Source organism: Ceratotherium simum, chromosome 11, assembly GCF_057802395.1.
Source record: "Ceratotherium simum simum isolate JZ-2026a chromosome 11, ASM5780239v1, whole genome shotgun sequence".
NCBI lineage: Eukaryota > Metazoa > Chordata > Mammalia > Perissodactyla > Rhinocerotidae > Ceratotherium > Ceratotherium simum.
In genome coordinates this window covers 1,900,118-2,024,116 of record NC_141910.1, presented here as the reverse complement: position 1 = coordinate 2,024,116, position 123,999 = coordinate 1,900,118, and the positions used below count along the sequence as shown (strand labels likewise).

Below are 123,999 nucleotides of genomic sequence, written 5' to 3'. Positions count from 1 at the left end.
AGATGAGCCTTCTGGGGGCTGTGAGAGGCAGGCTGGGGATGCCTGTAGGGAGTGGGATCTGAGATCCCGGCCCCTTCTCTCCCTCCCACTGGCTGCCCAGGCCTCTGACCCTGATTCTCCATGTTCCCTGGGCCCAGGCTCCTTCTTGGGCTCTGAGCATCGTGGGAAGGGAGTAAGGAGGGAAAGAAGCATACTGACCACCCCGTATCCCAGCCCAGGGACTGGCTCCAAGGCAACCTGCCTAAGGGTATTTGCAACCCAAGCCAGCCCAGCCAGCCACTCCTTGCCAGTGGCCCGCCCTCCTGGCTGGGCAAACAAGATGGCACCCGGCTTGGGGGCCAGTGGTCTGTTACAGGCTGTGCAGGGGGCCAGAGGGGAGGAAGGGACCAGGGGAGCGGGCTGGTATGTGGGGGAGGGGGCCATGTTCAAAAGCCAAGGCCTGCTCCTTCCTTGTACTCAAAAGGCCAAAGCTGTTCACATCTGTGCTCAACCATCTGCTTCAAATTGAAGTAAAAGCCCCAACATGTAAAGAAAACACTTGCTTGTGTTGAGTGGACTGTTGTGGGTGACCAGGACTTTGGCTGGTCAGTTGGGAGGGGTTGGTGGGGGAAGGGAGAGGTTGGGCTCTGCCCAGAGGTTGAGAGCCCTTCAGGAAGCGGGCAGTGTGTGAATGTGTATGAGTGTGTGTGTGTGTCGGGGGTAGCAGGGCCCCCCCCTGGCCTCAGCCTGGACTAGTGACCAGGAGGCCTGGTCAGGAACACGTGAGGAGCTTTTCCACCTCGTCCCTCGCTTAATCCACACCACGACTTTATGAGGTGGGGAGACTGTATTTGTAATCCCATTTTACAGAGGAGGAAACTGAGGGCGCCTCACTCCAATCCTGTGCTCTTAACCCCTTTCTAGCCCCATAGTCCAGTCCCAGCCCAAAGTCTTTGTGCGGCCTTGTCGCGTCCCTTCACCTCAGTGGGCCTAAGATAGGGACAGTACCGTCCCATTGGGGAGCGGCGAGGGGGCAATAAGATAAGAACTAGGAAAGGATGTCAGGGTGGAAGGGCTGCGTAGGAGGGGCAGGGCTGCCCAAGGAGAGGGGAGGTGATGAGGAAAGAAGGCTGCGCCCGTGCAGGACGACATCTAGCCCTTGGTTCTGCCCACTGTTGCCCTCTCTTGTCTGCTCCTCAGGCTCCTGGGCTGGGGCTGGAGTGTCTGCAGGCGGAGCTGGCTGTAGGGAGCCTCCTCCTCTTGCACTAGTGTTTCCCAGTGATGGCCCTTGCCAAGGACAGAGGTGTGAGGGCTGGTCCTGGATCTGGGACAAGGGCAGGGGACCCAGACTGCTCAGAGCACTCCTCAGAGCAAAGGTGTCGTGGAAGCAGGACAGACCCCGTGGGCCCGGAATGGGGGCTGAGAGGGGACAGTTAGGAAGGGTCAGTCACCCTGGGACTCCAGGCACAGGTCACAGCCCCACTCAGTTGTCCCTCTGGACCTCTGAGTAATGCTGGTGGCACTTCCTAAGGAAGCAGGAAATGTGGACTAACCAGCATCAAACTTGTTGACATAAGAGGACCCTTTCTGTTATTAAGGGGTGGCAGGAGTACGCCCATCCCACTGCCAGGGGACCAGACCCACAGCCTTAGCCCCCAGAGTCAACCCAGGGCCTCCACCCCCCGCCCCTCTCCCGCTCATGGCCTTCGTTACAGAATTCCCTTTCATTCTGAAGCATCTATTGATCATCAGCTGCACTAGGCTGGGTGTGGGGAAGGCTGGGTGTTGGGAATAGAGAGCTAGAGCCCAAGTAGTGCCTGTCTTCACAGAGCTCATAGTTCTGAACGAGAGTTGGGACAGACAAGCAAATAATTGTGATACAGTCAGATGACTAAGGTGTTGTTGGAAGCTTCAGGAAAGAAACAGCTAACTCTGCTGAGGAGGAAAGGGTTTTCCTAGAAAGAAGCCTCTGACTTGGGTCTTGAAGGATGAATGGAAGCTCTCTGTGCAGAGGAGTGGGAGAAGGGCTTTGTATGCAGAGGAATACTTAGCCCTGGTAGGACATTGGAATCACCGGAGGAGATTATTAAATATTGATATAAAGTGTTAATGCCAAAGTCCTATCGCCAGAAATTCTGATGTATTGGTCTGGAGTGTGGCCTGGGCATTGGGAATTTTGCAAGCTCCCCAAGTGATTCTAATGTGCAGGCAAGGTTTAGAACCACTGGTTTAAGTGGGCTCAGGTCTCTGACAAAAAGGTGATTTAGAATCACTGATATGGGATACAGGCTGTGCCAAAATTGCGGATGGATGTGTGTGTGTGTGTGCGCGCGCGTGTGCGTGTGTTTACCTCTGTGCGTGCATGCATATACATACACGTGTGTATGTGAATGACTAAAAGTCCATGCTTTTCTTTCCTTTTGCAGCTTCTTTCCCAGTACAGCAGCTTGTGTTCTTGTGCACACATACACACACACACACACTCCTTCTTGTGTGCACATGCACACCCAGATTCACACTTGCGTACATTCCCAGGTAAGAGAAATCCGTTTCAGATAGATTCACATTTCCTCGGCAGTCTTCTAAATAGTTGTGTGTAAGCAGCTGTGCAAGAAGCCTCTCACCAAAGTGAAAACGCTGGGCCGCCCCGTGGCTTAGCGGTTAAGTGCTTGTGCTCCGCTGCTGGCGGCCCGGGTTCGGATCCCGGGGGCGCACAGACACACTGCTTCTCTGGCCATGCTGAGGCCGCGTCCCACATACAGCAACTAGAAGGATGTGCAGCTATGACAGACAACTATGTACTGGGGCTTTGGGGGGAAAATAAATAAGTGAAATTATTAAAAAAAAAAAAAAGAAAACACGTGAGGAGTTGCCCTCATGGCGCCCTGGGAGGGCGTTTCCCGACTTTGGCACACCCTCCATGCTTCGTTGTTTGCTCTGGGTCCTGCCCCGCTTGCCAGTGATGGCTCATCAGCCACCAGCCACAGAAGGATGGGGGGACCCTCTCTAGGGACCCAGGGGACCTGTGTGAGTGTGTCCTTGTGGGAGGCCCACGTGTGTGCACACATGTCCACGCGTGTACCTCTGTGTGTGCCTGGTTCCTGCAGCACGCACACTTCCTGGAAGGGCCCTGGTAGTCGGAGCTCTCCCAGTGCACAGGCCCAGCCTTACCAGACTCTTCCAAAACTCTGTGCACACAGGCTGCACTGCCTCCTGGTTCTGGCATCAGACATTCCCAGAAGAGAGGCTTAAGTTCTGGGGAGGGGCTTCCACAAGTCCCTGGGCCCCTTTCTGGGCTCACAGCTTGGCCAGGGCTCCGTTGGATTCTGTCTGCCCACAGTGCACTCCCTCCTATCCCCATGGCCCACCATTTGGTCCTGAGACATCCTCCTTCCCTCCCTCCACCTTACCACATCCCCCAAGGCCCTGCGCTGTCCTGTTTCGTTTCCCGATTACCCCACCCTCACCCATCTCCCCTTTATCACAGTGAGGAACAGAAGTGGGCAGCTCCCAGGGACGGGGAGCTGGGTAGCAAAGCCATGAGCAGGGAGTACAGACAGAGCCCCTCTGAGCCAGTGACACAGGGCTCAGGTCTCTGACAAAAAGGTGATTTAGAATCACTGATATGGGATACAGGCTGTGCCAAAATTGCGGATGGATGTGTGTGTGTGTGTGCGCACATGGGTACAGCTAATGAGCTGAGACAGGCGCTGTGCCGTGGTCAGCCACGGGAGACCTGCCAGGGGTCAGAGCAGGGACTGCACTTGCCTTCCTCCTTCCATGCTGCTTCCTGAGCTAGAAAGTGGTCGTTGCCAGCAGCCTGGGTGACAAACAGCCGGCCTTTTCAGAGCAAGACTCGGACATCTCCAAGTGTTTCTCTCAAGTAGATTTGTATTGCCATTCTCACTCTGACCCTTGCTGCCACCTCACCTGCACAGCGGCTTTCTGTTTCCAGGCTCCAGGGGGACGGAAGGCATGGAGGGGCCCTGCCTGGGCGGGGCAGGGGTGGGGCGGAGGGGCGAATACCTCACCCTTTGCCCCAGGGGTTTTCACCTTCCCACACGTCTCCCTTCTGGTCCCCTGGACCCCAGACAAGCTATGTCCGCCTTCCTGAAACCGGGCACCCCAGGGAACTTAGATTTATAAATAACAACTTTGTTTTACATCTGGGCACATGTCTGATCTCCAGGTGGCGCTATGAATTCCTAGAGGGCAAAGATTGGGTCTAATTCATCTCCGGCTCCTCGAAAAGGCCTTGCAAAATATATATGTCGGTTTCTTTGTTGAATAAATGAATAAAAAATGGAAAATATGGTAATTCACTTTTCTTCCTTCCACAAATAACTACCAAGCAGCTAATTTGTTCAAGACCTCAAGAGAATAGGACACAGTCCTTTCCAAGGCCTCAAAGAGGCTCAGAGGGAGACTGTCCAGAGCAGAGTGGAGCCCAGGTGTGGGGCTTTCTGAGAACTGAGCTCCTGCAAAGAAGCTAGCTTCATAGTGCATGCGCTTAACACGTAGTGGATGCGCTGAATGAACATTTATTGAGTGTGTGTGTGTGTGTGTGTGTTTGTGTGTATGAATGAATGAACGCTGCCACACCCCCTCATGCCCCACCTCAGACATCACTAATCAAGGGTGGCTCTTTTTCTCTCTGGGGTCTTGAAGCTGCCTGAGTTCCTGATGGTGTTCCAGGCAGTCACTGTTAATCAACTGAAGAGATGCACTCTCTGCCATCCTGGTCTCCTGGCCTCCCTGGAGTAAGTTACAGGTGGGAACGCCCTCAGGGCAGCCTCCTGGTCACCTTTGTTCCTCCTCCTAGGGCTGTGTGGCTGCCTCCTGGCTGGCCTCCCTGTCTCTGATCTGTTCCCAGCTGACCCTTCCTCCTCTATGGCTGATAGATAAAGGTTTATTTCTGAAGTCCCTCCTCAGGGCCCAAGTCCAGGCTCCTTAGCTGCCCAATGGACCTATCAGGGCCAGTCCCATCCTCTCCTCCAGTGTCTCCAGCATGCCTCCAGTCTCCGTGATCCCCAGGTTGACCGTCTGGGGGTGCTGGCCGAATCCTGTCCCAAGCCTTTAAGGACCCCTCTTTCTCAATCGTGTCCCAGTTTCCTTTTCTCTGGCTGCTCACGAAATGGGATTCTTTCTGGACCCTCAACCTTGCTGCAGTGGAAACAGTTACTTTTTAATCTAACTTTCCTCTGTATGGCACCCACCCAGGCCCCCTGCTTCCCCCCGGGGCTCTAGTCTTTCAATCCCAGAACGTGGGGCAGATGGAGAGGCCCTGCTTAACCCAACAGCAAACGGGCATGTCCTGCCATCCTAGGGGCTCATCTTTCCTGCTCATATATAAATAAAAACAGCTCTCCTCCGCCCCATCTTCAGTGGGAAGTCCAGCATGGCCCCAGATCTCTGAGGATTCTCGGGAGGGGCTCATATCTCATAGTTGTCTCTGGCTTTGATCTCTTGGGTCCACTGAATTCATAATCTCTCTCTTGGTTGCCTCCTATGGCTGATCCCTTCTCTCTACGCTGCTTCAGCTAAAGGAACACAGCCACCTTTCCTCGATTTCCCCAAAACATTGCTCACACAAGGCAACGGAGTATAGAGGAATTATTTTTCTCTTTCTTGATGATTTTTTTTTAATGTTTACACTCACAAAAAAACAAACCAGACCTTGCCTTTCCCTTCTCAATTTATTTAGCTGATTTCATGTATTTTTGACAGGTTCATCATGTTTCCGGCAGTTATAAATATTTTCCCCTCTGGCTTCACTCCCTGACACTACATTTCTGGGCTGTGACTCACTCAAAATTGTCCCACAGCTGGGGCTTGAATCTAGTCTTTTTTCTTCAATCGAACATCCCCCTACCTGACCCCAGGGCACCACCAAACCCAGGCCTGAAAACATGAGACTATAAAATATGGTGCCAATGGAAAGGTCATGAGCAAATACGGCAGCTGGCCAGGGGCCCTCACCCATCCTCAGCTGAGCAGGTATCCAGGGGCCCGCCTTTGGAAAAAGAGATGCATGCCCTAGACCAGCCACATTCCTCCCCCTGGCTCTCCTGAAACCAAGACTTGTCCAAAGGCAGCAGAAGGGCAACACTGCGGGAGCAGAGGACAGGATAGAGCCTGTCCCCTCCCCAAAGAGTCAGGCTGAGCCCTGAACTTAGCCCCATCCTGTGCCAAGCCCATCCATACCCCAAACCATCTTCAAAGCCATCTGGCCCACAGACAACATGCACTCACCCTCTGGGATTTCATTTCCAGCTCCACAACCAGAAGTTTCTAGAGAATTCCCTTCTCGCACGCACACACATGTATGCAACACACACACTTTTTTTTTTTTTTTTTAAATAAAGAACTCAAAATGCTTCCAAGTCCCAGGAAATAAATCTCCATTTTTGGAGAAGAAAACGGAACAAAAAAAGCAAGTTTTTGGGTACACTTCAGGGTAGCTATGCTGACCTTATATTCTAAATAAAAATCAGAGTGAAGGATTTGACAAAGATTTTAGTGCCTCTTCCAGGTGTGAGAGGCGGCCTAGGAAACCAAATATTGCAATTTGGGGAACGGGCCGAAGATGAGTAGGACTAGGCCCTCTAAGAAAAGAGGGCTCAATGATCCTCTCCTCTGGGGACCCCAGCACAGCACATCCCCTTCTCAAAGGCTCTGAAAAGCCTTGTAGCAGGAAAACTCACTTACCTTTGAGAACCGGGTGTTTCCCAAACTTATTTGAGTGCTTATTCTTTAAAAAAAAATTGTTTTATTGTGGTAAAATACATGTTAACATAATATTTATCATTTTAACCATTTTTAACTATACAATTCAGTGGCATTAAATACATTCACAATATTGTGTAGCCATCACCACTATCTATACCCCAAACTTCTTCATCATCCTCGACAAAAATTCTATACCCATTACACACTAACTGCTCCCCTCCCATCTACCCCTGGCCCCTGGGAACTCTATTCTACTTTCTGTCTCTATGAATTTGCCTATTCTCGGTACCTCATATAAATGGAATCATACAATATTTGTCCTTCTCTGATGGGTTTATTTTACTCAGCATAATGTTTTCAAGGTCTATCCGTGTTGTAGCATGTATCAGAACTTCATTCCTTCTTATGACCAAATAATATTCCATTGTATGTATATGCTGCCTTTGGTCTATCCATTCATCTGTTGATGGAGGGCACTTATTCTTTATTTCATGCCTCTGTCTCTCATGGGACACCAAGGGCGGGTCCCTGGAACACAGTTAGGGGACTGCTGGTGTATGGAGCCTCTAGAAGGTTTGGATTGTGGAAAGGCCAGGATTTTCTTACCACACGGTTGCCCCAGGCACTGCCAGAATGGCCCTGGTGGGCTCAGTCTCCAAATTCAAGGCAGAGGCTGAAGTCCCAAGAGGTGAAGTTGTCTAGAAAGTACCCGGGAGGGGTGGTCAGGGGTCAGTGCTGGGGGAAAGCATGGGAGAGCCTTGTCCTCTAACCCTCACAGGACACATGGCCCTGCTGTGCCATGGGGACCTGCTGGGATGACTGACAGCTCAGTGTTGGTGACATGTGTCAGGGCTGCCTTTCCTGGCTTTGATGACAGGACTGGACAGGAGCCAAGCTGGAGGGGAGCAGTTGCCTGAGAGGCCCCGGCCCCCTTTTGGCAGCCTCACAGGTGCACCCTGTCCTGCTCCTCCAGGGAGCTGGACAGACTGTTCTGAACCACTGCCCCGCCCCGCCCTCCCTGTCAGCACTTCCCACAGAGACCCCTTTCTAGCAGGCAGCCCTGCTGGGGAGGAATGGGGAAAGGTGTGTGCCTTCTGGGCTCAGTTCCCTGTCAGAGGGCCTTCTGTGGCAGCTCTCTTCTCCCAAGTGGAGGGATCTGGGAAAGGCAAGCAAGGAAACATCCAAGGTGAGCCTCCCGTGACTGGGGGAGAACAGGGGCCCTTCTGGGAGCCTGGAGGCCGGGGTCCAGCTTGGCCTGACCTTCAACTCCATGTGTGACTCCTCTTGAGTACAAGCAGACAGTGGCTCTGTGACCTCCAATGTCCCTCACAGCGATTTCTAACCTGGGCCCCAAACTGTCTTGTCCTGCCTGCAAGCCAGAGTTCAGGGCTCAGATTACAACTCCCCACATGGCTCTACCACCACATGGAGCCTGAGGTCCTGCCTGGTTCTTGCTAGAACGCCTGTATTTCTTCTCTTGAGGGATTATCTTTTGAGCCAGAGAATTATTTGAAGGAGCAAAGAACTTCCGGAGTTGTTAAACAAAGCAAAAAACAACAGAGCATCTTCAGAGAAACTACAAATAAATGAGTTTTCATCCTTCTAATCTGGGGACAGGTCACCTCCCCAGACCCCAGACCTGCCCCCTCAACTAAAGGTCCTTTAACCTTTGTCCAAACTCCATGTACGTTGGGCCTCCCAGGACACCTTTCCCGCTCATGGCACTGTCATTGCCTCTCCGTCTGTCTTCCTGGCTCAGTTGTCACTCCTGGAGCGTAGTGAGCACGTCTGGCTGTCTCCCCAGTGCAGGAACAGCCCTCAGGACCGGGGGCGTTGATGCACAGTGCTGCCGGCCCAGGCCAGGAGGGGTCCTGGGGATTCTCTGCCCTGGTGAGGGGCTGCGGGTAAGCCTAGAGGGTCCCACCCACCCCCACCCACCCCCACCCACCCCCACCAGCCGGCAGCTTGTCCTGCAGAGCCCAGCAGAGAGTCGGGTGAGGGAGAAAGCATTGAGTAGGATGAGCGTTCTCAGCATGAAATGAATACGGAGCAGGAGCCAGATGGAACACAGAGAGGGGACCCCGTGAGTATGGAACTCCTCCAGCCCAAAGATGTTCAGAGGACTGAAGTGGATTTGCCTGACTCGCAGGGCAGGTGGAGGGAGTTTGTCCCTCCCAGGGCCTGTCTGCCCCTCCCCCAGGTCCTGAGCCCACCTGAGACCCGCCTCCTCACAGAGCCCCATCTGCCTCCCCGACCTGGGCCACCCCTGCTCAGAGCCAGGCCTCTCTCTGTTCTTCTCCCTCCTCTGTCGGAGCCGGTCTTGCCTCTCCACCTCCCACTTTCCCCTCCCCAACCTGGGTTTCTCAGTGCGTGGATTCTGGTGGCAGCAACATTTCCCAGGCACCCCCTGGCTTGCAGGTTGTCACAGATGCCAGGGGTCCTGACACTGGTTCTCAGCCCTGTCACTCACTGGCTGTGCGACCCAGGGCAAATCACTCTCCTCTCTGAGCCTCAGTTTCTCCATTTGCAAAATACATGGTTGGAGGACACGATAACTAAAGCCTCTTCCAGCTACATAATTCTCTCTCTCTAGAAAATACCACTCAACACCAGGCTGAGTTAAAAATCTGCTTAATTTTTACTCTAAATTCACCAAGCCTGCCCTGCCCCACCAGACATCACTCAGAGTGGGAAGGAAGAGGCATTTCATTCCATCTGCTTTTCTCACTCAGGACTGGCCTCAGCTGGCCTGTCCTGTCCCCAGGCTCTCTGGGCCCCTCCCAGGGCTGTGGCCTTCCGCTGGCCGGGCCCTCAGTCAGGGGCTCATTTCCTCCTCCAGGCCTGAGCACTTTCCCAAGGAGCCAGCGCCTGTCCCTGCTGCCTGCACGCTTCCTCAGAGGCAGGGGCTGGATCAGGCCCGGCCCAGCAGCTTGGCAAGCACTGACTTGCTGTTGATGAGACTTAATTAACGCAGGGATCCGCTTTCCTCTGGGCCCTGGTGAGAGGCGCCCGCCTGGGAGCTCAAGGACACAGGTACTCCATTGTTCTCTGGAGAAACCCAGCTGCCTGCAGCAACTGCTGTCAGGGTCTGTCAGCTGCTGCCCTCTTGCTCCTCCTTGCTCTCAGCGGCTCTTTCCACTTCCCTCCCTCAGGGGCTTGTACAAGTACTCACCTTCAACGATCGAAGTCCTTCTCCAGGGCTGGCATCTTCTAGCCGTTCTCCTTCAGCATGTCCATGATGCTAAGTCCATGGTCCGTCCTTAGTCCTCATCAGACTTGACCTGTCAGCACATTTGACACATTCCATCCTCCTTCCCTGACATAGAGCTCAGTCTCTCTGGGTTGCCTCCTACCTCTCTGGCTGCTCCTTCTCAGCCTCCTTTGCTTGTTGGCATGTCCTGGGGCCAGGTCCCCAGGTCTCTGTTCCTCTCTCTCGTCCCTCACTTAGGCCTTCTGCCCTTTGTCGGCTGTCGATTTCCAAATGCATATCTGCATCCATCCCAGAGACGGCAAGATCCCACTCAGAGTAAAGCCGAGTCCTTGCAGCTACCTCCAAGGCCTGCACCCCCTGCCGTGTTACCCCCCCTGACCTCCCTGCCTCCTACTGTCCTCTGTGTGGCTCTTTGACACGCCAGACCCAGCCTGCATCTAGGCCTTGGCATCAGCTGTTGCCTTCACCTGGAATCCTCTACCCACAAATATCCCCATGACTTGTTCCCTCGCTTTCTTCGGTTCTTTGATCAAATGCCACCGCCTCAGTGAGGCCTTCCCCGATTGCTCTATTTTATTTTATTTTATTATTTTTTAAATTTTATTTATTTTTTTCCCCCCAAAGCCCCAGTAGATAGTTGTATGTCATAGTTGCACGTCCTTCTAGTTGCTGTATGTGGGACGCGGCCTCAGCGTGGCCGGAGAAGCGGTGCCTTGGTGCGCGCCTGGGATCCGAACCCAGGCCGCCAGCAGCGGAGCGCGCGCACTTAACCGCTAAGCCACGGGGCTGGCCCAGTGATTGCTCTATTTTAAATTGCAACCCTCCACCTCCACCCCATTTCCCCTGATAATCTCTCTGTCTTTCTTCCTTGCTTTATTTTTCTCCATAGTACTCATCACTCTTGCTCTGTCTTTTAAATATATTTAATTGTTTACTGATTATCTTCTCCCTCTGGAAGGTGAACGCCATGGGATCAGGGATTTTTGTTCATTTGTCCACTGTCTCCCCAGTGTCTAGAACAGTGCCTGGCACGTAGTAGTCGATCAACAAATACTTGTTGAACAAATGAGTGGATGCTTCAATAGATGTCCTCGTACGTATAGTTTCATGTTTTTGTGTTTTTACTTTTGTAGAGTAGATCCTGGCAGTGAGGTTGTTCTGTCAAATGTACATACAGAGTATTTTTAATTTTAATAAACAACTCTAGATTATTTTCCCAAGAGGTTGTACAATTCATGCCCATTTCCCTGCCTGTGCTGGATGTTATCACACTTGAGTTCTTGCCAGTGTGCTGGGAGAGGAGGAAGACATCTCATTGTTTTAATTTTCATTTTCCTGACTAATTAGAGAAGAGCATGTTTCTTGTTTATGGACCACTCGAATTTCTATTTCTGTGAATTGTCTTGTTCATAGCCTTTGTTTGTTTTTGGTCTTTTTTGGGGGGAAGAAGGCCGACCTTTTCTTATGAGTTTGTAGAGGGAATCTTCATTTCTTAAAAAAATATCCCAGATAGTTCTGATATTTTTGGAGGTTCTGGAGTTATTGCTCTAGAGTGAGCACCCTCCTGGTTTGCCACTGCCTGACACGCTCTGGAGTCTCCCAGGGGTTCTGGAATTAAAGATGTTTTAAAGTTATTTTCCTGTCGGTTCTCTGTATTTTCTATGAGGAACTGGGGTTATTTTTAAAAAAAAGATATTAAAAAACAATCATGGGAAAATCCTTGTGCTGTAATGCCAAGTGGAAAAAGCATTTACGATTAGGATGTACTTTTTGATGACAGCTACATAAAAAGGCTCTCTGTATATAGAAACTCTAGCAGTGAATCAGCCAGAATGAAAAGGGTGGGATTGTGGGTAATTTTTCCTCACTAGGTGAGGCAGGCAAGGATGGTGAGGGTGAACCCCTAGTAGTAAAGGAGGAGCTGTTGGGATGACGGCCCTTGGGCTATGACACTCCTCTGTGCCTGGCAGTCATTGCTAATCAATCATGTCAGTAGTTCCTCTGAAGCCCAGACTCAGGCTTAGAACTTTTCTCAACCCAGTAGTCCAGGGAGCTGCTATTCACAGATCGAAGCCGGCAGGCAAGATTAAACTCATTCACCCACCTCCTCAGGCAGTAGGCGGTGCAGTCAGCACCAGCCCCACAGAGGCCTCTCTTGCCAGGGCAGTGACAATGTCCCCCGTGGCCTCGTGGTTGCATTGGGTGTTCATGGCTGCGGTGACACACTCATGGCTGCAGTCCAGTTGGCTGCTCCCGCCCAGCAGTGCCCTGGCTGGGGCACCTAAGGTCTTTTCAACCAGCAGTGGCCCTTTGCGGAATCTCTTTTTCTCCCAGACCTTGAGGCTTGTTGGAACTAGGAATGCTGTCCTCAGCCTGAATGCTTGGACTGTGCATTTGCCCAGACGCTGGCAGATCCCCTTGGGCTCCACACCTTCGCCACTCTGGCTTTTGGCCTGACTCTCCAGCCTCTGACTTCTATTCTCAGGATTCCTGGCATGCCCCCCACCCATGGTCCCAGCTGTCATTTTGTGCCCTGATGTTGTGTCCACTGTCTAACCTGACTGTCTCAACAGGCCCCCAGCCCTGCCCCTCCTGCCTGCCCTTTGCTTGGCTTGCCTCAGAGCTGACAGATTCACCAGCAAGACACTGTGCAGGATGCCCAAGAATTCCTCACCAACCATCTTCCTCTAGACCACCTTGGGGAGGTGGCTTGATTAGAAAGGATAGGAAGAAATATTTTTACGGTTTTTTTCTGTTTTTGGAAAAAAACTAAATGATATAGAAAAATGACACAGAAATATATGAAAAAAATTGCCAATAATTCAACCATTTGGAGATAACCCAGTCATTGTGTTGGCAAACATCCTTCCAGTCACCTCTCTGCCTCCACACTCACTGAGATATGTGTATATAAATTGTCTTAAATGGGATCGTGCTGCTATTCAACCTGCATTTTTCACTTATCCATACATCATGAGCATCTTAAAGGATGTCAATGACGAAAAACATGTTTTACCTTTCCTAGAATGTAAATTATATTCCACAGGATTTTTTCTTTTTCCTCCTAGCATATCTCCATTTTTGCTTCTTCTGAGGCAAAAGCTTTATTCATTCCCCACTTCTCTCCCATAGTAACAGACCACGAATTTTTAGTTGGCTGTACAGCCACTACAATAAAGACAATATATCCCAGCTGCCCATGGAGCTATGTGTGGTCATGTGACTGAGTTCTAGCCAATGAGGTGCGAGCAGAAGAAGTATGTGTAAAACTTCCCGGATGTGCCCTGCGGTGGTTTTATATATGTCCACAAATTCTTTAATATTCTTCCTTTCATTAAGGTGAAGCCTAATTCCTCACTCCTTAAGTGTACGCCATATTTAATGACTTAATTCTAATGAATAGAATGCGGCGGAAGTCATTGTGTGTGACATCCAAGATTAGGACAGATCAGGAGGTGGCTTCTCCTCCAAGCAAGTAGCTCTCTCTCTCTCTCTCTCTCGGATCGCCCACTCTGGGGGAAGCCAGCTGCCATGTATGAGGACAACCAAGAAGCCCTAAGGAGAGGCCCAGGTGGCCAGGAACTGAGGCTTCCTGCCAACAGCCACGTTGAGTGAGCCATTCCCGAAGCAAATCCTTAAGCCCCAGTCTAGCCTTCAGGTGACTGCAGTCCTAACTGACATCTTGACTGCAACCTCTGATTCCTGACTCACAGAAACTGAGATATAAATGTTTATTGATTTTAGCAACTAAGTTTTGGGGTAATTTGTTGTGCAGCAATAGACAACTAATACATGCCCTTATGAAGATGGGCAGGCCTTCCTTTCCCCTTTCTCCTCTCTCTGGATGTGCCCTCTTGGATCTTGCAGATGGGGGCAACATGCTAGGGATGAAGGAGCAACAACATAGGGGTCTAGGCCCTTGATGAATTCATAGAGCAGAGTCAGCATAACAACTCATTCTGCTATATGAGAGGGAAATAAACGTCTATATTAATTAAGCCAGAGCTTCCCAACCAATGTTGGGCCTCCCTGGTGTGCTGTAAACGGATTGCAGTTGTGTGGAGCCACTGATCACCTCCATCCCTGGGCCAGTGGCCTCTGCACACAAGCAGCCTTATTTTTTTATCCCATGAGCTATATAATTGTTATCATTTTCTCTGTGTGCCATAATGGGAATAAAATTTGGGAAGCTTTTGATCTCTGTCACAACAGCCAAATTTTATAATAACAAATACACCCTGCAAAATGAGTTGTTGCCTAGTATATTCAACATGTGCTACTCTCCTTAAAAAGGCCCTGGGTAGTCATGTGCTGAAGGAGTTTGCCAGATCATGGCAGGTGAGTCTGGCCGGTGTTACAGGCGGTCAGGCTTTCGCCAGGTCCAAGAGGCCCCACTGTGTTGGTGATCACTCACCCTGCCTGTGCAGGGGCCGACTCTGCAAACAACAGGAATGACCCCCCCCTCCTCAGCCTCAGAGAACCAGACTGCTTTCAGTCTGCCTTCGACTCCCGCGCTCCTCCTCCTGAGCTGTGTCCATGCCCCAACCTCCCTTCTCTCCTCAGGCTCTGCCCACCTCAGGAACAGAGGTGGCAACAGGGTGGAGGTGGATGCACTCCATCTTCTCATTTGTTGTTTAATAATGTCATTTCTCTCTGATGACAGCCATGGGCCACACATCCAGATAGAAGCAAGCCTCACTTGGACAGAATTCTATTAAGAGGGATGAGACTAGGACTTTCCTGATTTCACCCACTCAGAACAGCAGAATCTCAATTTTAATAGCTTGGGAAGGTTCACCTGACCCAGGTAATCAGGTGAAGGGGTCTTCCCCTTTGTTTAAACTCAGGACTACATGAAGTCAACAAACGGATTTGTTTGGTGTGAATGACCAACATTGCTTATGCAAACATAGAATTAAATTTACATGACCATAAATACTCTAGGGCGGCATTCTGGCGTCACTGCCCAGTGTTCCTCACTAATAATTGGCGCAAACTCCAAGCAGTGTGGCCAGGAGATGGTGCAGGCTTGGACCTGGTGGGTTCCTCTCCTGCCAAGCCCTGCTGCTCCCTTCCGCCCTCCACACCCCGCTATCCCTACACTTGGGATTGGGCGTTTTCTTATTTCAGTGCTCTTATTTTCAAATTAGTTTTGGTATCTGCTAAGGTGATTGCACAAAGTTCGCTTTGAGCATTGAAGATTTTTTTAATTTCCTTCTTTTTCTGGGAGATTTTTATTGCAGTAAAGTATATGTAACATAAAAATTTAACAATTTAACCATTTTTAAGTGTACAATTCAGTGGCGTTGTGCATTCACAGTGTTGTGCAACCTTTACCACTATCCATCTCCAGAACTTTATCACCCCAAATTGAAACTCAGAACTCGTTAAACAATAACTCCCTATTTGCCCCTCCCTCAGCCCCTGGTAACTCTATTCTGCTTTCTGTCTCTATAACTTTGCCTCCTCTAGGTACTTCACGTAAGTGGAATCATATGATATTTGTCCTTTTGTGTCTGGCTTATTTCACTGAGCATAATATCTTCAAGGTTCATCCATGTTGTAGCACGTGTCAGAGTTTCATTCCTTCTTACGGCTAAGGATTAAGTTTTTAATCAATGGATTTTCACCAAGGGTTGATGTTTCCAATACATTCTGCAAAACTCCCACAGACACTTATTAAGCCTGGAATAGGCTTTTCTCTTTTCTGCATCTTTGTTCTCTTCATCCTCTGCATGGCGTTTGACATCTGGTGGCCCCTGGGCAAGGTATTTCATTCCTTTCTCTTGGATGAGAAGAGATGCTCCAAGGTTGGAGGTCTATGCTGGGAAGAGATGCCCCTTGGAGTGGCACCAGCAGTACACGAGAAGACCCTATCTTTGGTGATGGCTCAGGAGCACCGGCTGTTACTCTCCACTCTCACGTTCTGTAAGCTGGTCAACATCATGCTTTGGTTTTTTCAATGTGGTTTCACGTTTCTTATTTGATTTAATCCAAGCCCCATGATGTATGCTGGGTATCAGTAACCCCTTTTCACTCGGAGGAAACTAAAGTCCAGGGAGGTGATGGTCTGCCTCCCCAGGAGGTCAGTGGCTCCGTTGAGACTGGATGAGGGCACCCAAGTCCGAATTCTGTCTATTACCTCACAGGGCATCTTGACAGCAGCAATGGCTTCAGGCTCCCCCCTTTTTACATTATCCTGCCTCGTCCTGCCTTGAGGGAATTAGATGGAGTGACAGGGTTTGCAAAGCATGGAGAAATGGGGAAGAATGAACACCAGCCCTTTCCATTCCTGTGGCAAACCCAGCCTTCTTCTTCTTCTTCTTCTTTTTTTTTCTTTTGCTGAGGAAGATTTGCCCTGAGCTACATCCATGCCAATCTTCCTCTATTTTGTATGTGGGTTGCTGCCACAGCATGGCCACTGACGAGTGGTGTAGATCTGCACCCAGGAACCGAACCCAGGCCGCTGAAGAGGAGAACACTGAACTTAACCACTAGGCCATGGGGCCAGCCCCCTACCCTTCTTTTGAGGGCTGAGTCTGGCACTCTCAAGAGGTGACGGTGAGAAGGTGGCAAACCAGGCGCTGCCACCTCCTGGGCACTAGAGACTGAAGCCATGGGGCTGGAAGCCTTTGCCTTGCCTGTGCAGCATTCCTACAGGAAGAAGCCAGTAACTACTATCAGAGAATACATGATTCACACACATGGTTCAAAACCTATGGGATACAAAGGGAATGCCGTGAAAAATCTCTTCTCACTCCTGCCACCAGCACCCAGTTCCTTCCTTAGAGGCATCAGTGTTTTCTACTTTTGCATATCTTTTCTGAGATATGCAAAAGATATATACACATGCAAGTGCATATATATGCATATATATATGTATGCGTGTGTGTGTATATAGGATATACATATATATGTAGGGTATCCTATATAAGGGATATTTCCTATGTCCTCGCTTCCTGTTTTTCCACAAATAGCAGCATATTACACATACTGCTCTGCGCCTTGCTCTTCCCTCCACCCCCACTGAACATATAATGGTAACAACAATCAACATTTATTAATTGCTTATGTACTGGGTACTGTTCTAGGAACTTGATATGTATTAATTGTCTTAATTCATTAATCATCACAAAAACCCCATGAGGTATGATTTTTTCCAACCCTATTTATAATATAAACCATGTAAATTAAAACAACAGTGAGATACTATTTTTCATCCATCGTGCCACTAAAGATCAGAAAGCTTGCTAACACACTGTGTGGGAAAGGGCATGGGGAAACTGGTACTTCATAGGTTGTTAGCAAGCAGTTTAGTGATATCTATCAAAATTATAAAGGCACGTAACTTTGACCCAGCAATTCCACTTCTAGACATTTTCCCTGCAGACATACTTCATAGATGCTGAAGGACTTGGGCAAAAACTATTCACGCAGCATTGTCTGAAACAGCAAAAGTTTGGAAACAACTTAAATGCACATCAATAGGGACTGGCTAAATAATGATGGTATATTAACATCCATTCATTGGGTTAGGCTGTGATTTAAAAAATGAACAAACTCTTGGGGCCAGCCCGGTGTCGTAGCAGTTAAGTTCGTGCACTCTGCTTCGGCGGCCCCGGGGTTTGCATGTTCAGATCCCAGGCATGGACCGATGCACCGCTTGTCAAGCCATACTGTGGTAGGCGTCCCACATATAAAGTAGAGGAAGATGGGCATGGAGCTTAGCCCGGGGCCAATCTTCCTCAGCAAAAAGAGGAGGATTGGCAATGGATGTTAGCTCAGGGCTAATCTTCTTCACAAAAAAGAATGAGCATGGGCCGGCCCTGTGGCTTGGCGGTTAAGTGCGCGCGCTCCGCTGCTGGCGGCCCGGGTTCGGATCCCGGGTGCGCACCACTTCTCCGGCCATGCTGAGGCCGCGTCCCACGTACAGCAACTAGAAAGATGTGCTATCACATACAACTATCTACTGGGGCTTTGGGGGGATGTGCAAAGAGGTAGGATGCTCTCCAAGATGGAGAGTGTCTTAGTCCATTTGGGATGCTATAACAAGATACCATAAATCGGGTAGCTTATAAACAACAGAAATTTATTTCTCACAGTTCTAGAGGCTGAGAAGTTTAAGATCAAGGTGCTGGCAGACTCACTGTCTGGTGAGAGCCCGCTTACTGGTTCATAGATGGCAGTCTTTTCCCTGGATTCTCACATGGCAGAAGGGATAAGAGAGATCTCTGGGGTCTCTTTTAAAAGGGCACTAATCCCATTCATGTGGGCTCCACCCTCATGACCTAATCACTTCCCAAAGGCCCCACCTCCAAGCACCATCACATTGGGGATTAAGTTTCAACATATGAATTTTGGGGAGATGCAAACATTCAGTCTGTAACAGAGGCAGTGCAACATAATAGTTAAGTATCCAGACTTGAGCTAGGCTCACTGGATTTTCATTCTGGCTCTGGTGCTTATCAGCTGTGCAAATTTGGACAATTACTTCAGCTCTCTGTACCTCTGCTTTCCTCATCTGAAAAGTGGGGCTTCCACTAACACCTTGTACTACCCCCAGCCAACCCAAAGACAAATGTGAAATAAATGCTCACGATTACATGCCTCTGGGATTTTGTAGATATTTGTTACCCAGCATTATTGTGGTGATAGCTAATGGATACAAGCACAGTAGGTGCTCAATAAATTTTGCTTAACAGGAACTTCATAGCTTACCTGAAGAGTGGCTCCACATAGAGCCCAAACAGGAGGCTCAAGGTTAACACTCAAAGTGTAACCAAAGCACTGGGGTTTTCTTTATTCAACGGGCTGTTTTTGAGTACTGGCCATGCTGGAAGCTGTGAAGCACACACCAATAGAATAAGGATTGGCTCTGGTCCTCAGAGCTCACAAGCTCTGGAGGGAAAGACTAGTAAACAAGCCATTACAAGGTGTCGTGCCACTTTCTGTGACACAGGTTTGCAGAAAGAGTGCAAAGGAGGGAACAAGCATATCAGCCCACGGGGGACGCAGGGAGACAGAGATGAGTTAAGTCACGGAATGGGGTGGTGTCTGGTGAGGAGGAATGGGACTTAAAGCTGCAAAGCTAAGCTGAATCCATGGCTTGGGAAAGGAATCTGAATGCCACTCTTAGGGTCTGAGGGAAGTCAGCAGAATTTTTCAGCAGAGGCGTGCCATATTCAGGTATGTGTTTTGGGGAGGTAACTCTGGAGTTGATGTGGAAGGTGCAAAAGGCTCCTGCTGCAGAGCCCAGGATGTACTGCTGCTTAAATCATACATCCTGCTGCAGGTCAGAATTGATCCTGGGACAACTTCTGGGGACACGATTGATCTGGGAGCCATATGGCCCCAGGTGAGGAAAGAGGAGAAATACAGGGGTTGGTAACCAGAAAAAGTCCTTTCTTCCTACTCCCCTGCCAGAAACTGTGCCAGTGAGGAAGGCATTTGGCTGCAAGTAGCAGGATGCCGGCTATAGAGAATTAGACACACTGGGGGGGCTTTTTCTCATAACAAGAAATCAGTAAGTGGTGGTTGTAGTGTTACTGCCATAACTCAACAACTCGGAGATTCTTTTGGCCTTTTCCTTGTGGTCTTAGATAGTTGGTACAACTCTAAGTATCATGCCCACATTCAAAAGAAAACATACAGAAAGATGGAAAGAGAGGGGCCACACCAGCTGAATCTGTTCCCTTCTATCAGGAAAGTGGAAGCGTTACTCGATGTGTACACACACACACAAACAGACCACAGACTCCCACCTTTATCTTATGGTCCAATCCTGGATGGATGCCAGGGGGCTGGAATGCAGGGACAGGCTTGTCATGCTTGCTGTAGACCAGCCGTTGATCCTCTGCTTGGGGCTAGGTGCATTTTCCTCCCAAACAAATTGAGTTTGTTAACAGGAAGAAGGGAAATGGATATTGAGAAGCAAAGGCAGTGTCTGCTACAGGGACTCAGGCATGTCCTCCAGATATAGCCTGAAATGTTATTTTATTTTTGAGATGGAGTGCCTGGTGATAGGATGAGAATTCAGAAATCCTGCCTTCTGGACTTGCCATTGTGAAGTCCACTGTGTCTCCCCACTCCCATTCCAGGCCCTCACCTCACTGGGTCCCAGTTTATCCCTGTTCCCCTCAGAAGGGCCCTTAGAAGAAGATCCAGCCCCTGTGTCAGGGGAGTGACCAGTGCTAAGCAGAGCGGGGAGGTCTCCCTGGGTCACCGGACACAAGCACTATTGCCGAATTCTCTGTGGGCCTTTTCCGAGCTGAGCTGGTGCAGGCCGCCTGGGGACAGCTGCTGCTTGGAGTCTTGTGTTCTAGTAGCAGACAGGGCTCACACAGAGCCATCTAGACTCTCTTGCTGCTGTCCTCTTGTGGCAAGGGCATAGCGCACTTACTCTGGAGTGAGGGGACCCGGATTCTTCCAAAGTCCAACTTGGTGGCTGTATTGGTCAGAATAGGCTGGGTCATGCTGTGGGAACAAATGGCCTTAAAAGTGTAATGGCTTAAACACAAAGTTTATTTCTTATTCATTCTAAATGTCCATCATGAGTCCACTGGGGGCTCTGTTCCATTTCTCTCCACTCTTGGATGCAGGGTGATGGAGTGACCACCATTTGAACTTGACGGTTGCCAGGATGGAGGGAAAGAAAAGATCTGGAGGGTCTGGAAATGGCATTTAAATGCTCTGATTTGAGACAGACATATAATTTCTGCTCACAACTCACTGGCTAGGACCAGTCACATGGCCCCATCCAACCACAGAGGGGCCAGAGGTGTGATCCTGCCATGTGCTGGAAGAGAGAGAGTAAGAAGTGTTTAGTGATCAGCACTCATGATGACCAGAGTGATTTTGGGAAAGTCATCTAATTTCACCAGGCCTCCTTTACTTCATCTAAAAGCGATGCTCCTAAGGTAAAAACTGGGTATGGTCAAAATGGCTTTTAGAATCCCCTTACCCACTGGATATCCATTGGCAAAAAAATCAACCTTGACTTAACCCCAGAACTAATACAAAAATTAACCCCAAATGGATCATAGGCTTAAATGGACTTAAACACAAAACTATAAAACTTGAAAAAAACATAGGAGAAAATCTTTGGGATCTAGACCTAGGCACGATCCACAAAAGGAAAAATTGATAAACTAGACCTCACTAAAATGAAAAATTTTGCTTTGCGAAACACCCCGTTAAGAGTATCAAAGACGAATTACACAAAGCTACACATGTGATAAAATTGCAAAGAGCTACATACACAAACGCACGTATATCTGGTAAAACCTGAATACATTCCAAAGATTGTACCAATGTCGGTTTCCGCCTTTTGACATCATCCTGTGGTGATGTAGGACGTTGACACCGGGGGAGGCGGGTGAAGGGTGCATGGAATCTCCCTGTACATTTCTTCGCACCTTCCTGTGAATCTATAATTATTTCAAAATAAGACAAAAAAAATCTCTTTGGCCACCCATAAAGACATGTGCTTTAGGGGCCATATTGTACAAAAGCATCCATATATTTAAACATCAAAGTCACCCTTACATCTACAAGATGCTTCCAGTAGCACGGCCTGCGGGAGCTGAGAAGGGCTGAGGGGCCAGCAGGCCCCACCTTCCGACATGTCATTGTGTGCAATGGATGGCAGAACTGCCTGAATCACGGCCAAGGCCATTTCTCTGTTGCTCTGTCTCTTTGTTTTATGGTTTTCACTGGTCCACAGCTTTTTATCTGAAACCCTTGGGGCCAGGAGGTTTCTAAGGTTTTTTTTGAGAGGGGTTAGAAAAGTTAATATGGTGCTATGGTGTTTATTATATAACTCCCTCCCCACCAGCAAGGGTCAGGGGCAGCCCCCTGTAATCAAACACATTAATATTAGTATTCATTAGTGCATTGTATGAATATTCTCAGTAAATGGGATAAACAGACTAAAACTGGTGTCAGTTCAAGTCATCAAATGAGTTGTGTTCCCGTCAGATTTAGCCCCAAACATTACACAGGCGTTCCGGCACGACACACATACGTTTGGTCTTCAGAGCCTCGGATCTGGGAACCGCAGAGCAGCGATCGCGAGCGCAGGCTGACTGTGGCTACCGGGATGCCACGTGTGAGGTCCGGGCGCTGTGTCATCTGAGACGTGTCCACAGAGGCCGCCGTGCTCAGGGTGAGAATGACCCCGGGAGAGCCCCGTGACCAGTCCCTCGAGTGTGGGGGGCCTTCGGGTCTCTCTTCCTGGCCCTGAAACACACTCCTCCCCTTACTGACCGATTGCGGGGGTCACAGCCCCTGGAGAAGAGCGCCGGCCTCCCTCCCTCAGAGAGCACCTTATCTGCAGCCCGGGCTGCTCCCGATCTCCTCAGACTCCAAGATGCTGGAGCTGGAGCTGGCAGTGGCTGGAGACGGCGCATCACAGCCCCTTTTTACAGATGAAGGAAGTGAGGCCCAGAGAGGGTGAGTGAGTTGTGTAGACTCACACAGCTAGTCAGGAAACCTTGACTGGCTGATTTCAGGCGGGGCGGAGGGGCCAGGAGAAGTGTAAAAGCGGGGACTAGAAAAGCCTCGCCCCGCTCCCCGGGGTACAGAGCTCAGAAGAGAGGCCTGGACCACCCCTAGGCCTCGGGGAGCACCCCTCCACCCCCACCCCCACCCCGCCCATGAAGCGTGCGAGGTTTCCAGCTCACCCTTTCTTCCTCCCGGCGCGGGGGAAGCAAGGGGTCACGCAGTCACGCCCTCCCCTCCCCATCAGCGCGCCCCGGTCCCCCGGGCTGCTGGGCGGCCGGGCGGGGCGGCGGCGGGCGGGCGGCCGGCCGCGGGTGTGGGCGCCCCCTGCCCCCCAGGCGCCCCCCGCAGGCGCCCGGTCCCTGTGTGGGCTGCTTTGACTCTGCGCCGGGAGCCGAGCTTAGCAAACCACGCCGCACTGGACGCCATTCAAGCTTTTACAGGCCCTCAAATTGGGGCTGGAGCCGGAGAGGAAATACTAAAATCCTGTGTACACAACTTCTGTCTGTGCGCGCGGGCTCCGGGGGATCCGGCGCGGCGAGGGACACATTTGTACTGTACTCCGCTCCTTTCCCCCGCGCGGTTTTTAACAGGCAGCACTGGTGTGTCGCCTAAAATCAAGACTCGGGGGTGCGGGCTGGGGGAGGGGTCTGCAGAGCCGGTGAGCTGGGGAGGGGGCGGGGAACTGAGCTTGAGTTCTCCTACCCTCAACTCCCAGACACACGAAGCTGGGCTCAGAATCCCCTGATCCATAAACCACGCACTCCGCATGGCCCGGACACCCCCTCCCCGCTCTCCCCGCCCCCCACCCCCGAAAAGATGCAGCACGAGTCAGGCAGGCCTGGGTGGGAACCGGGCTCACCACTTGGCAGCTCTGGGACCATCCGCATCTGTAAAATGGGTGTGGTCGTAGTAAGCTACCTCAGACGTTTCCTGTGAAGATTAGAGAGATGGTGTAGATAGGGAATGGGCTCAAAGACCGGCACGTCATAGGTGCTCGCTAAATGGTAGCGGTGTTACTATTTATATGAAGTAATAGTAAAACAGCACCATTATGAGCCAGGCACAGGCTAAGTGCTGCGTGCAGTTAATTCATTTAACCCTCACAGCACCCCCGTGATGTAATACTTTAACCACATTTTATAGGTGAGAAACTAGAACACCAAGGAATTGAATGACTTACCCAAGGTCACACAGCTAGTGCCTGGCTGGGTCGGGATTGGAACCCAGGCAGTCTGTTTCCGAGTCTTAGGCACTTTGCTGCACTCTGAACTGCTGGTCCGCTGTCTGTGCCCCTGGTGGCCTCAGCCTGTCCTGAAGCTCCCCACACCTGGGCCCCAGCCCACCTTCCCGGTTTCCTTCCTGCCAAGTGTCCTCAAGTGCCTCCTGCTGCAGCCCACCAGGCATCTCCCTGGTCCCGACCCTGTGCTCTCCCCCCACCACCTCTGGGCATGGGCTCAGCCCCTTCCGCAGCACAAAGCTCTGTCTGCTGACTATCTACATGTTAGGTCCTTCCCACCATCCCCTCCAGAGAGGCTCACTCCCTCTCTGAGCTGCCCCAACACTCCCCCCTGCAACTTCAGGTCTCCAATCTGCCTGGCCTGGGGCCACCCTGGTCTGTGGATGTGTTTGTTTTCCTCATTCTGATCCCTCATCAACACCCCTGAAGAGCTGGCCCAGTCTTTTGTGCAGAGCAGGGTCTCCCACTGTGGGAAATGAATTTTCACTGATGGCCAATCTAGGGTGATGGGTGATAGCCTTGTGTAAGGAAAACAGAAGATGGGACCAAGCCAGCTAGCTTTAAGGAGGTGAGGGACAAGGTGGGCATCAGCCCTGTGTTCCAGATTTCAGCTACCAGCCCAGGAAACAGCCAGGACAGTGAGAGTGTGGCCTCGACTCCCCTGCCCATGGTGGGGCCCTGCCCACCCAGCCTCCACCTCCCCCTTAGTGGTCATCAGGGCCTCCCAAGAGCCCTGCTCAGTCTCAGGTAAGGAAAGACATGCCTCACAGGGGCTGAGCTCCTTCTGGCTGGGCTGCCCCAAACCAGCAGCCTGCAAAGGGCACCTGTTCTCTAAGGCTGCCCGTGCTCCACACAACGCCAACCTCAGCTTGCGCCGGGCCAGCCCGTACCGCATAGTGGGTCTTCCAGACCTCTGCTGGGCACCCCCATCCTGCTTCCCTCAAACAGCCCAAACCCTCAGTGCCCACACCCAAGAGGCTCGACAGTGTTGCTGAAATCACACGGCCTGTGGGGTCTGCAGGTCTGGGTGTGAGTCCTAACACTGCAGATCCATGAAGTCTCGGGCAGTCACTTGACCTCTCCTGAGCCTCGGTGTCCCCATGGGGGGGATACTGTCTGTCACGTCTCCTCGAGATTAAGTGACAGGAGAGGTATGAGAGGGCCTGGCACACTGTGGGAGCTGAACTGTTGGTTTAAGGGGAGTCACACAGTTGGGGTGACCTGGACCCTCCAGGTAGTCTGGGAGCTGAGCCTGAGGGGATGACCCAGTGACTCGGCCCCAGCTGTGAAACAGGAGGAATCCATGATGGGGAGGCCAGCGTCTCTCGGTCTGGCCCCTGCAGGCCTCATAGCTGAGTTCTCCCTCCTCTCACAGAGAAGGTTGGGGGGTGTTCTCTGACCTGACCACTTCACAGCTTTGACCCTTGGGGGAGGGCTCCACGTACAGATGGGAGCTGCTGTGAGTCACGGGTGCCACGGGTGCCATGTGGGACACCTCAGATGCCTGGCAGAGCTGCAGTGGTGCCCTGTGGGGGCAGACTGATTTGTGACCACACATGAGGCACCCCAGGGGCTTCCAAACAGGGCACAATGCTGAGGGGGCTGAGGATCTGTGAGTGGGAGACTCAGGGGACAAAGACCCTGGAGACATGTCACTTTATGCCTACAGGTTGGAGAAATCTGAAGGTCTGGGCATCTGGCCCGCTCCAGTGCAAGAGGGATGGATGCTGGACGCCACATGCTGCTCTGTACAGCCCTGAGATGTGGTGGCCCATCCCTCAGGAGGAGGCAGAACCGTCTGCACGGTGTGGCAGCGCCCTCTGCTGGCCAGGCTGGGCCGGCACTGGCTGCTCCTTGGCACAGGGCCAGGGTGACCCTAACACAACCCCCCTGGCCTCAGGCAGGCGGGTCGGCCTGGGAGGGACTGTGGTAGATGGAAGGCTCATTCTCATTTTACAAATGAGAAAACTGAGGCCTGGAGAAGTGAAGTAAGTTGCTCAGGGTCCCGCAGCTCTTGAATGGCTGAGCCAGACCCACCCTGCCATGCTCTTCATCCTACACCAGATAGAGGCATTTTATGCGGCTATAACAGAACTCAGGCATGCTGGAAATAGCACTCGTCTTTATTTTATTAAAATCAAATTATATCTGACTCCACCTCTGTCAGGGCTGCAGAAAAATTCACTCTTACTTGCTTTTGGAGGTGGAAGTGAGACTCCTCGTCCCTAGACCTGTCACCTACCATGATGCCAGAAATGGTGGATGAGGGGGTTTAAACCCTCAGTGTGTCAGGGCCACTGTGAAAGCTTCATGTCCAAGCCCCAGGAAGAATCTGCTGCTTCCTTGCCAAGACTGTAGCCCTGGGGCCTGGGCCCATGCCCACTCCCTCCCCTGATGTCCACACTGCCCAGCCCTGCCACCTGAGGTCCATCCCCTCCCTGGTGGGCACTGCTACTCCTGGACACTGCATTCTCCCCAAACCACCTCCTTTTCTCTCCCCAGCCCCCAGCCTAATCCCCTTAAATTGCTCAAGATCCTGAAAATAAAAGCAGGAAAGGTAAATTGACTAGAGGGAGGAAAATATATCAAGAACAAATGGCAAATGATTATCTCAGGAACAACTCTTGCCCCTCTAAACTCTGTGCTGGGCAGCAACATGTGCCCATGGGAAAATGCTGTGTCCTTGGAGCTACCTTTGTGCTGCAGCTGAAGTCAAGACATGGCTCAGACAGTGAGTGTGTGGGGTGAATCCAGTTGAGGAAACCTGGGGGAAGGGGATGGTCGAAAGGAGTGGGGCATGCTGACTCCCCAACTAAGTCAATAAAAGTTTAAAAAGAAGTTATGGAAAGTTGGGTAAAGGGCTAAACGCCCCGGAGGCCTGGGTTGCAAAGCCATTCCTATCTGGAAGGAATGGACTTGGGGTCCTCTGTTGTCATCCCAAGGATAAAAAGGGCCTGGTGGGTCTAGCTATGGGCCTCTGGACTCTGCAGCTCCCAGATCCGAAATCCTCCGTCTTGAAGCTCTGACCAAAGAACATCCACAGTGTGGCCGTAAACTGCCAGCCTAGTGTCACCAGTTCCCTGAGGGTGGCGCCCTCAGCCTGCTCAACACGATGCATCAAACTTTCATGTTCAATTTAGGAGTGACCTGTGTATATCTTTAAAATATTGTAATAGTCAAGGGAATCTAACATATTAAAGACTGACAGATTAGCCTGATGCTTCCAGTTTTAAATATGTAATTGAATTCAGACTTGTGATTTTAAGTTGGAAGGGGACGGAAAAATTGACTCCATTTTTGTGATGTTAATGGGATTTTAAAGAATACTGGTGCTTCACTGTATTAATACATTTTATTTCTTAGGCTTATGAGAATTTATTACATGGACATTTGGCTTATTAGAGTCGTAAGTCTGCTTTGTTAGGCAATGGAAGTACTTACAAAGGGAATGTAATACATTAAATTTATAAATGCAGTTCAAAGTGTTTAGGAGAATTTAATTAGTTAAATTTGCAAATGATTTTTAAAGGGAGCTTAGGGTCTTTAAGTTGAGTTAATAGATCATTAATCAAAGAAGATTGAAGGTCACTCTTCTTATTTCGCCATATTTATAAACAAAATAACAATATTTGTACACTGAACATAACAGCTTAAAGATAACCAGGTTATTTCTATTTTAATGAAAGGAACATTAATTTAAAACCTAAGTAACTGTAAGCAGTCCTTTCTGGACTGCCCTCGGACATAAAAAAATAATTCACGGTGACGGCTATTAGTACTAACAGCTAACATTTATGGAGTGATTTGCACTGATTATCTCAGTTAGTCTTCCCTTACAGATGAGAGACACTGGAAAGTCAGGAATTTGCTCAAAGCCACAAATCTAGGAAGAGTACAAGTTGGGCTTGAGTTGGCTCTTTGGCTCCAGAGGCTACACTATTAACCAGTGTTGGATGGTCCTTTGGGGCCTGGGTTTCTAGGGTCTGCACTGAGGTCCCTGGAGAACGGACTCACACTTCCCTAACTTATACCAGTGGATGCTACCATGTCAGCACCCCCTCCTGCCCAACCACTTTGGTTCTCAACAGAAATGGGGGGCTCCTGAGTGCCCGGATCTGAACTCCCGAAGTACCATTTGTAGAACTGCCACATGTTAGTGTGCTATAAACACACGAACTCTGATATCAGCCATGGCCTTGTGACCAGTTACAGGTGTGAATTATGGGAGCTGTGCATATTTTCTTCCTTGTTGTATACATTAATCATTTTCCGTCGCTGTCTTTTCCCTAATAATTTGCAAAAGAAATGTTGTTGGTGTGTAACGTTACAATATAGTTTCCAGGTAACAGAAAATTCAGGTGGGATTGGTGACTGAACTAGAAGAGGAATTAGCATTGTCAGAGATGGAGGCAGTGACTAGTGGGACTTTGTGTCTAGTATTTGGTGGAGAGGGTGAGCGTGTCTTCATTTCTATGAGTATTGGTCGCCTCCTGCAAGGCGGAAGCCTGGGGGCATGTGATTGTTGTCATTTGGAAGTTTAAATATGGATTGTATGGATGTCGAGGAGCCAAAGGGGTGGACTGTGCTGGGCAGTGTCTGTGTCTCCCAGTTGCCTGTCTCTACCATCCTCTCTACTGTGGGCGTTGGATGTCTGAAAACTGTATTCCCAGACTCTCTTGCCTTTCTACCTGTTAGGTTCTGCCAATGAGAGGCAATGGTAGGAGAAGGGAAGGGGGAGATGGGAGAAGTCTTTTTGGGGATGGGGCATCTGATAGCAGCTCTCCCAGTTGCAATGGTAGCATTGGTGGCAACAGTGACAACAGTAGCAGCTAGTGAGTGTGGGTTCTTGTAAACAGTTTCTCTTTTGCTTCGGGCAGGAAGGAATCTGTAGGTAGCCTGACCTTCCACTTTTGTTCCTACGGCGATTCCAATCCCTTTATCTGTGTTAAATCTCCTCCGTTTAACGGGGTTACAGTGGTTTCCATTTTGCTGATTGGACACTGACTGATACAGATGTCGTTCTCTTGTTTACTTTTTTGGGCTCAGCTCTTTGATTTTAAGGTGGATCCATCTTGGGTCTTGTCGCTTGGATGCAACAGACCTAGCATCTACGCCAGGTCTGTCACTTCTCACTCTGCATAATGTGTCATGAAGTGTGCGTCGGCCACATTGCACCTGTCCCCTCCCCCAGAGTGGACACCCGGAGTGCCACCCAACATGCTGTGATAAATATTCTTACACATGTCCCCTTTCCAGACCTGTGTGAGAAGTTCTCTGCAATAAAAATATATAGCCAGGAGCGACATTGCTTTGTCATAAATCGTAGGTATGTCCACACTACATTTGACTAAGTACTATAAGATTGTGCTCCTGAATAGCTGCACCTCCCAAAATATAAGGTAATACTGCATATACTATTCTGTAACTGTATTTCTCCCACTTTATGTAAGAAATAAACTTAAACAGTTCCAACTGGGGAACATTTTTTTAAAAATTAAGGTACAAACAATAATCAATCCTACTGAAACAGGGTTTAGGATAACAGCTTCTGGAATGAGACTGCAAATCCCAGCTCCACCACGCACTAGCTGCGTGACCTTGAGGCGGTTGCTCAACCTCCTCGTGCCTCAGTTTACCCAATTACAAAATGGAGATACTAATAGTACCTACCTGATTAGGATGTTCTGAGAATTCAATGAGATAATGCACATAAAGTGTTCAGAATATTGGCTAGCATGTAGCAAGAACCCAAGAAACATTGGCTATTATTGTTGAACATTTTAGGTAATTTCCAATTTTTCTGCTGTTTCTCAACAATGCTGCAATGAAGTTCAAGATTCTTTTATTATTATTGTGTTAAAAACACATAACATTAGGGGCCAGCCTGGTGGTATAGTGGTTTTAAGTTTATGTGCTCCGCTTTGGTGGCCCAGGGTTCGCAGGTTCAGATCCCAAGTGTGGACCTACACACCGCTCATAAAGCCATGCTGTGGCAGGTGTCCCACATACAAAATAGAGGAAGATGGGCACAAATGTTAGCTCAGTGACAATCCTCCTCAAGCAAAAAGAGGAGGATTGGCAATGGATGTTAGCTCCGGGCCAATCTTCCTCACCAAAAAAAAAAAAAAAAAAACCACATAACATTAAATTTACCATCAAAGTTCAGAATTCTTAGGGGCCAACCGGGTGGCATAGTGGTTAAGTTTGCACACTCCACTTTGTTGGCCCAGGGTTTGTGAGTTTGAGTACTGGACGTGGTCTTGCACACTGCTCCTCAGGCCATACTGTGGAGGTGTCCCACATCCAAAATAGAAGCAGATTGGCACAGATGTTAGCTCAGCAACAATCTTCCTCAAGCAAAAGAGGAAGATTGGCAACAGATATTAGCTCAGGACCAATCTTCCTCACCAAAAAAAAAAAAAAAATTTCAGAATTCTTAGACTGCCTGCCTGCTGCACTGGAGCTCTGACAGCAAATGCCAGCCTGACTCTAACAACCTTTAGGCTTAGGACGCCTGGATCTCTTTAGAACTAACAAGATCTCTCCAGACTGTCTGCCCTGTTGCTGCATGATCAAGGCTGGGAGGGCCCTTCTGTGGTTTCCTGATTTCAGCAGAGCCAAGATCCTTCCCAGGGCTTGCCTGAACCCCTGGGGTGGGTGAGACTCAGAGCCCCAACCTCGGGTCAGGCAGGGGAGTATCTGGGCAAGGTTGCATGACCTGGAGGGACGGCATTGATTCCAATCCCAGGGCTTTGCCATCTGTGTGATCTTGTGCAAGTAATGTCACCTCTCTGAACCTCTGTTGCCTCATTTGTAAAATGAATCCTGGCCTCTAGACTCATCAGCAGTGTGGCTTAGGTAAGTCATCTTTCCCCTTGGGGCCTTAGTTTTCCCATCTGTGAAGTGGGGGTATCACACACTTTTACAGGTTTATCCTAAGGATCAGAGATAATGTTTGCAAAGTGCCTGACCCATTGCCTAGCAGAGATTTTCATGGCTGATAGACACAGCTTCGATACTGAATATTCTGTCTGCCTGATCCTATAAACCACTGAAATGCCTGGAAATTCCGACCAGTTGGCATCCAACCTGCACACTGAAAATAAGGCCCCAGAGCCTCCTGCTCATTGTGCTTCAGGTCTCTCTGGGCATAAGCATGCAAACCCTCTTTTGGAATGCCCTGTGGGAACACCAGGCTCCCTAGAACTGGGGCCACAGACTCAAGATCTCCTCAGAAACTCCTTCCTTCCCCTTCTGTCTCTGTTTTCATCCCATCATTATTTTCCACCCTCCACAGGCAACCAGTTGCCTCTCCATCATACCCAGATGTGGACATTTCATCTCGATACATTCCCGAGGGTACCGGGAGGGGGCTGTCTATACTTTCCCACCTCCTATTTGTAACTCCTTCTGGTTCAAAAAAGCAAATCAAGGGAACTCCTGTTTCAGCTCCAACATGTAAAGAGCTCGGAAGTCATTCCCCCTCCTCCCAACAAGAAAAAAGCTGAACAACTGACAGATCCAGGAGGCAGAAAATCAGTAATTACATAGTTGAACTGAACAGCACCATCTAATTGGCATTTATGGAATACTTCATCCAACAATAGCAGAATACCCATTCTACTCAAGCTCACACAGAAAATTCACCAAATGTATGTGTCCCCCCAAGATCATATGTTGATGCCCTAACCCCCAGTGTGGCTGTATTTGGAGATGGGGCCTCTAAGGAAGTAATTAAGATTGAATGAGGTCATAGTGGTGCGGCCCCAATCCGATACAATTAGTATCCTTATGAGAAGAGATGTCATGTGAGCCTCAGTAAGAAGGCAGCCATCTGCAGGCCAAGGGGAGAGCCCACACCAGACACTTACCCTGCTGGCACTTTGATCTTGGACTTACAGTCTCCAGAACTGTGAGAAAACAAATTTCTGTTGTCTAAGCCCCTGTCTATGGTATTTTGTTATAGCAGCCCGAGCAGACTAAGACGCCAAGACAGGCCACATTCTGGACAATAAAACACGTTAACAAATTTAAAAAAATAGAAACCATACAAGGTATGGTTTCAGACTACGATAGAATTGGAAAGAGCCAGTATAAGTGAGGGCCCTGGAGATTAAGCTCCACTAACTTCAGACCAATCTGCTTTTGCTGGTTGCCCCACTTCAGGGAGCACTGGTCAGCCTCCCTGGGTGTGACTATTCTTTACAAACTTTCTCTCTCTCTCTCCCTCCTTCATTCTTTCTGTGACTGGGCCCTGGGACATGTGGAGGATGTTCTGTGGCTGTGGAGATCTGATGAGGCAGCTGACCCAGCCTCCAGGACAGCCAAGGCTGCTGCTGGATTCGGCAGCTTGGTAACAGAGGAGATTTCTGTAGCCAGGAAAGAGGGGAACTGGAAGTGTGGCTCATGGAATAGTCCTGGGGAGGCATCAGAGTCTTTTCTCTGGCCTTGGGGGCCCCATGCAGGCAGGTGCGGAGCACTTCCTTGGGTTGAGGAGATGATGTAATGACCTTTTGGGCTTCTTTGTGTCTGCAGATGAGTTTCCCCTCAGCCTCAGAGTGAGCAAAAACATCTGAGCAGATTGGAGGACATTCCCAGTGTCTTCTGTTGGCAGCTGTGCTGTGTCGTGCTGTGGCAGCTGCAGGATTAGCTGTCAGTAATCTTAGAGGTTTCAGGATGCTTTTTAGAAGTGGAGTCTGGCCCAGGCAGCAAAAAGGACAGCTGGACCCCTCCTTCGGGTGAGGCAGAGTGCGGGGCTGGGAGATTGGCTACAGCTGGATGCAAGGGGGCTGAGTATCACTGATGCTTTGACCTGCAGCGCCTAGACGGCCACAGAGGCATGTCCTGGGTTCTGAAGAGGCTACTGAGCCAGCAGCTTTAGTGTCATCACAAGGAGGAAGAAAACTGGAATAATATTTTTCAACGGCTTTATTGAGATATAATTCACATATCATATAATTCATCCATTTCAAGTGTACAGTTCAATGGTTTTTAGTATATTCATAGAGTTGTGCATTCATTCATCACCACAATTAATTACAGAACACTTTATTACACAAAAAACAAAACAAAACCCAGCACCCCTTAGCTATCACTCCCCAATCCCCCCATTGCCCCCAGCCCTAGGCAACCATTAATCTACTTTTTGTCTCTATAGACTTGCCTATTCTAGACATTTCATATAAATTGAATCATACCATATGGTCCTTTTTGACTGGCTTCTTTACTTAGCATAATGTTTTCAAGGTTCATCCACGTTGTACAAGTACTTTGTTCCTTTTAGTGGCTAAATAATATTCTATTGTATGGATATACCACATTTTATTTATCTATTCATCAGTTGATAGTACTTGGGTTGTTTCCATGTTTTGGCTTTTATGAATAATGCTACTATGAACATTCATGTACAAGTTTTTGTGTGGACATATGTTTTCATTTCTCTTGGTAATATACTCAGAATGGAATTGCTGGGTCATATGGTTTAACTATTGGAGGAACTGTCAGACTGTTTTCCAAAGCAGCTGTGACATTTTATATTCCCACCAGCAATGTGTGAGGGTTCCAGTTTCTCCACATCTTCACCAACGCTTGTTATTGTCTTATTATTATTATTATTTTTATTATTATAGCCTTCCTAGTGGTTGTGAAGTGATATCTCATTGTGGTTTGGATTTGCATTTCTCTGATGGCTAATGATATTGAGCATCTCTTCATATGCTTATTGGCCATTTGTATATCTTCTTTGGAGAACTCTCCAGATCTTTTGCCCATTTTTTAAATTAGTCTATTTGTGTTTTTATTATTGAATTGTAATAGTTCTTTATATATTCTAGATACAGGTCCATTATCAAATATGTTATTTGCAAAAATTTTCTCCCATCCTATGGGTTGTCTTCTCACTTTCTTGGTGGTGTCCTTGGAAGCACAAAAGTTTTTGATTATGGTGCTGTCTAGATTATCCATGTTTTTGTTTTGTTGCTCATGCTTTTGGTGTCATAGCTAAGAAGCCAGTGCCAAATACAAGGTCATGAAGATTTACCTTGTTTTCTTTTAAGAATTTTATAGTTTTGGCTCTCATATTTGGGCCATTGATCCATTTTGAGTTAGTTTTTGTATATGGTGTGAGGTAGGGGTCCAATTTCATTCTTCTGCCAGTAGATATCCAGTTGTCCCAGTACCATTTATTATGGAGACTATTCTTTTCCCATTGAATGGACTTGGAACCCTTGTTGAAAATCATTAGCCATCAATGTGTGAGTTTATTTCTGGACTTTCAATTCTGTTCTTTTGGTTTATATATATATCTTTTGCCAGTACCATACTGTTTTAATTATGTCACTTTGTAGTAAGTTTTGAAATTGCGAAGTGTGAATCCTCCAACTTTGTTTTTCTTTTTCAAGATTGTTTTGGCTATTTGGATTTTCTTGTACTTCCATATGAATTTGAGGATCAGCTGATCCATTACTACAAAATAAGCAGTTGGAATTTTGATAGGGATTGCATTAAATCTTTAGATCAGTTTGGGGGAGCATTGCCATCTTAATGATACTAAGTTTTTCGATTTATGAACATGAGATGTCTTTCCATTTATTTAGGTCTTCCTTAATTTTTCAACAATGTTTTGTAGTTCTCAGAGTATGAGTTTTGCACTTTTTTGTTAAAAGAATTCTTTTATATTCATAAATATTTTATTCTTTTTGATGCTGTTTTAAATGGAATTGTTTTTGTAATTTCATTTTTGGTGTGCTCAAAGCTACTGCATAGAAATACAATTGATTTTTGTACATTGATCTTATATCCTGCAAACTTGCTGAACTCATTTATTAGTTTAATCATTTTTAGTGGATTCCTTAGGATTTTCTATTGTACTTGTTCCTTTCCAGTGTGGATGACTTTTATTTCATTTTCTTGCTTAGTTGCCCTGGCTAGAATCTCCAGTAAAGTGTTGAATAGAAATTATGAGAGTGCGCATCCTTGTCTTGTTCTTTTTTTTTTTTTTTTTTGTGAGGAAGATCAGACCTGAGCTAACATCCGAAGCCAATGCTCCTCTTTTTTGCTGAGGGAGATTGGCCCTGAACTAACATCCATGCCCATTTTTCTCTACTTTATATGGGATGCCACCACAGCATGGCTTGACAAACAGTGTGTCAGTGCACACCCGGGATCTGAACCTGCGAACCCCAGACTGCTGAAGCTGAACACGCACACTTAACTGCTGTGCCACTGGGTCAGCCCCCTTGTCTTGTTCTTGATCTTTGGGGGAAAGCATTTAGTCTTTCACCATTAAGTGAAAACCCTTTAGCTGTGGCCTTTTCATAGATGCCCTATATCAGTTTGAGGAAGTTCCCTCTATTCCTAATTTGTTGAATGTTTTTACCATGAAAAGGTGTTGGATTTTGTCAGATGCTTCCCCCTCCCCCCATCTATTGAGATGATCATATGAGTTTTGTTTTTTAATCTATTGATATAATATATTACAAAAATAGATTTTTGGATGTTAAACCAACCTTGCATTCCTGGGATAAACCCTTGGTCATGGGGTATAATTCTTTTTATATATTGCTGGATTCAATTTGCTAGTATTTTCTTGAGGGTTTAGGCATTTATATTCATAAGAGATATTGCTCTGTAGTTTTCTTGTGATGTCTCTTCTGGTTTTGGTATCAGAGTAATATTCGCCTCATAGAATGAGTTGGGAAGTGTTCTCTTCTGTTCTGGAAGAGTTTGTGAAGAAGTGATATTTATTCTTTAAATGTGTGGTAGAATCCACTAGGGAAGCCATCTGGTCCTGGGCGATTTTTTCTGAAAAATTTATTGATTAATTACTAATTCAATCTCTTTACTTGTTATCGGCCTATTCAGATTTTTTATTTTTCTTGAGTTAGTTTTAATAGTTTGTGTCCTTCTAGGAGTTTTTCCATTTTATCTATTATCTAATTTGTTGACATACAGTTGTTCATAGTAGCCCCTTATGATTCTTTTTATTTCTGTAAGGTCAGTATTAATGTCTCCTCATTTATTTTTGAATTTAGTAGTTTGAGTATTCTCTTTTCTCTTGATTAAATTAGCTAAAAGTTTGTCAATTTTGTTGATCTTTTCAAAAAACCAACTTTTGGTTTTGTTGATTCTATTAAATTTCTATTCTCTATTTCATTAATTTCTACTCTAATGCTTATAATTTCACTCCTTTTGCTTGCTTTGGGTTTAGTTGGTTCTTCTTTTTCCAGTGTCTTAAGGTAGAAGGTTAGGTTGTTGATTTGAGGTCTTCTTTTTTGATGTTGGCATGTACAGCTATAAATTTCCTTCTAAGCACTGCTTTAGCTGAACCCCCTAAGTTTTGGTACATTGTGTCTTTATTTTCATTAATTTCAAAGTATTTTCTAATTTCCCTTATGATTTTTTCTTTGACTCTTGTTACTCAGCAGTGTGTCATTTAATTTCCACATCTTTGTGAATTTCCCTAATTTATTTCTTTTACTAATTTCTAATTTTGTGATTGGAGAACATTCTTTTTATCATTTCAATCCTTTTAGGTTTATTAAGTCTGGTTTTATGTCCCAGTATATGTTTTATCCTGGAGAATATTCCAGGTGGGCTTGAGAAGAATGTATATTCTGCTATTGTTGGGTGGAGTGTTCTATAGACTCCTGCTAGGCCAAGTTTGTGTAGAGTGTTGTTCAAGTCTTTTATTTTCTTGTCAATTTTCTGCCCAGTTGCTCTATCCAGTATTGAAAGTGGGGTACTGAAGTCTTCAACTATTATTGTTGAATTCTCAATTTCTCCTCTCAATTCTGTCAGACTTCCATGAAGCCTCAGCATGGAATGAGCGAGCTGGGGCGAGGGTGATTGGGGCCCCAGTATTCTTGGCCTGCCATGCCTGGGGTACACTTCCATCCTATGGGTAGGGGCTGGGTGGAGGAAAGGAATCCCCAACCTCTTGGCCATGCTCACCTCTTCAATTTGGAGTTGAAGGGGACAAGAAATGCTGGTGGCCTGTCCCTACTGGTGAGATAGGGTAACTCTTGATGGGTTGCTGAGGGAAGAAGACCCCTGTCTTCTTGACCACACCCACCTGGAATGGAGCTCCCATCAAGCTGAAATGGTTGGTGGCAGGGAGGGAGAGAGAGGGTGGTGGCTCAAATACCACATACTCTTGCTCTTCTTAGCAAGTGTTAGTAGATTTTCTTGAATATATGTTTCTTCATTTGCTGTATGCTCTTAGGTCAATTTCCAGACAAGCTTTTTTTAATAGTTTTCATCAATTTTGCTTGTTTCACTGGGGAAGGAGGGGCTTTGTGGAGCTCATGCTTTCATCTCAGAAGTGGAACCAAGGAATTTTTTTTTGACATATAAAGAGTTCTTATGAAATTATTAGGAAAAAAATGAACACTCATGCAGAAAAATGTGCAAAGAGCAATAGGCAATTTACTTAAAATATACAAATGATCAATTAACATAGAAAAATATTGAGCTTCTCTAGTAGTCAAAGATATTCAATGTAAAAGAATATATCATTTTTTTGTTATCAAAAAGAGAAGTAATGGGCCAGCCCAGTGGCGCAAGCGGTTAAGTGCGCCCGTTCCGCTGTGGCGGCCCGGGGTTCGCCGGTTCGGACCCCGGGCGCGCACCAGCACACCACTTGTCAAGCCATGCTGTGGCAGTGTCCCATATAAAGTGGAGGAAGATGGGCACAGATGTTAGCCCAGGGCCAGTCTTCCTCAGCAAAAAAAAGAGGAGGATTAGCAGATGTTAGCACAGGGCTGATCTTCCTCACAAAAAAAAAAAAGAGAGAAGTAATAATATCCAAGATTGTCAAGGTCACGTGTAAGCAGACACCTTCCTACGTGGCTGAGGGGAGTATAAATTAGTATGACTATTCTGGAGGGCAATTTGACAATATGCACCAACATTTTTAAAAAAACGCGTGTTTGGGGCTGGCCCAGTGGTGTAGTGGTTAAGTTTGGCGTGCTCTGCTTTGGCAGCCTGCGGTTCGCTGGTTCAGATCCTGAGCACAGGAATCTACACCACTCATCAAGTTGTACTATGGTGGCATCCCACATACAAAATGGAGGAAGACTGGCACAGATGTTAGCTCAGGACTAATCTTCCTCAAGCAAAAAGAGGAAGATTGGCAACTGGTGTTAGCTCGGGGCCAATCTTCCTCACCAAAAAAACTCCCAAAAAACAAAAAACACATGTTCCTTTGACCTAGCAATCCTATTACTAGGAATTTATCCTGAGAAAATTACCTGACAAGAATTCATATATTATTTATAATATTAAAATTAAAACAACCTAATTGTATTTTCTTTTTATTTATTTATCTTTTTGGTGAGGAATATCAGCCTTGTGCTAACATCTGCCAATCCTCCTCTTTTTTTGCTGAGGAAGACTGGCCCTGGGCTAACATCCCTGCCCATCTTCCTCCACTTTATATGGGACGCCGCCACAGCAGGGTCCGCCAGTTGGTGCGTCGGTGCGCGCCCAGGGTCCGAACTGGCGAACCCCGGGCCGCCGCAGCAGAGCACGCGCACTTAACCGCTTGCGCCACCGGGCCGGCCCCCTAATTGTATTTTCTTAGGGGATTGGTTTACTAAATTATGATATATTCAAACATAGTCATAAAAAGGATGAGGTATATCTACATGAATTAACATGTATATTAAAGGTGGAGGAGTATATTACAGAGAAGTATGGCCAATATGATTCTGTTTGTAAAATCTAAGCTACCTATAATCATTCTGTCTAATTATATGTATGCACATGCATAGAAAAAACACCCTGGGAGAATATATTTTAAACACTTAAGAGTGTGTACCTCTGGATAGAAGCATGAGTAGTTTTAATTTTCTTATTTTCGTCTTTCTGTGAGTATGTATGTTTAAATGTATCTTCAGTGGATATATATTATTGGTACCATAAAGAAAAAACACAAGTTGGGTTTCTTACTGATGGCAGGTCTGGGAGTTGGGGGCTGTGGGTGGGCAGGGACTAGCAGATCAAGGAAGTGTCAATGCAGAGCTGGGCTCTGCAGGATCTATAGGAGCTCCATCGCCTCCCAGAGCCTGACTCTTCCAAACCATCCATTTAACAAGTGGCAAAGTGGGAGATAAGAGACATTGCAGAGTGAGAATCCACCTGACCTGCCAGCAGCTGGACAGGACTCTGAGCTGTGGTGCCTGTGGGACCTATCAGAAACTGAGTCTTGCAGTGGAGCAGCTCTGGTGTGAGGCACAGCATTTTTGGCCTTTGGAGTCTGAGGTCCAGGCTAGCCAAGGAGGAGGCAATGTCCTGATGGGGGGAGCATGCTCTGAAGACTTGACAGGGATGCCCCATTGCAGATCTGGGCATGGGAATAAAAAGTGCTATCAAGGCAGGTAGTTTGACCCATGGGAGTGGATGATCTCCCAGGAAGAGATCACAGTGAGAAGAAAGAGGATCAAGGGCAGAAGTGTGGGGGGAGGAAGGGGAGCTGGAGGAGATGTGGTTGAAGATAGTGCAGGAAGGAGGGAAGTGTCCCAGCAGCTGAAGAGGGTATGCGAGCCAGCAGGCCCGACGTTGCAGAGAAATCGGTTGACCGCTGCGCTGGCGGATGCTGTAAAGCCAGTGCTCTGAGAGCTGTGTACACACCTCACGGCCACTAGGTGGCACTTGTGGCCCACCTAACAGACACTCCTTTTAGCATTGGCAGTTTTTCTATTTATCAAAGAAAAATTAATGTGTGCTGGGGCCCTGCCAATGCCCTGTTTAACAGATGAGAAGCCCAGAGAGGGGCTGTGACTTGCCCCAAAGCACATATGGGTGTCGCGGCAGAGGGAGGCCTACCTCTTCTCCTCCTGGCTCCTGCCCCAGGCTCTCTCTCCAGTCACCCCCCAGAGACAGATCTAGAAAAGTAGCTGGCAGAATCCCAGGTAAGAAGGCAGCCTGGAGGGTCGTGAGGCTCACCAGGCCCAGACCTCCAGCCCCACCAACTTTTCAGGCTTGCTCACAGTGAAATCACCTTCCTTGGTTTTCCCATCCTTTCTCTGTTTCCAGTCCCCAATACCCCCCAACCCCCACTCTCCTTCCACCGGCAGCCACAGTGATACTTCAGTATAAGTCGGGTCAAGTCATTCCCCCTACTAACACCACTAGTGACTCCAGAATGTTCTTTGCCCTGATGTGCATGTTAGCCTCGCCTGCCTGGCTTCATTCCTCTAGAAGCCACACCCTGAGCTGGTACTTGCTTTTTGGGTTTCGTCTGATAAAGCGTGTCTGCTGTGTCCTCTCTACGCCTCAGCAGATGTTTGCTCTGCCAGGAGCTCTCTTCCAGACTCCCCATCTCCCCCCTCTAACCACTGCTTTGGCCTCAGGTTGACTACCCTGACATCCCCATACACTCCTCTGTGGTGCACTTCCCCTTTGCTCCAACACTTACCTTTGTCATGTTTCCTTCTTTAACGTCTTTTCCCCTCTAGGCTGAACTCCAGAGTTGTAGGACAGGGTCCATTTTGCTTGCAGCCTGTTCATCAGTGTCCAGCTGGGGCTCTCTGAAGGCTATCGGGACTAAGGGTGGCCATGCTGGTAGAGCAGGAGAGGAGCTGGTGCCAGATGCCACAGGGCAATATCTTTAAGACAGCCCTGCTGGGTACTGAGATACAGCCAAGAGAGTCTGCCTGGCATTGTGGGCAAAGCATCAGTTGTTTTGAACAAATGGGATGCAGAGCAGAATGGTCTGCCAGAATGGTTAGCCAGAGCCACAGACTCGAGTGTCCTGTAGAAGGGCCCCCACTGTTAGTGTCACTTCCATATCCTATGACCTGGTATATTTTAGTGTGTTTGAAAATAAAGCAATCATTGGGTCCAATTTCAGTTCCAAGTTTTGAAAATGTGGGGGTGCATCTGGAGCAGGTAGGTCTCAGCATGGCCTTTGTTCTGACCTTCTCAGAGCTCTCCCAGAGCTGGGGCCAGTAGACTCTTGAGCCAGGCAATGACAACAAAAGACCTCAAATAGCCAAAGCAGTGCTGAGAAAAAAGAACAAAGCTGGAGGGCCGGCCCCGTGGCTTAGCGGTTAAGTGCACACGCTCCGCTGCTGGCGGCCCAGGTTCAGATCCCGGGCGTGCACTGATGCACCGCTTCTCCGGCCATGCTGAGGCCATGTCCCACATACAGCGGCTGGAGGGATGTGCAGCTATGACATACAACTATCTACTGGGGCTTTGGGGGGAATAAATAAATAAATAAATAAAAATTATAAAAAAAAAAAAAAAAAGAACAAAGTGGAGGCATCGCAATCCCTGACTTCAAAATATACTACAAAGCTATAGTAATCAAAACAGCATGGTACTGGTATGAAAACAGACACACAGATAAATGGAATAGAACTGAAAGCCCAGAAATAAAACCACACATCTATGGACAGCTAATCTTTGACAAAGGAGCTAATGGAGAAAGGAAAGTCTCTTCAATAAATGGTGCTGGGAAAGCTGGACAGCCACATGCAAAAGAAAGAAAGTAGACCATTATCGTACACTATACATAAAAATTAATTCAAAATGGATTAAAGACTTTGAGACCTGAAACTATAAAATCCTGGAAGAAAATATAGGTAGTACATTCTTTGATATCGGTCTTAGCAGCATCTTTTCGAATACCATATCTACTCCAGGCAAGGGAAACAAAAGAAAAAATAAACAAATGGGACTACATCAGACTAAAAATCTTCTGCAAGGCAAAGGAAACCATGAACAAAAGAAAAAGACACCAACTGGGAGAAAATATTTGTAAATCATAAATCCGACAAGGGGTTTATTTCAAAAATACATAAAGAACTCATATAACTCAACAAAAGAACAAAGTGATCAAAAAATGGGCAGAGGACATGAGCAGACATTTTCCCAAAGAAGATATACAGTTGGCCAACAGACACATGAAAAGATGTTCAACATTACTAATTATTAGTGAAATACAAATCAAAACTACAATGAAATATCACCTTACACCTGTCAGAATGGCTATAATTACCAAGACAAAAAACAACTAATGTTGGAGAGGATGTGGAGAAAACAGAACCCTTGTACACTGCTGGTGGGAATGCAAACTGGTGTGGGAATGCAAATTGGTGCAGCCACTATGGAAAACAGTATGGAGATTTCTCAAAAAATTAAAAATAGAAATGCCATACGATCCAACTATCCCACTATTGGATATTTATCCAAAGAACTTGAAATCAACAATTCAAAGGGATTTATGCACGTCTATGTTCATTGCAGCATTATTCACAATAGCCAAGATGTGGAAGCAACCCAAGTGCCCATCCACTGATGAATGGATAAAGAAGATGTGGAATATATATACAATGGAATACTACTCAGCTACAAAAAAAGCAAAATCGTCCCATTTGCAACAACATGGATGGACCTTGAAGGTATTATGTTAAGCGAAATAAACTAGACAAAGACAAACCCTGTATGATTCCACTCATATGTGGAAGATAAACAAACACATGGATGAAGAGAACAGATGAGTGGTTACCAGAGGGGAAGGGAGTGGGGCACATAAGTATGGTGATGGATAAAAACTAGACTATTGGTGGTGAGCACGATACAGAAATTGATATATAATAATGTACACCTAAAATTACACAATGTTATAAACCAATATGACCTCAAAAAAATTGAAAAACTAATTAATTAATTAAAAAATAGGCTAAAGAAATGAAAAGTGATGTAAATAAGCTTTTCTTCTTTCTGTTTCATATTTCAATGTTATATAATATTTAAAATCTTGTCATCTTTTTTCAGGAGTATTCAAAGTTGGACAATGAAAATTGGACAGTCCTTTGTTTCTGCAGGAAGTTTTGACATCTGACAAATAGGAACAAGGCTGTGGTCTTTGAATATGGCTCTTTGCTCCCGGCCCGAATCTCCACAGTTGTCTGCCCAATTTTGCCAGCTTCCTGAAGAGGAAGGATTCTTTCCAGTTGGAGGGAAGCTAAGTCAATGTTCCATACAGGGTGTGAGCGGGGGCTGGGGAGAGCAGAGAGAAAGCGGAGCAGAAGAAACTCAAGATTGGCTCTTTATGGAGAGAGGTTTGGGGAAAATTCTAGAGACTTTAAGTAGCTGCAGGCTGAGATGGAAGTGGTCAGGAGAACTCCTTCTAAAAGTACTCCAAATGTCTTGGGATAAATACTTTAAAAAGCACAAAATATGGGCTGGCCTGGTGGCCCAGTGGTTGAGTTCGCGCGCTCCGCTTCTGCAGCCTGGGGTTCACCTTGGATCCCAGGTGTGGACCTATGCACTGCTCACAAAGCCATGCTGTGGCGGCATCCCGTATACAAAATAGAGGAGGATGCTCTGGTCCAATCTTCCTCAGCAAACAGAGGAAGATTGGCAACAGATGTTAGCGCAGAGCCGATCTTCCTCACCAAAAAAAAAAAAAAAACCACACACAAAATAGGTCGGGAGGAATAAGTATATACAGCAGTGAGTATAGTGATTATATTGTCCAAAGTCAAAGTCAGGATATTTGACCTGTAATTGGACAGTGTAACTGCAACTGAGACAGCCCACCCCTCCCAGATGAGGGGTGTTACCGAACCAAGTGGGCTCGCCTTCTGGTGAGTTAAATAAGACTCTACACCAGTGGAAGTTGTCTCACAAAGTAAAGTGTATTTGCAGCAAATAGGAGACCATGAGGAACCATTTCCAAAGTCATGGTGTCCCCTAACAAAGGAAAGCAGGAACTTTTATTTGGTTGGGGAATGAATATTCAAAAGGGCGAGCTGGCCATTCACAAAAATTAACTCAAAATGGATCAAAGACCTGAAAGTGAGACCTGAAACTATAAAACTCATAGAAGAAAATATAGGCAACACTCTATTTGACATTGGTCATAAAGGAATCTTTTCGGATGACATGCCTACCCAGACTAGGGAAACTAAAGAAAAAATAAGCCAGTGGGACTTTATCAGATTAAAGAGCTTCTACAAGACAAACGAAACCAGAATCAAGATGAACAGACAACCCACCAGCTGGGAGAAAATATTTGCAAAACATGTCAAACGAAACCAGAATCAAGATGAACAGACAACCCACAAGCTGGGAGAAAATATTTGCAAAACATGTATCTGACAAGGGGTTAATCTCCATCACATATAAAGAACTCACACAACTGAACAACAGAAAAACAAACAACCCGATCAAAAAATGCACGGAGGAAATGAACAGACACTTCTCCAAAGAAGATATACAGATGGCCAATAGGCATATGAAAAGATGTTCAACATCATTAATCATCACGGAAATGAAAATCAAAACAACACTAAGATATCACCTCACGCCCGTTAGAATGGCTATAATCACCAAGACAAAAAACAACAAATGTTGGAGAGGATGTGGAGAAACAGGAACCCTCATACACAGCTGGTGGGAATGCAAACTGGTGCAGCCTCTATGGAAAACGGTATGGAGATTCCTCAAAGAGTTAAAAATAGAGATGCCCTATGACCCAGCCATCCCACTACTGGGAATCTATCCAACGAACTTGAAATCAACAATCCAAAGAGGCTTATGCACCCCTATGTTCATTGCAGCATTATTCACTATAGCCAAGAAGTGGAAGCAACCTAAGTGTCCCTCGACTGATGAGTGGATCAAGAAGATGTGGTATATATATACAATGGAATACTACTCAGCCATAAAAAAAGACAAAATCGTCCCATTTGCAACAACATGGATGGGCCTGGAGGGCATTACGTTAAGTGAAGCTAGCCAGAAGGAGAAAGACAAACACTGTATGATCTCACTCATATGTGGAAGATAAACCAACTCATGGACAGTGAAAACTGTATTGTGGTTACCAGGGGCAATGGGGGTGGGGGGTGGGCACAAAGGATGAAGGGAGGCATATATACGGTGATGGACAAACAAAAATGTACAACCCAAAATTTTACAATGTTAAAAACTATTAAAACATCAATTAAAAAAAATGGAAAAAACAAAAGGGCGAGGCGGGTATTCGCTTGCACAGGCTCAGTTGGAGAACATGCTTCCACATAATGAGGCCTAAGCTCCTCCTGGAGAGATCTTTGCATTAAAAATAATGCAAAGGTCATGGGCGTAGCTCTTGTGGTGAGGCTTGGTCAGTTTCAGGATGGCTGGTGATTACATCTCCTTAACAGACAAAAAGAAAAGAAACAACTTGGAAAAACAGTTAATTGCTTCCTAACCCACCTTTGAGTTTCTCAAGGCCCCTAGTTGGTGACAGGGGTGCCAGGCTGATGTGCATGGACCCTAAAGAAAATGCTCATTTGTGAAGCAAGAGGTTGAACCAAATGTGTCCTCATTCCCTGTCAGTCTTCCGTGTGACTGGTGGTGGTCATGTTGGGACAGTAGGAGAGGTTAGCAAGGGGACGGAGGGTCTGTTCCTTCTGACGTCTCCTCAGCTCTCACTTTGGGATCACAGTGCACACCATGTTCTTAAATTTAGGTCAAGTTTGCAGAGAAAAGTGACTTAGATGAGCCACAGGCAAAAGACGGGGATAGAAAGGCCACTTTCATTTTAGGACAAGATTCTTGGTTTAGACTAGAGTCTAGTTTTGTTTGGGGGGGTGTGTGTGCACGTACATTTTGAGGCTCACTCACTTTTCGTACTGAATATCACACTGGAAGAGCAAGCAACTCCAGAACAAAACCTGAGTCAGAAGGTCTTTTTTTTTTTTTTTTTTTTTGAGGAAGATTGGCCCTGAGCTAACACCTGTGCCCATCTTCCTCTATATTGTATATAGGACGCTGCCACAGCATGGCTTGATGAGCGGTGCACAGGTCCGCACCCAGGATCCAAACCTGCAAACACTTGGTAGGATATTTTGATATGTTATGGGTAACAGTGGATGTGAAACTACAGTCCTGAGCTGCATAATGACGTTTCAGTCAACAACAGACCTCATATACAACATGGTCCCATAAGATTAGTACCATCTAGGGGGCCAGCCCCGTGGCATAGTGGTTAAGCGAGTGCGCTCTGCTGCTGGCGGCCCGGGTTCGGATCCCGGGCGTGAACCGATGCACCACTTGTCAGGCCATGCTGAGGCAGCATCCCACATAAAGTGGAGGAAGATGAGCACGGATGTTAGCCCAGGGCCAGTCTTCCTCAGCAAAAAGAGGGGGTTGGCATGGATGTTAGCTCAGGGCTGATCTTCCTCACAAAAAAAAGAAAAAAAGATTAGTACCATATAGCTAGGTATGTAGTAGACTATACCATGTAGGTTTGTGTACGTACACTCTCTGATGTTCACACACAGATGAAATCACCTAATGATGCGTTTCTCAGAAGGCATCCCACAGTAAGGGATGCATGACTGTACTTTTGTCTCTGACTACTGTTCTTAATCACCCTTGACTGGCCTCACTGCACACACTCTGTCCTTAGTCACCTGTCACATTCACATCACTATGTGGTAACTTACAGTGGTATTTCATATCAAGGACTCAACCAACATTTTAAATGAAATCATCATTTTTAATATCAAATCTTTTTGAAACTGATTTTCTTCAATAAGTCAAAAAACATAAGCCAGGTAACAGATACAGTGGAAATATATGGCTCTTTTAGAAGTTATAAATTTTTGGTGTACAATCAATTATTAGTCTTGCTGCTATGAGGTATCTACTGGATAGTCAGTTTCTTTAATGTTTACATTTTCTGAAAATTCACTTTGTTACATTTTCAGCTACCCAAAGGCTGTAACAGCTACATCTGACAAATCTTAGATGGCAGCCTGACACTGTCGCAATGCTGGACATCTCACTTCTTCCAGACAGAAGGAAATGTATAAACTTGTCTTCCTTCCTACTTGTTTTATTGGCACAGCTCACTGGAAAAATCTGCTTTTAAAAAAGTTAGAACTCAACTTCATAGCATGTTATTTACTCTTGTTGTACCATAACTTTTCTTCTCTGCTAAATAGTTTGAAATTTAATATTGGGAATCAGTCAAATCTAACCATTCCAATAATAAAAGTTAAACTACTAAGACTGCCATTTCCTTTTGGGCAACATTAATTTCTAGTCAATAAAATTTGAGTGTGTACGTTTAATGAATGGTTCTCCTTCCCAATTTACTTCAGTCTTATACTGAGTGTTGGTTGTAGGTAAATACAGATAAACACCACGTTTTGAGAACACAAATCCATGTTAAGACGACCTTGGGAAGTAGGAAAGGAGAGGATAAAGACTCAGAAGGTTGGGCCAAGGGTGTCTTGACCTCCAGGGAAAGGGCAGGGAGAGTTGGGTTTTCAGATGCGCTCTATGTACTGCGATCTCCTTCCCAGGGTCAGTACCCGGGAAGAGGGCAGTGGTCCCACAGGCAGCAAACACAGGGTCCTTTGTTTGAGGGAAGCATTTTGTTACCACGTGCATGAGTGAAAGGAAGGCCCTGGCGTCACAGTTCTTGCCTGCTACGCAAGCACACAAAGGTCACGTCCTTCTGAGGGGTATTCTGCTCCATAACAGGAGCTCTTCCTTTTCTTCTTCCTCATAGACTTAACTGAAGTGTCCCAAAGAAAAGATGCAGACGTAACCCACACTCAGGTGCGGTACACCTGGCAAGGAGGAAAGAAAGCAGCGTTTCCTAATCTTCCTACAATGCTGGTCTAAAAGATTCCTGAGACAGTAAGAAGGCAAATTCAACAATCCCTTTGATATCAAGTCCCAAAGGGCTGGGGTTAGAATGTAGCTAAAACAAGTGGTCCTTGGTTTTAGAAATCTGTAATAACCTGGGGAGACAAGGGTGTGACCGCTGCTTTTTTCTTTCATAACTAAGCCTGTCTGCCACACAAACCAGACTGACCGTTGATGGCTAAGAGGTCACTGTTGAACAAAAGCAGGCCAGTCAAGAAGCAGGTTTGACAACTTATTTTAACTAATGGGTCCAACAAATGACGAGACTGCCCCAAATTTGTAGAAATAGACATTGCCACTGCCTTATTAATACATTCTCGGGAAATGAAAAAACCGGGGTGACACAAAAGGAGCAATGAAGGCAAGGTAACACCTAGAGTGCACACAGTTGTCTAGAAGATCCCAATTTAGCTTTGCCTAAAAACACGACACATCAGCAGCAGATACTCATCCCAGTCCCAAAGCATTTTTCTAAGGCCAGCCTAGGTTTCTGGAGAGAACATGCTCTTGGTAAAAGAAAAAAAAAGAAAAACAAAAAAAACCCCTAAAACTTGCTGAAATTGTCTATGGCTCAAAGTTCCACTACAAAATATGTTAAAATACAGAACATGTATAAGTTGTCCTAAGTTGCCTCAAAACCAATGCCAACCATGTGACAGGGACGCGTGTGTGCCAGTAGAGTTGTACAAAGTTGGAGAGTGGTGGTGAGCCCTCATCCTTGGAGATCAGCCTTGTGACACCCTGGAACACCTCAAGGTCTGTTCCCAGAAAAGTGGGGGTGGGTGGAGTGGGGTGGCGGGAGCAACTCTGAAGCCAAGAAGCAACTTCCAACAAATAACTGCCAGAGCGCTGAGTCCTGAAGATGGTCTCTGGTCAACTCCCATCGGCTGGTAGACTCCATGGAAGGTATTTGAAAAAAACACACCTTTTTATTCGTTTAGGGCCGTTTCTGCCTGCTAGTATTAAAAGTTGAGAGGTATGGGTCAAGCAACGTAAGGACGCAAAAAAGGACATACAGAGGAGGAGGGCTGGGGATGGGACCGGCCCCACGTTTGCTGAAGGCTGACCAGGCGCTGGGCACTGAGCCACACACTTCGCAGCAGCCGTGCAGGGTAGGGGGACATGAGGCCACACGAACCCGTGAGGAGCTCACAACACTGCGAAAGTTGTCTGAGGAAGCTTCAAACCCTGGCTTTTTAAAAAATAAAATTCAGGCTTTAAGTAGCCCCTGAAGGATGAGGGGATGGAGATGTGTGGTGTAGGCTTGGCCCTACCTGGGTCACAGGACAGCTGTGGACCATCATCCTAAGTCTCAATTTTCAAAACTAAGTCATATAACTGGTGAGAATTTTAAAGAATTTTCTCTTAAACAGTATCTTATAAAGTAGAAAGCAAAATCCATAGAAAATTTTAAGACACAGAACCAGAGAAATACTCTTTTCCTGTGCCAGCTACTCTGAGCTCGACCCCAGAGCCCTGGAGATCCAAGGGACTCTGAAAGCTATGACCTGGCTCCTTGCCCGGCACATGCTGAGGAGGCAGGAGGCGTGGAAGACGTCAAAACGGGCTGGGAGTCAGCGCTGCATTGGGGCTGCAGAAGCAGTTCAAGGAAAGGAGAACTGAGGGAGGGGGCAGCAGCTCAACACCGGGGGAGAACAGGGAGGGAGCAAAATAGTGGCAGGTCTTCTGACAGCAAAGACTAGAGTAATTAAGAGACAGAAGCTAGAACCAGCTGTTCTCTGGGAGGAAGCCACCACCCCTCAACATCTCTCCAGAAGAGTTCACAGGTGTCTGGGAAGCAGCCCCTCACAGGACAAGGCACCCTTCATTCTCCGTCCTCACTAGGGCGTCCACAGTGAGGTCTCTACCTAACAGCATCCAAGAGGACATTTTAGGTACATTTACAGACTTATTTTCTTGAAAAAGTACTCAAATTAACCAGACTGTGAGAGCTTCTCAAAAGCTTTTATTTTATTTTGACCAGCACACTGCCTGGTACACACTGCCAGGTAGGCATTCAAAAAAAAATTTTTTTAATAGGCAATTTATAACATTGGGAGGATTTCATTTCAGTGATTCAGAAAATGTGATTATTCTTGGAAAGGTTTTATTCTTCTACAGCTCTGGGTAACAGAGGTTTTCTCCTAATTTTTATAAGCCACCTCAGACAGACAGTGGAACACCTTAGATTAACATTTAAGTGCTTTGAAAGGGTAGTAAAAAGCTCTCAAGATATTCAAGAGTTGTCATCATCGCAGGGAAGACAATGGCTTCTGCAGCCTGGAGTGGCTTCACCATACTCAGAGGACACAGAAAATGTCTTCTGTGTCCTTCCTCAATCAGGGATCAGGTTGATTCCAGCAAGTCTTCTGGCAGAAGGCAGACCAACAGGGGGACCATGAACTTCTCTGACTGGCCCAGGCCTCACGCAGCAGCATGGCCGAACCAGTGCCAGTGGTTTAGCTACTGAGGACGTCCTCCTGGAAGCGCCTCGGACATCTGTCCCACCCAACAGAGATGCGGAGAACCAGAATCAGGCATTCAGAGCTCTCACCAAAGGAGTGACCTCCCTTCTCTTTCCACTTAATTACCTGGTATATCTATGTGCAGTAGACATGGACAGAGTTTTTACAAATTAAATAACTTTCTTAAAATACAATAAAACGTCATTACATACAATTCTCTTCAAAAAGTCTTTTCAATTCAATTCTCAAAATTAACTTACAAAATTCTGTGCAAAAAGACTGACTCAAATAAATAGGGGGAAAAAAGTGGGAAGAGCTAAACTGTTTTTTGTTTTTTAAATTAAAAGTTAAAAACACCAGCTGCACTTCAAAGTCTTTGCAGGATGAAATGCATCAAGAAGGCGATGAAAAACAGCCCTCAGAGTCAGAGTTGCATTTTCAAGTGAGGTTTTCCTGTGTTCAAAATTCACAATGGATGCCCCCGCTGAGATCCTTCACCACGCCCTCTTTGACCAGCTTTAGAAGGAACCTGGTCTCCGTTGTCACATTATGCATGGTCTGAAAGTTCATGGCAGCCATGCAGATATTGTCGAAGTAATGCAAAGGTGTTTTGGGTTGACTGAGGTCATATCCAAAGCCTGCCAAACTGACTTCATCGCACAGATGTGTGGCTAAGACAACAGCAATGATGCCAATCGTGGGGACGTTCTGAAAAAAAGACAAAAAAAGTCTCAGCACAATTCACGGCTTTCAAGTAGTATGTACTACATGCTTTGTAAAGTAAGAAAGGCTGCATTGGGGGCTGCAATTTTATACATCACGGAATTCTCAAGCCTGATTTCCCATCGAAGTCCCTAGACTCTGGAATGTGGTCTGTGATAGGAATACTTTTAACACATCACCAAGAGGCAGCCTCGGAGTTTTTCCTGCACAAGCCAAAAGTTGCTCTTTCTGAAACTTCTACTCACTGGTCCCACATATGATGACCAGAATTGCAAAACAAGCCCATCTCCTCTCTCACATGACAAATGTCTACAAGGTCTGCTCTGGGATAAGTGGCCAGAGGCCCTTCCACCATCCTTTTCGGGACATGGCTTCTGGAGCCTGTCCCTTCCTGGCTGGCTCCTGTGGACAGGCTCTGCGGAAACACAGAGCAGCCTCAGTTCCCCCACTGAAGACTGCGTTCAGCCCTTACGTGAAGCTATGTCCCACTTAAGACCCTCATTTGCTTTTCTGGCAAATAACACTTCCAGGCCATTTTCACATGTACAGCTGTTAAGCCAGAAATGTTTATGCTCACCCTCTGTTTAGGAAAGTACATTTTTAGGCCCAAATTAAGGGCTTTCACATTTGTTCCTTTCAAAATACATCCTACTGACTTTGGCCTAGAGTGCCAAATGTCCAAACCATTTTGGATTCTGACTGTATCACCACTCCCTCCTCACGTCCCATATACTGCCACTTGCACATCTGGACTCGTGCTTTCTGGATCTCTGTCCCAGTCCTGGGTAAAGACAGCAATAGGGCAGAGGGGAATACAGAAAGCCCTGCAGCTGTCCAAGCCCTCTCTGAAGGCTGCTGTGCATCTACTAATTGAGAATGTTTGTAGAGTTCTTCATGTGCAAATGGACCTCCTCTGTCCATCTTAGCTAAGTTTGTGGCTTCCAGAAAGAACTCTCCTTTTCTGTAAACTGGAACGACAGTGAACCCTTTAGAGTTCATAGATTAAGGTGGGATTAGGGAGCATCTATTGAACCCACTATCCCTTCAAAACTGCTTCCTGCTCCTTGGGGTGTTGCATCTACCTCTCAAAGCCAACCTCACTTGTTAAACAGTCATTCTGCATGCTTGGAAATAGAAACTAAGAGAAATTAACCCAAAGGAAGCCTTCCTCCGGTTTAGCCCTAGGACCCTAAGGAAGTGTTCTGTCTTCTCCACCTGTGGCCAGCTGGGCACCTAGCACCTCGGGAATATTCAATCAGTGTTTGTGGAAGGAGTACACAAAATCAACCCTTCATAGAAACTATCAAAAACTACCCAAAGCATGTTGGAGTGAAGTCAGCATCATGGCGGAGTGAGCTTCCCCCATTGAACTCTCCCCCTCTAAGACACAACAAAAACGACATTCATATTCCAACAGAAGCTATTCACACAACACAGGGGACGTCTGAGGTGCCCAGGCAAACCGTACACCAGAGGACTGAGGTGCTGGAATCCCCAGAGGAAGTGGAAGGAGGTAAGAGGAGCTCCCTTCATTCCCCAAGGACTATGACCCAGAGACTGAGACCACGTGGCTCTCAGAGGAGGGGGACGGGAGGCTCGCCGCGTGAAAACCGGTGTTCTCCAAGACCCCTCACAAGCCCACGGGGCTTCCCCTACGGAGGGAGCGGAACTGTTGCGAGGGTAGTTTCAACAAGCTAGCCTCTCAGGAAAGCAGAGAGGATAGCAAGGCAAGAAGCCTCCGAGATTGGGGAGGTGAGAGTAAGCGCCCCTCCCCCACCAGGCTGGACTGACAGGTGCTTCAGCACAGTGGCACTTCAGCTCAGCCCTGTCCCCCGAGGCAGCAGCCCCTCGGCGCCCAGGCCCAACCAGCAGCAGGGTGAGCCTGCGCCCCCGCACCAGAGGCAGTGGCAGCTCAGGCCCCACCACGCCACAGCCCCAGCTGCTCTAGCTGGACCAAGCCACAGCCCCAGCTTTCCCGGCTCCACCGTGCCATGGCCCCAGCTCCTTCGGCTAGACCATGTCCTGCCCCCAGCTCCTTCAGCTTGACTGCCCTCCGTCCCCCCAGTTCCAGCTGCTTTGGCGTGGTCTGTGCTCAGGCTCCAGCTGACTTGGCGCCAGCAACTTTGGCCCACCGCACTCCAGTTCCAACATCTTTGGCCCAGCAGCGCTCCAGCTCCTCCTTCTTCGGCCCAGCGCACTCCAGTTCCAGTTTCTTTGGCCCAGTGCACTCCAGCTCCTCCTTCTTTGGCCCAGCGCACACCAGTTCCAGCTTCTTCAGCCCACCGGTGCTCCAGCTCCTGCTTCTTCAGCCCAGCGGCACTTCAGCTATAGCTGCTTCAACCCACCTGCACCTGAGCCCCAACTGCTTCGGCCTAGCTGCGCTCCAGTCCCAGCTGTTCCCACGCTCCAGCTCCAGCTGTTCCCACGCTTCCCGCCCAGCAGCCTCCACTCACCACGCCTCAGATCAGCCAGGGGCCGAGGAGAGTGCCTGCGGATTGAGGCGGGCCAGAATACACAGCCCTTGACCCCCACCCAGCAGCAGCAAGATGAAACTGCGACCATATATTTTCATTATGAGGAAAAGTAAGCCAGGCACTATGCAAAAATATATTAAATCTCCAGACCAAAAGGAAAATGACAAGCACCCAGAAGTCAACCCAGAAAGCAGAGAAATGTATAACCTTAATGACAGAGAATTCAAAATAGCCATCATAAAAAAGCTTAATGAAATACAAGAAAATACAGACAGACAATTCAATGAAATCAGGAGCTTCTTCACAAAAGAGATTGAAACTATAAAAAAAACCAATCAGAAACCTTAGAGATGAAAAACACAATAGAGGAGATAAAGACAAATCTGGAAGCCTTAAACATCAGAGCTGACAATATGGAGGAAAGAATGAGCAATATTGAGGACAGCAATGCAGAAATGCTCCAGATGGAGGAGGAAAGAGAACTAAGACTAAAAAGAAATGAAGAAACTCTCCAAGAAATATCCGACTCAATTAGGAAATCCAACATAAGGATTATAGGTATTCCAGAGGGAGAAGAGAGGGCAAAAGGAGCAGAGAACTTGTTCAAAGAAATAATATCTGAGAACTTCCCAAACCTGGGGAAGGAGCTGGAAATACCAGTGAATGAAATAAATAGATCTCCTAAACATATCAACACGAAAAGACCCTCTCCAAGACATACAGTAGTAAAGCTGGCAAAATTAAACAACAAAGAAAAAATATTAAGGGCAGCTAGACAAAAAAATAACGTACAAAGGATTTCCTATCAGGATCTCAGCCGATTTCTTGACAGAAACTTTAGAGGCTAGGAGAGAGTGGAATGATATATTCAAAATTCTGAAGGACAAAAACTTTCAGCCAAGAAGACTCTATCCAGTGAAAATATCCTTCAGATATGATGGAGAAATAATAACTAACCCAGATAAACAAAAGCTAAGGGAGTTCATTGTCACAAGACCCCCACTACAAGAAGTACTCAAGAAGGCCCCCATCCCTGAGAAACAAAAGAGAAAGGGGATTCAAAGTTTTGAAGGAGGAAAGTAGGTCAACAAAACCAGAAAAATTGCAATCCTCTATCAAAATAGATTAGCAAACACTTAATTATAAAACCAAAGATCAAGGGAAGGTAAGCACCAAGAATAAATATAACCTCATCATGTTGAACATGAGAAGGAATAAGATGTGACAACAATAACTTAGAAGGGGAAGAGGAAAGGGATCAAATTGACTTAGTCTAAGGGAATAAGAGGCCATCAAAAAATGGACTATCACATCCATGAGATTTTTTATACAAACCTCATGGTAACCACTAACCAAATAATCAGAACAGAATCACCCACGATAAAGAAAGAAAACTAAGAGAACTCCCATACAGAACGACCAAACTGAATTGGTAGTCTATAACACACGGGACGAGAAACAAAAGAAATGCAAAAGAATGGGAAAAAGAGCGATAAAATAACAACAACAAGCCCCCATATATCAATAATTACCCTAAATGTAAACAGACTGAACTCTCCAATCAAAAGACACAGAGTGGTGGGATGGATTAAAAAACAAGACCCAACAATATGCTGCCTCCAGGAAACACATCTCAGCTCTAAAGACAAACAAAGGCTCAGAGTGAAAGGATGGAAGACAATACTCCAAGCTAATGGCAAACAAAAGAAAGCAGGTGTTGCCATACTTATATCAGACAAGGTTGACTTCAAGATAAAACAGGTAATGAGAGACAAAGAGGGGCAATATATAATGATAAAAGGGACACTCCACCAAGCAGACATATCACTTTTAAATATATATGCACCCAATACAGGAGCACCAAGGTACATAAAGCAACTATTAACAAACCTAAAAGGAGATATCAACAACAACACAATAATAGGGGATCTTAACACCCCACTCTCATCAATGGACAGATCATCTAGACAGAAAGTCAATAAGGAAATAATGGACTTCAATGAAAAACTTGATGAGATGGACTTAACAGATATATATAGAGCACTCCATCCAAACACAGCAGATTACACATTCTTCTCAAGCGTGCATGGAACATTCTCAAGAATAGACCATATGTTGGGAAACAAGAAATGCTTATATGAATTTAAGAAGATTAAAATCATAACAAGCATCTTTTCTGACCATAATGCCATGAAGCTAGAAATCAACTACAAGGAAAAATCCGGGAAAGTGACAAAGCTGTGGAGACTCAACAACATGCTACTGAACAACCAATGGATCATTGGTGAAATTAAAGGAGAAATCAAAGCATATCTGGAGACAAAGGAAAATGAAAATACACTGTACCAACTCATATGGGATGCGGCAAAAGCGGTCCTGAGAGGAAACCCATAGCAATACAGGCCCACCTTAACAAACAAGAAAAAGCCCAAATAAGCAACCGCAAACTACGCCTAACAGAATTCAAAAAAGAAGAACAAACAAAGCGTAAAGTCAGCAGAAGGAAGGAAATAATAAAAAAGCAGAAATAAATGAAATTGAAATCAAAAAAACAGTAGAAAGGATCAATGAAACAAAGAGCTGGTTCTCTGAGAAGATAAACAAAATTGACAAACCCTTAGCCAGACTCACCGAGAAAAAAGGAGAGAAGGCTCAAATAAATAAAATTAGAAATGAAAGCGGAGAAATTACAACAGAAATACAAAAGATTATAAGAGAATACTATGAAAAACTATATGCCAACAAATTGGACAATCTAGAAGAAATGGATAAATTCTTAGACTCATACAACCTCCCAAAACTGAATCAAGAAGAAATAGAGAACTTGAATAGACCAATCACAAGTAAAGAGATTAAAACAGTAATCAAAAACCTCCCAAAAAATAAAAGTCCAGGACCAGATGGCTTCTCTGGAGAATTTTACCAAACATTCAAAGAAGACTTAATACCTATCCTTCTCAAACTATTGCAAAAAATAGAGGAAGATGGAACACTTCCCAATACACTCTACGAGGCCAACATCACCCTGATACCAAAGCCAGACAAAGACAATACTAAGAAGGAAAACTACAGACCAATATCCCCGATGAACATAGATGCAAAAATCCTCAACAAAATATTGGCAAACCAAATACAGCAATACATTAAAAAGATCATACACCATGATCAAGTGGGATTTATACCAGGGACACAGGGATGGTTCAACATCTGCAAATCAATCAATGTGATACACCATATTAACAAAACGAGGAATAAAAACCATATGACCATCTGAATAGATGCAGAGAAGGATTCTGACAAGATCCAACATCCATTTATGATAAAAACTCTCAACAAAACGCGTATCGAAGGAAAGTACCTTAACATAGTAAAGGCCATATATGACAAACCCACAGCCAACACCATACTCAATGGGGAAAAACTGAAAGCCATCCCTCTGAAAACAGGAACAAGACAAGGGTGCCCACTCTCACCACTCTTATTCAACACAGTACTGGAGGTTCTGGCCAGAGCCATTAGGCAAGGAAAAGGAATAAAAAGAATTCAAATAGGCAATGAAGAAGTGAAACTCTCGCTGTTTGCAGATGACATGATCTTATATATAGAAAATCCTAAAGAATCCATTGGAAAACTATTAGAAATAATCAACAACTACAGCCAAGTGACAGGGTACAAAATCAACTTACAGAAATCGGTTGCATTTCTATATACCAACATTGAGCTAACAGAAAGAGAACTCAGGAAGACAATCCCATTTACAATTGCAACAAAAAGAATAAAATATCTAGGAGTAAATTTAACCAAGGAAGTGAAAGACCTATACAATGAAAACTATAAGACATTATTGAGTGAAATCAATGATGACATAAAGAAATGGAAAAATATTCCACGCACTTGGATTGGAAGAATAAACATAGTTAAAACGTCCATACTACCTAAAGCAATCTACAGATTCAATGCAATCCCAATCAGAATCCCAAGGACATTCTTCACAGAAATAGAACAAAAAATACTAACATTCAGATGGGGCAACAAAAGACCCCGTATAGCTAAAGCAATCCTGAATAAGAAGAACAAGGCTGGAGGAATCACAATCCCTGACTTCAAAACATACTACAGAGCAATAGTAATTAAAACAGCATGGTACTCATACAAAAACAGACACACAGATCAATGGAACAGAATTGAAAAACCAGAAATAAAACCTCATATCTACGGGCAGCTATCTTTGACAAAGGAGCTAAGGACATACAGTGGAGAAAGGCAAGTCTCTTCAAAAAATGGTGCTGGGAAAACTGGACAGCCACATGCAAAAGAATGAAAACAGACCATCTTCGGGGCCAGCCCCATGGCTTGGCGGTTGGGTACGAGTGCTCCGCTGCTGGCGGCCCGGGTACGGGTCCCGGGCGTGCACCGGCGCACTGCTTGTCTGGCCAGGCTGAGGCAGTGTCCCACATGCAGCAACTAGAAGGATGTGCAACTATGACATACAACTATCTACTGGGGCTTTGGGAAGAAAAAGGGAAAAAAAAGGAGGAGGATCGGCAATAGATGTTAGCTCAGAGCCGATCTTCCTCAGCAAAAAGAGGAGGGTTGGCATGGATGTTAGCTCAGGGCTGATCTTCCTCACAAAAAAAGAAAAAGAAAGTAGACCATCTTCTTTCACTATACACAAAAATTAACTCAAAATGGATCAAAGACCTGAAAGTGAGACCTGAAACTATAAAACTCCTGGAAGAAAATACAGGTAGTACACTACTCGTCATCAGCCATAAAGCGATCTTTTTGAATTCCATGTCTACTCAGACAAGAGAAACAAAAGAAAAAATAAACAAGTAGGACTTCATCAGATTAAAGAGCTCCTACAAGGCAAATGAAACCAGGATCAAAATGAATAGGGAACCTACCAGCTCGGAAAAAATATTTGCAAACCATATATCTGACAAGGGATTAATCTCCATAATATATAAAGAACTCACACAACTGAATAACAAAAAAACAAACAACCCGATCAAAAAATGGGCAGAGGAAACGAACAGCCACTTCTCCAAAGAAGATATACTGATGGCCAATAGGCATATGAAAAGATGTTCAACATCACTAATCATAAGGGAAATACAAATCAAAACCACACTAAGATATCGTCTTACACCCGTTAGAACGGCTATAATCACCAAGACAAAAAACAACAAATGCTGGAGAGGCTGTGGAGAAATGGGAACCCTAATCCACTGCTGGTGGGAATGCAAACTGGTGCAGCCTCTATGGAAAACAGTATGGAGATTCCTCAAAAAATTAAAAATAGAAATACCTTATGATCTAGCTATCCCACTACTGGGTATCTACCCAACGAACTTGAAATCAACAATCCAAAGAGGCTTATGCACCCCTATGTTCACTGCAGCATTATTCACTACAGCCAAGAAGTGGAAGCAACCCAAGTGTCCCTTGACTGATGACTGGATAAAGAAGATGTGGTATATATATATACCATGGAATATTACTCAGCCATAAAAAAAGACAAAATCGTCCAATTTGCAACAACATGGATGGACCTGGAGGGTATTATGTTAAGTGAAATAAGCCAGAAAGAGAAAGTCAAAGAGTGCATGATTTCACTCACATGTGGAAGATAAACCAACACACGGACAGATAGAACTGTTTGGTGGTTACCAGGGGATGGGAGGTGGGGGGTGGGCACAAGGGGTGGAGGGATGCAATTATATGGTAACTGACAAACAAAAATGTACAACAAAAATTTCACAATTAAAAAAAAAAAAAAAACCAGAAAGAAAAACTACCCAAAGCATGTTATCTCCGGAACATATTCCCTAAGATCACACCTCATTATCCAACAGACTTCCCTCTCTGCTGGAAGGGCATATGCATGAGGAAATTTCTGACAATGCAATTTTAGATCAGAAGTCATCTTTTAAGTTACCGTTTTTATCCAAAAAAAAAAAAAAATACCATTTTGTCAATTATAAAATAAACAAATACTCAATTCAAATAATAAATAAATGGTTTATAAAATAGAAAGTAAAAGTCGTCTACAGACTCACCCCCCAGAGAAGGGCATTCCTCACAGTTTGGCATTTATTTCCAAGCTTTTTCCATGAATCTATATACACACGTTTTTATTTTTAAACCAAAATGGGATTATACACATGTTCTGTAACCTGATTTTCTTGCTTAATATATTGTGGAGGTGTTTTCATATCCATTAGCTTTTTTCATGCTTAACAGTCACACAATATTGCACCGACTATACCATAGTACGTTTAAACAATCCCCTAACAATGAACGTTTAGGCTGTTTTTAGTCCTTTGCTATTAATGCCATGGTGAACATCCTAGGATAGCCTTGAGGATTTCTCTGATTTCCTTACAATAAAATTTTTAGAGTAAAATTGCTGGGTCAAAGACCATTTATATTTAAAACTGATGTATATTGCCAAACTACCCTCCAGAAAAAGTACCAACTTATAATTCTACCTACATTCCTGCCAAACAAGGACATTATCAAGCTTTTAAATCTGTGCTAAGAAAACATGCAAAAAATTTCATTGTGGCTCTAATTTGCTTTTACTTGATTACTGGTGAAGTTGAACATCATATCATGTACTCCTTGGCTGTATTAATTTCTTCTTTTGTGAAATGTCTGTTCATATCCTTTCCCCATTTTTTATTGGCTCATCTTTTTCTTTTTGATTTAATTAAGACCTCTTTGTACTTTGAGAATATTTACTCTGTCATATATATAAATTTTCCCCCACTTAATTGGCATGCTAACTTTGCCCACTTAATTGGTATTCTAACTTGGCCATTCAGCAATTTCACATTTTATGTAACTAAATCTGTGTCCATTTTTAAAGGTTAATTTTTAAATAAAATCTACCTACAAACCAACAAATGAGCATTTGCCTGTGTTTAAAAAAAATACTATGGAATTTAATAAAGAAACAGGGCAGTATAAAAGATAAAGAAATCTAAGGACATTGAAAGATACTCAAGCATATTTATAGTGAAACGTCTTTATAACTTAGTTTAAGAATCTTCCCAAAGTCTGTTTAAGCCTTTTTTTTAAATTGTTTTGTTAAAAGTGATGCTAACAGTTAGGTTAAAAGTTGTAAGTCCATGCTCTGGGGAACCCTACGTGCTCCCGTGTGGGAGAGAGGAGCTAAAGCAACCTAAAAAATGATTCCAGTCGTAGACCCTGAGAGTCGCCGTGAGGGGTAGGGCCACTCTCCTGTGAGAGGGAAAACGCACCACCTCCTGACTGGAAAACTGGTCCTAGACATGCTCCCGCAAAGGGCAAAAACTACAAGGCCCTGACAGGCTCCCCATGGAGGGAGAGGCAGGGAAGCACCTGAGAGGGCAGAGCCCCGAAGGAAGATGGCAGCCTGCTCAGGGAAGACCTTCAATGCTTGACGGAGAGCTGGGTATTCAAGCCTGAGGCTTCAGCCGGAGTTGGATTTAGCTGTAACCGATCACAGTAAAGAACTAGGTTTTTGTGTCCAAGGAGTCTATTTAGGTGTTTGTTTTCCTTAATAACCACAGAATTCTTCCTTTAAAAGGTACATAATTGTTTTAAAGAATCTTTTTTTGTGTGTGTGTGAGGAAAATCAGCCCTGAGCTAACATCCATACAAATCCTCCTCTTTTTGCTGAGGAAGACGGGCTCTGAGCTAACATCCTGCCCATCTTCCTCCACTTTATATGGGACGCCGCCACAGCATGGCCTGACAAGCGGTGCGTCGTTGTGCGCCCAGGATCCAAACCCAGGGCCACCACAGCGGAGCGCGTGCACTTAACCGCTACACCACAGGGCCAGCCCCCTAAAGAATCTAAATTTTTAATTAGAATTTGATTCACAGGGCAAACAGAAGAACCTGCTCATCTGCCTACTGGTTGATGACACCTAAGAGTCTAGCTCAGTGTTTGCAAATTGCAACCCTGACCAGCCCCACCTCCCAGGAAATATCTCAGGCCCCCAGTGTGAACAGCAGCCTCCACATTTCAAAATTCCTTGCTTTCCTTTATATAGAGAGGTTTTGCTTAAAATTTTATGAACAATTTCCACTGCTTTTAAAAAAGTTTTAAAGACAGGTTTAGCTATTCAGATCATGAAGAAACAGGTAATAAAGGCATCTCCACCCCCTGGTGGCAGCAGGCTAATTGCAGGTAAGGAATCTCTACCACAGTGAACAAACAGCCTACAGCACAAAGGTTCTCAAATTAGGCTGCAAAATAAAATCACCCAGGGAATTTTGAAAATCCCAATGTACAGAACCATTAAATAAGAACGTCTGGGGTGGGACCCAGGCATCAACTGAAAAGCACAGCTCTAGAGGGTTGACTTTATTTACCATCACTTATAAAGTGATGATAAATGTCAATTCTCATCTAAGTGGCCCACAGAGTATAAAAGACTTTTCAAACCACCAAGGTGCCTTTCAGTGTCCTGTAGTTAGTTATATGGAGTCCTGGAGTAAGAATACCTTAAATAATATCTCAGTGACCTAAGTGTTAGCCTGCTGACTATACTAAAGAGATGGTCACCAGCAGGAAGGTCAATTAAACAATGAGAAGCCCAGAGGTCGAGATGCAGAGTGGTAAACACACAAGGAGCATCTCATCCGTGACTAGGTGTCTCCACTGGAAGATGCTTCCGGGTATAGAGCAAGCCTAAGTAAAATGTGTACAGATGTCTCCCTTCCAACACAGAGAAGAACAGTTACTTTCGGTAGCAACAAAAATACCTTATCTCGGCCCCAGAACCTTGGTTGAGGCTCTGAGTATTGAAGGATGTCAAAGGCAGTCTCTTTGATAATAACTGGATTCAAAATCCTGAAATGTTTTGGCTGTAGTGGTATTTTTTCCGCCACCCGCTTCCAAAAGAAGAGTTGCACCCAAAATGGCTAAGGAAAGAAAGCAAGCAATCATTATGGGTATTTAATAAAGTCATCTTATCAGTGGAGGGTGAGAATGCCACCCCTGCTAATCAGGCCAAAGCCATGGGAGTGACCCCAGGTGGGTGTGTGTGTTGCACTCTGCAGCAAAGTCACAGATCTATGCAAATCCAGCACCTCAACTCAAAGCAGCAACTCTAAAGGACCCGGTTTATGAGGGGCAGTGGACAAGGGAGGAACTGCAGAAGCAGCTCTTGTTTGTTTGGGGAAGAAACTCCTCAGGGAATGACCTGAGATGGTAAGCCTTTTTAGGATTGAAAGCCACCACTTTGCCCAGGGAAGACCAAGCACGTGGATCCAATTCAAGGTGTTAAGTGCTGTGAGTGCCCCACTCTGATGAGGCCCTCACCTCCATCTTCTCTCCACTTTATTTCCTAGTCCTGTGAAGTCTCCTGGTAACTGACCATAAGTCATTTCATATGCGCGTCATCTTCTAACTAGAATAACTTCTACCCCATAGGAAATCCAGAGGACCACGATCACCTGTACAGAATCAAGCTCGGGAGACACAAATTCTCCACCACATGAAACTTCTGTGAAAAGTTTAATATGTCCTACTAATTTTGCAAACAGCTAGTTTGTGCAGGTGTATATAAATGCACACACACTCCACACTCCAGACAGTTGACCTCTGAAATTTATTTCAGCATAATGGATGGGACTGTAAAGAAATGTGATCAATTATTGTAAAGACAAACTAAAGGAATATGACCAAGTAAGGGTCATCTCCTGCACATTTGCCATGAATTTCCTCCAAAAGAATACCACCAAAGTATTTTTGGAGAATCTCTTTGAGAATATTCCTCAGAGATTTTATGTATATTCTTTTGAATATCCCCAATAATGGTTTATATTCATCCACACAAATCTAACTTCTGGAAACAGCCAAAAGCCATGTAAGTTCAAGCCTAGTGAATAAGGCGGGTGATCAACCTCAATAATAGCAATTTGGGTCTCAAACTTGATACTCCCAGTAAGTAATGATCACATTTTTCACATGTGACTCAATCAAGCTCTGAAAGCAACTGCCAGGAGGAGTTCTGAGAGGTTTCCACAAAGGGAGTGGTTATTTGAAAGACAACACAAAAGCACGTATTCCACTGAGTTTGTTTAAAAATAAAAGACTGTAATTAGAATTAGAGAGACCCCTTCACTTTCTACGAAGGCACATTCGATAGCTGAATTTCCAGTGCTTACCAGGGTTTCATTTTTTACCACTGCTTGAAGCCAGTTGAAGTCAACACTTTTAAACAAAACAGCAACAAATAGGTCATTGGAATAATATTCAGTGTCAGACAGTGGTGCGCCCTCTGGATAAGTCATCCTTATAGTAGTTTTATTTCCAACATGCTCTGCATATCCTTCAACTGGTGCATTGTTTAACCTATTTAAATAAAAAAGACAAAGACAAATCAACAAAGCAAGCCAGCAACCACTTGAACACATCACACAAAATGCCTGCATCCTGTTCTCCACGGCTTTTTTAGGACCGGGAATGAGTATGCGGTTGGGGGTAGGGCATCCCTCCCAGCAGTCTTGTCACCCCTCAGCTCTGCCCTTTCCAGGTGTCTGATGAATCCAGTCTTCAGTCCACGAGGAATACTCATATCTAATCTCTGAACATCAAGCAAGTCCATCTAGTCCTGCCATTTTAAGCCAACCCAAATGTGTTAAATTGTGGGCTTTCTCTGGGCTCTACTAATGTTTCCTTGAGAGCTGTCCATTGTGCTCAGATATTAGTGGTTCTTGCCAGAATTTCAAAAAGGTCATCAGAAAGGAGAACCTAGAAAGCAGGGCAAGGCAGACACAGACCGCAGTTATATAGATAGGGTCGGGGCCGGGGAGGGCACCAGGCCCAAGCACAGCCTGGTCTGAAAGCAAGAACTGGGGGCATGTACAACTGTTAGATGAATGAAGGCTTTACCAGGGGGGTTGTTTTGGGGAAAATGCTCAGAATTCTTCCAAAAGCAATACCACTCACCCAGTTACACAATTTTGCAATCTCAAAATAAGTCTGTCTGGTTCTTCATCTGTATTATCCCATCTGTATCTAACCTTTCTTTTCTATTCCACTGCCACTTCATCTTCTAAATCTCAGATACCCAACACCTGGATTATTAAAAGATATTACTAGACATGACAACTAAACGCAAGGCATGATGCTGGACCAGTTATTATGTTCTTTTTGTTTTCTTTTTTTGTCTGTGTGAAGAAGATCAGCCCTGTGCTAACATCTGCCAATCCTCCTCTTTTTGCTGAGGAAGACTGGCCCCGGGCTAACATCCATGCCCATCTTCCTCCACTTTATATGGGGACGCCGCCACAGCGTGGCTTGACAAGCGGTGCATCAGGGCACGCCAGGGATCCAAACTGGCGAACCCCGGACCGCCGCAGCGGAGCGCACGCACTTAACCGCTTGCGCCACCAGGCCGGCCCCGTTGTTTTCTTTTTTTAAATAAAGGACAGTACTGGGATAACTGGTGAAATGTGAATAAGGACTGTAGATAAGGTCTGTACTGTACCAGTGTTCATTTCCTAATTCTGAATATGGTTCTGTGGTTCTACAATAGAATGTCCTTATTCTCAGAAAATGCACACTGACGTATTTACGGGTAAAGGGCCTTGATATTTGCAACTAACTCTCAAAGAGTTCAGAAAATAATAATAATACAGAAGGACAGAAAATTATAAAGCCAATGTGATAAAGTGTTATCAATTGGGGAATATGGGAGAAGGGTGAATGGGAGTTCTTTGTACTATTCTTGCAACTTTTCTGTTAAGTCTGGAATTCTTTTAAACCTAAAAGTTACCAAAAAAAGTTTCTTAACTGATCTTCGCCCTCATAATCAGGCTAAGTCACCATTCCTCTCTGTTCCCAGTGCTCAGAGGCCTCCCAGTGCCTATGCATGAAGTCCATGCTCCCCAGTTTGGCCCACCATCATTGGCACAGAGCCACCTTCCCAGCCCCCTTCCCACTCTCCCAGGGCCCCTTCTCTTCCTGCCAGGTGAGGCTCCTCACTGGATTTCCCTCCTGCCTCCTCCCTGAAGAGCCAAATCCCACCATTCTTCAAAGCTAGCTCAAGGCCGCCCTTCTCTTCCATCACATCTCTCCTCTGGCCCGGAGTGTGCACTGTCGATCCCCCTGGTTTCTCATCTCTTCTCCTCCCGTATCCCAGTCTCACACCAATAGATGGGCATGGGGTCCTGACTGCCTACCCCAGGGCTGCCTGGGCACAGATTATCATTCAGCTGCTCACACAGGGCCAGGGTTGAGGTTCTGAAAGCCTCAAAACCCTGCATTTGGAATGCTGGGGTGTGGCCTGGACCCTGGGCCCTACGGTGCCTCTGTGTGCTCATCTATGACACTGGCTAACAATGATGGCTTCCCCGAGCAATGAGAACATCTAAAGCACGTGACACAGCACCTGGCACAGAAAATACCCAGTGAAAGGCTGCAGTTACATCCTCCTTCACCCCAACCTTTACAACCCTCACAGCCCTGACCCGACTCCCACCCTCTCACTTCACACCATCCCTGCTCTCTGGCCACTGGGCCCATAGCACCCTTTTTGCCTTAAAACTCCGTTCCTACCTGTTTCTTCAATCTCTTAGCCTTACAGAAGTCTGGTTCTTTCCTACAAACACCTGATACCCCTGCCCCCTCCCCTCCTTGGTCCCCACCTTCCTACACCTTCTCCAGAAATAGCTGCTAACATTTATTGAGCATCTACTATGAGCCCAACACTGATCTAAGTGCTCTCCATCTGTTAATTCATTTTGTCTTCACAGTAACCCTATAAGGTATGTACTGTCACTGCCTCCATTTACAGATGAGGACACAAAGGCCCAGCACAGTCAGAAAACTTGCCCTAGATCACAGCTAGTAGAGACAAAGGCATTACATGAACATATCATTACTTTTAGGTTCGAAATATCTGAAACGGATCTTGTCCTTTCCCTTCACTAACTAGAGATTCTCAACTACTCCATTTCTGACAGTAGTTCCACTAATGTCTTAGGCCCCCAGACTAAAATTCTTTGTGTCCCCTGCCATTAACTGTCAAACTGTCAGAAGGTCCTGTAATTTACTTTTTCAATATACCTCTCAGATTTGATCCTTAGCCTCTATTTCCACTTTCTCTCTCTCACACATTACGTGCCCTGACTGCGACTTCTAACCCCAGCCTCTTATCCCTATTCTCTCCTGCCTTCAACCAAACTCACACACTACCACTGAACAAATTCAATTAAGACCCAATTTCATCACGTTCCTCGTTCTGCACACCCTTAAGATAGGGACAGTTTACTAAAATGTATCAAAAGCCTTAAAAACATTCAAATATCTTTAAGCCAATTATCCAAGGAAATAATCAGACATGCACATACAGACATAGGCATGGGAATATGTAAAGCATTTTCACAATAACAAAGAAACTGGAAACACTGTAAATGTTCAGCAACAGAAGAGCAGCTAAATAACACAATACCGTCATTTAAAGGAATACTAAGCACTTAGTACAATTAGTTTTCCTAGAATATTTCATGACCTCAGAAACTGTTCATGATATTAAAAAAGGAAAATCCTTTATAAGAATATAAATGCATTCACTACTAAGTGCATATAACAAAAGTGGAAAAACTACAGCAAATTAATAGCGGTTGGTTACTTGTGCTATGAGTAATTTTCTTGCTTATATTTTTCTGTATTTTTTAATTTTCGAGAATGAACATATTTTACTTTTATAACAGAAAAACAATTTTTAGCCAGCTAAACCAAAGAGAGTCGAGGATGATTGCCCATTGTCTGTTATGTGTTCAAACTCCTCTGTGTGCTTTCCGGGTCCCCGCCAGCACCGCCTTCCAGGGCTCACCCACACTCGGCCCTGCTCCCAGAAGCCAGGCATCCCACTGCCTCAACCTCCCCCCGCATCCTCGTGGCCCTGCCTAGCACAGTCTTCCTCCTTTGCTGGCTTATCTGAACCTACCCATCCTTCCAAACCTCACCTCCTGGGAAAAGATTCTGCCAAATGATGGCACAGGTTGGGGCCTGCAATCATTTCACATCTTAGTTTCAACTTCTCAATCAGTAAGACCCCTGGGGGCAGGGACATGCAGGGCTGCCTGTGTCCCTCACTGGTCCTGGAGCTGTGCTGACCAACAGCAGTGAACTTAACAGGAGAAGGGTTGGTTTTAAAACCAATGTACCTGATCACAACATCGTACTGGTTCAGGGCTTGGCCCAGTTCCAGCCCGTGGAGTACTCCGCCGCTTCCAATAACCACACACCGCCTACAACTCTTTGCTTTCAAGTGTTCAGGAAAGTCGTGCTCAGGCAATATTTCCAAGAGGGTCTGGACTTTACTGGAGAACTCCCGGAATCCAAAAGGAGGATCATACTTGTACACGGCGTCATCCACCTGGGGGACCTTCTTCACGAAAGGTGGTAAGTCCATGCTGTACCTGTGCTCAAACAACCGCGCCATTGACTGCTTCGCAAACTTGGGTCGGCATTCCTTTTGCAAGACGTGCTGAGCGTATTTCTGAGCTCTCTGGAATGGAATCACACCAATCTGAGTTTGAAAGAATCGCTGGCCTTAGAAATAAACTCTTACAGATGACACTATCCTGGAGGGTCTGATGGAGCCCTCTTGTGGATTATTGTCTTTTAACAGAGAACATCTGCTTTTAAGAGTTAACTGATGCTAGAAACCTGAAGGAAAAAACCTGGGAGAATCACATGACAAGGAGATGAACTCAACAAGAATATTTATTTCATTACACAAGCAAAGCAGGAAAGACCCCCACCCTCCTACCCACAGCCTAATTGTGTTCAAATAAATTTGGGGTAAAAAACACACTTTGAGGTGTTTAAGATTTCATGTTTCATAAAATCCTGTCACATGCTACAACATGGATAAACCCTGAGGACATTATACTAGGTGAAATAAACCAGTCACAAAAAGACAAATACTGTATGATTCTACTTGCATAATGTATCTAAAGTAGTCAAATTCGTAGAAACAGAAAGTAGAATGGTGGGTACTAGGGGAGTTGTTGTTTAATGGGTATAGAGTTTCAGTTTTCCAGCACGAAAAAGTTCTAGATATCTGTTTCACAACAAGGTGAATATACTTAACAGTACATTTAAAAATGGTTAAGATGGTAAATTTTACGTCATGTGTTTTTTTTTACCACAATTAAAAAAAGATTTCATATTTCAGGCTCCTATCCAGCAGGATGAGAAATAGACTTACTTATCTGTTGGGGTAACGAGCTTTATACAGTCTGGAAGGCAAATGCTCTAAATGTAACCAGGGAACGATTTCATATCAACATAGAAGTTGCCTTCGTTTTGTATACAATGTTCCCTGCATGTTAATGTTTTGCCTCAACAAGGAACAACTGCTGAATGCCAAGTACACAAGCCCAGCTGAACACAGCAAGCCACGGAGGAACATGGTACAAATGCCCATTCGCCCCACAGTCTTGCTCTTGGCTCAGTCCGGCCAAAGGCTGCCTCCAAACTGCCTGGCAGCAAGTTCTCCCTCATCATTGTGCTTCTGTCCTCACCTCCACATTCAGCAGCCTTGACTCTGCCTTACACCTCCTCCCACCAAGTACCTTCACAAACGTGTGTATATGCGTGTGCATGTGTGTGTAAAGTCTTATATTTACTGGCATATTTATTTTTAGGCTCAAACGTCTTTTTGAACTGTGTCAATACTATTATGAGGATTATTATTGTTGTATATCTTTTAAATGCACCATGTTTTTCCTCAAAGCCTTGTTATTTTTGTCTGATTCTGTATAATAAATTTTTTGTAGGAACACATCTATCTTATTATAGCAGAACTCTCTCTCTCCTTTTTTGTAAATTAGAGCTTCAAAGCTTATTAGTACCCGGGAAGAGCACAATGTCTACATCTTAAGGATCTGGCCCCGTTTCTGAAAAGGGGAGCTGATATTCTTTGAGCCTCAGACGATGCTGCTGATGCTATGTATGCATAGTCACTGTCTCAGTTCACCATCACGACACCTGACACCCCACCAGACAGTGGTCAGTGTCTTCACTTCGTGAGCTCAAGGTGGCATAACCAGCAAGAGGGCCGCGCTGGCATGCTCCCTTGGTCTGATTACTTCCCAGACTCCTAAAACCACAGCCTCTGCCTACAGAGGGCAGCACACAATCACCACCACCGAGAACAAGAGTTTGAATAGAACTGGCATCTTCGTGAAGAACCAGTGGGAGAGCCCAGCAAGGCACCAGTCATGACCCCAGCAGCCCCTGAATGGAGGGCTTGCCCCAACCAGGCCTGCCAAGCTGGTGACACTCTGCACCCAGCAGGCACTTAACGCCCAATGGTGGGGGCAGGCAGAGAGAGGGGCCACCCATACTATACACATTTGTCTCCAGACTGTAGGCCCAAAGGTTAGGAACAGCAATTTTTAGAGAAGAAAAAGTCTAATTCTTCACTATAGAATGACATCCCAAGCATCTGGTTTTACAAATCTAGGAGGTTTTACAAATCTCCTAGGACAGAAACGAACATCTGAGAGATGCCAAAAGAGACTGTGGGAAATCAGAATTGGCCACCTCACAATAAGGAAGTTAAACAAGGAATTTAGCTCTGGGCATGGACACACTGGGAGGCTCCTTGCTAAGCCCATTCTTATCAAAGTTCTGTTTAAGGGAAATCTCCATTTATAAAGGTATCTCCCTCTCTGTACCAGGAAGAAGGGGGGATGACCTTATCTCTAGAAACTCTTAACAGTACAAAGGTATCTCCCTCTCTGTACCAGGAAGAAGGGGGGATGACCTTATCTCTAGAAACTCTTAACAGTACGAGGGTGAGGACTTAAATCTGCATACTCTTGATTACTGTGCTTTCTGCTAATCTCCCATAGCTGACTCCCCCACCCCCAACATTCTCCTTTGTCTACCTGAATATGCTATTTAAGGTGAAAACCTCCACCATTTTGTCAAGTTACCCAGTTTCCTGGGTTTCTCCCAAAGCTTTGTTTGGTTTCCTCCTGCTATTCGGTCTCATGTCAATTTAATTTATAGCCCAGCCAGAAGGACCCAGAGTGGGTAGAAGATAGTCTTCCTCCCCTTCAAGACCCAGGGAAGCTTAGTGACTGATTCATAATGGGAAAGAGAGGGAGGTGATCCAGCCAGAAACCCGTGCACAGCTCTCCGGGGCTGCCAAATTTTCTCTTTAGAAGTTTCATTGGGAAGGAGTGAAATTTCATTCCATTTCCATTCTGGCAAAGAGTTCCATCTCAGGCTTCAAACTTAATTTTCTAGACTATAGGCAGAGCACAAGGCTTAGTAACCCTCCTCTGACCGTGACCCCTCCTGTGCCTCACTCACAGTGGGTGCAACAGATGTTCTAAATGCCACTGGAAATGCCTAAAGCCACAGCAATTCTTTTTCTTTTGTTTCAACTTTTCTAAAGATGTATAACAAGCCCCGAGAAAGCCCCCGGGATAATTTCTTCCGACCAGAAACTGTCTCAGCCTCTCTCCTCCCTCTTCAAAGCCAGGAAGAAAAATGCCTCAGAAAAATGCCTCGGGGAGGAGAACCCTGCCTGGCGGAGCTGCATGCGATGATAAAGAGAGGAAGCACGTGACTTTCCTCTGCTCTGCTCCAAAGCTGGAAGCCACAGCAGGCCAGTGAGGAGGGAGGCGGAGGAGGCTGGACGGCAACCGCCCACGGGGAGGAGCACCGGGAAGCAGAGCACTGGTGATGCTCAGATACGGCAGCTCCCACTTCTCTCAAGTCAAGGCATGAAAATGAGGGCTTCAATTTGTAAAAGTCTTCCAGACTGAGCTTTGCTTGTTGCCCACATCCAAGAATAAACAGCCATCTGGTAGTTCCAACTGTGAATGACTGGCGATTTGCCATGGAAAACCACAAGGTGAAAATTCACAGACGGGTATAAAAAAACCAAAGTAATTTTCCTCAGCAAAATTTCCATTTTCATTTCTAATTCATAATTTTTAGGATAATCCTTCTCAGAAATATAAGTAACTTTTACTCAGTAAAATCTCCATTTTCATGTTTACTCCACAATTTTTAGGACAATCTTTCTCAGAAATATAGGTAAGTGGCATAATTCTTAGTAAAAGGCAATGTTCTTATTCATTCATTCATTCATTCATTCACTCATTCATTTAAATCCAGGACAGGGCACAGCATTCAGGTTGAAGGAGAATTTCTGGTCTGGAGCTAACCAAACCTGGGTAGGAGCCCAACGGCCACAGCCCCTGTGAACTGAGAGCGTGAGTTACCTCATGGAACTTGCATTTCCACGCTGGTGAACTCTGGTACTGGTCTCTGCCTCACAGGGCTGCTGTGATGCCCACAGCATTGTGCACAGTGCCTGAAACCTCTGAAGGCTTGAATGCCCTCACACAAGAACAGCACCTGTGGGCAAAGCAACTGCCACCTTTATATAACTATAACTCACATTACAGTTAGCTGTCTATAACTTCTACCTGGTTAAAATCAGAAAAAAACCTGAATGGCCAAGTCACAGAGAGAATACCACAGTAAAAACTCAACCAGTCAGTGGTCGCCTGGGGCTGGGATGAGGAGGGGGACTAACTACAAGGAGGTGCAGGGAACTAACCTGGGTGGTGGAACATTCTAAAACTGGATTGTGGTGATGGTGGTCTAACTGTATAAATTTACTAACACTCACCAAACTGTATGCTTACAAGGGGTAAATCTTATTGCATTTTGAATCATATTTTATGTTAAGAAAAAACAATCAGAAGATCCAGATGCTAGAGCAGTTCTAGACCTATTCAACCAGTAGTGTAATCTTGGTTAAAGCACTGAACCCTAGATCAAAGCTTTAGTTTCCTGTATCTATGCAGGATGGTCTGGGGAAAGACAGGAGCAGTACCAAGGAGAGAAAAGAATCAGTTTGGAGGTGTGAATGCCTGGACTAATTTAATAACTCAGCCTGGGGTTAGTCTGCTTACTTTAAATATGTGGGTATAGGTCTGCAGAGTCAAAGAGAGGAAACAAATTTGGCCATAATTAACTATATAGCACAGAATGCAGTCCCCAGGGTAGTATGTGGTCTCTAGCTTTCTGAGGAGAGAGGGCCAAGTTTAAATTCCTATTGCCAGGTGGCCTAAACCTAAACTGACATGAATGTGCCCTCACCTCTCCTCCAACATCTTTTGTGTGTGTGTGTGTGTGTGTGTGAGGAAGACTGGCCCTGAGCTAACATCTGTGCCAATCTTCCTCCATTTGGTATGTGGGACACCGCCACAGCATGGCTTGATGAGTGGCATGTAGGTCCACGACCGGGATCCAAACCCACAAACCCTGGGCCACCACAACAGAGTGCACAAACTTAACCACTATACCACCGGGCTGGCCCTCCTCAAACTCTTTTAAGTGCAGTTTCACATCTGAGCCACACTTTCAAAGTGTCCAAGCATCCCTGCAGAGACCACAGGGATCTTTTTTAACAAATGGCACATTAAGAGACATGTTTAAAAAGAAAATACAAAATCCACAACAACACAGCCACACTTCTGCTGCTGTATTAAATGCAGGCCAGGTCCAGTGCAACCAGACAATGCTTAGTGTCCAACGGGGCTCGCAGGGTCCCACTAACATTGCAAGTTGTTGAGTATAGTCAACAAAGCTAACACGGCCCTACCCTCTGGCTCTGAGACCCTCTTCTGCCAGTATACATGCACAATAATTCACATTTATCCAAGTGCTCCAGGTGGTTAAGAATCACTCTCCACCAACAGCCTAGAGACAGGGTGTTCTTCATAGAGAGCTCATACTAAACTCTGTCTCAGAGCCATTCAGAACACTGGGGCCACACCGGTTGGCTTCCTTGGCCATTTCTTCTCCTCTGGGGACTTGAGATAGGGTTTCTGTTCTTGCTTTAATGATGCACAACCAGATATCAAATTTAGGAGCTGCTGAGTATGGCATTCAAGGCCTTTCACTCTTTGGCCCTGTCTCGGTTTCAGTCTCATATCCTGCGATGTCCACCCTAAATCTTCAGCAACATCCAACTCTTGCTGTTCCTCTAACCTGCAAAGCCTTCTGAGGCACGTGCTTTTTGCACATACTGCTCCCTCGACCTGGGATGAAGCGAGACGTCCTGCCAGGACCATTGTGAAGAGTGGGGCATTTTGACAGGGTCAAAAATGTTAAAAAGCTACTTAAAAAAAAATCTTGGGGCCAGCCCAGTGGTGTAGTGGTTAATTCTGCACGCTCCACTTCAGCGGCTTGGGGTTCATGGGTTCAGATCCTGGGAACGGACCTACACACTGCTCATCAAGCCATTCTATGGTGGCATCCCACTTACAAAATGAAGGAAGACTGGCACAGATGTTAGCTCAGGGACAATCTTCCTCAAGAAAAAAGAGGAGGATTGTCAGTGGATGTTAGCTCAGGGCTGATCTTCCTCACACACACAAAAAAAGTCTCAAGTAATAGAATAAAAGTTACTCCTAATTCCCAGGGTTATAGCAGACTTTTACTTTCTACTTTAGTAATTTCTGAACTGATTGGGACTTTTACAACCATGTCCAACTTACACCACTGGCCCCTCTTCTTTCTTTCCCCACAGATTACTGGGGACTTTCTAATTGATTCATTCTGCATTATTTGAATTTTTGGTGTTATTTTTATAATTGGAAAAAATAACGATCTTTTAGAAATCTTTTAGAACTGGGTTGATGTGGTGGTCACATGGGCTGCCCACTCAGTCTCCACTTCCTGCTCCTTCTTCTTAGGGAACCAGTTTTGTTCAGGCAGCATCACCCCTGCTCCATGCAGGCAGTAGGGCTGGGGAGACTGACCCGCCCATCAGGTACTCTCATCACGCTTCTCGGGGAGTACTGGTCAGGAGTCCTCACTGGAGGCCATCAGGGCGGAGCACTAGCACCCACGAGAGGCTGTTACTGGTCAGGAGTCCTCACTGGAGCCCAGCAGGGCAGAGCACTAGCACCCATGAGAGCCTGTTACTGGTCAGGAGTCCTCACTGGAGCCCATCAGGGCGGAGCACTAGCACCCATGAAAGGCTGTTACTGGTCAGGAGTCCTCACTGGAGCCCATCAGGGCGGAGCATTAGCACCCATGAGAGGCTGTTATTGGTCCAGCAGTGAACTTAAGTTTTAAAACAGGCCCCATCAGCCTGAATGGAGGACTCGTATTCCATGGTTTAGGGGGAAAAGGATGGGGGAGCTTTTTGGCTACTGGTGGATATGAAGAGCTGAACAGGAGGTATCTGTCCTATTTCTCAAAGGGATAATAAACAATGTACATTACTGAAAGTACTCAAAAAATTGCCTGTTAACTGTGGATTTTCTGTACAATCCAGTGTTCAAAGATGAGACATCACACTGTGGTTCAAGTAATATCCCCCCTCCCTCTGGAATTTAATATACTTAAGTGAATATTAATCGATGTAAAAGGTTAGCACACCACCGCTGTCTCCCAAGGGCTTGCCTGGAGCACAGGTGCGGAAGACAAACAGTTAAAATACCACAGTGACAAGTGTTAGGATTAAGGGATGAAGGGGCTTCTAGAAGACAGAGAGATGGATGATCAGAGAAGGCTTCTTAGAAAAGGTAACCCCTCAGCTGAGCTTTAATTTAAAAGATGAGTAACAGGGAGGCAAAGGGAGGGAAGGGCTCCAGGCAGAGCTGTAAGAAAAAAATGAAGCAAACAGAGGGGAAAGACTTCTCAACAAACAGTGCCAGAACAACCAGAGAGCCACATGCAAAAGAACTAAGTTGGACCCCAACCTCACACCATATACAAAAATGAACTCAAATGGATCAAAGACCTAAATTTAAGAGCTAAAACTATAAAACTCTTAGAAGAAAACATACTTAGGCAATGGTTTCCTAGATATGACATCAAAAGCACAAGTGACAAAAGAAAAAATAGATAAATTGGACTTCATCAAAATTAGAAACTTTTGTGCTGAAAATGATACCATCAAGAAAGTGAGGGGCCGGCCCGGTGGCGCAGGCGGTTGGGAGCGCGTGCTCTGCTGCGGCGGCCCGGGGTTCGCTGGTTCGGATCCCGGGCGCGCACCGACGCACTGCTTGGCAAGCCATGCTGTGGCGGCGTCCCATATAAAGTGGAGGAAGATGGGCACAGATGTTAGCCCAGGGCCGTCTTCCTCAGCAAAAAAAAAAAAAGAGGAGGATTGGCGGATGTTAGCACAGGGCTGATCTCCTCACAAAAAAAAAAAAAAAAAAAAAAAGAAAGTGAAAAGACAACCCACAGAATGGGAGAAAATACTTGCAAGTCATATATGTGATAAGGGACTGGTATCCAGAATATATAAAGGACTCTTACAACTCAATAATAAAAAGACAAATAACCCAATCAAAAAATGGGCAAAGAATTTGAATAGACATTTCTCCTTAGAAGATATACAAATGGCCAAAGAGCACATGAAAAGATGTACAACATCATTAGTTATCAGGGAAATTCAAATCAAAACCATAATGAGATACCAATTCACACCTACTAGGAGTGCTACAATAAAAAAGACAGAAAATAACAAGTGTTGGCAAGGATGTGGAGAAATTGAATGTTCATACTCTACTCATGGAAATGTAAAATAATGCAACCATTTTGGAAAATAGTTTGGCAGTTCCTCAAAAAGTTAAACAGAGAGTTAGCTTATGACCCAGCAATTACACTCCTAGGTAGATATCTAAAAGAACCGGAAAGAGGTACTCAAACAAATACCTATATGCGTGTTCACAGAAACAGTATTCATAATAGCCAAAAAGTGGAAACAACCCAAATGTCCAACAACTGATGGATGGATAAACAAAATGTGGTATATCCACACAATGAAATTATTTGACAATAAAAAGGAATGAAGTACTGATACATACTACAACATGGATAAACCTTGAAAAGATGCTAAGTGAAAGAAGCCAGTCATAAAAGACCACATAATATATGACTCCATTTATATGAAATGTTCAGAATAGGCAGATCCATAGAGACATAAAGTAGGTTAGTGGTTGCCTAGGACTTTTGGAGAGGGGGGAATGGAGTGACTGCTAATGGGCATAGAGTTTTTGGGGGAAGGTGATGAAAATGTCCTAAAAGATTATGGTGATGATTGCAGAACTCTGTAAATATACTAAAATCATTGCAGTGTATGCTTTAAATGGGTGGATTTTATAGTGTGTGAATTATACCTCAATAAAGATGTGAAAGAAAGAAAGAGGGAAAGAGAGAGGAAGGCGGGGGGAGGAAAGGAGGGAGGGAGGGAGGGAGGAAGGAACTAACTTAACCAAGGACCTGTGAGGGGGTTTAGTGTGCTGATATAGGCAGTGCTGGGATGATAGGGGTGGCAAAGGAGACTGAAGAGATTGGAAGGAACCAAGTCATGAAGAGCCCTACAGGCCAGACTAAGGAGTCTGGATATTCTCCTAAAGGTAATGGAGAGAAATCAGAGTTTGAAGCGGGGAAGCAACATATCAGAATCAATTTTTAGAGATCCTACCACGGCCACAGTGGTGCGTACCTGGATGCAGGAAGGCGGGTAGAGACATGAAACTGGGGTAATGGGTGAGAGCAGAGGATTCCAAAGCGCAGCGTTGGATCATTCTCGTTTTCCTGGAATCCCAGAAACTATATAAATTTTTATAAACACAGTCCCTGCTCTCAAATACCTTACTTAGATGCTTACATAAATGATTATAATACCAGAAGGAATCTGGTAAGTTTCAGAGGAGCTCCTCAGTACTGTGTGGGTTCAGCTTGAAAGTCACTGAGTTGGGGACTACTGGTGCCCACGTGTCAGGACAGGGAAAGCTTCAGGTTGCGAAACCAGCCTACACTGTCCAGCCAGGTACCGGCAAATTGCAGAGAATCTCAGGACTAGAAGGGATGTGAAAGGCCCTTGAGCTACTCACTGTCTGATGCCTGAATTCTACCTACAAGACCCCCAAAATAATTATTCTATTTTTGCTTAAAGACCTCCAGAGACTTGCCACCAAGGTGGCCCATTTAGTCCATCTTTGGATGCCTTGGACCATCAAACCCTTCCCCTTTCATCTTGGCTGCCATCTCCTGATACACATCTCTGCCACTAAGGCCACCCAGGCAGGGCCGAGCCCTCCACGGGCCAGGCCTCTGGCTTGCTGACAGTAGCTGCCATGTGGCCTGTACTAGGTCTTCTCTCCTTTGGGCTACACAAATGTTCCCATCCTTTCAAAGGTTCCTCAAGGACACAGTCTTGAGTCTCTTCTCTGGTCATTCTCATAAGTCACCAGGATTCCTTGGAGGGACCTTAAAAAGTAACAGCCATAGGGGGCTGGCCCCGTGGCATAGCGGTTAAGTATGCGCACTCTGCTGCTGGCGGCCCGGGTTCGGATCCCGGGCGCGCACCGACGCACCGCTTGTCAGGCCGTGCTGTGGCGGCGTCCCATATAAAGTGGAGGAAGATGGGCACAGATGTTAGCCCAGGCCCAATCTTCCTCAGCAAAAAGAGGAGGATTGGCATGGATGTTAGCTCAGGGCTGATCTTCCTCACAAAAAAAAGAAAAAAAAAGTAACAGCTATAATGATCAGAGCACTTGTGTGAACACTGCAGGGACAAGCAGACCATCCCTGCTCTATTAATGTAGCTTAAGGAAAATGGTGTAGGCAGCCATGGCACATGTTGACACAGATGGCACAGGCTAGGAACTAAAACTGTTAAGTTGGCTTCACCCAAGGTGTTACCAACTGCATCTTCTCCATCTTGTACTTGTGAAATGGTGTGTTCAACCCTTGTAAAAGACAGCTCACACTTCTCCTCAATTAACCCGGACTCGAGAGCAACTATTGTTGCTGTCGGTCAGATGGTCAATGGTGTGATTAATTAGATGGACAGGAGAAAGAGGATGCATCGAGAATGTGGAGAAGTGCAGCAAAGAAACAAAGGGAAGAGTTCACAGATACCAGTAAGTCATATCAAGTGTCATCACTTCAGGCCTTTCCCAAGAGACAAAAACAGAGACAGATGTCTAAAAACTTTATCCAAGGGAGCTGCGAAGGGCCTTGGAATTGAAAGGGAGTTGGAAATGTCCACAAGGCCAGCCAGGTAGGGAGAAGGAAAGCCCGAGCAGAGGCTACTGGACACATCCTGCTCCACCCAAGCAGACGTGCTAATGCTGATGAAACGAAGCGAGTCAGCGAACATCTGAGGAGACACAGCAAGGAATGAAGGCTCTGTGATCAGCAAGACCCTGAGAGACAACAGTTCTGCAGAGGCCAAGCTGTGCATTTATTAACTACGCTCTTTTCATTTATTTGTTTACACCTGTCTGTACCACAAAAAATGTGAGGCACTTTGAAGGATATATAAAGTAGAAACATGAATAAAAATCAGGACTAGAAAAGGAGCTTTGTATATACTATCTTATTCAACTTGGATGACAATCTTCACACACAGATGCTGTCATCTACACTTTACAGCTGAGAAGACTGGGACTCCAAACAATTAAGCAACTTGCCCAAGGTCTCACTGTTACTAACTGGCATCTAGATTTGAATCTAGATCAAAAATTTAAGCTCTCCTCTGCATCATGCTGCCTATAACTTCTGGCTTCTTCTCTGTGGTCACTCCCTACTCAGGCAGAGAGCAGAGTCATCAGGAGCTTGGACTCTGAAACCACACTGCTGGGTCCAAGCCCTGACTCTACCACTTACCAGCTAAGGTAACCTTGGACAGGTCACTTCATCTCCCTGCCCCTGCGTTTCCTCAGCTGTGAGATGGGGATGATAATAGTACCTACAAACCCAAGACTGTTATGAGGGTTTAATGAGCTTATACTGCTAAAGCACTTTTATAATAGTTACACATTACACACCAGATTAACTAAACCAGTAAACTCAACTAGATGTGAACTTGGGCAAGCAGCTTCACCTCTCAGGCCATCATCTCTAAGATGGAGAGAATCCTGCGCTATCCCTGAGTCGTGATGATAATTAAATGAGATAATCTACGTAAAGCACTTACACATGCTGGTTATCATTATAACCACACACCTCACTTAAAATCATCTCTTCTTTCACCCAGGGCTGAACATTATTGGATAATTTAACCAGTAAAATAATCAGTGAAATGAGCATTTAATATATCAATTGATTTAGAAAAATAAATATAAACTGAAGGAAAAGTCTTGAAATACAATGTGAAATCATTAAAACGAAAAATAAAACATAGGAATGACAGGCAATACTAAAAGAATTTCTTCCTGTTCTAAGAACACATACACTGGCAGCATCATAGCATATTAACTCCAGGACAGGTACCCTAGACTGTGTCCTATGGAACTCACCTCACCCACGACTTCAGCAAATGGAGGAAGAATACTGTGGGTCAGGTGGGTGGGTTGCTTGTTTTGGTAGGGGAGTTGTCTCTGATTTGGGTTTTGGAGTGCTAAGATTGTTTTCCCATCTGTTTATAACTTTCATGAACTTTTACTTATAACACTTTAGAAATAATAATACTATTTAAGTGTATGCTTAGAAATGTTTTAATTTAAACCACACCCATGGAATATCTAACCTTTACGCGGTCAGGGTCCACATAATGCATTTTTTTCATGTCACATTCTTCAGTAGTATAATTTAACTTGAGGATATAAAGGATCCACACTCCAAACACAAGCAATGTACACCTGGGAAAAAAAAAAATCAGTTAGGTATAATGATGCAGTCATGTGATAATCAAGAGAGATCATGTGGAATAAGTAAAAACCTAACCCAAACTGAGTTTGCCTACCATGCAGCATAAAAGTATAGTCTTTAAAGTTGACCTTAGTCAATGGTCAATTTAAGGCACCATTTCTTATTTTCCTGGCAAGATAAATTAGTCACTTATGACTGTCTTTGTTATAAGCGAATACAGAAAAAACTTTTTTCCGCAAAGTCATCATAATAAAATCTGAATCACAATGCAGATTACTGGACTTAAAAAAAAACAAATAATAGATTTTGAACTACAGAATCTCAGCTTCAATTTTTTGCCACTTTAAAATACTGTCAGGAGGCCAGCCCAGTGGCGCAAGCGGTTAAGTGCTCGCACTCCGCTGCGGCGGCCCGGGGTTCACCGGTTCAGATCCCGGGCACGCACCAACACACTGCTTGGCAAGCCACGCTGTGGCGGCGTCCCATATAAAGTGGAGGAAGATGGGCACGGATGTTAGCCCAGGGCCAGTCTTCCTCGGCAAAAAAAGAGGAGGATTGGCAGATGTTAGCGCAGGGCTGATCTCCTCACAAAACAAAATAAAATAAAATACTGTCAGTCCTGTATGATTCACTTATATGAGACACATAGAGTAGTCAAAAATCAGAGACAGAAAGTAGAATGGGCCAGGGGGAGGGCGAAGGGGGAATCTGTGTTTATAATGGGCACAGAGCATCAGTGTGATAAGATGAAAGAGTTCTGGAGATGGAGGGTGTGACGGCTGCACAACAGCGTGGATGTACTTAATATCGCTGAACTGTATACTTAGAAATGGTTAAGATGGTAAATTCTGTGATGTATATACATATATATTTTTTAATAATTTTATTTATTTTTTTCCCCCAAAGCCCCAGTAGATAGTTGTATGTCACAGCTGCACATCCCTCTAGTTGCTGTATGTGGGACGCGGCCTCAGCATGGCCGGAGAAGCGGCGCGTCGGTGCTCGCCCGGGATCCGAACCCGGGCTGCCAGCAGCAGAGCGCGCGCACTTAACCGCTAAGCCACGGGGCCGGCCCTGTTATGTATATTTTACCACAATAAAAAAAATTGGGGGAAAAATACTGAGTCATAAAAACAAAATAAACAATCTACTCATTATTCCTCTAAAGAACTGTCCAGAAATGAGGCTGACTGAGGTGAGACAGTATCACCCATCACCCCTAAGTATAAAAACTGCTTTTAAAGATCTGATAAAGTCACACTATTACACAGTTTAAAACACACACACACACAGGATTGGGGGAAAAGAATTGAGTCTACTCCTGGTTCTAGAAATCTCATTTTTAATAAGCTCCCGAAGTGATACTGACAAACTAAAAGTTAAAAAAAAAAAAAGTTTAAATCAAAGTTTAAGAACCATTGCTTTAAATAATTTGCAGTTATTGAAAAACAAAGTTAAGGAATAACCTTAAGGAGAAAATAAATCTATTTTCCAAAGAAAGGGGCAGTTTAAAAAAATATAGCGTCTAGCATAGCATACTGTAGACAACAGATGCTAAATATTTCTTAATATTTGAGGATGATGATGTAAGAAAGTATTGCTAGGAAGTGTTTTCAAGACTTCTCGATTCTCATTTCAACAGGCTCCCCCATGAGAACCCGGACAGGCATCTTCATTTCTCCCCGGGATTGAGTACAATGTTAAGTGAATAGGACGCTATCAATTGTGTGAGAAAGCAGGTGGGCGGGCAGGGTGGGAATATATGCACACCTGCACGCGCGCGCGCGCACACACACACACACACACTATTTCTTAGATACACAAGACTGGTAATACTGATTTCCTTTAAGTGAGAGGGGAAATGTGGGGGGCAGGGATGAGGAGATGTTTTACTGAGTACCTTTGATATCTTTGGAATTTTGAATCTTCTGAATGTAGTATTACCCATTCCTCTCTCTAGCCCCCAGAAAAGGTATTACATTCAGTGCATGTAATGATTCCCTTATTTTGATTATTAAGAAAATAAAAAAAGGAAGGAGAAAAGAGTGTTACAAGCAGGCCCAGTATCTATAGCATTGATTGCACTGTACTGTAATTCCCGGTGGCCAGTCTGTCTCGCCCACACTGTGAGCAGCACGGGGCCCAGGTCCATTTTGTTTGCTGTCATGTGGCTGGCACCCAACCCAGGGCCAGGCATGTGCAGACCTCAGTAAATACTGGTTGATGACAAAAGGAGAAGGAAATGATACAAGTGTTCATTAATATACATTTCGTTTTCCCATCTTCCTCCTTCTACACCTCCTACATTAGTCAAGTGAAATGGAAGACTAGACTTCAGAGTTGGATTTCTATCCATAGACATGAAAAAAGGGTAGTTTTCAACTTGGTTTGGCTGGTACCAAATAAAATTGACAAGTTCCTCCTTTAACAATTCTACCACTTATTAGGATATGAGGGTGACCCAGCTGAAACCAAGCAGTCATCCTTTTTAGTGTTCAATAGTTAATGTTATTCAAATACCTGTAGGGGACCTTAATTAACCATAGTTTTAGATTAACTTAAAATAGTGAGGGGAAAAGCCCTCTTTTGTTTAATCATGGCAGGACGAGCTGCTCTCTCAGGCCTCGAAGCTCAGGTGCAGAGTCTGAGCGGCCCGCTGGCTCGGCACTGCACTATTACCAAGTACAGCGTGTGGCATGAACCCCTGGCACCTGTGCACCGAATCGTCACTCGGATGTGCCTTTAAATGATCCTACGACCAAGCATGAGAACCATCTTTAGGGCTCTCGTTGAATTTTTCTCCCAATTCTACACAGTTGACCCAAATCAGCGGGATCTTATGCCCAAGGGCTCATACTTACTTGAGGATGTCTTTTATTAATAAGTTGGGTCTTCTCATCTTGTTTTGAGCTCGGGTGTACCATTGCAGGGGGGGTCTTGAGCAATCACTTCTCAGTTTCACACAGTTATACTCACTTGGCATTGCTGTGAAGAGAGGAGAAGAGAGAGGAAGAGGAAAAAGAGGGAAGAGTTAGGCAGATCATGTTTTTAAAGAGTCTTTATGCGGTACATCCATACCGTGGAATACTACTCAGCAACGAAAAAGAATAAACTATTGATACACACAACAATGTGAATGAATCTAAAGGAAATTAGGCTGAGCCAATACTGAAAGGTTACATATTGTATGATTCCATTTATATAACATTCTTGAAATGACAAATTTATAGAAATAGAAAACAGATTAGTAGTTGTCAGGAGTTACGGAGGGGATGGTGGGTGTGCCTATAGAAGGGCAACATGAGGGGTCTTTGTGGCAATGGAAATATTCTGTATCTTGACTGTACCCATGTCAATATCCCAGCTGTGACATTGTACCATGGTTTTGCAAGGTGCCACCATTGGGGGTAACTGAGTAAAGGGCACGTTGGATCTCTCTGTATTATTTCTTACAACTGCATGTGAATCTACAATTATTCCAAAATAAAAAGTTGAATTTTTTTTTAAAGAGTCTTTATCTTTTAGAGATTCATAAAGAACTATTTATAGATGAAACAGCAGAAATGAGATCCACTTCAAAAAACATCAGGAAGGGGACAAGTGTGAGGGGGAACAGATGAGATAAGACAGGACTAGTTTTAAATTGATAACTGTCAAAGCTGGACAATGGGTACATGGGGCTCATTATACAAGTCTCAATACTGTCACACTTTTGTATATCTGAAGTTTTCTATAATAAAGTTTTTTTTAAAAAGTATTACATTCAAAACAGAAGTGTTACACTTAGAAAAAAAGAAAATATGGCTATTTTAAAAGAAATTTTTCTTTTAAAAAAATATGTGTTCTCAGGTATGCTTGCCTACTTATTCTTCTGAGTTAATTTTATTCTCATTCTCATACTATCGCTTTCTAAACAGTACTCCCAGCAGTACGGTAGCAGAGACAGATGCGTCTCCCTCAGCATCAATTTCCCCCTTTCTCTCCACTTAATAGAGCCCGGGGCTTTCAGCTGGGCACAAGCACCTCCCAGAATAAAGACTGCATTTCCCAGCCTCCCTTGGAGAGAGGTATGGCCTCGTGCCTAAGTTCTAGCCAATGGGGTGTGAGCAAAAGTGACTTGTACAACTTCCAGGGTGCATTCCTTGGCACACTCTCCTTTTCCTTTTCCCCCACTTCCTGCTGGCTGAGATAACGACACATGACGAGCCGCTTTGGCCCTCAGACAGAGGGCACGTCACAAGGGATGGCGGAGCAACAAGAGGGAAGGGGCCTGGGTCCCTGGACCACCCCAAGGACAGAGCCGCCATTCCACCCGGGGCTGCCTGCCTCTGGACTGTTAACATGACAGAGAAACAAACTTCTGTCTGGTTTAAGCAACTGTTAACAAAAAGCAAAGTCATATCTCTACTAATATGGGCACCTATTGCTATGATGACAAATTTATACGTTAATTTGAGAAATAATGTCTATACTAAGCTTAGTCTTTCAGCTACAAGGAAGTTATATCTCATTATTCACTTCATTTCCCCCATTAGGGTTGTGCCATTTTCTTTGAAAAAAATCCTTTATCAAACTGACATTCAAGTATTTACTTTTTTTGCTACTGTAAACAATCTCTCCCTCAACTCCAATTCTAAACGTGAAGCAATACAGTGCAAGAGTTTTCATAGATATGTATCATTCTATTTGAGCAATTTCAAAAAATAGTGCCAAGGACCTCACTAGTAAACCTTTGCTGAAGAATCTACTGAATTCTTAAATGAGAAATTAGAACTGAGACTCCGGAACGTTTTCAAACACCACAACTTCGTGGTTACTTAAATGCATGGTCAGTGAAGTGGTGGGAACCAGCAGGCTACCTATAACCAGTACAAACATAAAATTAAAGTTTCTAAGATGTCTGTGTTTTTATGACCAGAATGACACTCAAGTCACAGCAAAGTAGACCTCCAGAGAACAAAGCTGACTGTGGCAACAGAAAGAACCTCTGCCTACTGCTGGTGTGCTGGACAGCACTGCTGGCTCTCAGCTCCACTCTGACCCTCTATTTCTCGTCTTCTCTGCCACTCCCGCTGTCAGCCTGTACACCATATTTCCCAGACTCTCTCTTGCCGGCTGGCTTCCTGTTGTCATTGTGGGATGTCCTGGTGGAAGGTTGGAGACAAGAGGAAAGGAGGAGCCTTTCCATTCCCCTGATTCAGTGGAGGTTCTGACAGGAGCAGACGACGGAGGGTGACTACATGTGACACCAGCAGTGGCAGTGGGCATCCAGCATCCTAGGTTTCTACTCGAGAGAAGTGATGGTACCTCCAGCAGCTTTGTGACAAGTACGAGTTTCAGCCCAGGGTGACAGCAGCCTCCTGATCTCTGGCTAACACTTCTCACGTTGGCCTGCCATCATCTTTGTAACCAACCCCTCGCATGAAAGCCCTCTCTGTCTGAAGTATCTACGTGGCTTCTGGTTTCCTGCTGGACACTGACTGACATGTCAGATGATTCTCTTCTACCACTTTCAGGAAAGTGGCATCAAGCAAGGAAAGGAGGAGCTCTGAAGGTGACAGGAGGGGCTACAGTCCTGCCCTCCTTCCTCCTCTCACCATCACTGCCATCAAACATGCTCACACAATCCATTCAAATGCTCACATAAAAGTTGTGTTTTTGTTTTCCTACTGGAGAGGATCTCAGGAGAGGTATAGTCATGCGTCACTTAATGACGGGGATACGTTCTGAGAAATGCATCATTTGGCGATTTTGTCACTGTGTGAACATCATAGAGCATACCTACACAAACTGAGATGGGATAGCCTACTCCACACCTAGGCTATATGGTACTGATCTCATGGGACCACTGTCGTACATGGTCCATCGCTGACTGAAACATCATTATGCAGGGCAGTATGTAGTATGAGAGCACAGCATCTATGACACCTGGCTCAGCCCCTCCACCTACCAGCTGTGAAGCTTTGGGCAAGTTACTGCAACTCTTGTAGCTCGGTGTCCTCATCTGTACAATGGGGATAATAATATTACCTACCTCATAGGATTAATACAGGGCACAGTGGTTGCACAAAAGCACTCAAAAGTGCTGGTTGTCACTATTATTATTTCACAGAAAGGGAAGTTACAGGCTCCAAGTCTCGTTTATATACCCCATCGGGCAGGGCTTTAAGGCACTTGCCATTCCCTGGTCACCCTCACTTCCAGCCACGGGCTTCGGCTCTAGCCCTGTCACAGAGTCCCTTCTTCAGTCCATTCTGTTTCCCTTCCTGGTGTCTCTGGAGAAGCAACATCCCCCCAAAGCCCCTCATGTGCTCACCCCAAGTCAGGTCTTGGAGTAACCTGTCTCTCTCTCCCAATTCCTTTCTAAACCTAGAGAACTTCTCAACGCCCACCTTCCTTCACCGCCTCTTCTCCCCACTGTCACCGCTCCCTGTGACGGCGGAGCCACTCCCAGCCTGGGTCTGTCTTCCTTCACTCGGTCTGCACACCATGCCTGGGATGCCTTGGAACCATACTTTCCTTACGACCTTTGCAACCTTAATCTCCCACATGCACATCTTATGACTCCAGGGTTCTGGTTTCCACCCTCAGCACAATTTTCTCCTTGCCCCCCACATATTCACTATAAGATTTCATCACTTGCCTGTTACTCACCTCCTCTGGGGAGCAGACCCCCAAATCCAGCTCTCTACGGAGACCTCTCAAACTCAGACCTGTATATCTAGCGACCTGCACACTATCCTCACCTCAGACAACGTGACTAAGCAGAACCTGGCATTTTCCTCTATTCCTTACATTATTTGAGTGGCAACATCCACTCAGCCATCCAAACCAAAAACCCGCAGGTCAGCCCCAGACCTCTCTCTTTCATCCCAGCCCCAATCAATCCCCTGGGCCTCTCCATCATACCTTCTTGAACCTCCCATGCCCAGTGACATTCCCATGCCCAGTGACATTCCCTTAGTGGAGGTCACTTACCTGGACTCCCCTGTCTCAATTCTGTTCCCTTAAAGCCATCTTTTTAAAATATACATCTGCTTAATGGTTGCCAGCTCATCTCACGTTCTATGACTCCAGGTCACAAACTTCGTCTGTCACACTCTAGCCACAAAGAAGTACTGTCAGAAACCTGGATGTACCAGACTATTGCCTCAGTGCCTTTGCACATGATGCACCCTCAGTCTGGAATCCCAGTGGGAATCCCTCCCAACAATCAGTCTGGTGAACTACTTTTCGTCCTTATACCCTTTCTCCTTCTCTATGAAGATGATTTTTCAACATCATAGCCATCCCTGGGCACTTCCCTATCTCTGTTTACCACAGTGAACCGAGATTTTCTGTGTATGTTTTAGGTCTCCTCTACCTTTGTGCAAGGTAGAGGACTGAGGTGCAGTCATCTGGACAGAACTTTGTTCATCTTTGTATCCCCAACACCTAGGACAGGGCTCAGCACATAGCAGGCCCTTAAGAAACATCTCACATTGAATGGACTGTGCATTACATGCCCATGGTCTGTCATCAAATGAGATAAACTTCCAAAAAAACCACGTATTTTTGCAATAATATTTAAGATTAAAACTGAAACTGAATGCTAACAGAAATCATAATAGCAAAGAATAATAAAGCATAAGCTCTACTGGAACATCTAAAATGTCCAAGAACAGGGAATTTCTTGGTAAATTATGGTGCAAACCACATGGAATACTCCGTAGTCCTTAAAGCCATGGCATGTGAAGAGGAGTCTGTGATCACAGCCTCAGCATCACCTGCTTAGAGATGCAGAGTCTCAGACCCCCCAGACCTGCTGAATCAGGGGATTCATATGAACATTAAAGTTTGAGAAGCTCCAGCTTCAAGTATTGAGGATACACATCTACCGACACAGAATGATACCGTAAGAGAAAAGCAGTCCTGTACGTAAAAATGCATGTATATATACATATAATCCTGTTCTGGGATGTATCCACTCAAGGTATGAGAATTTAACTTTCCATGGAGTTTCACTGAATCCTCCTACTTGGGCTTGGAAGGTATTCTTCCAACTTATAAGGGACCATTTGGATTCCATGCCTCTCAACACCACAAAAGGAGGGCCAACCTGGGTCATCTTCACTGACGTACAGCTGACATATAGCTAGGCGGCCTTAGGATGCTCCCTTGGAGAACCTGCGGATCATCAGTCTACAGTGGCGCTCACCCCTGCACCCTCTGCACTGTTTCCATTCATTTCTCTTGCCTCCAGTGTTTTGTTTGGTGGAGGACAGGTTGCAACTAAAAGCTCAGTTACATAAACATTGAACCATGGGCATGTTAACTATTGAATAACTGTACACCATTAACTTCAAAGGTAATGATACTTTTAACTAACAAAAATTATCAGAATGCAGAAGACAGTTGACATATCCATAGGCGTATACAGGTATAAAGATATCTGAAAGAAGGTACACATGTGGTATCAACAGGGGCTGCAATTGTGGGTTATCAACAGGGGCTGCAATTGTGGGTAAGTTAATTTCTCATTTTGCATTCCTTTTTATACTACTTGAATTCTGTACATTATTACTTTTATTTCCAAAAAATTAAAGATGTTTTCATTTTGCGGGGAAAAAGTCTTTACGCTACGATGAAAAGCTATTTGAAAACCACTCAAACAAAAAATATTTCTAGGAACCCTGAATCATCTCTTTAGCGTACTAGGACAATATTTCATAAATCAAGCATTTAAGGGTGAAAAAGTAGAAACTAAGTTACTATATTTTGGGGAGATCTGCTGAGCTGGAAAAAATACTTACGGAGAAGCAAAATAAAGAACGTTGACATTCAGCAAGTCCAGTTTGCCTCAGGAGGGGCCACTGAGGCACCCCCTTTTGTGGAAGCCTCATGTCCAGTGTTACTTAAGCATCAGGGAGCTTCCAAAACCCTGGTGAGTGAAGCAATGGACAAATGAAGGATGACAGAGGCCCTCTCGCTTCGGAAGGCTCACACTCACCTGATCTGGGCTGGCGCTGCAGCAGGAACTGGAGAAGCAGGATGTCACAAACCTCTCCCCACACTAGAGCCACCCCCAGCCAACGGTGCGCACGCACACACACAGACGGCATCCAATTTAGTGATCTGGACCCTCCACTCAATTCAATGAATTCACATAATGTGAAGAATGCTTAAGTCAGAATAATAAAACTACTACAGATATGCCCCACTTACCAAAACTGCTTATATGCATATTCCTATATGCATGCTTTATTTTGTCTTTATAACACTTATCATCAGGACACGTTAGTCATAATTTTTTTCTTTTTAATATACATTTATCTCATCTCCCCCACTAGACTGTAGATCCCATGGAAGCGAGGGTCTTTGCTTTGCTCACCACTGAATCCACAGTGCCTAGGAGGGTAAGAGGCACATAATAGGCATCTAACACATATTTATTGACTAAATCCTCGTTTTCTTATGAGGGTTTCAGAGGTGATGGTGGTTTCAGGCATTCCTCCAAGGACTTTGTTGGCAGGCCATCACTGAGGGCTTGCCTGTCTCCTGCCCTGTGGCACCCTCCTAGCTCTCCTTCCCCATCTCCTTCATGGGCAGCTTGTCCCCTAACACCTCCTCCTATGTGCAAAGGTCCCAGAGCTCATAAATCTGACCCTCTTCTCACTCAGACTGCCGGGGTAAGAGCCTCCACATCACGGCTTCACTAACCATCCTTATGCAGAAAAGGCCTGGCTTTCAAAATTGTGTATTTCTACTCACACATAAAAATGTAACAGATTCTTCTTAAATGCTTGTATGCTTGATGATGAAATAATTCTTATTAAGGCCCTGATGAAGAAATATAAGGGCAAGGCCCGGGCTTTCAGCCCATTGAACTGGCACTAACATTTTCAAAATTAAGAATTAACCATTCAAGACAAGGGCAGAATAGATGCCACAAAGCAGCACACGATGAATTGTCAAATTAACTGCATAGACAATTACTGGTGCGAGAGTGGGAGGGCATTAATACTCATTGGGAGGAATAAGCCTACACACGATATCACTAAATCCTAAAACGTCTACTTCACTGGATTGCTATCTAGATTTCACCTGCCAAAGGTCACACACGGATAAGTAATGAGCTGAGAACTCCAACCCACATCTACCCACCTCCACGTCCATGCCCTTCACCGGGGGGTGCTGAGGAAGGGTGGGTCTTGGAACAACAGGTGGCTATGCATATATGTGAAGGGATTTTTGTTTTTGTTTTAATAATGAAGGCATGCCAAGGGACAGTTTATTATAAACAAACATCTGAGGTTGAGAAAGCAGTGAATAAACCCACATGGCTGGAATGGACTGTCTGGGAAGGTGAAGAAGCACAGCTGAGATGTTAATATGGAGCCAAAAGAGCATGCCTTTTAAGGCGGGAGGCTTCTGAGAGCAGCACTTCAAAGCAGGAGAGAAGGACGACTGGTCTGCTGCACGCTGGGCTCCCCGGGGACAGCGAGGCAGGAGACACGACAGTGAGGAAGGACACTGGGCGCTGGCTCCTGCCCAGGAGGAAGGGGAGCCTGAGGCCATCCCTAGTGAGGAGGAAGAGGAATGGACGAGGACAGAGATCTATTGAAAAATGACAAAAAGGAAGACTAGTGATGACAAGAAGCATGCAAAGATAAATCTGGGTCCCAGTTATGGAAAGAAATAGGGATGGAAGTCAATTTTTGTAGTTTAGTGATGAGGATGTCATGAAATTTGAGAAAGATGCGCAGGAGGCAGTTGGAAATGTGGCCTGGGGCTCAACAGAACATCCATCCCACCTGTCCACCTTTCTCAGCAGGTGAGAGGGGTAAGCCCTCAGGCATCCTCAGTATGGAACCAATCCACTTCTCTCCTAGACTGGTATACATGGGTACCAGCCATAGGAAAGTTGAGAAAACAGTCACTCAAATCATGTCTCGGGTTTTGTGTTTTAGACGAAGAATTCTACTTGATAAAGGAGAACAGAAGACAAGGCAGAAAGCCTGCCCTCAGGGAGAAGACAGCCTTGGGGTTCACAGAGATTAAGCATGTGGTAGCGCGAGGAGAATGCACAACAGCTCCAGCACTAGCAGAGGGGAGACAAAGGAGCTGAGCGAGGAAGGCAGACACACACTGTGGGCAGAAGGAACGGAATTAGCAAAGCACAGAGGCCTGGTTAGTTTGGGGAACAGCAAATGACTGGGTATAGCTGAGAAAGTACAGCATGGGGTGGGGGTGGAGGCAGGAGTTAAGGGTAATACTGTGGTCCTGTTGGACGCCCAGGTTGTGAGTGCTGACTGCTAACAGCACACAGCTGCTCCCTTCTCTGTAGACTTGCCTTCTGTCCCCAGCCAACGACTGACTGACAGGGCAATGACTTGCCTCCAGGTAAGATGACCCTGGGAGAGTAATTCAAGCTCCAGAGCTCCCTGAGGGATCTGAGCCCACGGCTTTACTTGGCTGCTTCCCCTGTCTCTCTCCTCCCTCACTCCCTTTCTCCTGGCAGCTCTCTCAATAAACCAAGAGCCCTCGAATTCCTGTTTCAGGCTCTGCTTCTAAGGAAGCTGACCTAAGACAGGCCATTAGGTCAGCAGGGTCAACATATGGAAGATCGCAGAAGGTCACGGATGGTCAGGAGAAGCCCTTGAGGATTTTACTCAGGAGGGGTCATGAAACATGTGGAGGAAAATCACTGGGGGAGCAGTAGGGATGGCAGAGGAGGGGGGTGGTGAGCCTGAGGCCCTCAACAGCAGATCCTGCGGGCCTCAGCTAAGATGGCGGTAGCCAAGTGGAGAGGAAGACAACTAAAGTGACAGGGAGGACGGTGGAGCCCTTTGTAGAGAGCCGTCACAGGAGGAGGGAAAGCTGTGGAGATGTAAGGTCAGTTTGGCCTTCCTGAGTCCCAAACGCCTGTGGGCCATCAGGTTGGTAAATCCCATGTACAGCTGAAGACCCAGGCTTGGAGCCCTCAGGAGGAATCTGAGCTGCAGTATCAGTCAGGGGGTGCACCTGGCTGCATGACGGAATCCTGGGTATCATGGCTTTTAGCCAAGCTGGGTTTCTTTTTCTCACAGAATAGGGCAGGCGCAGTAGCTCTGCAATGTCATCAATGTCCCCAGCTCCTACCAGCTTCTGTTCCTCTGGCATTGGCACGTGGTCAACCTCTGCCCCACATTCCAGGCAGGAAGGAGAAGAGGGATGAGACAGAAAGGAGGGGGAGGCACCTGTTTCAGGAGAGGGAAAACTTTCCTGGAAATCCCTGACAGGCTTCCATTTATATCTCTTTGGTCAGAACCAACCACATGCCACACGAGCGGCAAAGTTAGCCAGGAACTTTTACAAGCTAGCCATGCTGCTTCCCCAAACAAAATTAGGGTTCTGTCAGTAATGAAGAAGGAGAGAGGGAATCTTTAATAGTCAATAGTAGGGTCTGCCACAGCCAGGTAAGGGCCTGGGGCTATCTGGATAAAGGTGACAAGGTTGCTCTAAGAGATAAGATCCCCAAGGGAAAGAACAAAGAGCAGAGTCCTAATCTTGGGGATAGCAGCCTGCCTTCAAGGGGTTGGGGAGGAGAGGAAGAAGCACACAGAGTACTGCCGGAAATCATAAAAGGAAACATGAAGCAAAATCTGTAACTTTGATGTGACAATTCCAAGCCTGGGTTTCATAACACTCAAATTCCAGCTATTTCAGAATGCAACACAGTAGTTCCTAAACAAAATGCCTTTTAAAGTCCTTTAACCTAAAAAAGTAATATGGGTACCCCCACTGTACACACCAAAAAGGGTGATTTCTGGAAGTTAATTTCATTGATTCCTCCAACATGCTCGGTGAGAATGCAGAGATGAAATGATGGATTGAGTGCCCGCTTTCTAGAAACCCAAGGTCCAGGGAAGTGATAACAGGAATGTTAACTACAAGAGTGTGGGGAGGGTGTGCGGGAAAGGGGACTGTCGAGAAATGTGGTGTGGACACCGAGCACAGACACGGTGTGGTCAGAGAGCCGACCCCCTAGGCCGTCTGGCCAGAGCCCATACACGGGCACTACAACAAAGTGGCAGGGTGGGGGCCCAGAAGGTGGGAAGCAGCAGGTGCCAGTGAAATTCTAAACTAAACTTTCTTCTACCCCCACCCAACAGGGAAGGGAAGCTGGGGGTGGGGGAACAATGGTTTAGTTAGCAATGCTCAAGAATACACCAGTCCAGGGCCTTACCTGTGGCTTACAGGGCTCTTGGGGACACGTTATTTCTCTCTTACTGATTCCAGAAGTCGATCTGTCCTCCCTTGTCCACCCAAGCTGACTGCCATCCTCATATAATCTAGGTAGTTAATTTCAAACTAGTTTTAGCCATGGAACTCTTTTTACATGAAAGCTTGCTCTGAATCCTAACATAAAACACAGATAAGAGGCATTAATTGACCTTTCGCAGGGTTTCTCTACCATGGCACCACTGACATTGGGCCAGGTAATTCTTTGTTGTAGGAGGCGGTACTGCGCATTGTAGGATGTTTCATAGCATCCCTGGCCTCTACCCACTAGATGCCGCTGGCATCTCTGGTCCTCCTCCCCTCTCCCAGTTGCGACAACAAAAATGCCTCAGACATTGCCAAATGTCCCCTGGGGGGCAAAATCACTCCCAACTTTACCCATTGGGATAAAGTCATTGTATATATTAAAATTCCAACATTGCCGTATTTTTAAAGTATTGAGGGCAATGAAACATTATAAAAACTGAAAATCAAATACTGTGGGCTAAAAATTGATGATGCTTGGGCTTCGGTATCTAATCTTTTTCTGTGTTTGCTCTGGATTGCATAATCTCAAAACATCTTGGTTCATCAAGATATGTGGTCGTGTTCTCACCTGTACAGGGTACAGGAACCAACAGACAGGCACAGGCCTGCATTCACACACCAGCCCGGGCAGAGCACCAGACCTGCAGAGGTGAAGTTCACAGGTTTGCGTTGGGGCGGGGAGGACAACACTCATTCCTGGATCCATACAACTCAAGCAGAGCACCTTAACCATCCCATTCCACTCCCACCACTAAAGGGGGAAAACCCCCACTATATGGTACTTTCCTACTTCCACTGGGTAGGCAGTGTCTCATTTGTCTGTTAGGAATGTGAAATTTCACCTATAATATCAAAACCACAAAGAAAGTGCTGGTGAGAGCACTGGTGTTGAAACCAGACCCAATCATTTCTGGATGTCTTTTACTATTTGTTCAATTTAAATTATCAACGCCTCCACCAATGTCTGGGCCAGTGATTCTCCAACCTGACCACGCACAAGAACCATCAAAGGAGGCTGAAAAGGATGCAGACTCCTGCACCTCATCCCCAGAATTTCCCACCTGGTAGGACCAGGTGAGGACACCAAATGTGCATTTTAAGTAAGTTCCCCTGAGTTCTGTGGGTGTGCACTAGGAGAAACCCTGCTCTCCAGCAAGCTTCTCACAGCTGTAATTAACAGATTTTAGCCTAAAGATTTTCAGATCTTTCTACAAACTGTGCAAAGTTATGAGGACCCATCTTCTGCAATGAAAAATTACAGTGCTGCTCTGAATGCACAGTCTACACTCTGCTAATTTTGACCACGAACCAAGATGCAAGCACTTCAGTGACTCAGAGGAACGCTTTTTAATCCACTTCTAACCGACCAGTACTCCCCTAGTGTTGAGGATACATCATTACTATCATTCAGTGGCCTGCTTTTTACATGTTTAAAAGCGTTAAGGCAATTAATTCTGAGCCCTCAGAACACATAAACATTCTTCAAAACTAGAACATGCCTGGCAACTACAGATGGCATTTCTCCAAGATTTTACTGAAGCAACAAAGATGTTAGGAGGGCAGCGACTCTTGCAGGGTCAATCCAGAGCCCTCTCCTCCTCTCTCTCCTGCGCTCTCCTCCTCCTCACTCGCCTTCAGCCCAGCAGGCATCCCGCTGTTCCCCACACCCCCTCCCCACCTCAGGCTCTCCACTTGCCGCTCCCTCCGCCCATCCTCCAGATGGCTCTCTCCCTCATCATCTTTATTCTGGTCTTTGTTCAAAAGCCGCCTTCCTTGACCACCCCCTGTAAAACAGCATCCCACCCCTCAGCCCTGTTATTCACTTTCCTGCTTTACTTCATAGCACTCATTACCGCTCACACATATTTGCCACTTGTCTCCTCTCCCCACTAAAATATAAGATGTCTAGAGAAGGGACTCTGTCAATTTTGTTCACTGCTAAAACAGTGCCTAGCACGTAAAAGGCCCTTACCAAATACTTGTTGAACAGATGAACCCACGAATACAAGAATGCACTGATCAGGGGCCTGCACCCAGATCCCCACAGAAAGGCTGACCCAAATTCTGCCTGGTCCTAACAAGAGGCAAATGTGAAGACTAGATCCTTCCATGTGTCCAGATACCACAATCATTGGGCACTCTGAAGCGTCCCGAGCATACCTGGAGCATGGAGAACAGGGATGGGAATCCTTTCTCAAACAAGAATCACTATGTGCGTGTGTGGAGGAAGAGAGAGAAACAAAATCAAATGATTGTCCCACTGACAACCATGGGGAAAAAAAGTGCAATTGATCAGTTCTGTTTTGTTTTTTAAGAGAAGAGGAAAGAGATAAAATATGCAACTGTTTGGCTGTTGGCTGTTTGATCATGGCCAAATCACCTCTTTGAGGATGTTTGAAAATACATAAAAAGCAGGGTTGGGCGAGAAGTTTCTATTGCCCCTTCCTCCACTAAAATTTTATGAGTCTCACTTATCTACTTTTCAAAGTAAGAACAGGAAACATAAAACTCAGCTCATTCGACGGACAATAATATGTTATGGCCATTTAGGAGAAAGAGACAGCAGCTGGAATAAGCGGAGGGAGAGGATTTAACAAGATAAAAGGGGAAAGAGAGTGACAGGAGGGACACAAAAGTGGAGAAAACGGAGTGGGGCTTGGGGGACAGGAAATTCTGGGAAAGAGGAGCTAGAAGGGAAAGACAGGAAGGAGGAACAGAAGCTTCCTCACTGTTCTTACCACGCTCTGCTCCCTGGGGCTGGGAAGTTTCCTGGGAACTCCTCTCTGCACATTCTGATAAGCAGATCCACCCACAAACTGACCTCAGGCCCCAGCTTAGAGCTTCCCTTCGGAATCCAAGAACTGACACCCCCACCCCACAGGAGAGACTCCAGCCAGAGCACAGAAGGCTGTCCTAAACTGGATAAAATGAAGTGGGGCCTGGAGAAGGACCCCCCTGCCTCATGCAGAACACGGCAAATGCAGGATTTCTGCCAAAACACACAGCCCGAGGTTCTGTCAAGGCAGGAGAGAGGACCATCTTTAACTGGCTAAGGCCGAGCTCTGGGTAAAATGCACCCTCTGAGGCCCTTGTGCCTGATTTGCTGGTGAAGTGCACTGATCTGATGCATAAACACTCTCAACTGCACATCAACATATTTTCAAAGTTACCCTCTGCCTGGGAAGCCTCTTTCACAGGACAGTCTAAACCAGGTAAAGGTGTGCATGAGAGGGGGCTGGCCAGACACCTGAGGACAAGCAGCAGGAGTGAAGTGTCCTGGAACAGCGGCAGCAGCAGCAGGCAGTTGAAGAACCTCCCTGCCAGGTGAAGCCTCACTATCAGTGGTCTTCCACCTGTTTTCCACCGATGCCAGCGGAAGCAAAACCAATTCTGAAGCGCTCAGTGTTGTGGGAAATGACTTCAGCAACAACCGACCACAGGAAGGGCAGACACTGACGTACTGAGGCTTCCGAGGCTGGACGGGCTGCAGCACCGTGACCCGCAGGCTTCTGAGCTTTTCAACTTGATTTTCTTGACATAATCTCAAACTTAGAGAAAGACTGCAAGAATAGTACAAAGAATTCCCATATACCCTTCACCCAGACTCCCCAATGGTTAACATTCTGCCACATTTGCTCCGCCATTCTATTATATAACATGCATATTACTTTTTTAACCGTTTGCAAGTAAGCTGAAGACATGATGACATTTACCCCTAAATATTTCAGCATTTCCTAAGAACAAGGACATTCTCTTACACAACCACAGTATAGTGATAAAAGTCAGGAAGGTACTGTTGCTTCAATACTATTATCTAATCTAAAGGCCATATACAAATTTCTCTACTAATCCCAATAACGGCCTTAGAGAAAAAACAGGACCACGTGTCCACAATCACATGTGGCATTCAGCTGTCACATCTTTTCAGGCTCCTTTAATCTGAAATAGTTCCTTTATCTTTCATGGCCTTGGCGTTTTTTGAAAAGTACTATTTTCAAATGTGATTTTGTAGCATTCTCTCAATTGAGGTTCGCCTGCTTTTTCATGACTAGATTCAAGTCACACATTTTTGGCAGGACTGCCGTGGAAGTGATGCTGTGCCTTCTCGATGCATTTCCTCAGCAGGTACATGATGCTGGTTTGTCCCAGCACTGGGTGATGTTAAATGTGATCGACTGGTTAAAGTGGTGTAAGGCAGGTTTCTCCACTGTCAAGCTACTATTTTCCCTTTGTAATTAATAAGTAACTCAATGGGAGAAACTTAGAGACTAAGTAAATATCCTGTTCCTCATCAAATCTACTTGTTTCAGCACCCACTGGTGGATTCTTGCTGGGATAAGGATAAAATTTTGTGCAACGTCAAACAAGGTCAAACTTCAGGAAAAAAACTACAGCCATGTGAAGCAGTTGCTGATGAGCAAGAATTAGCATGTGAGCCCCTCTATCAGACTTAATCCAAATAACCCAGGCTATGTTCACTTGTAGCTATTAAGAAAACAAAAACACAAACACCTTTAGAGTTGCTTTTGAGAGTATACATAAGGATCCATGATTATGCGAGCTTCTCTCATGGTGAGCCACACCTGCTGGACCCTCAGTTCTTCAATTCACAAGGTGTCCAGTGGCAGCAAAAAGAGACACCCAGGTTCAGAGAGCTGACAGATAGAGTCACCCTCCCACCGAGGACCAATTCTCCAGCGGCAACGCTGAGGGGCTCAGCTCGGTGGTTCCTGGTCCACTGTGGCATGGCGCAGTCAGCTATATTTAAGAACAAAAACTCCAACTCACCACGGCCTTATACTGAGGCACAACCAGGTTTAGGAACTCCGATTTGGCTTATTCAAGAAACATTTTTTAAAACTCTGCTATCACAAAGTTAGAAACTTCAGAAAGTTTATAAAAGCAGAAAGAACACTTTGAAATCACATAGGGTTGTTATACTAACAGTGATATCCACCGTTACCATTCTGGTCTATATTCTGTCAGTCTTTTCTCTTTGCATTTATATACTTTATCAGCATTGGGATCATACTGTCTATACCAGCCTTCTTCAAGCTGGGTTCTACTGGAGAATTAAGTCTTAAAGAAAAGGAGTTGAGCGTCTATTTTCTCAATTCTCCTGTGGATGGTCTGTACTACAATCATTCCAGAAGCACAGGAGAGAAGTTAATTCATAACATACAATGGTTGCCTTAGAGTATTAGGGCTTAATTCTCTTACAGAGCTCCAGTTGAGGAGAGCTGGTCTGTATTGTTGTATAATTTGCTTTGTCCGCCTAATAATCCTTTAAATAAACATTTAATAAGCACCTTCCATACACCAGGCACTGGAAATATGAAGATAAATAAGACACAGCCCCTTTCCTCTTTAAATGAATAATCCAGCAGGGGAAAGTGAAAATATCTAAATATCGCAAATACCCAATAACGCTAGGATAGAATAACGCTATGATAAAGGAATGGCAGTCGCCTGGAGCATCCCAGGCAAGGAACCACTAGCTCCATCAAAGAAAAAGGACGCTTCCCTGAGGAGATGATGTGTAAATGGGTCCTTAAAGGTTGGGCAAGACTTCAGAGACAGAAAGAAAAGAGGAGAAGGCATTCCAGATGGAAGGAAGAGCATGCCAAAACGCCCAGAAGGGTGTGCTCAGGCCGGTTCACAGAGGACCTGGGGGAGAGGGCAGAGGACACGGCTAAGAAGGAACCAGGCCCTCCAAACTGGCCCCAAAGGAGGAGTCAGGCAGCCCTAAGCGGTTCTTAAGCAGGGGGCTGGTGGGCTCACACTGGGCTGAAGGAGGGCAAGGGAGAGGGTGGTCCAGGGGCTGCTGAGATCACTGCAGCCAGGGGTGATGGGGGAGCTGAGCCCGAGCAGGGACGGTGAGAAGGGGGCCAACCAAGAGATGTGCAGGAAAAAGATGTCACAGAACGTGGTGACGCAGCTGGCAGGGGCTGTTCTTACAGCACCCAGCTAGCTGAGATCCGGCCTGCATAACAAATTCAAGTCGCTAATGGAAAAAGAAAAAAAAAGCGCATGCAAGAAGGTTCCACACGCTGCCACCATTCCACCATTCTCTGAGGGGATTTAATGGTGAGGTGGGGGTACCCCTCAAAGAGCAGGAGGCCAGAGGGAACAAAACATGACACTGGGGTAAACTGAGAAAACTGCCCATAGAACTGCCCTTCCAAGCTCCAACAAAATACCTTACATAACAGCGCTCCGGTGGTAGGCCCCTGTGACAGCAAATGATACATGCAGAACATGCTACAGGAAAACAAGTCTTTGGCAGCCCATGAAGGCCACAAATAAAGCAGAATCTAGAAGCTACCTTTTGAATGGAAAATCTCCATCTTAATCTAAAGGAGATACAAGTAGTTGGGAAGAATTTAATACTTAATAGAGAAAGTGAAAGTCAGTAGAATTAGTTAACAAAAGCAACTCTGGGACCCAGCATAAACAGGCTCCAACATGGGGACCTTCCCCCAAACTTGAGTATAATGGGAAACACAGGATGAGATGATGGGAAAGTGTGCATGCAAATTCTAAAATAACCAAGATCCCGCCCCCAAAAAGAAAGGGTAAGGGTATGGGTTCATAAGGTTTGGGATTATGAAGTGACATCACCAAACGGGACCTCAGCAGTATCCCTCAGGGAGCAGCTGGCAGGGTGGATGGGGAAGGGAAGGTGGAGGATTCGCTGGGCGGTTTATGTGATAATCCAGGATTCAATAATCCTAGATGTGCTATAGGAACAAAAGAACCACACTATCACAGAAAACCCCAAATCAGAAAGTGGTCAAGATCCTCGAAGGAGAGACAGTCTGACTGGCCCTGGCAGTTCAGAGACTGAAGGAGAGGGAGCAGACATACAAGAGACAAAGGAAAGTTCTGTTTGGGCCACTTTAAGGTCAGAACAAGTTAAACATATTTGATTCCTAAAACCAATAACATGTATTAAGGTCCATAATAGGGATGGCTAAAACATACAATTTCCTTTTACACCCCAGTCACATATCCCTTTTACTCTTTGCTCTAAAAATTTGGGAAACCAGAATTTGGGCAGGCTTCCAAACAGGCATCCCGCTGTTCATCTGACTGGTTTAATCAGGCATGGAGTATGCGCCTGGGGATATGGCAGTAAGCAACACGGACACGGTCTCTTCTTCAAAACCTCTCATACTCTCATTTTAAAAATCAGACAAGTAGTATCTATCACGAGTGTAATTACTTTCATAGTTTTTCTTTTTAACTTATTTTACATTGGACATGAGGGCAGTGTCACAAGACGTTTTAGATTTGGGGTGTGTGTGCATACGTGCGTGTCTGGGAGGGGGTTCCCCCAGGAAGGAATGAGAAAGACGTGGTAGGGGGTGGGGAGGCAGGAGCCGCCTGAGCAGCGACAGCAGGCACCATGGTGAAATCTCCGAGTGGAGGATCTGAAGGTCCAGCCTAGGAGGGAACAATGTACTGAGAGAGGCTGGAACAGGAAGCAAGCCATGCCTTGGTGGGTTGGAATTTTATCCTAAGATACAAGGAGCAACTGAGGGGTTTAAACCGGAATTGGATTTTGGAGACACCTCTCTTTAGGCTGGACTGGAGACGGAGAAGTCCCCTTGTGAGGTAAGAGCAGTTAGGAGGCTGCTATGGAGACCCAGGGGAGTGAGGATGGTGTGCAGGAATGCAGGAACCTGGACCAGGGGACAGAGCCATCTCGGCCACCTCAGATAATCCTCTCAAGAATTTCTGAAGGGTGGGTGGGAATGCACCACATGCTGCAAAGGCAGGGATGCCATGTGCCTCATCGACCACCTCCAGGCCAGCCTGCCTAAGTCTGAACCCCACTCTGTCCCCTAGAGTTTCTCATCCTCTCTGAGCCTCAATATCCTTATTTGTAAAACGAGAATAATAATGGTACCAAACTCGCACGGCTTTTGTGAAAATTAAATGAGCTGATATAGTCCACACATCTAGAACAGGTGAGGATGCAGTGAGTCAGTATAGCACTTATCTATTTTTCCGTCCCATCTATGGTTTGTAGCATGTGGGTCTGTTGGCAGGGGAGGGGGCAGTTAGTATCAAGATTTTCACAAAGAGCCCACTCTCTCTTTGCCAACCACAAAACACTGCTAGATTCCCAAGATCCCAGACTCGCCTGGCAGATAACTGAACTCCACCGTTGTTAGCTCTGACTGTCTCCTTTATCAAGACAAAGTGCCTCAACATTTACAGACTAGGATCTACAGCTGTGCTGTCTAATACAGTTGCCACTAGCCACACGTGGCTGTTGAGCACTTCAAATGCGGCCAGACCAAAGTGAGACATGCTCTACTATGTAAGTGTAGGATACATACCAGGCTTTGAAGACTTCGTAGGAACAGAAGAAAGTAAAACAGCTCATTAACAATTTTTATAGTGATCTCATAATACATTGGCCATATTGGATTAACTAAACTATACTGTTAAAATGAATTTCACCTGTTTTTTTTAATTTCCTTCTAATTCACTGAATCTATTTTAATTGCTATGTTCCTAACTTCACTTTAATTTAGCTGATGAGCTCATTAATGTTGCCTTTTTTTCTTGCTAATACGAGCAATTAAGACCTCACATTTCCCTCTAAATACTAATTTAGTTGCATCCACAAGTTTTTTTAAGTATACAATTCATCCTACAAGTTTTGATATATATTTTCATTATTACTTCTTTATCTTTCAAATCTAAATATTTTAAAATTCAAAATTTCAGATATGTTTTTTAAAATCTTTTAAAATTGATACGCAATTTAGTGGTATTGTGTGCAGAGAACTTGGTCTGTATGATACTGATTATTTTAAATATGTTAGGACTTATTTTACGACCTAGTGCATACACAATTTTTGTAAAAATATAATCTTCATTTGCTGGAACTATGTTTTCTATATAATTAGTTTGATCGAGCTTATTAATTGTGTTGGTTGTCCGACTAATCCCTTATTGATTTTTAGTCAGCTTGTTCTATCAGTTATTGAAAGAGGTATGCTAAAATCTCTCACTATGATGGCAGATTTGTCAACTTTTTTTGTCATTCTGTCACTTTCTACTTTATGTCGTTTGAAGCTGTGTTATTAGGTGCCTAAGAGTTTAGAAGTTTTTATCTTCCTGGGAAATTGAAACTTTGATCCACCTGATTCTATTTGATTTTTTAAATGTAGCTGCTAGAAAATTTTGAATTATATGTGTGGCTTGGGTTATATTTCCATTGGACAACACTGGTCTAGAGGAAGGAAAAGCAAGAAGCCTGCATCAGCCACTAAGTCCTGGATGACTAAGGACTTGACTGCAGAAAATGACAAGCAAAGAGAGGAGAGTATTGGCAGCCTTGTTAAAGTACCACACTCTGTCCACCTCTCTTCCTGCTGGAGTCTAGACAGGAACAAAGATGTGTGAATAGCAGAAAGGAGGTGAAGAATCAGACAGAAGAGGATGGAATACCAGACACTGAGGAGAGAGGAAGGCTGGGGAAGAACTAACTCTACACATGTAGTAGAAAAACTGCTCTGAACTCAAGACATTTAAGCCTTTAATTATGAAAATGATACCTACCTAATCTTAAAAACAGCCTTAACCTTCAAAAGACAGAACTATTATTCCATTAAAGTACACTATTTTTATTTGTTATTTTTATCAGTGTTTCCCTCTTTGAATTAATCAAATCATATTATATGATACTTTACTATGATTTCAGATATTAAAAACCTGGAGGGAAAAGAGGAAGAATTCATGGGTACAGGAATTGGTGAACCATCTAATAACTTAATCCTGGATATTTTTCCATGCCATCAGAGGAGAACAAAAATGTCTTGTATGGCCTCAAAAGACCAAACAAGAAATGGGCTTTTCCTGTAGGGCATGGGGCAATTCGTAAGTAGAAATCCAGAGGTGCAGGGAAGGCAGGTAAGAGAAGTAGAAGCAAAGTACAGAAAGTACAGTGTTACGAAAGCCAAGGGAGGAGAGGTTCCCAGGAATGTCTGCAGCAAGAGGGGTGGGAGCTGAGATAAAGGAAAGCTGTGAGGCCAGAGAAACTCTTCCTTGACAAGAGAGGCTCTTGGAGCTAAAGGGCTCCCCACACAGCCCAGCCTGTCCTGCTGCCTGACAAGGGGAGACCGGGGCCTGGAGGTGACTGCACTTGCCGAGAACATAGAGGGCACAGCCAGGCAGAAACCGATCGTGACTCCGGGTGGGACTCTTGCCTCAGTCTCCTCAGTGAAAAGTCAACGTCGCACTCATCAGCTAGTAGCGAGGAACCACCAACATAGTTTTTCCAAAATTGGAATAAAATAGCTTTGCCTGTAGCTCCGAAAGCTGAGTACACACACACCCTTGGCCCAGCAGTGACACCCCTACATACACCTCCATCAGAAATGCATACATATGTATACCAAAGACAGGTACGAGAACAGTCACAGCAACATTATTTGTAATAGCCAAATGCTGGAAACTGCCCAAATGTCCATCAACAGCAGACAGATAAATACAGTCATGCGTCATTTAACAACAGGGATACATTCTGAGAAATGTGTTGCTGGCGATTTCATCATTGTGCAAACGTCAAAGAGTGTACTTACACAAACCTAGATGGTATAGCCTACTACACACCTAGGCCATATGGTACTAATCTTATGGGACCACCATCTTACAGGTGGTCCATCGTTGACGGAAACATCATGCTGTGCAGGATTGTACTGCATACTGTACTGTGATATACCACTATATTATTCACCCAAAGGCCAAATCAGGAATGAGAGTGAACACACAACAGGCAGCAGCATGAGTGAATCTCAGAAACCTAACTCAGAAGGAAAGAAGACAGACACTGGAGGATTCTACTTACACAAGCGGAGCAAGTCAGGCAGGGGTTATCCATGAGGAAGAACTGACTGGAAAGGAGCACATGGGGAGTTCTTGCTTCTTGATGAGTGCTAAGTGCATGAGTGTGTTCAGTTTGGAAAATGTGATGAAGAGTACACTTACGGTGTGTCTACTTTCCTACTATGTGTGCTATACTTAAAAAAAAATTGGAAAAGCTCTCCACGTAAGACAAACCTGGTAGTATCCTTGTACGCTCTAACGTCATTTTTCTCCAGCTCCCTTACACTGCCTCCTCGTTCTCCCTCTGCACGTGTGCTTAAGCTGGGTCTCTCGTACGGAGAGCCCACATGTCCCCATCCACATTCACGGCTTCCTCCCACTCCAAGCCGGCAATTCACCCCCCTTTTGGATGCCTTTGCTAACTCAGGCCACTCACACTGACCCAGTCCTTGCTTCTCCTTCCTCAGCGGTTAGGGAGTTCATGCCATCATTAATGTGTGAATATTCCCAGTTGTTTTATTTCTGCCAAGGTTTCCCAGCTAGACTAAAAACACGGAGCATGACCTCTGGGAGCAATCTCAATCCTCCGCGTCTCCACAGGCAGCTCAGATGAAATCGCTCCTCAGGAGTTAGAAGGGTGTGGAAGGTGAGCCTCCCCTCTTCTCCCAGGGACTCTGGCTCCAGGACACACCCCTGTACCCCCCAGCTCCTGGATGGACTCCCACAGGTGACCCGAACCTCTTTTTATTGTCCGTTCACCTCCCAAGAGTCAACCTGCTAGATAAACTCTCTGCACTGCTGCCCAACAGCCCAGCAACGGAAGCAGGGACGAACTGGAGGAGGCAAATCAAAGAACAAAGGGTTTGTTCTTATTCTGCCTTGAATATATCCTTAAAATTCAACACCAATCTATTTTGATAGTGTGTGACAATTTGGCAGTTTGTGCCAAAATTATAAGCATTTTCAAAACAGATAGTCATAAATGCAAGTTTTTAGAATTTATGCCAGACAGCTCTCTCTCTCCCTTCCACAAACCCCTTCACGCCTTCCCATCTCACTCATTTCTTTTTTTGCCCAGAGGAAGAAATGGCTACTAATCATAACCAAGGTTCATTTCATCTTACAGAAACAGCAACACTCATGTAAAGGACAGACAGATGAAAAGACTCATGACATTCTGGTTGGTGCTCTTGCAATTCACCTCAGTCTCTTCTTGGCCAAGCATTGGTTGGAATTTAGGTGATCCCCAGCTTTACCACTAGAACTAGGATGTTCTTCTAAACTGTCAAGCTTTCAGAATCACACACCTAAAACCACAACCCATCCTAGCTGTTTTTGAGTCTGTGCCCCTTCACTCAACAGACATGGATTCCTCTTCCAGTCTCAGGACGTGCATCCTTCTGTGGAAGAGGATTAGCCGTCATAAGCCAAGAGGAGGGCTGGGCTAAACACCAGAGGGCAGGAGATGAGTCTCCTTCCTCTCTGTAACCCCAAAACCCACCACCTGCTTGGCACGAGGAGCAGGCAACCCAAGGGTGCCAGCAGGCAACCCAAGGGGCAGCACATAAAACCGTTTTCCCTTTTAAACGAACAATACCTAATTAAGCCAAGGCCATAAACATGAATTAAGACATGAGGACATAAAATTCGTCTTTCAAGTCAGCTGGCGATCCGGCAGGACCCCCTTCATTCGTAAACACATTTTGCGGTCAGAACCATGGAATCAGGGGCCTGGAGGGGACTTCGGCCACCAGCAGGTCAAGCATCCCTGTACAGACCGGGAGACGGAGCCCCACAGGGGAATCAGTGTAGGCCAAGGTCACCTAGCTGGTGTGGAGTAGGGGCAGGACCCCGTCTCTCCCTTTCTGCCCGGCTCCTCGGAGACGCTCTCCAAAAGCCTTGCGTTACCTACACTAAAGGAGCATAATAAATGCATAACCACGTCAACTCACTGCTTATAATTCAGAAACTAAAGGTCACCAAAACGTGTCTCTTCCGCAAGGCTGGCCCAAAGGTCACTAGCGAATTTCTACCTACAGACACCACACATTATGCCTTCTCGATGGATGCAAAGGGCAGTTTCCGGAGCTGCGGAGCTGTTGCCCTGTAGCGGGTCCCCCAATCCTGTGCCGGGGAAATGAGTTAACTCGGCTCTGCTGGCTCGGAAGCTTCCAGCAATGAATTAAACCCCGAGACGCTGCGGCAAGCTGGGGAAAAAGGGCCACTGCGGCTAGACCCGACATCCCGACCGTTCACCCCCGCGCCTCCACCGCGTCCACACTGGTGCGGGCCGCGGCGCCCCCTTCCCCGAGGCCATGACTCTCAGCCCGCGCCCCCGCGAGGCGCGTCTGGGGACGCCGAGCCCTGGGCTCTGTCCCCGGGGGCTGGGGCGGAGCCGCCGGGCCCAGCCAGGCGGGAGCGGGGACGATCGCCGCCGCCGCCCCCAGCCCGCGGGCCCCGCTACGCCGAGGAGGGGCTGCGCCACGTACCTCGGCCGGCAGGTGCCGCCGCCGCCGCCTGGATTCGCGGCTGCAGGGGACGCCTCTCCACGCCGCCCTCCGCCTTCGTCCGCATACTAGGGAGGGGGCGCCAGCTGGCAGCCAGTCCCAGGCCCCGCGCCCCCGCCCGCCCCCGGCGCCGCGCTCGCGCCCATTCAGTCCCCGACGGTCTGCTCCCCGGCGCGGATGCGGAGGAGGGGCGTGGGGGCGGGGCCCGGCGTCACGAGGACACGAGAGACCAATCGGAGCGCGCGAGGGCTCCCGCGGCGGCCCCGCTCCCGAGGCGCGCGACCCCTCCACCGGGCAGGGATGGGGGAGCCGGGCGCCCCCCGCGGGACGCGCCCGGGGGTCGGCAGGTGGGCCGGCTGGGGCGGGGGTCCCGGCACCCACCGCTGTCTCGGACTCCGCGTGCGGTTAGAGGGTGGAAGGAACAAAAGGTGTATTTAGACCGGTTATAAGCTTTTATTGCGCAGAGGCTCGTAGATGCGGAGCCGGGGCATGAAGGGGCTTTACGTAGTTACGCACTTCACTCGCCGGCGCAGACCGCAGGCTGACACTGGTTCGGAGTTCCTGGGGCCCTTGAGACCAGCTGGAGACGAGCCTGGGCGTGTCTGGAGACTTGCAGAAAAGCCTTATGTTGTTCCACGTGTCGGAGAAAAGCGAGATAGCGCTAATTACCCGCTAGTTTCACGGATGGGTAATTGAGGTCGGAAGAGCAGAAGTGAGTTACCCTTCAGTCCTTGGGACATTGGGTGGCAGAGCTAGGGTCAGAACCTGCGCTTGGAGCGTCCATTTCCATGCCTCCGGAGTCCCCCTTGATTCTGGAGAAGAAATGTCAAAAAATTTTTAAAAGCATAAATATTAATGAATCCCCAAATTCAGGAATTAAAAAGAGTTTAAAGCACTGATATGTTATTTCTTTAACACAGTGTGTTTAACGAGTGTGTATCATCGGCTGCGACATTTCTGTGCCTTGGGACTTGTTGACTCTTCGGTGAAGTCAGTGAAGTTGGTCTGCCTTCAGAGTTTCTTTTGAGGTTGAGGAACACAGAGGATCGTGATCATGTGCCTGTGATACTGGTTGCGGTTTGAAAAGGAAGATCCTAGAGACGGAGCCAAATATATTTGCCTAAACCGAGAGTCTTGTCACTCTTTTTTGCAGCAGCTTACACAGGGTTTGCATAGCTCCAAACAGAGTTTGGAGATGTCTGTGTTCTTCCTTCAGTGGGGACAGGGGTGCTGGAAAAAATGTGGTATCTGGGTGACAAAGGTCAGGAGGGAAATCTTGGAAAGGAAAGGATGGGAGGACTCTGCCTGCACATCTTCCAAAGGGATTTGTGTGTGTGTGTGTGTGAGGAAGACCAGCCCTGAGCTAACATCCGATGCCAATCCTCCTCTTTTTTTTTTGCTGAGGAAGACCGGCTCTGTGCTAACATCCATGCCCATCTTCCTCTATTTTATATGGGCTGCCGCCACAGCATGGCTTAACAAACAGTGCGTCGGTTTGCGCCCGGGATCCGAACCGGCGAACCCCGGGCCGACACAGCGGAGCGCGTGCACTTAACCGCTTGTGCCACCAGGCTAGCCCCCCAAAGGGATTTTGCCATAAAAATGTTTCTGGATTGTTGTAAGGTGAGGACACTTGATCATTTTTAAAATATTGGAGGAAAAGCTGTCACTGGGAGATCCAAATTCAATGGGTTGGCCAAGGCTGGCCAGGCAGAACAGCTGCTGGTTCAGTGACAGCTGCAAGGAGAGTGCTGAGCACCTCACCCCCTCTTTCTTGGAGAGCAGCCCGAAGCCTGCCTGGTTGATCAGACACTCCACCTCTTCTTGTCCAGGCTGCTCTCCCCCTGTTCTCCCAGATACTCCTTGTCCATAAAGCCAGGACCTGACAGCAGTGTGGCTGGCATGGGGGTCAGCAGTATCTTGGCGTGGAAGAGTGGGTGTAAGGTGAGGGTGAGGAAGAAAGAGAGCTTGAAGCTGCCTCCTGTCCCACCCTAACAGGGCAGCTGTTAAACTTACCCTGCGCCCACTACCTCATTCACTCCACTCACATTTGGTGGGGAGAAAGGATGACCTACTTGTGCAACAAGACAAGCCCTCCCATAAAACATCCTTTTGACTAGCTGCAGAGCCAGCCTTAGCTACTGTTCTGGATTAAGACAGAGACCCCAAACAGTAGATTAGGGTCAGCCACTAGATTTTAAAGCCTTACCAAGAATCTCTTCAAGTCAGAGGCTGGTCTCAGAAAAGCTTCTGGACCCTGGGTAGCAAAGCTGTCAGAGAATTTGTAAATCTGGGACAGCAACCATGATTTTGTAATTCTTTAGTTCCTTAAGTTCATGACTTGTCATTCTGATAGCAGGCGTTGTGGTTGCCCCCAGTGTCCATCTCACCCTCCACCTCTGTGATGCAACCTATGGTGCAGGTAAGTTTGGTGCACTCAGCTCTATGAGTGGGCTCTGATTGGTCTAAGTCAGTGGTTCTCAAAGTGTGGTCTGTGGACCTCTGGGGATCCCTGAGGACCGTTTGGGGAATCTCTGATGTCAAAATTATTTCATAATAATCTAAGACATTGTTTACCTTTCTCACTGATGGTGCAAAAGCAAAGGTGTGCAAAACTGCTGCTGCCTTCACAAATCAAGGTAGTGGCACCAAACTGTACTAATATGTATTCTTCACACACTCATGGAAAAAAAAAATGCAGTTTCACTTAAGAATGTTCTTAATAGAGCAGTAAAAATTGTAAACTTTGTTAAAATCTCAGGGCTGGCCCCGTGGCAGTGGTTAAGTTCGCATGCAATGCTGCGGTGGCCTGGGGTTCACGGGTTCGGATCCCAGGCGTGGACCTACGCACCGCTTATCAAGCCATGCTGTGGCAGTTGTCCCACATACAAGATAGAGGAAGATTGGCACAGATGTTCACTCAGGGACAATCTTCCTAAAGCAGAAAGGAAAATTGGCAACAGACATTAGCTCAGGGCTAATCTTCCTCACCAAAAAAAAAAAAAAGAGGGGCTGGCCTGGTGGCATAGTAGTTGGGTTCGCCTGCTCTGCTTTGGCAGCCCAGGGTTTGAGGGTTAGGATCCCGGGTGCAGATCTACACACTGATTATCAAGCCATGCTGTGGCAGGCGTCCCACATATAAAGTAGAGGAGGATGGGTGTGGATGTTAGCTCAGGGCCAGTCTTCATCAGGAAAAAGAGGAGGATTGGCAACAGATGTTAGCTCAGGGCTGATCTTGCTCACCAAAAAAAATGAAAAAAGAGAGAAAGAAAGAATAGATCTTTAAAAAAATAAAATCTCAACCCTTGAGTACACATCTTTGTAGTATTTTATATGACAAAATGGAAACTTCACAGAAAACACTTTTGCTGCAAACCAAAGTATGATGGTTGTCTAAGGAAAAGCAGTTATGCAATCATTTGAGTTGCAAGCTGAACTAGCTGTTTGTTGGGGTTTTTTAACGGAACACCTTTTTTTTTTTTTTTTTTTGGGAAGAGATCAGCCCTGTGATAACATCTGCCAATCCTCCTCTTTTTTTGCTGAGGAAGACTGGCCCTGGGCTAACATCTGTGCCCATCTTCCTCCACTTTATATGGGACGCCACCACAGCACGGCTTGCCAAGCAGTGCGTCAGGTGCATGCCTGGGGTTCCCAACCGGCGAACCCCAGGCCGCTGCAGCAGAGCGCGCGCACTTAACCACGCCACCAGGCCGGCCCCTTGGAACACCATTTTTACTCGAGAAAACAACTGTAAAATTATGGTTATTTCAACTTGGATATTTGGTAGACATTTTCTTGAAAATGAACTAAGTGAACCTGTCTCTTTGAGGAAAACAATTGACCGCCAATGATGAAAAAATTCCAGCTTTCAAAAGAAATTTAGAGTTTTGGAAAACTTGTATCATGATCAGCTTGACAACTTCTCAATATTTAAGGACTTTTCTCCACCAGCCATTTGTTTGTTTTTTTTTTTTTTTTGAGGAAGATTGGCCGTGTCCTAACATCAGTTGCCAATCTTCCCCTTTTTTTTTTTCCTCCCCAAAGCCCCAGTACATGGTTGTGTATCATAGTTGTAGAGTTGTAGGTCTTCTATATGGGACACCAGCTCAGCATGGCTTGATGAGCGGTGAGTATGTCCGCGCTAAGATTTGAACTGGCGAACCCCAGGCTGCCGAAGCGGAACGCATGAACTTAACCGCTATGCTGCCAGGCCAGCCCCAATAAGGACTTTTCTGATGGTGATAGTAATGAATGTGATTTTTGGATATTGGATAATGTATGATGTGCCAACATTTGGAAGACCTGCATTTACTCAGTGAATCAATGTTTTCCAAATGGCTGATGCATGATGTTACAAAATCATATGTAAAAGATCCGTTCTAAATGCAAGGCAGAGAATGGATTTTAATTTAACAGTGTGAAAAGTTTATAGATAAGGTTTCAGATTCCACAGTGCAACAACCTTTAAGAAATTATATCTTGTGGAGTTTTGGTGTAGTATCAAAGAATAATATCCACAATTATCTTAAAAGGCTATTAAAATACTCTTCCCTTTTCCAAATAACATATCAATGTGAAGCAGATTTTCTTCATGTACTTTAGCCAAAACAATTTGCAACAGATGGAATGCAGAAGCCAATATGAAAATCCAGCTGTCTTATATTAAGCCAAACGCAAAAAGACTTACAAATATGTAAAAAAAGAGAAAAAAAGCCATCCTTCTCACCATCATTTTGTTTTGGAAAACAGTTTTTTTTAATTAACATATTAATATGTAATTTTAAGATTTTTGAGGAATTACTTTATTATTTTTAATGACTATAAATTCTAATTTGGCAAGTATCAATAGATAAAGCCTCCATTAAGAAGATTCTTTGGGATCCTCAGTAATTTTTAGGAGTGTAAAGAGGTCTTGAGACCAGAGTTTGAGACCTGCTGGTCTAAGCCATCCAGAGTTGTCCCATCCTCCTTGCCACTGGGGTTGGTTCATGGGTGGCCATAGGAACCAGACTGATCCAATCAGGAGAAATCTCAGGAATTTATTGGATGGTGGGAGAGAGATGCTCTCATTTCCTGCTAGACAGGAGCTAGGCAGTCAGTAGTCTCAGAAACTGCTGATAAGGCAGCCATTTTAGACTACAAGAAGAGCTTACCTTGGGAAGAGAATAATGATGCGGGAAGCAGAGAGAAAGATTAGAAAGAAAGCATTTCCTTTATGACATTTTTGAGCCACTAAATCAAACCAGCCCTGCAGCCCACCCTACCTCTATACATTCCAGTTTTATGAGCCAATGAATTCCACTATAGGTTAAACTAGCCAACCTCAGGTGCCTCAGTTGATGCATTATGTACCAGTTTGTGCATATTTTTTCCTAAACAGGTGCCTGAGGCCTCAGGATAATATACCTTCTAGGGTTAACTCATTCAGCCATAATCATTGCAACACAAGTTAGCTTAGTTGTGAAGCAACTAAGGACACGGTGGGAGTTGAACAGAAGATGGAACCCACCAGGAGAAGTTGGAAAGCAGAGCATTCTGGGAGGAAGGGACCTAGCACAGGCAAGTGGGGTCAAAAGTGCCAACAACACTTGAGAGCAATAAGGAACAGTGGCATATGATGCTGAATAGCAAGATTATAGCAGATTTTTTTATATTCTTTTGCTTTTATGTATTTCTCAAATTGGACAACATGAGCATGTATTGCTTTTATGTTGAGGAAAAAATAGAACAATATTATTATTTTTTAATAGCCCACCGAGTGGAGGCACAGGCTTAGAGAGCTGGTTGGGATCAGAGAGCAGGTTCCTCCCATGGCAAAAATACTCTTGGGCTAAAATTGCCAGCAGGGAAGAAAGAAGATCTGTAAAGGATACACATGGGCCCAGAAAACAAACTTCCTTTCGTTTACAGCTTTGCCAAGAGTCAACCTCAAAGATTCAAGGGGATAAGCAAGATCCCCAAGGGTTAAGGAATCATTAATTATGCCTCAATCAAATTGGCTGGACTATTTGCAGTTAAAACAAGAAAGACCAATGTGAAGATTATGTCAACACTGGAAAGGGCTTAAGATATAATAAGTGAAAACAAAAAAGAGGACACAGATTGTATGCAAACTTCTATCATGTGGCCAAAAACTAGAAGCGAACTTGGAAAAAGAAAACAGATGTGGTGTGAGGGTGGTAGGATCATGAATGATCTTGTCTTCCTTTTTAAGAAATGTCCTTTCATGTTGTAATAATGTTGTTTTTTACAATAAATAAAAATGAAGGGAGTCATTGTTTCAATCACTGAGGTCTCGCAGGCCTCTCCAGATGGCCTGTTTCTTTTCGCCTGCCAAATGGCTCTCATCTGACACCCAGACAGAAGCTGTGCCTTCCCCAGGGCCTGGCATCTTTGATGCTGTGAGGGGCGATGCTGGTGTGACTGTTTTGTAGGTGGCCAGAAGGAAAGGAGGGAAGTGAGTTGTAGCAGCCAAGACTGAGGATGTGCGTGAGATGGGGCGTCAAGACTCCCTCTCCCCCTACCACCGTCTCGTTGTGGGGTTTCCAGCCCAGGCATTGTCTTTGTCTTTTTCTCCTGGTGGGTTTCATCTTCTGTTCAACTCCCATCCGTGTCCTTCTGAGGTGCCATCACTCCCTCAGTCCCCAGGGGCTGGAGCACAGCTGCCGCCAGCAGAACACAGACTGTCTGCTGCCCTGAAGCACAAAGGAAGTCGGTCCCTTGAGGTTTTTCTAGGAATGTTTCCGGTGAGCAATCACAGAAGAAGCAGGACTAAAACAAACAAAGGAAGGAGAGAGACATTACAAAAACCTCAGGGGAGGGCTGTCTGCTGGCAGAGGGCGGCTCAGATTGAGGAAACACTTCCACATGGACTGAATCCTTCTGGAAGTTGTGGGACATGTATTGATGGATTCAGGCACGTCTGCAGGCCCTCATTCTGCCCACCCTTCACTATATATTCATTGCACAAACATTTCCTGAGGGCCTGTTTTGTGCTAGGCATTATACTAAGTGCTTTACATAAATTATTTCATTTTTTCTTTGCAACACCCCATTGAGGTAGGGTCTTCTTATCCCCATATCTTACCTAAGGAAGTTGAGGCTTGGAGAAACTTAGGGAAATGAAATAACCTGTCCATAGTCACATGGCTAAGAAGTAGCAAAGCCAGGATTTGAACCTAGGCCATCAGACTCCATAGCCCATCCAAGACGTGGTCCCCGCCCTGAAGGACCAAATGGTCTAACTGAAGAGAAATACACTTTAAAACAAGTGAACAAACAAAACTAGTAACGCAATGAGGTATAAGAGAAGGACTATTAACAAAAAGCCATGGGAGCATCAAGGGGGCCCTGACAGGACCTGCCTCCAGAGCTCAAGGACACCTCTTGGGTGAAACTTGAATTTGGCTTTGAAGGATAAGCTAGGTATATTGGTAGATATATTAGTTTGGGGCTGTATTAGTTTTCTATTGCTATGTAACAAAATACCACAAATTTGGCGGATGAAAACAACACAAATTTATTATCTCTCGGTTTCAGTCCAGGTACAGTGTGACTGGGTTCTCTGCTACAGCCTCACATGACTGAAATCAAAGTGTCCGCCAGAGCTGCATTTCTCATGTGGGCTCTGGCTCCTCACTCAGGCTCACTGGGTTTTTGGCAAAATTTATTTCCTTGCAGTTACAGGATTGAAGTCCTCAATTTTTTTGCTAGCTGTTGGCCAAGGACCATCCTCAGCTCCTAGGGGCTGCCCACAGTTCCTTACCGTGTGCCCCATAGGAAGTTGACAACATGGATGCTTGCTTTCTTCCAGGCCAGCCAGAGCACAGCTCCATTACTTTCTCTTCTGCTTCCCATCATACAAAACTCTCTGCTTTTAAAAACCTCATATGATTAGGTCAGGCCCACCCAGACAATCTCCTATTTTAAGATAGACTGATTAGGGATGTTAATTATATCTGCAAAATCCTTCACAGCAACACCTAGATTAGTATTTGATTGAATAACTGGGAGAAAGTGTGCATCCACTAGAGACTAGGAATTTTGGGGGCCATCTTAGAATTCTGCCTACCGCAATGGGACTTAGCAAATGGAGAAGATGAGGAAGATCAATCCAGGTAGTGGAAATAGGGTGAGCAAAGAATTCTGGGAGACTGTTGGAAAATGAAGATAGAAAAATAAGTGCCACGTTTCCAGCAACATGGCAGACTAGATTCTGGAGAAATCCACCGAGTCAAAAATCCTAAGATGCTGGGGAAACTATTAAAAGTGTGTTTTTACAGCAAGGCTGAGCTGGCAGGAATGAGAGGAAACCCCTCTGAGGCAGAAACAATGAGAAAGTGTGAATCCAGAGAGGTGAGCGGGAGCCAGAGTTTGCCTTGGGACGATCTGTTAATTCTGGCCAACCAGACACCAGGCTGGAGATAGGAGACAAAATCTAGACTGAAGCAGAATGTGAGAGTGGATTGGAGGTCCTTATGCATGCCTAGAATCCTCAAAGGGGGGGAATTTCAGTGGGTAGAGTCAGATCTTGCTTCCCAAGAGAAATAGTAGGATACTTGCCATAGATAATTATTTGCCTTAAGATGCCTGATTTTAGTTCAGAGTGGAACCAACGTAAAAATAAACATTTCCTCTGAGAATTCTCAACCAAAAGCCCACACTCATGCAGGTTTGGGGCTGGAATTTATTTCACCTTTGTGACCAAAAACCTTTTAAAGTAGTTCTAGGTTGGTAGTTCTCTTAGGCACCTGTAAGAAGAAAATCACCTCCAGGGACATGCTCTTTAGACTCAAGCCTAAGACAGTTCCCACAGAGTTCCAAGGAATTTGAGTTTTCAGTTTAAAATATCCCAGTACACATAAGGAAACAAGCCACAATACATGAGTCAGCAGAAATAATAAAATGAAGTCTCAGACCCACAAAACCTGCAGAGAATGGAATTAGGAGATTCAAAATATCAAATGAGTTTGTTCAATATGTTTATGGAAATAAAAGAAGGTATTGAAAGTATGACTAAGAAATAAAAGAAGCAGGAGACTGTCAATTATAACTCAGTAGATAGGCTGAACAATGGAAGAGAAAGATAAAGATATAACTACTGAATTGAATGATTGATACAAAGAAATTACCTAAAATGCAGCACCAAGAGAAAAAAGTTACAGGAAAAAATAAATGAGATTAAGAGACATGAAGGATAGAATGAGTGAAGTCTAGCACATGTCTAATCAGATTTCCAAAAAGAAAAAAATAGAGGAATTAGTAAAGAGGCATTAACTGCAGAAATAATGACTGAAACATTCCCAGAATTGATGAAAAACACAGTCCTCAGCTTCACAAACCCCAGCAAGATCATCAGCAAGAAAATTAACAGAAATCCTAGACACATTGCAGTGAAACTGCAAAACACTAGAGATAAAAAGAAAATCTTAAAAGCAGCCAGAGAAAAAAGACAGATTATCTATGAAGATATAGCAATTATGCTGGAAGTTGCCAGAAGACAGGGAAATAATGTCTACAAAGTTCTGGGAGAAAATAACTGTCAGCCTAGAATTGTGTAAATAAGGAAATCATCTTTCAAGATCAAGGGCAAAAGAAAACATTTTCTGACACAGAAATGGATGATCACACCCTGAGTAATGGAACTTCTGAACGATATACGTTAAAGAGGAGGAAGATGATCTCGGAAGGTCTAAGACACCGAAGTGGAGTATCAAAGACACAAGCCAAAGAGTTGAAATGTGAAACTCGATTCTGAGAGCACAACCAGCTGAATGCACAAAACCAGGAAAATTACTCGTGTGTACCCTAATATTGGGAGAAAAACATGTGTGGGGGAGCAATGGGAGACGAGGTTGGGACCAGATTTTGAAAGATTTACCAGCCTAAGGTGTTTGGACTTCATTCTCCTGGAAGGAGGGAGATACTGAGTTTTTATATTGAAAAAGAGTAAGATTAGATACCAAGCAGGTCACTTACATGAGTGAAGCAGGCTGCATGTGAGACAATAGGAAATGGGGAGAGTAGGTGGGGACTGTGGCAGCTGGAGAGCCCTGTCTAAAGGGGACAGTCACTACTTGGCTCTTGGCAATTGCTGCCATGTGGGAATTGAGCACGCTGTGTCGCCAGATCTTCAGATTTTTCCAGAGAGGCTAGAAATCTGGATTTTTAGGTCACTTCTCTCAGTTTTTAAAAGTTAGCCACAAGTTCAATTTTTTTTTTTTTTTAATTGCAGGGCGGATGAACACTGTATGGGTGAAACAAAACTTCTGCATAGAGAGCCTGAAGGACTGTGACCTCTATACTGATAAAGCTGATGGTGTGGAAACACTAATATGGTGGAGTATGCAAAATCAGCCTAAGAGTTCAGCCCTAGGTCTCTGCTTTCTCTTCAAAATTAGCTTGTCTGGTCAGGTTTTGTTTTTGTTTTGTTTTTTTTCACTCAGGGATGCTTTCATATTCCCAACTAGGCTGTCAAGTCCTTACAGGCAGGGACTTCATCTTCTCTGAACATTCCATAGGATGGAGCATATTGCCTAGCTTTTAGACAGTATGGTAAATAACCTGATAAGAAATTAGCTCCCTTCTTCTCCCTTCCCCCAGTCTCATTCTTGAAGAATTGGAGGCATTGTTTCCTCCTTCCACCCCCTCAGGATGCCTGTACCCTAGGGATTTGGGTTTCCCTTGCCCAAGCTATAGTAGATGGCCTCTTGGAGGGGCTGAGACCTATGCCCAGTTCCCCTAAAATGCCCTAGGAGTTGGAGAACGTTTTATAGGAATGTTCATGGATGCCTAGGTACTGACCACTAAATGACACAGCCGTGCAGGAAGCTGGAGGTACTGTGGTCAAGACCATGGCTGGGCTATGTGTGGTGAGGGCATCTTTGTGGACTTTGGAACAGCAGATGTCCAGAGGCAGACATAAAGATAAATGGTAAAATGGCACCAATCATGGGCCGGGGAGCAGGCCCCTGACCTATTTTCCTGGCATCATGTAAGGTCTACTGTCATCTGGGAGGAGGAGGGAATGCCAACTAATATTAGTCATCTGGTCAACCAGGTATAACCAGGTTTAAAAAATAAGAGCACTGTTATGCCAATCCCCTGGGCATCTGTGAAATATTTTTGGATGGCAGGAGCTCTACCAAGAATGGAAGTTGAGGGAGGTGGGGGAAGGGAGTTGGTGGAAATGGAAGAAGTAACCAAGCCTTCGATCATCAGGGACGTGTCACCTATGCATATTCCAGAGGGGCACTTCATCCTTTATGACCATTTTACTAGGGTCAACAAGGAAAAGTCACAGCTTTTCCACTTTCTGTACACATAAAATTTTTTAATGAAATATGAGATCTACCAAAATGTTCAAAAATCGTGAATGTATACCTCAATGAATTATCTGTAAGTGAACATACCGTGTCAAGAAACATATCAAGAAACAGAACACGGCCTGCCTTCCCAAAACCTGCCTCACAGCTCCTGCTGGTCACCATCCTCACCCTCCTCCTGCGATGGTAGCCACTCTCCTGATTTCACCTCTTAGGTTTTTGAACTTTATATAAAAGAAATCCTCCAGTATGAACTCTTTGTGTCTAACTCCTTTCACTCAACGTTGGGTTTGTGAGTTTCATCTATGTTGCTGTAGGCAGCTTAAGTTCGTTCATTTTCATTGCTGTATAGTATGGATATATCACAATTTTTTTTATCCCCCTGATAGACATTTGGGTGGTTTCAAGTTGGAGACTATAACAAATAGTGCTGCTGTGTATGTTCCTGCTCATGTCTTTTGGTGCCTTGTGCTTTTTTTAACCTTCAAGAAGAGGAAGAACAGTCTTAAGAGAGTAGTGGAATGACTAGGAGCTCCATGGTCATCTCACCAATCACTCCTAATCACAAGATTTTACTGAACTAAGATGATCTGAAAATACGATAGTTCTTGGCATTTTCCTTGTACTCAGTATAGCTACATGTAGACACTTAGAAACTCAGAGCCAGAGATGGAAGAAATCTTATATATCATCCAGCCCAGAATTTCCCAAGCTTCAGTTTTACAAATATTCTCTTTGTGATTCTTGCCATATTCTTGTACCACTCGTATTATCACTTAATATTTTCCTTTCAATTGTCTAACTTTTTATCATTTATAGATCTGATTTAGCCTTATTCTAAGCAGTAACAGCTGTGAACTCATAGCTTTGATGTGCTACTATATTCTTTTTGTTACGCATTAAAACAAACATTTAACTATTCAAATAAACTGTTAGCCTGCTACCTGTGTAAGATATTCTCTGATGCCTCCTTCTGGTCCCTTCCCTGCCCTGCTCTGTCTGGGAAGCTAACCACAACAGATTGTCTCAACTGGCTCCCTTGCCCGCTGGCTTTTGTGTGTATTCAGCTGAGAGGCACTGGAGGGTGGCTAGAGGTCAGGGTATTTATTCCCCTGGCCTCGGCCCTGCCCTACCACAGTTGGCAGCGGCTGCATTCTCTATCAAAGGCTACAGGTCTGGTCAGGCAGCCCCTCTCTCACAGCTAATAGTTGCATCTCCTTGCCCCTTCGTGTCAAGAAGTGATAATGGCTTCCAGATGTTGCAAGTCCCTGGCATTTTACCATCTCTTGTTGGCTCCCTTAATTATAAACAATCCCTTCAGTAAGCCCTCCTCAACTTCCCCCTTCCGTGGGGCCACCTGTTTCCTGCTAGGAAGGATGCGGTGTCAAACACCACCAATGGTAGATATGCATTCCTTGCACCTGTACAGGTGCTAGCTGAGACCCAGGAGGGAACTCACTGGTCCACAGTCCCTCAGCTGTGAGCGCCAGAGCTAGGAATGGTCCTCAGGGGAGAAACTGGTCCATTCTGATAACAGTGCCCTAGTGTTCAGTATTGCAAGTCCTCTTACTAATCTCTCTCTCTTATGCTCCCTTCCCTGTCCTAGTCTATTTTTTGCTGGGTCCCAGATCTAAATGGATCGCAGCCGGCTCAATTCTTCCCCCAGAACCCAATACTCACATACATCATGCATCAGCCCTCCCAGAGCACTTACCTTTTCTCAGACACACTTGCATTTCACCGCTCTCCTTTGATCATGAATTCTTCCCAGGAAGAGCCCAAAGGCCTGACCCAAACATCTCTTCTATAAGCTTACCATCTAAATATCCTCCTCTATTCAGAAATAATCACTGCCTCCCCTGTTCCCCCATAACTCTATAACTTAGAATTGGCCTGAATGGTAACTAGTTGTGTATGTGTTTTCTCGACTACACTGTGACTGCTTCTATGAATGATCATGCTGAATTCCTCTTTGTGTCATCTGCACCCAGCGAGCCTGACTCAGATAGGCCCTTCATAGTGCTATGCTGAATTAAATTGCATTCATTAGGCCATCAAGAACATTAAAGCATGAAAGATGTCCTAATTGGTCACAGATGAATTCCTATCCTGGTAATTTTTAACAATTATTTATTGTAAAAGGATATACTGGAGACATGGTCTGAGTCAAGGATGGGGTTGGGAGGGGGCCTCTTCCTAGTCTCTTATTCTTCCCCTGTGAGGTCTGAAGGAAAGGAATGAGGAAGTGGTCATCCAGTTTCGTTATGGGTCATGGGTTCTCCAGCTGAGGTCCTTAGATGGGCAGCCTTGGACCTATAAACCTCGGTAATCTCGTGCAAACTGCTGAGTGCGCACTGTGTGTTGTGGGGGGATGCCTCAGAGCTCTCCTTGAATTCCCAAAGGAGCCCAGCTCCAAAGAGCACTTTGGCCTTCCTCTTACCCTTTCTTGGCCTTGAAGATAAAGGAGGTCTTGCTGATCTCCACGTCTGAGGTTGGGTCAAAGCCCCCACAAGTTATAAATTGTCCCTTCTGAGTTTTTCCTCTGTGCATGGATTTCCCTTGGGGGCCTTGAGGAAGGGTAGCTTGCGCACAAAAGGCAGCGTACCTGGGATCTAGGTGTTTGAATCCAGAGTTATGGCCTTGTCTTTGTCTCTTTCAGACATGGTGTCTGTGAGCCTGTTTACCATTGACCATGGGCTCACTCACAGACAGTCAACTCCCACTTATGAGCACATCAGGGACCTTGGACTATAAGCTAGGGTGGTCACATGTTGGGGGCGACAGAGTTCCCCAAGAGGGGCCAAGCTCTGACGTGGTGATCTTGTCTCTGGTAGGGTGATCTGGAGCTCGTAGTGATTGTAGGGCTGACTCTCCAGGGCAGGCACCCCCAGAGGAGTGAGGAACTAGGATGGAGGGTTGGGTTTGGGGGTTTATGGGTGGCCCAGGGTTTACTGCTCACTATTCTCTTCTCTTTATTCTGTCTCACCCAGAGCTGAGGGAAGAGGCCTTGACAATGGGTAATATTTAGGGGAGACTGACTGTGGCTTCAGCCCTAGCAGGTGGTGGTGTGCCCAACGGAGCTGCCAGCTCTTGTTCTCTCAGGTCCTCTGGAGTCCCTCCCCACCACAGGTAACCCCAGTCAATCACAGCTTCCACCCCACCGTCCACATCTGGGAATGGGCACCAAATGGGAAGTCAGGAGGAGCCCTGGGCTCAAGTCCCAGCTCTGCCAACAACTCGCTGTGTATTCTTGGGCAAGTCACTTAACCTCTCTGGGTCTTGATTCTCTCAACTAGAAGAGGGAGATAATAACCCTATAAGGCCCTCAGTGTTACTTTGAGGATCAAAATAATAAGTGTGCAAGTCCTCAATTTACTCTAAATTGTGATCAGTATTTATTATTTATCCTGGAACCTCTTCGTTTGTTGGGCCCTGCTAAATGAACCAACGTGTGAATGGTTAACAGTGAACATTTTGTTTCCCTTTCCAGACAATTATTTGCACTTGTAACCACAACCTTTCATGCCTTTATTCGGAGAAAAGAGTAGGGAATAAATTCCAAGTTTGCAGGCAGGCTGGCTAAGAGCGACTTCTGAGCAGGAGGTCCTGCTTGCTTCACTGGATACTTTGCTGGCATTGCCATCTCTCCTCAGGAAAGGACGGACCTTGTTATCTATGTCAGGGAAGTCCTTATGCAGAAGGCTGAGGGGGAAAGAATTTCCAAAGACAGAACATTTGCTGGGAAACCCAGCTTCACAACTTCCTTCATTTGTCAGCCACTTGGTACACAGTTGATGCTTCCATGAGGCCATTTGCAGCTAAAAACCCCACAGCAGTAGGAAAGGGAAATAATTCTTCTCATGTGTTCCTGTATTAGGCTGGTTAAGGGGGAGAAACTGCCAAAAAGTTTAGTAACATTTGAAGTCCCTTGTCGTGTTCAAGGTGTTTGTTTTCATTCAGATAGGTTGGCAGCTCTTTCTCTCTTGCTCAGTCCTTCCTCCTGCATTCCACCGGAGTTCTTCTTTCCCATCCGAAGGGCTCAATTCCTTTTTGAGCAATTTCTGTTTTCTAGTCTCCCATCTCCTCCTCATCCTATAAATACGGACACTGGTTCATCTCCGAGTTTCCCAGTTAACCTTGGTATAGCCCCGCATCGCCTTTCTCAGTGTCCGGCTCGTAAATTAATTCGTCCTTCAGTCTAACTCAATTTCATACGTCATTCTCCTATTTCCAAACTCTCATCAGGATCCTTATTACCAACTGAATTAACTTCCATCTCCTAAGCCCAGCCTTCTTCCATCCAGTCTCCAGGGCAGCAGCCAGCACAGACCCAGGGCCAGACACACCGTTTCTTCAAGCTGAAGCAGCCCCAAGTCAGGGTGCTTGGCTCTGAAGGGGGAATTTGATCTGGATGTTAGCCCATTGCACCCACTCACCTCGGTGCCTTTGTCAGGCACCTGTTGGTCCCAGCCAGCCTTTCAACCTCATCTCCTACTTTCCCTTACCTCTGCCCTGCCCCCTGGCCCAGTGCCCTGCTCACCGCCTCTCTGCAAGGCTTCATCCTATCCTGTCTCTGCATGTTTGCTACACTATTCCTTCCACCCACAATTCTCTAATTTTCCTTGTAAAGTCCCCCAAGGCCCTCCTCAGATGGCATCTCCTCACCAGTCAAGCATGTGTGGATGCAGCCTCATCACATTATAGGGGATCTGGGTGGGCTGTTTACCAAGGGACCTATACGTCTTGAGGTTTTTCCTCTTGGGCTGTTCAGACTCCCCAGAGAGCAATTTTCCAGGCTGCTGCCTGGAAGGTGGGGTCAGGCTGCCAGCGTGTTCTGGGCCCCAAGAAGCAAGCAGGGCTGAGTTCCTGAATTTAGAAATCAAGGCATCAGTCCTCGATCCTTCTGTTTTCCCTTCTGCACCCCACACTCCACTGTCCCTTGGACCTCAATCCAGAGATCCACTCTGTTAACTTCTCCAGAGAGTAAAACTCCAGACTTCCACTGGGGCGAGAGCGGGGCAGGCGCCCAGTGGAATGGAGTTGGAGAAGGCCTCAGGGGACCTAGAAAGTATAGGAACAGCAGACGCTCACAGACTGCTTGCTTAACAAGTGCAAACATTGCTTACTGTATGTCTAAAGGAATTTACACACACAGTCACGTGCCGCATAGTGACATTTTGGTCGACGACGGACCACATATACTACGGGAGTCCCATAAGGTTATACCGTACAGCCTAGGTGTGTGGTAGGCTATACCATATAGGTTTGTGTAAGTCCACTCTAAGATGTTCATACAACAACGAAATTGCCTAACGACGCATTTCTCATAATGTGACCCCATCGTTAAGTGACGCATAACTGTACTAACTCTACATATGTAAACATACATTTACATGTGTTAACTACCCCTCAAACAGCACTCCTCCTAGTCCTCCACTTAACCACTCGTCACCTGCCCCCGGGTCAGAAGTTCCTGAGGCTCTGCTTTCTCCTTCTGAAGAGTCTGTGATATGAAATATTTGTTCTAGTTTTCTCCAAGTTAAGCTAGGTACTGGGCTCAAAAGTCTGCTTGGTCAGTTATTCCTCATTTGTTTGCTTTCTTGCTACTAAAATGTTACTGCTATTGTCTCCTCATAAAGTTCTTTCCCATAAACCATCGCTATAAGTGAGGTTATCTGTGTTAACAGATGTTTGTATATATGGAGAGTGTCACCCCACCCAGCTAACCGTTGCCACACCAACTCCCCACGCCTGCCCCCTGCACAAGGCCACACCAAGATTCAAGTCCAGATTCGAGGACAGGCCTATGTGGGTTCCATGCACTTACTTGGGCTTGCTCTAGAAGCTGCAAACAAGCACCATGAAGGATGGTGACGCATGGGCCCCAGCGCAACTCACCCTTGCGTCTCATGTGGGCAGGTCCAAAATTCAGCAGTCTTGGCAACCTGAGTGGTGGAGCCGAGAGCTGTGGGCTGTCAGCTTTTTATAGCTCCAGCCATGTCAGGGTCCCAAAGCTGCTTATACTGTCACATGTGATATTAATTCTCATTCAGGAAGCAACAGTTCAGCTCCATGCATGTGTTCTGAGCCCTGAACTTGTGGCTGGGCCAGCCCTGGGCCACGTCTCCATCTCTGCACCTAGGTGACGAGGCTTCAGAGTTTTCCATTTAAGTTCATTTCTGGGCTTCCCATGTGCAGGCCTTACCACACCTTAAGGCTCTGAAGAGTGGCAAATGCAGAGAGGTTGTTTTTCCCCAAACCCCAAGCTGCCCCCAGGTAGGCAAGGCTGGGCCCCACTGAGACCTCCCAGCCTTGGGGAAGCCTATGGCCTAGACAGGCTGACCACTAGCCTTTGAGCAAATCAGGTAAAGGCACCTCTTGG

At 45.7% G+C, this 123,999-nt stretch overlaps 1 protein-coding gene and 1 long non-coding RNA gene across 3 annotated transcripts; both read right to left on the bottom strand.

The window, feature by feature from the left end:
• Positions 1–21,144: 21,144 nt before the first annotated feature.
• LOC147915899 (uncharacterized) lies at positions 21,145–22,511 on the bottom strand. The gene is made up of 3 exons (XR_015553544.1): positions 21,942–22,511; positions 21,464–21,675; positions 21,145–21,345 (listed from the first exon to the last, which is right to left on the bottom strand). It is a non-coding gene; the product is annotated as an uncharacterized LOC147915899 (long non-coding RNA).
• Positions 22,512–49,264: 26,753 nt separating this feature from the next.
• Positions 49,265–106,421, bottom strand: ST3GAL5 (ST3 beta-galactoside alpha-2,3-sialyltransferase 5). 2 transcript variants are annotated; one of them, XM_004437222.3, is made up of 7 exons: positions 106,276–106,421; positions 82,513–82,636; positions 79,530–79,641; positions 67,156–67,499; positions 63,148–63,334; positions 61,741–61,899; positions 49,265–50,491 (listed from the first exon to the last, which is right to left on the bottom strand). In XM_004437222.3, exons 1-7 carry the CDS (start codon positions 106,358–106,360, stop codon positions 50,243–50,245), a joined length of 1,260 nt encoding a protein of 419 aa, XP_004437279.2. In that variant the 5' UTR covers positions 106,361–106,421; the 3' UTR covers positions 49,265–50,242. The 2 variants fall into 2 exon arrangements, with proteins under 2 accessions (XP_004437279.2, XP_087292602.1); XM_087436476.1 differs by lacking the exon at positions 61,741–61,899.
• Between the last annotated feature and the right edge of the window lie 17,578 nt (positions 106,422–123,999).

Excerpts from the sequence above, each read along its gene's own strand:
- ST3GAL5 (XM_004437222.3), bottom strand. The coding sequence starts at position 106,360 with ATGCGGACGAAGGCGGAGGGCGGCGTGGAGAGGCGTCCCCTGCAGCCG. Across the intron at positions 63,335-67,155 it reads CAGTACGATGTTGTGATCAG|GTTAAACAATGCACCAGTTG; the intron begins GTACATTGGTTT and ends TTATTTAAATAG. Across the intron at positions 61,900-63,147 it reads TGGTAAAAAATGAAACCCTG|CCATTTTGGGTGCAACTCTT; the intron begins GTAAGCACTGGA and ends TTCTTTCCTTAG.